At 35.2% G+C, this 144,179-nt stretch overlaps 4 protein-coding genes across 4 annotated transcripts; all 4 read left to right on the forward strand.

Moving 5' to 3' along the window:
* The first annotated feature begins 44,940 nt into the window (after positions 1-44,940).
* Positions 44,941-47,109, forward strand: LOC138352929 (putative uncharacterized protein DDB_G0271982). Its single transcript, XM_069305582.1, has 2 exons — positions 44,941-46,282; positions 46,921-47,109. The coding sequence occupies exons 1-2, from the start codon at positions 45,148-45,150 to the stop codon at positions 46,923-46,925; spliced, it is 1,140 nt and encodes a 379-aa protein (XP_069161683.1). The 5' UTR covers positions 44,941-45,147; the 3' UTR covers positions 46,926-47,109.
* A 21,789-nt stretch (positions 47,110-68,898) lies between these two features.
* LOC138352986 (NK-tumor recognition protein-like) lies at positions 68,899-72,766 on the forward strand. Its single transcript, XM_069305650.1, has 2 exons — positions 68,899-69,049; positions 71,244-72,766. Exons 1-2 carry the CDS (start codon positions 68,899-68,901, stop codon positions 72,764-72,766), a joined length of 1,674 nt encoding a protein of 557 aa, XP_069161751.1.
* Positions 72,767-73,984: 1,218 nt separating this feature from the next.
* LOC138352987 (NK-tumor recognition protein-like) lies at positions 73,985-77,848 on the forward strand. Its single transcript, XM_069305651.1, has 2 exons — positions 73,985-74,135; positions 76,326-77,848. Exons 1-2 carry the CDS (start codon positions 73,985-73,987, stop codon positions 77,846-77,848), a joined length of 1,674 nt encoding a protein of 557 aa, XP_069161752.1.
* A 1,216-nt stretch (positions 77,849-79,064) lies between these two features.
* LOC138352988 (piggyBac transposable element-derived protein 4-like) lies at positions 79,065-104,854 on the forward strand. Its single transcript, XM_069305652.1, has 3 exons — positions 79,065-79,215; positions 103,087-104,220; positions 104,799-104,854. Exons 1-3 carry the CDS (start codon positions 79,065-79,067, stop codon positions 104,852-104,854), a joined length of 1,341 nt encoding a protein of 446 aa, XP_069161753.1.
* Positions 104,855-144,179: the final 39,325 nt, after the last annotated feature.

The following is a 144,179-nucleotide window of genomic DNA, read 5'->3' on the forward strand; positions in this document are numbered from 1 at the left end:
TGTGCGCCTCGTCAATAGTGCCAGATATGGCGTCTGATCATCTGGCCATATTAGCCACTGTAAGCATTGGAAGCTCTATCCTCCCTGGTGGAATGTTCAAGCGGAAGAGGCTGACTGTACCCATCGATCAACGAGACAATCTTGTTGCTCATGTGTCAGATTGGTGCAGTTCATCTGAGCCTTCATCAGTTGAAGATTTTAACAATGAGCTCGCAGGTACTATCGAGCAGTTTATAGAATCACTTGATCCATCGTCCAGGCCACGTAACCCAAATTACACTGGTCATAGCACTTATGTTTATTATAATGATTCTAAATTGCATGCACTAAAACGCACTGCCAGAATAATTGGACTAGCTTGTAGAAGGACCCGCACTGCTGAAATGCTTAAGCTCTTTCAAGCGGCTCTGGCAGAGGCCAGGGAACGTATGGTGGAGCTGAGGCAGACAGACTGGGAAACTTTTGTCCATGGTCTCAATTCTCACACGCCACTTAAGTCGGGTATGGAAGGATATCAACAATGCCAATGGGAAAAATGCTGCAGAGATCTCGTACCCTAATCCTCTGCACAGAGCAAATGAGCTTGTTGGTGCTTGGGCCACGACTTCCAGCTTTGACAGTCTTCCTCTACCCACACAGAATGAACTAAATAATAGTATACTGATAGGGCAAGGCTCCTTGACTTCATGCGTCATCAAGAGGATGACTATGACATGCTTTTTACTGAATACGAACTAGATTCTGCTCTACATAAAGGTAAAGCTACATCACCCGGGGAGGATGGAGTTACTTACGGCATACTGCATATGCTTCTGCTAGTTCCAGGGAATCCCTTGTTTCAATTGTATAATATGAGCTATGTAACTGGGGAGCTTCCTAAGTCATGGACCAACAGTGTTATTATTCCCATTCCTAAGCCTCACCAGCCGAGTACTTTTCGCCCAATCTCCCTCACTAGTTGTCTCTATAAGTGTCTTGAGAGGATGGTTCTCAACCGTCTCCTTTACAAAATTAATAATATGTTGTCTCCCCAGATATATTGCTTTACGCATGGAAAGAGTGTACATCACTGTATTACCACATTCCTCACCCTGCATACTGATAGGTCATATACCACTTTTCTAGATCTTAAGTCAGCCATTGACATTGCTAGCCCACACGTCATTCTGAGAGAACTTGCTAAAATGAATATTGGAGGATGGCTTCTACGGTGGATAAGAGGCTATCTATCCAACAGGAAGTCTTCTGTACTGTTCCAAGGGCATAGGCGTGTAACGAGAGATTTTGAACTTGGCACTCCACAGGGAGGTGTCCTCAGTCGTACTCTGTTCAATGTGTTAATCAATGCACTTTTAAACTTAGTAACTAGAAGGTCCAGCGAACACATTATTAGCTATGTGGATGATATACTGATCCGCACCAATGGGTATACCAACATCCAAAATGTTCTGAACTCTGTATTGTACACATGTCAGGAACTATGCTTAGTCATCTCAGTAGAGAAAACAAAGATCCTGAACCGACACCCACCCAGACGGGGTGGGGCCCTTCGCAAAATGCAGTTGGATGATGGCTCTCTGCTCGACTATGTTACCAGATACAAATACCTTGGTCTTGAGGTTCTACTGTATCGCAATGTTTTAGCCAGACTGGGTCGCCAATGTAGAGAGAGGCACCGTGCTCTCAAGGTTGTGGCAGGCTGTGGCAGGCAAACACAACTGTACCGTACAGTGTTATATATTTATTTCAGTTTGAACAATTTTTAACATTAAAGGATAAATTCTTTAATTGGTTGAAATTGGTTTTAACATTCGAAATCTAATTTGTTGATGTTAAATAATATAAGGTTCAAATTTATCAAGATACATACTTTAAAACTATTTCTATTTGATACCAACAGTATCACGTTAAGAGAAGCGTCTCGCCTTGCTAACCCAAGTATAAAATATATAAAGAAACAGTGCAACTGTACTGGTATCTGGAGTACAAATATATGTCCCCTATTTAAAGAAAAATAAACTGCACCAATCACTGCCACTCCTCACTCCAATGCAACAATAAGGAGAGTGATAACAGTGCTTCACATTCGACAATGTTAAATTATTTAACAGATGACGAGATAATGAACATTGGAACAAATGTACAGCTCTCTGACCTTCACATAAAATCTGCATGTGACCTCATCAAACTGTGCCAAGCGTAGAAGGCCTTCATGACCCAGCGTTGTAGCGGGACCTCTCCTGGCCAGTTGCAATTGGTGAATTTATTCAAATTATCCAAGTTGATGGATGTCACTGGGGTCACCAACCATCAACGTTTCCAACATTGGAGTAACTGGACAAATTAACATATACGACACCAGGCATAAATTACCATCCAAATCTACTGCAGTTATCTTGTGTGCTCTTGCTAATTGCCAGGATGATAAGCTGATATGCAATATAATGAATGTCAGCAGACACAGGGACTCAAGTATGAGTGGGGTATATGCTGTTGCGTTTGCTGCATCACTTGCAAGTGGTGTAGATCCGGTGAACCTCGTATGATGTGCAGAATGAGACAACATCTTCAAGAGAACTTTAATGGAAAGTGTCTCATCTCATTCCCTGCAGCTTAGACACTGAGAAGAAAACGAATCATCCGGTCATGCTCGATGAAAGTGTACTGCATTTGCAGAAAGCCAAATGATTTGAAGCTGATGGTATGCTGTGACCGTTGCAATATTTGGCACCATGGATCATGTGTAGGTGTTACAGAATGTAATGATGATTCGTGGATTTGTTTCTTGTGCGCTAGCAACTTGTGAATTATAATTTAAAATAATTAATTAATACATTATTATTATTATTATTATTATTATTATTATTATTATTATTATTATTATTATAACCTTACCAAATGCTTTGCTGAATCAAATAATGTTATTACTTTCAATGTGTTACAATAGCATAATTAAGTGCTGCAAGTGTCAGGTCTTTTATATAGTCGGTATTTGTTATATTCTGTACTCTTTTTATGTTATTTAAATTTCAAATAGAAATAGTTTTAAAAGTATGTATCTTAATAAATTTGAACCTTATATTATTTAACATCAACAAATTAGATTTCGAATGTTAAAACCAATTTCAACCAGTTAAAGGATTTATCCTTTAATGTTAAAAATTGTTCAAACTGAAATAAATATATAACACTGTACGGTACAGTTGTGTTTAATTATGTTTTGCGATTCCTTTGGGAAAAGTATTTGTGCACCAAGTACTACTAGGTCATTATGAGATATTCTGAATGTTGTCAATATACCATCTGAATACGCTTCACTTTGCGTTAATCATTGAACGTCCTAATGATTAAGGTCCCCAAAAGGACTTAATCAGACATCAGTGGATATTTTTACTCTCCCTCTCTCTCTCAGAGCATCCCCTTATGTGTTGTATGTGGGTGCTGAAGTTCAGTCTCTTGTCTATGTATAGGTGAAGGAACTTTCCATAATTGTTATTGCTAATGTTTACTTGTAATACTGGGTATATACATCCAGTCCAGTGTTCTTACCCTCGACCGCGGCGAGGGTAAGCCGCGGCCGTATGGTCTGAAACCCACAAATATTTACATTGGGGGGGGGGGGGGGTGGATAGCATTTCCTCTTCAAGCACGCGCACACAAATGAACTATGTTACTTAACTGGAAGCACTCGTACAACATAATTTACACGATTTCTCAGGATTATTATACTTCTTACCAGTATATATATATACAGTATAGTACCAAGGAGGTTCTATGAATTTTGTGGCTAGCTCCTCAAGATTGTAACTTGCTTAGATAAATAAATTGTGTTCAGTCCCTGAACCCATTATGTGGTAAATTAACTAAACTAAAAACTATAGTATGGCGACGAAACCTAAACTGCATAATGTAAATAGGGATTAACCAGAAAAAGATATAGGTGAAGAATAACACCAGGTAACTGTAAAGCTGCTGCCCAGTTGGGTGGGTGTGGAGCACATGACTGTAAAGCTGCCTCCCAGTTGGGTGGGTGTGGAGCACATGACTGTAAAGCTGCCGCCCAGTTGGGTGGGTGTGGAGCACATGACTGTAAAGCTGCCGCCCAGTTGGGTGGGTGTGGAGCACATGACTGTAAAGCTGCCGCCCAGTTGGGTGGGTGTGCAGCAAGACTAGTAACTGTGTGACTCACCATAAATGTAAAGTGCCTTGTATAGTGACTGTTGTGTGTGTGTTGTGTTGTGTTGAGAATAATGTAATTTCATTATTAAATAAGTAGCATCAAAGGAAGTCGACGGTCCAAGCGTCAATGTTGTGGAGCGACTTATCCAAGATATATCGTTGTTTGGAAAGTGTTTGTTGGCATATTCAGGGGTCGCACTTCTCTGCTCAAATTATCACAAATTTAAATTATAATGTTAACAAGTAGAATACGTATTTTTAATAAAATCTAACATAACTAGCCAGAAAACATTTAACATTTATTAAAAAATATATGTTTGGAAGTTAAATCGACTTCATATTCAATTTCTTTCTTTATTATGCACCCCATACCCATCCCGTGGGCGGTGGTGTACAGGATTACAGAGGCACATAATCGGTTCAGGAACTGAACCCTCTAGTTCGTTTAGCTAAGCAAATAACAATATATGACGCTAGTTAAAAAATTATCAATGTTGTATACACATGTACACACGTACACACCCTCATACATACATGTATATATATATATATATATATATATATATATATATATATATATATATATATATATATATATATATATATATATATATATATATATATATATATACATATATATATATATATATATATATATATATATATATATATATATATATATATATATATATACGTATACACATATACATACATATCTAATCAGCCACACAATTACACACATCAATAATCTTTGTGTCACAAGTGACATTACAAGAGGCTCACAACAGTCACTATACGAGGCACTTTACATCTATAGTGAGTCACACAGTTACTAGTCTTGCTGCACACCCACCCAACTGGGCGGCAGCTTTACAGTCATGTGCATGCATTACCTACAGTAAGCAAATTTTGGATACTTCGCTAAAATTTCGGGCAGCACATCATTATGAATGAAGTACTTACACATTTCTTGGACACTATTGATGGTGTTATTTCTAAATTCCGCAATTTTTTCACATTCCATTATATAATGACGCAAAGTATGCGAATAGTTCTGCTGACAGAGTTTACATTTAGTCAAATGTAAATCAGCAGATGTTACAAACTCCCAGAGGTACTTGTAGCCGAGCCTAAGCCTAGCAGTGGTAACATCTAGAAGTCTGAGTATCTAGTGGGCCATTTTTGGTAAGCAGAACTGGCGCTGTGGGATGAACCAAACGTCGAGTTAAGGGGCCTAAATGAATGCTCATTCATATATGGCCCACTAGATGCATTCGGAGATCAATATGGGAAGGAATCCACAGGAGACAAACTCTGACTCCATCATTGATTATTTCACTATATCTGTGTCTAGCTTCAGAGATAAGCACGTCACAGTTATGCCTTGGGAAGCTGAGGGCAGTCAAGGATGACAAGGAGTCACTTACAATTAGCGTGTCAACTTTGGATTCATATACGCGCTCTAGTGCAAGCATTATGGCAACCGATTCTGTTTGAAGAGTGGAGACCCAGTTACTTAGACGCGCTCCACACTCATGGGAGATGGAACCATCTCTCCCTGTCACAACAACTGCACTTCCAGCTGCACCATAGGACTGATGCAAGGATCCATCAGTGTAAATAATCTGGGAAAGGGAGCGCTCTCTGACTAAAGCATCAATTTGGCTTAAGGCATTGTACTTTGTTTCTTGTCGAAGCAAGGACTGTTCTTTAATCAGCTTCTTGGGTGGGAAAGGGGGACAGTAATTTGGAAAGGAGTGATCTCCCATGGGGCAGGAAAGTGTTGTTGTTGTCTCTCTTGGTAAGGGTGATGAAAGTTATACATTCTCAGCACATTGGCAGTTACCGTAACCCATTTGGAGGGATGCTGATCTTCAAAGAAGAAGGCTTGGAGGGCTTCAGTGCAGGGGTTAGGGTGGGTTAGCCTAAGCATCTTGATACCAATTAAAGCATTAATTTCAGTGATACGATCACTTACACATGAAATATTCAGTTCCTTCCTCATGTTTAGTAATTTAGTTGTACGGGGGCATCCGAGGATAATCCTCATGGCTTCGTTTTGCATCTTTTCCAGCCCTCCAAGCATTCTCTCAGGCTCTAGAGCAAGCATGGGTGCAGCATAATCAATCAGCGACCTAATATATGAGAGATACATCATTTTGACAATTCTCACATTTGCACCATAGCTTGGATGGTAGCCTGCCACAGCCTTGAGAGCACGGAGCCTCTCTCTACATTAGCGACCCAGTCTGGCTACAACATTGCGGTACAGTAAGGAACTTCAAGACCAAGGAATTTGTATCTGGTTACATAGTCGAGCAGAGAGCCATCATGCAACTGCATTTTGCGAACGGCCCCACCCCGTCTGGGTGGGCGTCGGTTCAGGATCTTTGTTTTCTCTACTGAGGTGACCAAGCCTAGTTCATAGGACAATAGTTTTGCTATATATACTCGTTATTCGTTGACATGCGTTCGCTACTTAAACTACCATGTACTGTACTTATGTAAAATCTCCCATGTCTCTTCACTCATCTCACCGAACCCTACAGGCTCTGTGATATATTGTTTAATTAATTGAGATTCACAAATAAAGCTTATAATTGTATATGTTATCAAAAAGGCAGAGCTTAGTTTAGTTCATTTATTATGCACCCCATACCCATCCTATGGGCGATAGTGGAGTGTTACAGAGGCACATAATTGGCTCAGGGACTGAGCCCCACAATTCATATAGCCAAGCAAGTTATAATCTTGATAAGCTAGTTACAAAAGTCAATACACATTGTCACATCAACAATGGGCTCGAGACCGACCACAAGTACAGTTTATAATTTAAGCAACTGATTTATATGGAGGGCTAGTGTCAATTGAAATGTTTATCCTACACATAACCCCCTCTCCCCCATCCAATAGGCAGCGGTGGATAGGTTACAATCAAGTCGTTTTTTGCGTTTTATTCAGAGATTAGATCTTATTGGGTGAGGAAAGATATTCATATTTTAAAGAAGGCTTCTTGGCTGATGCTCTCCATTGATGGAAAATATACAACCTTTTGAAAATCAATGTTAGTTTGATCTAGATATTGTAATTAACGAAAGTATTTATGTCATCTGAAAGGTAGAAATATAGGCTACATTTAAAATCCTTTGTCATAAATATAACTGAAGTGAAAACGAAGATATATGCGTTTTGATAGTTACTTGATGGCTAGCTCTGAGAGTGTGAAGCCCTGCACACCAGCCAATAAATTGTATAATTAGTTTCCATATATTTTAATTAATCTTAAAAATCTATATGTCAGAAGAAAGGAAGATGTAGCCGTTAATGTGACAACATTTAAAAATATATATATCTTAAGTTAAATAAATAATACCACCTTATTGCCGGTGTCCGGACACATGAAAATTACCTAGGTATCAGTATCCAGCCAGGCGGGGATCACAGGCTGCACAATACTGATAAATTATGTAATGCACTACTTGTGGTCCATCTCGAACCCATTTATGATGTGACGACTTATAGCGAATTTTGTAACTAGCTCATCAAGATTGTAACTTGCTTAGCTAAATGAATTGTGGGGTTCGGTCCATTCATTTTCTTTTTTTATTATGCACCCCATAATACACATCCCGTGGGCGGTGGTGTAAAGGATTACACAGGCACATAATCGGTTCAGGAACTGAACCCTCTAGTTCGTTTAGCTAAGCAAATAACAATCTTTTGACGCTAGTTACAAAATTATTAATGTACACATACTTATGCATACATGTACATATTCATACGTATACATATATACATACACATACATATTTAATCACCACCACAAATACACACATCAGTAATCTTTTGTGTCACAAGTGATTCAACAAGAGGCTCACAACAGTCACTATACAAGGCACTTTACATTTATGGTGAGTCACACAGTTACTAGTCTTGCTGCACACCCACCCAACTGGGCGGCAGCTTTACAGTCATGTGCTCCACACCCACCCAACTGGGCGGCAGCTTTACAGTCATGTGCTCCACACCCACCCAACTGGGCGGCAGCTTTACAGTCATGTGCTCCACACCCACCCAACTGGGCGGCAGCTTTACAGTCATGTGCTCCACACCCACCCAACTGGGCAGCAGCTTTACAGTTACCTGGTGTTATTCTTCACCTATATCTTTTTCTGGTTAATCCCTATTTACATTATGCAGTTTAGGTTTCGTCGCCATACTATAGCTTTTAGTTTAGTTAATTTACCACATAATGGGTTCAGGGACTGAACACAATTTATTTATCTAAGCAAGTTACAATCTTGAGGAGCTAGCCACAAAATTCATAGAACCTCCTTGGTACTATACTGTATATATATATACTGGTAAGAAGTATAATAATCCTGAGAAATCGTGTAAATTATGTTGTACGAGTGCTTCCAGTTAAGTAACATAGTTCATTTGTGTGCGCGTGCTTGAAGAGGAAATGCTATCCACCCCCCCCCCCAATGTAAATATTTGTGGGTTTCAGACCATACGGCCGCGGCTTACCCTCGCCGCGGTCGAGGGTAAGAACACTGGACTGGATGTATATACCCAGTATTACAAGTAAACATTAGCAATAACAATTATGGAAAGTTCCTTCACCTATACATAGACAAGAGACTGAACTTCAGCACCCACATACAACACATAAGGGGATGCTCTGAGAGAGAGAGGGAGAGTAAAAATATCCACTGATGTCTGATTAAGTCCTTTTGGGGACCTTAATCATTAGGACGTTCAATGATTAACGCAAAGTGAAGCGTATTCAGATGGTATATTGACAACATTCAGAATATCTCATAATGACCTAGTAGTACTTGGTGCACAAATACTTTTCCCAAAGGAATCGCAAAACATAATTAAACACAACTGTACCGTACAGTGTTATATATTTATTTCAGTTTGAACAATTTTTAACATTAAAGGATAAATCCTTTAACTGGTTGAAATTGGTTTTAACATTCGAAATCTAATTTGTTGATGTTAAATAATATAAGGTTCAAATTTATTAAGATACATACTTTTAAAACTATTTCTATTTGAAATTTAAATAACATAAAAAGAGTACAGAATATAACAAATACCGACTATATAAAAGACCTGACACTTGCAGCACTTAATTATGCTATTGTAACACATTGAAAGAAATAACATTATTTGATTCAGCAAAGCATTTGGTAAGGTTATAATAATAATAATAATAATAATAATAATAATAATAATAATAATAATAATAATAATAATAATAATAATAATAATGTATTAATTAATTATTTTAAATTATAATTCACAAGTTGCTAGCGCACAAGAAACAAATCCACGAATCATCATTACATTCTGTAACACCTACACATGATCCATGGTGCCAAATATTGCAACGGTCACAGCATACCATCAGCTTCAAATCATTTGGCTTTCTGCAAATGCAGTACACTTTCATCGAGCATGACCGGATGATTCGTTTTCTTCTCAGTGTCTGAGCTGCAGGGAATGAGATGAGACACTTTCCATTAAAGTTCTCTTGAAGATGTTGTCTCATTCTGCACATCATACGAGGTTCACCGGATCTACACCACTTGCAAGTGATGCAGCAAACGCAACAGCATATACCCCACTCATACTTGAGTCCCTGTGTCTGCTGACATTCATTATATTGCATATCAGCTTATCATCCTGGCAATTAGCAAGAGCACACAAGATAACTGCAGTAGATTTGGATGGTAATTTATGCCTGGTGTCGTATATGTTAATTTGTCCAGTTACTCCAATGTTGGAAACGTTGATGGTTGGTGACCCCAGTGACATCCATCAACTTGGATAATTTGAATAAATTCACCAATTGCAACTGGCCAGGAGAGGTCCCGCTACAACGCTGGGTCATGAAGGCCTTCTACGCTTGGCACAGTTTGATGAGGTCACATGCAGATTTTATGTGAAGGTCAGAGAGCTGTACATTTGTTCCAATGTTCATTATCTCGTCATCTGTTAAATAATTTAACATTGTCGAATGTGAAGCACTGTTATCACTCTCCTTATTGTTGCATTGGAGTGAGGAGTGGCAGTGATTGGTGCAGTTTATTTTTCTTTAAATAGGGGACATATATTTGTACTCCAGATACCAGTACAGTTGCACTGTTTCTTTATATATTTTATACTTGGGTTAGCAAGGCGAGACGCTTCTCTTAACGTGATACTGTTGGTATCAAATAGAAATAGTTTTAAAGTATGTATCTTGATAAATTTGAACCTTATATTATTTAACATCAACAAATTAGATTTCGAATGTTAAAACCAATTTCAACCAATTAAAGAATTTATCCTTTAATGTTAAAAATTGTTCAAACTGAAATAAATATATAACACTGTACGGTACAGTTGTGTTTGCCTGCCACAGCCTGCCACAACCTTGAGAGCACGGTGCCTCTCTCTACATTGGCGACCCAGTCTGGCTAAAACATTGCGATACAGTAGAACCTCAAGACCAAGGTATTTGTATCTGGTAACATAGTCGAGCAGAGAGCCATCATCCAACTGCATTTTGCGAAGGGCCCCACCCCGTCTGGGTGGGTGTCGGTTCAGGATCTTTGTTTTCTCTACTGAGATGACTAAGCATAGTTCCTGACATGTGTACAATACAGAGTTCAGAACATTTTGGGTGTTGGTATACCCATTGGTGCGGATCAGTATATCATCCACATAGCTAATAATGTGTTCGCTGGACCTTCTAGTTACTAAGTTTAAAAGTGCATTGATTAACACATTGAACAGAGTACGACTGAGGACACCTCCCTGTGGAGTGCCAAGTTCAAAATCTCTCGTTACACGCCTATGCCCTTGGAACAGTACAGAAGACTTCCTGTTGGATAGATAGCCTCTTATCCACCGTAGAAGCCATCCTCCAATATTCATTTTAGCAAGTTCTCTCAGAATGACGTGTGGGCTAGCAATGTCAAAGGCTGACTTAAGATCTAGAAAAGTGGTATATGACCTATCAGTATGCAGGGTGAGGAATGTGGTAATACAGTGATGTACACTCTTTCCATGCGTAAAGCAATATATCTGGGGAGACAACATATTATTAATTTTGTAAAGGAGACGGTTGAGAACCATCCTCTCAAGACACTTATAGAGACAACTAGTGAGGGAGATTGGGCGAAAAGTACTCGGCTGGTGAGGCTTAGGAATGGGAATAATAACACTGTTGGTCCATGACTTAGGAAGCTCCCCAGTTACATAGCTCATATTATACAATTGAAACAAGGGATTCCCTGGAACTAGCAGAAGCATATGCAGTATGCCGTAAGTAACTCCATCCTCCCCGGGTGATGTAGCTTTACCTTTATGTAGAGCAGAATCTAGTTCGTATTCAGTAAAAAGCATGTCATAGTCATCCTCTTGATGACGCATGAAGTCAAGGAGCCTTGCCCTATCAGTATACTATTATTTAGTTCATTCTGTGTGGGTAGAGGAAGACTGTCAAAGCTGGAAGTCGTGGCCCAAGCACCAACAAGCTCATTTGCTCTGTGCAGAGGATTAGGGTACGAGATCTCTGCAGCATTTTTCCCATTGGCATTGTTGATATCCTTCCATGCCCGACTTAAGTGGCGTGTGAGAATTGAGACCATGGACAAAAGTTTCCCAGTCTGTCTGCCTCAGCTCCACCATACGTTCCCTGGCCTCTGCCAGAGCCGCTTGAAAGAGCTTAAGCATTTCAGCAGTGCGGGTCCTTCTACAAGCTAGTCCAATTATTCTGGCAGTACGTTTTAGTGCATGCAATTTAGAATCATTATAATAAACATAAGTGCTATGACCAGTGTAATTTGGGTTACGTGGCCTGGACGATGGATCAAGTGATTCTATAAACTGCTCGATAGTACCTGCGAGCTCATTGTTAAAATCTTCAACTGATGAAGGCTCAGATGAACTGCACCAATCTGACACATGAGCAACAAGATTGTCTCGTTGATCGATGGGTACAGTCAGCCTCTTCCGCTTGAACATTCCACCAGGGAGGATAGAGCTTCCAATGCTTACAGTGGCTAATATGGCCAGATGATCAGACGCCATATTTGGCACTATTGACGAGGCGCACACGGTGTGGGAGACGTTGACACCCAGACATAGATCAAGAATACCTCCGTAGATATTCGTCGGTTCAAGGTCACCCACAATCTGTGCATCATCGTGACTACCTAATAGTGACAACAGTTGGTTGCCGTTACGATTACTGAACTGCGAATTACCAATATTCCTGTCTAGTGTTATAATCACCTATAATGATGGTAGGCTCAGTCTGCATACAGATAGGAAGGTCAGCATAATTAAAGTTACAAGGAGTTGATTATTTAGTACATAGTTGTTATACTCTTTAATTGGATGATAGATGGGGAGTCTTTAACGTGATTGGGAATACATACATACATACATACACATACATACATACATGAGTACATACATACATACATACATACATACATACATACATACATACATACATACATACATACATACATACATACATACATACATACATACATACATACATGCGTACATGCGTACATACATACATACATACATACATACATACATACATACATACATACATACATACATACATACATACATACATACATACATACATACATACATGCATGCGTACATACATACATGCATGCGTACATACATACATGCATACATGCATACATGCATGCATACATACATACATACATACATACATACATACATACATACATACATACATACATACATACATACATACATACATACATACATACATACATGCGTACATGCGTACATACATACATACATACATACATACATACATACATACATACATACATACATACATACATACATACATACATACATACATACATACATACATGCATGCGTACATACATACATACATACATCCATACATCCATACATACATGCATACATGCATACATACATGCATACATGCATACATGCATACATGCATACATACATGCATACATGCATACATGCATGCATACATACATACATACATACATACGTACATACATACATACATACATACATACATACATACATACATACATACATACATACATACATACATACATGCATACATACATACATACATACATACATACATACATACATACATATATACATACATACATACATACATACATACATACATACATACATACATACATACATACATACATACATACATATACGTCCAGTCATTTCATCATTTCGTGACAAAATCCAATACAGCTTATATTGGTGAGACGCCACTGTGATATGAAGTTTATATATCACAGGAACTGTAGGTTAATGTGTGACATAAGTAAGGTTAGATGAGGCATCTACAAGCACCAGCTGGAGGCTGATGGAGTGTTGTGGAGGCTGATGGAGTGTTGTGGAGGCTGCTGGTACTATGCCCAGATGTTGGAGGGTGGATTTGACCCCCCCTTCCCCACGTTGACCACAGAACTTCTAAGGTTACCTGCCACTCTCCCTTACCAAGGGTATAACCCCCCCCCCCCCAACACACACATGCATCAGATTCTTAACTTACAATATTTATGATTTACCAATTTATGTTACTACACTGACTCTCAATTTCACAATATTGTATAAACTTTGATGAATCGCTCGTCTATGGGTCATTCAATAATGTTAGCAGACTTCTAGATGTTACCACTGCTAGGCTTAGGCTCGGCTACAAGTACCTCTGGGAGTTTGTAACATCTGCTGATTTACATTTGACTAAATGTAAACTCTGTCAGCAGAACTATTCGCATACTTTGCGTCATTATATAATGGAATGTGAAAAAATTGCGGAATTTAGAAATAACACCATCAATAGTGTCCAAGAAATGTGTAAGTACTTCATTCATAATGATGTGCTGCCCGAAATTTTAGCGAAGTATCCAAAATTTGCTTACTGTAGGTAATGCATGCACATGACTGTAAAGCTGCCGCCCAGTTGGGTTGGTGCCCAGCAAACATTTTCATGTTTTTAAAACATCCTAAAAACGACATTTCATTGTTTTCAGCACGTTTATAATTACGTTTAGAAAAGGTTTTTTGAGAACTTTTATATACAACCTTAGAACGTAAATAATTAACATTTCTAAAAACTTTTTTATAATCTTTTAATTACCTACATTAAAACGTTTAGGGTAAATTAGGGTATAATAATTTTTTAATTCATATCTGAAATAGAAAGGGAGAGAAAGAAAGAAGACATATCCTGAGAAAGAAATGGACATCCTATATATGTATGTGCAAATTACAAATAAATAGGGTACAAAAAGAGAATTAAAATATTATATTTATTTAATTAAGAATGAGTAATACAACAAAATATATGTAATAGCTCGAAATATATAGACTATATCTATAACAGAATATAAAAGTAAAAATTTAAAAATCTATAAAAATCTATATATGCAATATGTGAACACAATAGATTTTGTGATCAAGCAGCCTGTGATTCATGTCATGCTGAGATCAGTCTGACGTTACAAGCAGTTATTGTTACTTAAAACTAAAACAAGTAAAATTTTCCGGGTATACATATAACACTATAGTTTTTCTATGACTAATAATAAAAATCTATTAATCAAAAGTTTAGGACTAATTAACTAAAAATAAAAATCTACAAGTGAATGTAAACAGTCAAGTATAATATTCATGTAGAAAGAGAAAGAAAAAGAGAGAGAGAAGGAAAGAAAGAGAAAGAAAGAAAGGGAGAAAGAGAGAGAGAAAGAAAAGAAAAAAGTCATGTATAATATTCATATTAGCACCATGCAATATAACTTAGATTAAGTAAAAATCTCAGACATTTTTAAATCAAATGAAATATGAGAGCCAGAGAGAGAGAGCGAGAGCCAGAGAGAGAGCGTGAGCCAGAGCCAGAGAGAGAGAGAGTCAGAGCCAGAGAGAGAGAGAGAGAGAGAGAGCCAGAGCCAGAGAGAGAGCCAGAGAGAGAGAGAGAGAGCCAGAGCCAGAGAGAGAGAGAGCCAGAGCCAGAGAGAGCCAGAGCCAGAGAGAGAGAGAGCGTGAGCCAGAGCTAGAGAGAGAGTCAGAGCCAGAGAGAGAGAGCCAGAGCCAGAGAGAGCCAGAGAGAGAGAGAGAGCCAGAGAGAGAGAGAGAGCCAGAGAGAGAGAGAGACAGAGAGAGAGAGAGAGCCAGAGAGAGAGAGAGCCAGAGAGAGAGAGAGCCAGAGAGCGAGAGCCAGAGAGAGCGAGAGCCAGAGAGAGCGAGAGAGCCAGAGAAAGAGAGAAAGAGAGGGGGAGAGAGAGGGCCAGAGCCAGAGAGAGAGAGAGAGCCAGAGAGAAAGAGAGAGCCAGAGAGAGAGAGAGAGCCAGAGAGAGAGAGAGCCAGAGAGAGAGCCAGAGCCAGAGAGAGAGCCAGAGCCAGAGAGAGAGAGAGAGCCAGAGCCAGAGAGAGAGAGAGAGAGCCAGAGAGAGAGAGCGTGAGCCAGAGAGAGAGTGAGTCAGAGCTAGAGAGAGAGTCAGAGCCAGAGAGAGAGAGCCAGAGAGAGCGAGAGCGAGAGCCAGAGAGAGCGAGAGAGCCAGAGAAAGAGAGAAAGAGAGGGGGAGAGAGAGAGAGAGAGAGAGAGAGAGAGAGAGAGAGAGAGAGAGAGAGAGAGAGAGGGCCAGAGCCAGAGAGCCAGAGCCAGAGAGAGAGAGAGCCAGAGAGAAAGAGAGAGCCAGAGAGAGAGAGAGCCAGAGCCAGGGAGAGAGCCAGAGAGAGAGAGAGAGAGAGAGAGCCAGAGAGAGAGAGCAAGAGAGCAAGAGAGCCAGAGAGCCAGAGAGAGAGCAAGAGAGCCAGAGAGAGAGCAAGAGAGCCAGAGAGAGAGCAAGAGAGAGAGAGAGAGCCAGAGAGAGAGAGAGCAAGAGAGCCAGAGAGAGAGAGCGAGAGAGAGAGCGAGAGCCAGAGAGAGAGAGCAAGAGAGCCAGAGAGAGAGCAAGAAAGAGAAAGAAAGAGAAAGAAAGAGAGAGAGAGAGAGAGAGAGAGAGAGAGAGAGAGAGAGAGAGAGAGAGAGAGAGAGAGAGAGAGAGAGAGAGAGAGAGAGAGAGAGAGAGAGAAAGAGAAAAAGAGAGAGAGAGAGAGAGACAGACAGACAGAGACAGAAAGACACACACACAACAAAAGAGGAGACAGAACAAAATTAAGGCAAGGAGAGAGAAGACAGAACAGAAACAACAGAGAGAGGAGAGAAATGAGAAATCATTGAAGAGAAGGGGAAGAGAAACACAAGATAAGAAAAAGATACAAGAAAAATATACAAGATAAAAATGACATAAATGAATACCACAAATATAAAAAGTAAAGGAAGAGAGAAGCTAGAAGAGACAGGAAACGAGAGGTGTTAGAAGAGAGGAAGAAAGGAGAGATTAAAAGTTAAGAAAAACAGGAGAGAAACGTAAAAGAAATAAAAAAAAGGGACATTTGTGAGGAGAGAAAATAGAGAGACCAGAGAAGACCATATATCAAGAGTGTGAGGATAAAGACTTATATATTTTCTTAGTAGACATCCTCTGGCTCTTGTTGCCCCTCTTGTATACGAATTGTACTTGCAAGCTTTCCCTGAAAAGATATTAACAAAATTAATATTTAATTATTTATTTATATAAATTACACACACACAAACTTTATATATTATATATATATATATATATATATATAATTTCGTAAACCTCACCCTGTAAACATTCATGTTTCTACATGTTAAACAAGCTACGAGGATGAGGGAAGGGGATGTTCCCTCCATGCTGGATATTATATTTACCAGGAAAGAGAAAGATATATTTATCATTCAGTACCTCCCTCCTTTGGTACCTCCCTTTTCCTCCTTTCAGTACCTCCCTCCTTTTACCCAAGTGACATTGTCACTTGGGTAAAAGTGACCATGTCTTTTTGGGAATAAAGTATGCAATGCATTATAATCTGGAAGAAAATGAGCTTGAAGCAGTTGAAAAACCTGACTTGTGGAGAGGTCATTATGGGAAACTCAGATATTTCCTTAAGGAATTTGACAAACACTTGCTGTTAGGACATGAAGTAAATGAGATGTATGTCAAGTTTTGTGAAATATATGATAATGGCACAACAAAATTTATACTAAAGCAGAGATGCAGAACTAGGAAAAAGGGAAAAATTGCCCAAACATACAAGCAATACAAAGATGCGAGAAAAAACAATAGCAGTAAGGAGAGGGGCAGAAAGACTATGACTTTCGGTCATATTCAACAACACAAATATACATACACACACACACATTATTGGAAAAAATTGGAATTGGAATATTGGAAAAAATAATTAAAACTAAATGGGTAGAACACCTGGAGAGAAATGATATAATTTCAGACAGACAGTATGGTTTTCGATTTGGAAGATCCTGTGTATCGAATTTACTCAGTTTCTATGATCGAGCAACAGATATATTACAGGAAAGAGATGGTTGGGTTGACTGCATCTATCTGGACCTAAAAAAGGCATTCGACAGAGTTCCACATAGAGAGGTTGTTCTGGAAACTGGAAAATATTGGAGGGGTGACAGGTAAGCTTCTAACATGGATGAAAAATTTTCTGACTGATAGAAAAATGAGGGCAGTAATCAGAGGCAATGTATCGGACTGGAGAAATGTCACAAGTGGAGTACCACAGGGTTCAGTTCTTGCACCAGTGATGTTTATTGTCTACATAAATGATCTACCAGTTGGTATACAGAATTACATGAACATGTTTGCTGATGATGCTAAGATAATAGGAAGGATAAGAAATTTAGATGATTGTCATGCCCTTCAAGAAAACCTGGATAAAATAAGTATATGGAGCACCACTTGGCAAATGGAATTTAATGTTAATAAATGCCATGTTATGGAATGTGGAACAGGAGAACATAGACCCCACACAACCTATACATTATGTGAGAAATCTTTAAAGAATTCTGATAAAGAAAGAGATCTAGGGGTGGTTCTAGATAGAAAACTATCACCTGAGAACCACATAAAGAATATTGTGCGAGGAGCCTATGCTACGCTTTCTAACTTTAGAATTGCGTTTAAATACATGGATGGTGATATACTAAAGAAATTGTTCATGACTTTTGTTACGCCAAAGCTAGAATATGCAGCTGTTGTGTGGTGCCCAACAACAGAAGTTGGCCCATATCTTAAGAAGCACATCAACAAACTGGAAAAGGTGCAAAGACATGCTACTAAGTGGCTCCCAGAACTGAAGGGCAAGAGCTACGAGGAGAGGTTAGAGGCATTAAATATGCCAAAACTAAAAGACAGAAGAAAGAGGTGATATGATCACTACATACAAAATAGTATCAGGAATTGATAAAATCGACAGCGAAGATTTCCTGAGACCTGGAACTTCAAGAACAGGAGGTCATAGATTGAAACTAGCTTAACACAGATGCTAAAGAAATATAAGAAAATTCACTTTCGCAAATAGCGTGGTAGACGGTTGGAACAAGTTAGGTGAGAAGGTGGTGGAGGCCAAGACTGTCAGTAGTTTCAAAGCGTTATATGACAAAGAGTGCTGGGAAGACGGTCTCATCCTGTAACTACACTTAGGTATTTACACACTCACTATATATATATATATATATATATATATATATATATATATATATATATATATATATATATATATATATATATATATATATATATATATATATATATATATATATATTATATATATGTATTATATATATATATAATATATATATATGTATTATATATATATATATATATAAATATATATATATATATATATTATATATATATATATATATATATAAATATATATATATATATATATATATATATATATATATATATATATATGTCGTACCTAGTAGCCAGAATGCACTTTTCAGCCTACTATGCAAGGCCCGATTTGCCTAATAAGCCAAGTTTTCATTAATTAATATATTTTCTCTATTTTTTTTCTTATGAAATGATAAAGCTATCCATTTCATTATGTATGAGGTCAATTCTTTTTTTATTGGAGTTAAAATTAATATAGATATATGACCGAACCTAACCAACCCTACCTAAACTATCTTTATAGGTTAGGTTAGGTAGCTGAAAATGTTAGGTTAGGTAGCTGAAAATGTTAGGTTAGGTAGTCGAAAAAACATTAATTCATGAAAACTTGGCTTATTAGGCAAATCGGGCCTTGTATAGTAGGCTGAGATGTGCGTTCTGGCTACTAGGTACGACACACACACACACATATTATATATATATATATATATGTATATATATATATATATATATATATATATATATATATATATATATATATATATATATATATATATATATATATATGTCGTACCTAGTAGCCAGAACTCACTTCTCAGCCTACTATGCAAGGCCCAATTTGCCTAATAAGCCAAGTTTTCATGAATTAATTGTTTTTCGACTACCTAACCTAACTTTCTCTACTACCTAACCTAACCTAACCTATAAAGATAGGTTAGGTTAGGTTAGGTAGGGTTGGTTAGGTTCGGTCATATATCTACGTTAATTTTAACTCCAATAAAAAAACATTGACCTCATACATAATGAAATGGGTAGCTTTATCATTTCATAAGAAAAAAATTATAGAAAATATATTAATTCAGAAAAACTTGGCTTATTAGGCAAATTTGGCCTTGCATAGTAAGCTGAGAAGTGCGTTCTGGCTACTAGGTACGACATATATATATACATATATATATATATATATATATATATATATATATATATATATATATATATATATATATATATATATATATATATATATATCGGACAATTAGGAAAAAAAAAAAAAAAAAAATTTAAATTATTTTACCTTGTACCTAGATCCACCAGGCCTGTTTGGTCTATGTTTCAGTACTTGAGAAATCTGGAAGGTCACATCCTCCTCCTCAACTTGTGGATGTGCGTTGATAGATGATTCTGTAAAATTAAGTTATTTATATAATAATAAATTCAGTATAACAATAATATTCTGTAAAACTAAAAGTAATTTATACATCAATCAGATAAAACTCTCCAGAGATGGTGATACACAACATATAAAGGACAAGTTTCAGAACAAAATATGCATTTAGGAATAAGGTTTTGTACATGTAGGTAGCACATGAGAAAATAAGTGGAAGGTGATCAAGTTTATATTAACATGTTAATGGCTTTGTTAAGGCTTTGCAAGAATGAAAAAATATTAATAATATAATATCACCTACCAATTAATTGTACATCATTTATAAGTCAATTATTTGCATTATTATTATTCAATACTAATGATATAAAAATGCATTTTGTAATCTACTATTTATGCAAGTATTAAGCACAGGATCATGAAATAAACTGCACAATACTGTAATGGATAAACCAATTAAGTTTACATTTTCCTATAGCTAAGTCAGTCAGTTCTATTAGCAGCAGAGAACAATTATGCCCAACCTCTATTAAATGAAACAATCTTAAGAGCAAGTGATAGAAATATAATCATTTATGCTTGGGAAAATATTATGGAATGGTTCCAAATATGAAAAATATTAAGTTTTTTGGTTAAAATTTTTTAATTTAAAATTTAAATTTTTAAGTGAATTTTAAACTTTAAAAAAATTATTTAATTTTTTGGTTACTTACTTAAAATAACATTATATAGTTCTTGTTTTTGTAGAAATGCCAATTTCTTCTTTTGCCCTTCCAGACTACATAGTGACCACAGGCCGTTTGTTCATATCTTCATTATTCTTCGAACCATGGTTGCACAATCAGACCCACGTACACTGGTTAAAAGCATCACCTAAAAGCAACAACAAAAATGTAGTACACTGACGAATTTTGAATATATATATATATATATATATATATATATATATATATATATATATATATATATATATATATATATATATATATATATATATTATATATATATATATATATATATATATATGTATGCCATATACATATATATGCTATGTTGTATGCTACAACTTGGCTGATAATAAAGCCATTCACAACTGCAGGCCTAATAAAAAAAGGAGGTGGCATAGCAATATCTTACAAAGATACCTTCATCTGCAATAGTGTCATTAGTAATAGAGACGACTATTGTGAATATACCTTTGCCAAGTTCTCCAGTAAATCCCTTAAATCCTCCTTGAACAAGAGGGTTTTTACTTGATCGAACCATATTCTTAACCTGCTGCAGGTAATTTTCAAATGGAAATGCTGAACATCTGTCCAAACTACCAAACTCTTTGGCATCAGAGGATATGTGTGTTAGGCAGTGTACATTGTACACTAAAAAATCCTTACCATACAGCTCACGAGCCTTTAACACAAAGTACAGCAAAAGATCATGTGCATATTGGCTGTAATTTAACTGAATCAATTTAGGTGATACAAGAATAGAAATGGCTACACTCAGAGTCAGGAAATGGTCATACAATTCTTTGGGTAAGATTCCCTTCAGTACAATCTTACCGGTGTAGAGAAGGAGTTGCCTGTATTCAGTCGCTTTCCATCTATCAACCTCTGAAAGACTTCGAGGTTTACCTGTTCTTTTAGGCGTCGCTTTTTGGCCCGTGACATACGCTGCCATCTTGTGTGGTATTCTCTTCTTCTTTCTATAATGTGTGCATACATTCTGAAGGAGAAAGGCCAAGTGCTACATTACCAATTACTATTACAAGATTATTAGTAAAGTATTGTACTGCAAAAAGCAAATAAAATGGGGTAAACTAAACTTTGAAAACAAATAATAATTAAAACAGGTAAATTAGTAAAATAACAAAGGCTTAAGCAGACATGACTCTGCTTAAGCCATGTAAAGCAGACAGATAAGATGGCAATATATAAGGGGAAAAAATTAAAAAAGCTAGGATATAAAACTAATTGAGATCAAAAGCATAAATTACTAAAGTAGGGGGAAAAATAACAAATGACTTCATAAAAAAATTATCCAATTGCCAACAGCAACTTGGTAGTACGAGTCTAAGTCTAAGAAACAAAAAAAATTTAAATGCTGTTATCTGCAATGAAACAATACATACTATTGCACGTACCGAAACATTGATGAATGTAAAAAATAGAGAACTATTTGCTGAATGTCCCATAAATGGATTTAAACTAGTTTACACAAAGAGGGGGGAGAAGCCATGTATGTTAGGGAATATTTGAAATGTAGTCTCGAAAAGTACACAACTGTGATAGGAAAATTAGGTCACATGGAGGAGTGGGTCTGTATACTATGGAAGACCTTGTATGCTCGGAGCTCCTTAACATTACAAATGAGGTGGTAGAGGTATTGGGATTAAAAATAGAGAAAATAAATTTAGTGATTATTCTAATATACAAACCGCCAGATGCAACGGCCGAGGAATTCACAGAACAGATAAACAAAATGGAGAACTCGATACCTCATATTATCTTCCTAGGTGACTTCAACTTGCCTAGTCTAAGATGGAGAATAGCAAACAATAATATTATACCAGGAAATTTATCGAGACCTACCCACTCAGCTTCCTGGCAATACGTTAGTAATGAATAAATATGATATATTTACTCATTATAATGTTGGTGCTGAATGTACAACACGAAAAAACATAATTTTAATCTGAAAAAGGATCTTTTTATAAAGAAATTAGACGAAAATAAAGAGCTGGTGATGCCAAATCAAGTCGACGATCCAAGCGTCGGTTAGGTTAAGTTAGGTCAACCTAACCTATTATATTTATTCATTACTAACGTATTGCCAGGAAGCTTTGTGAAGCTTGTGTAGCTTGTGGTAGCTTGTGGTAATTAGACGGACCCTCATTTTAACAGAAACTTGGCTAAGTAAAGACTATACCCAACTCTACAACTTAGCTGGTTATAAAGGCATTCATAATTGCAGGCCTAGTAAAAAAGGAGGTGTTATACCAAAACAGATGCAGAACTAGGAAACAGGATTTCTTCAACAGAAATTTTGAAATTGTTCACAATTTTTGTTACACCAAAGTTGGAGTATGCAGCAGTTGTATGGTGTGCCCATATCTTAGAAAGCATATCAACAAACTGGAAACGGTGCAGAGACATGCCACTAAGTGGCATTAACTAAATGCCATTAAATATGCCAAATATACTACATAAATATACATACTACACATGCACAATAATTGTCCTGGGACCTCTGATATTCATAATATAATATATATATATATATATATATATATATATATATATATATATATATATATATATATATATAATCTTTGGACAACACCCACCAGTGGGACTCGAACCCAGAAAGCACAACTACCTTCCAGTAGCTGGTATAACTAGTATGCTTTAACCCACTACGCCATCAGACCTTACAAAAGAAGTAGATAGTTCGAGATATATATATCTCAAACATCTCTACCTCCCGAAGGCACCAGATGAGTGAGGGGTCAGTCTGCAATTTTCGTCAAGCCACTGTCAATGTGAGAGAACTCGTGTCCAGCTTATAAGCCTATACTTGCATAAACCACAAGTGAAGATAAACAATCTTTGGACAACACCCACCAGTGGGACTCGAACCCAGAAAGCACAACTACCTTCCAGTAGCTGGCATAACTAGTATGCTTTAACCCACTACGCCATCAGACCTTACAAAAGAAGTAGATAGTTCGAGATATATATATCTCAAACATCTCTACCTCCCGAAGGCACCAGATGAGTGAGGGGTCAGTCTGCAATTTTCGTCAAGCCACTGTCAATGTGAGAGAACTCGTGTCCAGCTTATAAGCCTATACTTGCATAAACCACAAGTGAAGATAAACAATCTTTGGACAACACCCACCAGTGGGACTCGAACCCAGAAAGCACAACTACCTTCCAGTAGCTGGCATAACTAGTATGCTTTAACCCACTACGCCATCAGACCTTACAAAAGAAGTAGATAGTTCGAGATATATATATCTCAAACATCTCTACCTCCCGAAGGCACCAGATGAGTGAGGGGTCAGTCTGCAATTTTCGTCAAGCCACTGTCAATGTGAGAGAACTCGTGTCCAGCTTATAAGCCTATACTTGCATAAACCACAAGTGAAGATAAACAATCTTTGGACAACACCCACCAGTGGGACTCGAACCCAGAAAGCACAACTACCTTCCAGTAGCTGGCATAACTAGTATGCTTTAACCCACTACGCCATCAGACCTTACAAAAGAAGTAGATAGTTCGAGATATATATATCTCAAACATCTCTACCTCCCGAAGGCACCAGATGAGTGAGGGGTCAGTCTGCAATTTTCGTCAAGCCACTGTCAATGTGAGAGAACTCGTGTCCAGCTTATAAGCCTATACTTGCATAAACCACAAGTGAAGATAAACAATCTTTGGACAACACCCACCAGTGGGACTCGAACCCAGAAAGCACAACTACCTTCCAGTAGCTGGCATAACTAGTATGCTTTAACCCACTACGCCATCAGACCTTACAAAAGAAGTAGATAGTTCGAGATATATATATCTCAAACATCTCTACCTCCCGAAGGCACCAGATGAGTGAGGGGTCAGTCTGCAATTTTCGTCAAGCCACTGTCAATGTGAGAGAACTCGTGTCCAGCTTATAAGCCTATACTTGCATAAACCACAAGTGAAGATAAACAATCTTTGGACAACACCCACCAGTGGGACTCGAACCCAGAAAGCACAACTACCTTCCAGTAGCGGGCATAACTAGTATGCTTTAACCCACTACGCCATCAGACCTTACAAAAGAAGTAGATAGTTCGAGATATATATATCTCAAACATCTCTACCTCCCGAAGGCACCAGATGAGTGAGGGGTCAGTCTGCAATTTTCGTCAAGCCACTGTCAATGTGAGAGAACTCGTGTCCAGCTTATAAGCCTATACTTGCATAAACCACAAGTGAAGATAAACAATCTTTGGACAACACCCACCAGTGGGACTCGAACCCAGAAAGCACAACTACCTTCCAGTAGCTGGCATAACTAGTATGCTTTAACCCACTACGCCATCAGACCTTACAAAAGAAGTAGATAGTTCGAGATATATATATCTCACCCTCACTCATCTGGTGCCTTCGGGAGGTAGAGATGTTTGAGATATATATATCTCGAACTATCTACTTCTTTTGTAAGGTCTGATGGCGTAGTGGGTTAAAGCATGCTAGTTATGCCAGCTACTGGAAGGTAGTTGTGCTTTCTGGGTTCGAGTCCCACTGGTGGGTGTTGTCCAAAGATTGTTTATCTTCACTTGTGGTTTATGCAAGTATAGGCTTATAAGCTGGACACGAGTTCTCTCACATTGACAGTGGCTTGACGAAAATTGCAGACTGACCCCTCACTCATCTGGTGCCTTCGGGAGGTAGAGATGTTTGAGATATATATATCTCGAACTATCTACTTCTTTTGTAAGGTCTGATGGCGTAGTGGGTTAAAGCATACTAGTTATGCCAGCTACTGGAAGGTAGTTGTGCTTTCTGGGTTCGAGTCCCACTGGTGGGTGTTGTCCAAAGATTGTTTATCTTCACTTGTGGTTTATGCAAGTATAGGCTTATAAGCTGGACACGAGTTCTCTCACATTGACAGTGGCTTGACGAAAATTGCAGACTGACCCCTCACTCATCTGGTGCCCTTCGGGAGGTAGAGATGTTTGAGATATATATATCTCGAACTATCTACTTCTTTTGTAAGGTCTGATGGCGTAGTGGGTTAAAGCATACTAGTTATGCCAGCTACTGGAAGGTAGTTGTGCTTTCTGGGTTCGAGTCCCACTGGTGGGTGTTGTCCAAAGATTGTTTATCTTCACTTGTGGTTTATGCAAGTATAGGCTTATAAGCTGGACACGAGTTCTCTCACATTGACAGTGGCTTGACGAAAATTGCAGACTGACCCCTCACTCATCTGGTGCCTTCGGGAGGTAGAGATGTTTGAGATATATATATCTCGAACTATCTACTTCTTTTGTAAGGTCTGATGGCGTAGTGGGTTAAAGCATACTAGTTATGCCAGCTACTGGAAGGTAGTTGTGCTTTCTGGGTTCGAGTCCCACTGGTGGGTGTTGTCCAAAGATTGTTTATCTTCACTTGTGGTTTATGCAAGTATAGGCTTATAAGCTGGACACGAGTTCTCTCACATTGACAGTGGCTTGACGAAAATTGCAGACTGACCCCTCACTCATCTGGTGCCTTCGGGAGGTAGAGATGTTTGAGATATATATATCTCGAACTATCTACTTCTTTTGTAAGGTCTGATGGCGTAGTGGGTTAAAGCATACTAGTTATGCCAGCTACTGGAAGGTAGTTGTGCTTTCTGGGTTCGAGTCCCACTGGTGGGTGTTGTCCAAAGATTGTTTATCTTCACTTGTGGTTTATGCAAGTATAGGCTTATAAGCTGGACACGAGTTCTCTCACATTGACAGTGGCTTGACGAAAATTGCAGACTGACCCCTCACTCATCTGGTGCCTTCGGGAGGTAGAGATGTTTGAGATATATATATCTCGAACTATCTACTTCTTTTGTAAGGTCTGATGGCGTAGTGGGTTTAAAGCATACTAGTTATGCCAGCTACTGGAAGGTAGTTGTGCTTTCTGGGTTCGAGTCCCACTGGTGGGTGTTGTCCAAAGATTGTTTATCTTCACTTGTGGTTTATGCAAGTATAGGCTTATATATATATATATATATATATATATATATATATATATATATATATATATATATATATATATAGGGCCATCAACCACACCTCCAGCTAGGGCCACCAACACACCTCTAGGGCCATCAACACGCCTCCAGGGCCATCAACACAACACCACCATCAACACACCTCCAGCCAGGGCCACCAACACAACACCACCACCAACACACCTCCAGCCAGGGCCATCAACACACCTCCAGCCAGGGCCATCAACACACCTCCAGCCAGGGCCACCAACACACCTCCAGCCAGGGCCACCAACACACCTCCAGCCAGGGCCACCAACACACCTCCAGCCAGGGCCATCAACACGCCTCCAGGGCCATCAACACAACACCACCACCAACACACCTCCAGCCAGAGCCACCAACACACCTCCAGCCAGGGCCATCAACACACCTCCAGCCAGGGCCACCAACACAACACCACCACCAACACACCTCCAGCCAGGGCCACCAACACACCTCCAGCCAGGGCCATCAACACGCCTCCAGCCAGGGCCACCAACACACCTCCAGCCAGGGCCACCAACACACCTCCAGCCAGGGCCATCAACACGCCTCCAGCCAGGGCCACCAACACACCTCCAGCCAGGGCCACCAACACACCTCCAGCCAGGGCCACCAACACACCTCCAGCCAGGGCCATCAACACGCCTCCAGCCAGGGCCACCAACACACCTCCAGCCAGGGCCACCAACACACCTCCAGCCAGGGCCACCAACACACCTCCAGCCAGGGCCACCAACACACCTCCAGCCAGGGCCATCAACACGCCTCCAGGGCCATCAACACAACACCACCACCAACACACCTCCAGCCAGGGCCACCAACACACCTCCAGCCAGGGCCACCAACACACCTCCAGCCAGGGCCACCAACACACCTCCAGCCAGGGCCACCAACACACCTCCAGGGCCATCAACACAACACCACCACCAACACACCTCCAGCCAGGGCCACCAACACACCTCCAGCCAGGGCCACCAACACACCTCCAGCCAGGGCCACCAACACACCTCCAGCCAGGGCCACCAACACACCTCCAGCCAGGGCCACCAACACACCTCCAGCCAGGGCCACCAACACACCTCCAGCCAGGGCCACCAACACACCTCCAGCCAGGGCCACCAACACACCTCCAGCCAGGGCCACCAACACACCTCCAGCCAGGGCCACCAACACACCTCCAGCCAGGGCCACCAACACACCTCCAGCCAGGGCCACCAACACACCTCCAGCCAGGGCCACCAACACACCTCCAGCCAGGGCCACCAACACACCTCCAGCCAGGGCCACCAACACACCTCCAGCCAGGGCCACCAACACACCTCCAGCCAGGGCCCACCAACACACCTTCAGGGCCATCAACACAACACCACCATCAACACACCATCCAGCCTACCACCACAAGCTTATAAATATACTACACATGTCTAAGAGCAAATAAAAGAAAACAGTTACCTTAACTATTGAAGATGCAGCAGGATTTTGTGGATAAGCCAGCAGCAGTCCCTCTCGACACGGTTTTAAAATGGCGGCGACTACCACAACATGCAACGAGCCTAAAGAATGTCCAGCGCTAGCATTATCTAAACGCTATTATATATTATCAAGCAATACGGAAATCTAAAATAAAAAAAATGATACAAATAATTGTATTAAATATTTATTTGCAATTACAATACCTCGGGAATATATTTTGCGTTAGCAAAACATATTAAGTTCGTATTTAGTTTAACTCATTTAAATTCTTTACAAATAATAAATTGATTTTACCTGATGGCCATTAACATTAATGTTTTATGTTGATACATTTCATACCCTTATTATTTCAATTTCTTTCTTTATTATGCACCCCATACCCATCCCGTGGGCGGTGGTGTAAAGGATTACAGAGGCACATAATGGGTTCAGGAACTGAACTCTCTAGTTTGTTTAGCTAAGCAAATAACAATTTTTGACGCTAGTTACAAAATTATTAATGTTATATATACATGTACACACTCTCATACATACATGTACATATATATATATATATATATATATATATATATATACGTATACATATATACATACACATGCATATTTATAATCACCCACACAAATACAACACATCAATAATCTCTGTGTCACTTATTTTTATACATGTTCTTGTAGAACATTCTATTGCGAACCACATTGGGCGCTGCCCAATAAACTCGCCCCTCGGGGCAAAATTATTTTTTTTTTTTAATCTTGGTGGAACATAAAATGGCCGCCTGTGTTTATGCTGTCGTCAGATGGCGCTGTGACGTCACAGATGAGGGAAGCACGTACTGCGCATTAATGCCTCGATCCCTCGTTATTTATTTATTTTATTTATTTATATATATATATACAAGAACGTACATTGGGGGGTTAAGAGACAACATAGAGCTTAAGTTAGAATTATAATCTTGTAAAACCACTAGCTTGCATATATAGCGTTCGGGCAAGTCCTTAAACTAATCTTTGAGCAAATTCTTTAAACAGAGTTTTAGAGAAATAATTAAATGTAAAATTGATAAAAAGTGTTTAACAGGTACATTACAGCTTTTACTTTACAAGTACAGATGATTTTAAGTAGGAATAATTACAGTAAAATTGTCAAAAATTGTTTACAGGTACGATGCAAGAATTTTCGACACAAAAGCAGATCAGAAACAATACACAATAATGAACAAGGAATCCTAAGTACAATTAGGAAAACATCTCAGGGTTATACATTGGATTACTGAAGCACAATATGAGGATCATTACAAATAGTAATGCAGTAGAATATGCACTCATATTCTATTATTAAGTTAATATTAAGTTCCTTCCTCATGTTAAGTATCTTTGTGGTACTAGGGACATCCAAGGATTATCTTCAAGGCTTCGTTCTGCAAGTTTTCAAGCCCTTTAAGCTTTCTTTCAGTCATCAAGGCAAGCAGGAGATGCAACATAATCCACTACCTCCTTTATGAACTGGCGTTACTCTTGCGTTTTTAAGGATATCAGGGAAGGTATGACACTCAAGGGATTTGTTGAACAGCAGAGCTATAGGTGGCGCAAGGGCATTGGAGGCGCTCTTGTATACAATGGATGGGATTTCACTGATGTTCCCAGCTTTGGTTTTTAGTGAATGTATGATGGACACAACATCTGACGGGCTGACTGGTGAGAGGAGAAGAGAGTTTGGATAGCTGCCTGAGAGATATGTGTTGATATGTGTCTGACTCTGTGGGATTTTACTTGCAAGGTTAGCACCAATCGATGAAAAGAAGCTATTAAATTCATTCGCCATTTCTAAGTCAGATGACAGTGTAAGGCCATCCTTAGAGAGTGTTATCTGGTTGTGGGAGTGTTGTTTAGTTCCCAGGATGTTAGAGATGGTATTCCATGTGCTTTTCATGTTGCCTTTTGCTTCTTTGAATCTAGTCTCATAGTATGAAAGTTTTGCTTTTCTTATGATACTGGTAAGCACTGACGAGTACCTTTTAACTACTTCCATTGGAATTAGGCCACTCCTAAATTTCTTTTCGTATTCATGTTTTTTGTTGATTGATTTAATTATGCCACTTGTGAGCCACGGGTTATTTTTTCTTTTATCAGTTACTTGTTTGGTAAGGAGGGGACAGTGAGTGTTGTAGAGGCTTAGAGTTTTGTAGAGAAAGAGGTTAGTTGATGAGTTTATATCCTGTGAATTATTAAATTCAGATTCCCAGTTAATATTGTGAAGTGCATTAGAGAGATTGCCTAAAGCTGATTCACTATGTAGCCTGAATGAAAGTTTTTTGGTTTCTGGTGGTGATGTGTCAATGTTTGCTATGAGGAAAGTAGGATAGTGGTCAGTTGTTCTGTCATAAATTACCCCAGATGTAAGGGGAGCTGTTATATTAGTCCAAAGGTGATCCAGGGTAGTGGCAGATGTTTGAGTGACTCGGGTGGGCTTGGTGATTGTGGGGATTAGCATACAGGAGTGCATGCTGTTACGGAAATAGTCAACTTGAGGGTTGTTTTCAACATTCAATAAAGAAATTCTGGAGGGCTTCTGTGCAAGGGTTAGGATGAGCTAGCCTAAGCATTTTTATACCAATTTGACAGTTATTTTCAGTAACACGATAAACAACGCTCGGAATATTAAGTTCCTTTCTCATATTAAGTATCTTTGTGGTACGAGGGCACCAAGGATTATCCTCACGGCTTCGTTCTGCAATTTTTCAAGCCCTCCAAGCTTTCTTTCAGGATGCCTTAAAGTTAGTTTAGTTCATTTATTATGCACCCCATACCCATCTTGTGGGCGTAGTGGAAAGGGTTAGAGGCACATAATGGGCTCAGGGACTGAACCCCACAATTCATTTAGCTAAGCAAGTTACAATCTTGATGAGCTAGTTACAAAATTCAGTATAAGTCGTCACATCAACAATGGGTTCGAGATCGATCACAAGTACAGTTTCTAAATTAAGCAACTGACATATGTGGAGAGCTAGTGTCACAATTGATATGTTTGTCCTGCACACCGCCCCTCATCCAGTGGGCAGCGGTGGATAGGTTACAATCACTTTGTTACTACTTACAGTTAGCAAACTGGGGATATTTGGCTAAAATTTCTGGTACCAGATAATTTTGAATGAAATATTGACACATCGTTGGTACATTGGTTATAAAATTGTCTCTGAATTCACTATCACATAGTGACGGAGGGTGTGCGAATAATTTTGTTGACAGTTAACATTTGGTCAGGTCTACATCGGCAGATAATGAGAATTCCCAGAAATACTTGTAACCGAGTCTAAGCCGAGCAGTAGTAACATCTAGAAGTCTGCTGATTTTATTGGATGAACCATAGATGTGTCGCTCCTCTTGCATAATAGTATTGAACGAAAGTTAATCTCCCCAAACAATTTCGCGTTTTGGGCAAGTTACCCCTCCACTCTCTCCATTTTTTTTTGGACATTCCCTGGTAGTGTGCGGAAATACTGAAAAGTGTATACTCTTTTCAACTTTGTCACCTTAATTCTCGTCCTATGTCTTTCATTTTGGTATCAATGCGTTCGCAATAGAATTCCCAACAGAACTATGTGAATATAATGTCAAAGACAGCAGCGCGCTCCACCCGCCGACAAGATGAATGTAGGCCAAGGGTACCAGAAAAAGAAAGCTGAGCGTGATAATACTGAAAAGTGTATACCCTTTTCAACTTTGTTACCTCAATTCTCATCCTAGGTTTTTCAATTTAGCATCAATGTGTTCGCAATAGAATTCTCTACAGGACTAAAGGCATATAAACTCCAAAAGCCCGGCTTACCATCCGCAACAAACAGAGAAAGCGAGAGCGTGTTACCAGGGAGCGCACAAGAGCGATAAAATGTATACACTCTTTTCATTCTGGTCACCTCAATTGTCATCCTAGGTCTTTCATTTTGGTATCAATGTGTTCGCAATAGAATTTCCAACCGGAATTTATGCATGAAATGTCAAAAACAGCAGCGTGCTCCACCCGCTGACGTGATGAAAGCACGGCGGACCATCCACACAAAACAGAGAAAGTGAGAGAAAGTAACCTGGGAGCACTCTAGTGCAATGTAATGTGAACACACTTTTCACTTTGGTTACCTCAATTCTCGTCATATGTCTTTCATTTTGGTATCAATGTGTTCGCAATTGTATCTGCTGGCATTTTACCCTTTGCTTGGATCTGAAGGGTTTTAGGCTCACCACGATGCAATCTGATAGTACCACACGTGTATATACCTATCTTCAAGCAGCAATTCACTCATTCAAACCGACTTATAATAGTTATCCATATATAAATGGTAATCTTTGTTCTACCTGTTAACCTGTCATATGAAGAAAGATTGTCAAAGCTTATATTACATTCTCTAGAAAAGCAAAGAATTAGGAGTGACATATGGTAGAGGTGCACAATGGGATGAATGGACATAACAAAGGGGACATTAATGGGGTATTAAAAGTAGCAACACAAGACAGAACTCGAAACAAAGTGTAAAAATTGGAAAAATTTAGATTTAGGAAAGAACTGCATGAGTAAATACACTGGGTTTGTACCTTAAGGTTCATGTATGCAATATTACAGAGTTCCAGTTAACTCCCATGCATGCAATTAATTTGTTATGTTTATGTTTTATGTTAAAATGTTTTTGTTGATTTGTTTGTATATTTTCATAAGTAAAGCATGCTTACCGTCTTATTCCAAGTTTTATGATAACTTTACAATGTTTAAAACATAAAGTTCAATATATATTCTGGTTTTCATACAGGAATTATACGTTAATATAACATCATAATAACGTAATGATGTCGTGTAAATAACGTTATACTGACGTCATATAAATGTTATATTTATGTTATAAGAACGTAAATTGGATAGCTTTACAGAAAGTAAACAAAAAAAACTAAATGTTGACTGAAAATTATTTATTCTTAAATATAAAGCATGAAAACATTATAATACCATAGCATTTACTATTATTTTTAAATTTTTACATAAATCTTAAAAAACTGTGTCATAAGAATATATGTTTTTAGTTATATCCTTTGGTTTTAAGAATGTCAGATATACGTATTTATGTCAAAAGTTACAGTATTACCTTTGTGGAACCATTTAAAAACGTCCACAAACGTTCTGTGTTTGCTGGGTGTGCAGCAAGACTAGTAACTGTGTGACTCACTATAGATGTAAAGTGCCTCGTATAGTGACTGTTGTGAGCCTCTTGTAATGTCACTTGTGACACAAAGATTATTGATGTGTGTAATTGTGTGGGTGATTAGATATGTATGTATATGTGTATACGTATATATATATATATATATATATATATATATATATATATATATATATATATATATATATATATATATATATATATATATATATATACATATATGTATGAGGGTGTGTACATGTGTATACAACATTGATAATTTTTTAACTAGCGTCATATATTGTTATTTGCTTAGCTAAACGAACTAGAGGGTTCAGTTCCTGAACCGATTATGTGCCTCTGTAATCCTGTACACCACCGCCCACGGGATGGGTATGGGGTGCATAATAAAGAAAGAAATTGAATATGAAGTCGATTTAACTTCCAAACATATATTTTTTAATAAATGTTAAATGTTTTCTGGCTAGTTATGTTAGATTTTATTAAAAATACGTATTCTACTTGTTAACATTATAATTTAAATTTGTGATAATTTGAGCAGAAGTGCGACCCCTGGATATGCCAACAAACACTTTCCAAACAACGATATATCTTGGATAAGTCGCTCCACAACATTGACGCTTGGACCGTCGACTTCCTTTGATGCTACTTATTTAATAATGAAATTACATTAGTTTGGAGTAAATATATGTTTTCTCATGTTCTGCATTCAGCACCCACATAATAGTGAGTAAATATACCATATTACTTCATTACTTAAATAATGCTATGAGGGTTTGAGTAGCTTTGGGTATTTAGTGCACAGAATCTCCAATAGATGGGGCGAGAGTCGCCCTATCTCTCTCACCCAAGAGAGAGTCGAAACTTAATTTAAAATTGATATATCTTTGTCCTCGAACATGATATATTTCATTTGGTGCAATCATAATAATGTTCATATCTCGGTCTTTCTGGAGGCATATAAGATTTTAGGCTTTATTAGCGAATCTTTGTTAATTATACAATATATCGGCAAGTGCGTAGGCGTCTGCACTCCATGCCCGACAAGCTACTGAGTGCTACTATAAAAACATATGTATCTTCACTTGAGCTATAAATATGTCTATTGTAATGTATTTAAAATGAAGCTCTTATTTCTATCTTGCTTAAGACTTATAAAACATTTGTGTTTATTACCGAATTTACGTGAAATAAACATTGATCTGAGAGAGAGTTTCTCTGTCGTTCAGTCTGTACGGGGTGGGAGCTCCGTAATTTTTAAAATACATGTATCTTCATTAGAACTTTAAGTATGTCTATGGTAAAGTGTTTAAAGTGAAGCTTATATGTCTGTCTTTCTTGAGACATATAAAACATATATGTTTATTAACGAATTCACGTGAAATAAACATTGTTCTAAGAGAGAGTTGCTCGGTCGATCGATCTGTCTGGGGTCGGAGCTCGGCTATTATAAAAGTACACGTATCTTCGCTTTAAATTTAAATATGCCCATGGTAAGGTATTTAGAATAAAGCTTATATTTCTATCTTTCTTGTGACATATAAAACTCTTACGTTTATTAAGGAATCTGCGTGAAATAGGCATGGTTCTGAGATGAATGCTGCGGTTTGCGAGCTCGACAATGGACGCCATACATATCCAGTGGGTGTTATTGGACCCCATACCCATTTTATGGGTGGTTGGAGCCCCATACCTATTCTATGGGTGGTTGGAGCCCCATACCCATCCTGTGGGCTGTAGTGGATGCCATACTCATCCTGTGGGTGGTATTGGACCCCATACCCTTCCTGCGGGTGGATGTGATCCCCATACTCATCCTCTGGGTGGATGTGACCCTCATACCCATCCTGTGGGTGGTATTGCACCCCTTACTCACCTAACAGGTGGTAGTGGACAATATACCGATCCTGCAGTTGATATAGTAGACACAATACCATCCTGTTTACAGTAGTTTACCCCATAGACATTCCAATGAACCATCGTTTTCTGTTAGCGTTCCTACAAAACATCCTTTAAAGATTTGTAAAGCACAAACTATGGTATATAATATTGATTGGTGAAGGACTGTTATTCTATGTAATCATTTTTAGTGCTTATTATAATTTACTAAGAACAACTAATATTTCTCAAAACAAAACTACGAGCCTTCAATAGGAAGTAGCTGATCTATAATATTCTAAGAGCATGGACAATAGTAGGTAAATTTCACAACCCATGTGGGACCTGAAAAGTACAATTTTCCTTATAATTGAACCAATCACGACTATTCTGCTATCTAGGTTGACGGACGGGTACTGTGAGACGTAAATTGGTACGTGAGGAAGAGTTTGGGCTTTGGAAAAAAAGTAACTGGGAATATATCACATATTTACTAATTCATATTCAACATATTGACTTTAAGCATTAAGTCATATATGTGCTGTCTTGTGTGAGAACGGGTTGTATTTTTGGTGCCTCCCTCTGTGCTCTCAAAAAGAAGGACGAAGGAATCAGGCCAATCGCTGTTGACAACAATCTCCGACGCCTGATTGCCAAGGCTGCTGCGAGGGTTGTCAGCCAGCAAGCGGCTGAATTGCTGAAACCAATCCAGCTAGGATTTGGAATCCCCCAAGGCTGTGAAGCGGCTGCCCATGCAGCACGAGCATACATCACCAACATTTCTGATGAAAAGGCCCTGCTCAAACTGGACTTTAAGAATGCCTTCAACATGGTCAGAAGAGATGCAGTACTTTGTGCCGTACATCGCCATTTCCGGCCCTCTACCCGTTCATACTATCGTGCTACAGTGGTGAGTCAAAACTGCTCTTTGGTGAACATGAAATCAGATCATGTGAAGGTGTTCAGCAAGGTGATCCTCTTGCTCCCCTTCTTTTCTGCTTAGTCTTAAAAGAAATCACCGAAAACTTGTCCAGCGAGTTCAACATCTGGTTTTTGGATGATGGCACTATAGCTGGCACTGTAGACCATCTCTTGGCAGATATCAGGAAAATAAGGGAGCAAGAAGTAAGCCTGGGTCTTGTCCTGAACCCTTCCAAGTGTGAAGTAGTCTCTTCCAACCCAGACATCGTAGCTAGAATAAGGTCTGCCTTGCCTGGAGCCCATGTCATTAGGGCCGAGAACAGCACCCTCCTTGGAGCCCCCCTCGGGTCTAACGCCATTGAGGAGATCCTTGACAAGAAAATCGCAGACCTTAGGGGGATGGAAGACAGAATAGGTGACATCGATGCCCACGATGCTTTTTATCTCCTCACCAAATGCCTATCCCTTCCGAGGCTAACCTACTTTCTGAGGTGCCCCATCTTACGACAGCCGAAAGCTTTAAGAGCTTTAACCTCTTACTGAAGACCATGCTGGAAAAAGTTGTTAACCTCTCCCTCAACGAATACCAGTGGAAACAAGCCACTCTTCCTGTTAGGCTTGGTGGCTTGGGTGTCCGCACTGCTACCCAAATTGCTGTCCCAGCCTTCCTGTCTTCCTCCTCAGCATCAGATGACCTGGTTAAGGAAATTCTACCTGACACCCTGAGTGATGTAGCAGGGATACAGGACCCCCACTACACGGAATGCGACACGAAATGGATTGCCATGGCAGAACCAGCACTCAGACCAGCCATGCCGAAAGCCAAGAAACAATCCAGTTGGGACAGCCCCATTGTAGACAAAGAAGCCACAGCTTTGCTGGAGGCAGCAACAACCCCAGTGATCGTGCACGCCTCACAGCTGTGCAGGCTCCCCATGCAGGGGACTTCCTTTTGGTAGTCCCTATGTCTGCGACTGGCACACATCTTGATCCACAGGAGCTCCGTATTGCAGTCGCTCTCCGTCTTGCTGCCCCTATCCACACTGTTCATAGGTGTATTTGCGGCGAGGCAGATGCTGACGAATATGGACTGCATGGCCTGCACTGTGGAAAATCTGGTGGTTGGCACACTAGACACGACGAAGTCAATGACATCATTAAAAGAAGCCTTGCCTCTGCTCAGTGTCCAGCAGAGAGAGAGCCCCGCAACCTACTGAACCGTGACTCTGTTAGCTTTGCCGGCCGACCAGACGGAATCACACTGCGACCGTGGAAGGGTGGCAGACAGTTGGCATGGGACTATACTTGTGTATCCACCCTGGCAACCACATACATCAACCTCTCTGCCGGCACAGCAGGAGCCGCGGCGACACGGAGAGAAAGAGACAAGTACAGGCAATTAGATCATCGGTACAACTTCGTTCCAATAGGGTCTGAGACCCTAGGCCCATGGCGAGAGAGTGCAAGAAAGGTTTCTTAAGGATCTTGGTTCCAAGCTCATTGACACCACAAGAGACCCTAGAGCAGCAAGTTTTCTCTTTCAGCGCCTCAGTGTCGCGATCCAGACAATGGGAAACATTGATGAATGTCACAGACGGGTTCGATCATTGTTGCAAGTCAAACACTTCTTCGAATTCCTCTGAAGTTGGACTAGTGCCCGAGACGCAACAGGCATTTCCCCTCTGAATCGCAACACTGAGGCGCTGGAACAAGAAACTTTTTGCTCTCTGGTCTTTTGTAGCGCTGATCAATTTGACCCCCAATTCCTTCAGGAACTTCAATGCACATTTTCCCCACGAACCGAGGGTCACCGAGCCGATCGGAACAAAGCTGTAGCAGTAACCCAACCCTACCCAACCTAAAGATAGGTTAGGTAGGGTTGGTTAGGTTCGATCATATATCTACGTTAATTTTAACTCCAATAAAAAAAATTGACCTCATACATAATGAAATGGGTAGCTTTATCATTTCATAAGAAAAAAATTAGAGAAAATATATTAATTCAGGAAAATTTGGCTTATTAGGCAAATCGGGCCTTGCATATTAGGCTGAGAAGTGCGTTCTGGCTACTAGGTACGACATATATATATATATATATATATATATATATATATATATATATATATATATATATATATATATATATATATATATATATATATATATATATATTTCTTGGCGTTCACAGTTTCGATCAGTTTGTTGACCTTTGCTTTTAATTCGGCTGTAGTGTCCTTCGTTACCCTTTGGAACTTAGTTTGGTCAGAGAGTATGATGTTCATTTTCGCCAGATATTCGTCTTTTTTAAGAATGACATATATTGGCGACTTGTCATCTCTCCTGACAACTATCTCCTTGTTCTCACGAAGGCTTTTAGCTGCCGCTTTAAGCTCGGGGGACAGTATGGTGCTTCTGTAGTTGCCTCGATTCTTTCCTCCTTCTGCAATAAGTTCTGCTTGTAAGGTATCTTTGGTAGTGACCTTCTTTTGTGTCTCGAGGTCGAATATGTCGTCCAACAGAATTTCCAACTCTACTTTCCGGGCCATCTCACTCGGTCTGGACATAACATGACAGTTTATGCCCAGATTTAGGAGAGTTACTTGGTCCTCAGTGAGGTTAATTCCTGCAAGGTTCAGGAAGCCATCTCTTGGTCGTGGAATTGCCATAGGTCCTCCATATAATGTTGTTAGTTTCTTGATAATCCTTGTTTCAGTGCTGAGGTGATGTTGGTCTGTGAGGATGTCGAGGTGTTGTTCAATGCGGGTACGGATACTATGGTCGATGTTGCGACCAAACGAGTGGAGAATTAATTCAATTAGTTCATCTGAGTCTTTTACTATTACGAATATGTCATCTACATAACGGCAGTATACAGTTGGTTTTTGTCTGCTACTGAAGACCCTATCTTCGATGGTTAGCCATCGAAGATAACCTAACCATCGAAGATAGGGTCTTCAGTAGCAGACAAAAACCAACTGTATACTGCCGTTATGTAGATGACATATTCGTAATAGTAAAAGACTCAGATGAACTAATTGACCTAAAAAGACACCTAGAGAGAGAGTCAGTACTCCGATTTACACATGAAAATAGTGAAAATAACAGTCTGCCATTCTTGGATGTACTAGTAACAAAAACAGGAACCTCTTTAAGCACCAACGTATATACCAAGCCCACCAACATAGGATTATGCCTGAACGGTAGAAGTGAGTGCCCCCAAAGATACAAAGCCAGTGTTCTCAATGCTTGTATTCGTCGAGCGCTTACCCACTGCTCTGAATGGAGCAACGTAAGTAGAGAGTTTGAAAGAGTAACTCAGGTATTGGTGAACAACGGATATAGCAACGCGGAAATAAACGCTGCTATAAGAAGACACTTGGACCGTTGGTATAATTCAGAACCTAGGACAGAAACCACAACACCCCCAATAAAATTATATTACAAATCAACCATGCACAGTGAACATATAAAAGAGGAAAGAATAATGAAAGAAATAATCCGTAAAGGAGTAAAAAGCACTACTCCTAACCAAAACATAAACCTGATAATATTCTACAAAACCAAGAAGACTTCCGAACTCCTTATCAAAAACAGCCCGAAGCCGACGGAGAACCCTCTACAGCAGTCAAGCGTTGTATACATGTACACTTGCCCCCACGAAGGATGTAACCTTCAATGTAAGTACATAGGTATGACGTCGACCAAGCTGACGAGGCGTTTGACATGCCATCTTCAATCTGGTGCCCCTAGGAATCACATGAGACAAGCCCATGACATTACTCTAACAAGAGAAATGTTGAACAAGAATACTTGCATAATAGACAAAACCCAAGATTCAAGAAGATTACAAATTCTTGAGGCAATTCACATAAGAATAGAGCGACCTACCATGAACACCCAAATCACGGAACTTTTTACTCTACCCACCATGAGAGTAAGGACAAGACAAGAACATATCGATGCCAACACAGAAGACAATGTCCAACATAACAGGCCAATTACACTGGATTAATCTTTGTGTTTAGATAGGAGATGCCTCGTATGGGCCAATAAGCCTTCTGCAGCCCCTATGTTTATCCCTTATGTATCCCCCCATGTTTTCACCTTCATTGTATTATCAAATGACCTAATACGGGTATAAATTCAACTAGTAAGATCTGTTCACTTGAGAATGAACCATGGAGGTTCGAAACGTCGTGCAAATTATACAAATAAGTGTAATACACTCTATAGTAAATCACTTCTTTTCTTCACCTTAAAAGTACGAAAATGAGTTTTGGAGAACTCCTATTTCAATTAAGCCCTGATGCTAAGAAAATAGTTAGAGGGATAGAAGCCCTAAACCAGAAAATAATAAATACAGAATATGCGGTCATATATATATATATATATATATATATATATATATATTATATATATATATATATATATATATATATATATGTCGTACCTAGTAGCCAGAACACACTTCTCAGCCTACTATGCAAGGCCCGATTTGCCTAATAAGCCAAGTTTTCATGAATTGTTTTTCGACTACCTAACCTACCTAACCTAACTTTTTCGGCTACCTAACCTAACCTAACCTACAAAGATAGGTTAGGTTAGGTATGGTTGGTTAGGTTTGGTCATATATCTACGTTAATTTTCACTCCAATAAAAAAAAATTGACCTCATACATAATAAAATTGGTAGCTTTATCATTTCATAGGAAAAAAATTAGAGAAAATATATTAATTCAGGAAAACTTGGCTTATTAGGCCAATCGAGCCTTGCATAGTAGGCCAAAAAGTGCGTTCTGGTTACAAGGTATGACATATATATATATATATATATATATATATATATATATATATATATATATATATATATATATATATATATATATATATATATATATAACTGAAAACTCACACCCCAGAAGTGACTCGAACCCATACTCCCAGAAGCAACGCAACTGGTATGTACAAGACGCCTTAATCCACTTGACCATCACGACCGGACAAAATGAGGTGATAGCCGAGGCTATATGAACCACCCCACCGCCGGCACTCGGATAGTTATCCGAGTGCCGGCGGTGGGGTGGTTCATATAGCCTCGGCTATCACCTCATTTTGTCCGGTCGTTATGGTCAAGTGGATTAAGGCGTCTTGTACATACCAGTTGCGTTGCTTCTGGGAGTATGGGTTCGAGTCACTTCTGGGGTGTGAGTTTTCAGTTGCATATGTCCTGGGGACCATTCAGGCTTGTTCGCATTTGTGTTCCTCACGTGTGCCCCAAAGAATGAGGTGATTTGGTAAAATGCTATGCCCAAGATAACTATCCGAGTGCCGGCGGTGGGGTGGTTCATATAGCCTCGGCTATCACCTCATTTTGTCCGGTCGTGATGGTCAAGTGGATTAAGGCGTCTTGTACATACCAGTTGCGTTGCTTCTGGAGAATGGGTTCGAGTCACTTCTGGGGTGTGAGTTTTCAGTTGCATATGTCCTGGGGACCATTCAGGCTTGTTCGCATATATATATATATATATATATATATATATATATATATATATATATATATATATATATATATATAAATATATATATATATATGTCGTACCTAGTAGCCAGAACTCACTTCTCAGCCTACTATGCAAGGCCCGATTTGCCTAATAAGCCAAGTTTTCATGAATTAATTGTTTTTCGGCTACCGAACCTACCTAACCTAACTTTTTCGGCTACATAACCCAACCTAACTTATAGAGATAGGTTAGGTTAGGTTAGGTAGGGTTGGTTAGGTTCGGTCATATATCTACGTTAATTTTAACTCCAATGAAAAAAAATTGAACTCATACATAATGAAATGGGTAGCTTTATCATTTCATAAGAAAAAATTTAGAGAAAATATATTAATTCAGGAAAACTTGGCTTATTAGGCAAATCGGGCCATGCATAGTAGGCTGAGAAGTGAGTTCTGGCTACTAGGTACGACATATATATATATATATATATGTCGTACCTAGTAGCCAGAACGTACTTCTCAGCCTATAATGCAACGCCCGATTTGCCTAATAAGCCAAGTTTTCATGAATTAATTGTTTTTCGACTACCTAACCTAACCTAACCTAACTTTTTCGGCTATCTAACCCAACCTAACCTATAAAGATAGGTTAGGTAGGGTTGGTTAGGTTCGATCATATATCTACGTTAATTTTAACTCAAATAAAAAAATATTGACCTCATACATAATGAAATGGGTAGCTTTATAATTTCATAAGAAAAAAATTAGAAAAAATATATTAATTCAGGAAAATTTGGCTTATTAGGCAAATCGGGCCTTGCATATTAGGCTGAGAAGTGCGTTCTGGCTACTAGGTACGACATATATATATATATATATATATATATATATATATATATATATATATATATATATATATATATATATATATATATATATATATATGTCGTACCTAATAGCCAGAACGCACTTCTCAGCCTACTATGCAAGGCCCGATTTGCCTAATAAGCCAAGTTTTCATGAATTAATGTTTTTTCGTCTACCTAACCTACCTAACCTAACCTAACCTAGCTTTTTTTGGCTACCTAACCTAACCTTACCTATAAATATAGGTTAGGTTAGGTTAGGTAGGGTTGGTTAGGTTCGGTCATATATCTACGTTAATTTTAACTACAATAAAAAAAAATTGACCTCATACATAATGAAATGGGTAGCTTTATCATTTCGTAAGAAAAAAATTAGAAAAAATATATTAATTCAGGAAAACTTGGCTTATTAGGCAAATCGGGCCTTGAATAGTAGGCCAAAAAGTGAGTTCTGGCTACTAGGTACGACATATATATATATATATATATATATATATATATATATATATTATATATATATAATATATATATATTGTGACGATAATCTCCTTCAAGAGATTGAGCCTGCTCTTCCCTCCAAAATTACGTCTTCACAATTATATAAAAAGACTATGGAAGAAATGTCCAACAACAACGACAACAACACCAGCACCAGCAAGGCTTGCCAGGGTGAGCAGAAACGTATGCATCCAGCCACCTGTTCGAACTCCAACCACCAAACTACCCGTTGATCGCTACGGCTCCGCTGATTGGTCGCCGGTCTGGCTGCACCTGCACTCGCCCCCAATACTACCTGATGTCTGGGGTCGCCCCAACATCAGTCCTCAGAATGTTCCGTGCTTTCGTAGCCAGCACTCCTCCCAGCTAGACTCTAGAGTGTACTGAGAGAGGTGGTGGCTTTAAGCCAATATTCCAGCACCTCCCACTTAACTTTTGTGTTGCACTTCTTATTATTTTGCCTTAACGTAACTTTCATTGTGTCATTTAAGTATTCTTATTATTTTGATTCATTGATTTTATTATACATATTTGTTTGTGCATTATTTTCATGTTTTGATTTATTTAACGTAATTAAAATTTCATTGTTAAAGTTTTACTTGTGTTTTGTGTGTCTTCTCCTTACCTTACCACAGACGAAGTTCCAGTTTTTCTATTTTTTTTTATAACTATGTGACGAGGCCATACCCCTAGCCTTAAACAGCCGAACACCAACGCGTTACCGTCACAAGTTATATGGGGGCCTGTCCGGGAGCCTCACTCAGGTACTGGTGCCAAGTGGTAATTTATGGTAAGCGTATTTAACTTTGTTAACGTAGCTTTACTATTTTTCATTCAATTTCATTTTTTATAAGGTGCGGTGTATTGTGCATTACGAGAGTAACATATAGTGAAGGTGAGACAACTTTGGATTACGTGGTGACTGTAGGCCGCAGTCATACTCTTAATTGGTCATCTCTCCCTCCTTGTTATTACTCGTATTTACCATCTATGTCCCTTGAATATTTCTCATTCTGACAGATCATCATATTGGTACCCTGGTACTGTGGTCTGCCCCGGGTCAAGAGTACCCAATCTTCTGCAATCTGACTGTAGGAGGACAAAGAGGGCCATAGTTCCTCTAGCTCGAACTTTAGTTGCTGAATTGGGACCTCAGCAGCAGTTCTCGTCACCAGTTGACACCTCGCACCCCTACACGTCAGTCAGAGATGATGATACATACAACGGTAGGGAATTAGCTTATTTTTTCAGAGCACAAAAGTTCGCTAATTCTGTAAGTATCATATTAAATTCAGTGGGAAAAACTTGCTTTATGTCCTATAGAGACTTGGCAAGGTATGCCTACATCCTTGGACTACCAATTTTACTTTTGAAGCATTTAACTGTTTCATTTGTTTTCGAAACTTTGTTTCATTTGTTAGTAGGATTTTCTTGCCCTTATTCTCTTACATGAGTACCGGGTACAAGATTTCCTGCGCCCTTGATTTCATTTAATCATTTAATATCTTTCACTTAACGTTAATTGTTAAAGATCACACAGGATAGGTACCAGTTGCCACGTTGTCCTGTTTCTGACATTTCATTATTGAACATTCGTGTACCTTTATTTGCTAATTTCACCATGTTTCTTCTCCAAACTTTCCGTGCAAATCCAGCAGGTGAAATAGGAACTTTAAGTCGTGCCAAGAGGACTGAACTACAAACTCTTGCACATGAGTATCAACTAGAAGTTCCCTACCAAGCCAACAAAAATGACCTACACAACCTGTTGCTGGATTACTATTTAGAGCAAGGTAAGATAGACTCTGAAACTCATGAAACTTACTATATTGCAGATAAAACTGACTTGGCAACGATGAAACTTAAACTAGAGCTGGCTAAGATTGAACGTGAGCAGCAAAGGGAAGCCCTCGAACAACAAGAACGAGCAGCTGCCATACGAAGAGAAGAACAAGAACGCGAAGCTGCTTTGAGGAGAGACGAACAAGAACGCGAAGCTGCTTTGAGGAGAGACGAACAAGAACGCGAAGCTGCTTTGAGGAGGGAAGAACAAGAACGAGAAATCACCCTCAGAGAACGTGAAGCTGCTTTGAGGAGAGAAGAACACGAACGCGAGGTCGCATTACTCCGTGAACGTGAACGAGTACAGCTTGAAACCAAACAACGCGAGTTGGAAATACAACGCGAACATGACAAGCAGCAAGCGACTCTGGTTCTTGAGTGTCGTCAACGGGAATACACGTTGGAAACTTCACACCTCGCTCAACGCCAGCAAGCTACTGCCAATCTTCCCATCAGTTTTAATATATCACATGCAAGTAAGTTAATGCCATCCTTTGTAGAAGCAGAAGTTGATGTGTTCTTTACCACCTTTGAAACCCTTGCTAATCAACTCAGTTGGCCTGTCGACCAATGGGCCACACTTCTCAGAGTCCATCTTACAGGTAGAGCTGCAGTCACACTCAGTACTTTGGCGTCTGAGAATGACTACTACACTCTGAAACAAGCAGTGTTGGACGCCTACCTCCTCTCTACTGAAAGTTATAGAAGGAAATTCCGTGACCACCTGAAGGCAAGTACCACTACCTTCCTCGAGTTTGCTAACACGAAACGGAGGTATTTCATGAAATGGCTGGAAGCAGCACATGTCTCTACTTTTACAGAACTCGTCAACCTGATGCTTGTTGAAGAATTCTTGAGACGTGTGCCGCCTCCTGTCCGCCTCTACTTAGCAGATAAAGAAGAAACCGACTACCTGAAGTGTGCTAAGTCGGCTGACACTTACAGCCTCATCCACCGGCTGACACCTGAACCATCCTCCAGTAAGAAGTCGTGGTACAGTTACGAGAAGGTGAGCCCCGATCAAGCTGGTTCACAACTGTACTGCAAGTATTGTAGACTCTATGGACATACCATAGACAAGTGTGGTAAGTCTCAATACAAGGGAACCACTGACCAACAACGACCCAAACCAACTCCTCCTAAGTCCGGTAAGCCTGTGATGAATGTTGGTGTTGATGTTAATGATCTTTCTCTTTTCAGTAACCACCTGTATACTGGAACTGTCTCTGCCAACGGTTCAAATCCGGAGGGACGTTTCAAATTGAAGATCTTGAGGGACACAGCGGCTCTACAATCGATCATCTTGAAGTCGGCTGTGCCCAACATAGTCTACACCGGGGAAACGGTCTTCATCACTGACCTCACTGCTACTACTCCATACCCTCTCGCCAGAGTCCACCTGGATTGTCCCTACGTGAACGGGGAAGTCCAAGTCGCCGTCAGGGAAAAGCCTTTTCCCATGCCTGGAGTGCAACTTCTCCTAGGCAACGACTTGGCAGAAGACCTGCAACCAACCAACCTGATCGTCATGGACAAACCCCAGGTGTGTAACTCTGTGCCAAGTAACCCTATTCTTGAGTATGTTCCAGCAGAGGTTCAAGAGAGTGATGATGTTTCTCCTCCGGTTCTCGTGACCACCCGTGCACAAGCCGCACGTCCACAGCCAGCTGACTCTACTGCTACCGCTGTCCCTCAAGACCCTCAGAAACTACCCCCGCATCTGACCAAGTTGGAGTTCCGTAAGTTGCAGAGGGAAGATCTTACTTTAACACCATTGTTTTTCCAGGCTGAGACTCAACCCGACAGTATTCCTGGGTTCTTCCTAGAGAACGACTTGCTCTACCGCAGATATAGACCCAGTAAACTGAAGGAGGAGGACGATTGGGCCAACACCGAACAACTTGTGATTCCCACCAGCCTGCGGCCCACTATTCTACACCTGGCCCATGGAGCATTCTCCCACTACGGCTTCAACAAGACTTACCATGGGATTCGCCAAGACTACTACTGGCCAGGTATGGTAAATAACGTCAAACAGTACGTAAAACAGTGTCATACATGTCAGATGGCAGGCAAACCGAACGTCTCCATTCCCAGAGCACCACTGATTCCCATACAGGTGCCTGTGGAACCTTTCCACAGACTCATAATAGACTGTGTTGGTCCTTTACCTCGGACCAGTTCAGGTAACGCCTACATCCTAACCATCCTGTGTCCTACCACCAGATTTCCCATAGCAGTTCCAGTGAAGAACATCACGGCTGCTACGGTTATCAAACATCTACTGAAGATCTTCACTCAATACGGATTTCCCAGGGAGATTCAAAGTGACTGTGGCACCAACTTCACCAGTGATCTCTTCAAAAGGACACTGGAGGAGTTCAACATCAAACAGGTATTGTCCAGCCCCTATCATCCTGCTTCACAGGGTTCTCTTGAACGTAGTCATCAGACCATCAAAGCACTCTTGAAAAAGTTTTGTAGTGAAACCTCGAAGGATTGGGATAAGCAGATTGACCTAATAATGTGTATTTTCAGAAGTCTCCCCAATGAGTCCCTAGGAGTATCTCCTTATGAGATGCTCTACGGCCGTAAGTGCCGTACTCCCCTTAAGGCTTTCAAAGACTCTCTCAGAGATGCCACCTTCAGTGAGCATCAGAATGTGCCCCAGTTTCTTCAAAACCTTCAACACATTCTAGAGAGAGTCCACCGCTTTGCTCATGATAATCTATTGAAAGCCCAGTGAGAATGAAGACTCATTACGACCAGACCAGCAAAGTAAGAAAATTAAAGCCGGGAGACTTCGTCCTTGCTTATTTCCCTATCCCAGGTTCACCTTTACAAAACAGATTTTCAGGACCCTACTGCGTCAAAGAGTGCAGAAGCAACAACACATACGTCATAGAGACTCCAGATAGGCGGCGGAAGACCCAGCTGTGCCACGTCAACCTCCTGAAGCAATATAATGGTACTCCTCCCACTGTCTTGATTAATTGTTCTACCTTCACAGAACCCTACATCCACAGTGAGACCATCCCGGCTTCTTCTCCCGAAAGCACTGACAAGGAGTCGGCGCTTTCTAATTCCAAAATCCTTAATGATCTTCCCAAATGCTTTCAGGATAATACTCGTGCTCCTATGCCCTCTTCTAATTCCACTCTCACCTCGTCAGATAAGCCCTACATCCTCCATGTCGACGCCAATGGTACCGACGATGGTGGTGTCGTGATGCAGCAACAAGGCGAGAAGAATACACCTGTCAGCGACTACTGCTACAAGGAACGACGGAACAATTGGCAAGGAGCTACTCTTCCTCATCCTGAAGCTTCAGCACTTCACTCCACACCTGAAAAGTGCTCGGTCCACCATCAATACGGACCACACCACCCTACACCTCCTGCAGCACGCCCACTTCTCATCTCAACGTCTTCTACTATGGGCTTGCTACCTGCAGAAATTCAACCTGGAGACACGCTATACCAAGAGTCTGACAACATCTTAGCCCATGATCTCTCCAGAGTTTATGAAGTAGAAGCAACTCCATCCATTACTCCACCACATAACGACGTACTTCTTCCAGAACCGCAGGCTTCGGGGGAGAGTTGTGACGATAATCTCCTTCAAGAGATTGAGCCTGCTCTTCCCTCCAAAATTACGTCTTCACAATTATATAAAAAGACTATGGAAGAAATGTCCAACAACAACGACAACAACACCAGCACCAGCAAGGCTTGCCAGGGTGAGCAGAAACGTATGCATCCAGCCACCTGTTCGAACTCCAACCACCAAACTACCCGTTGATCGCTACGGCTCCGCTGATTGGTCGCCGGTCTGGCTGCACCTGCACTCGCCCCCAATACTACCTGATGTCTGGGGTCGCCCCAACATCAGTCCTCAGAATGTTCCGTGCTTTCGTAGCCAGCACTCCTCCCAGCTAGACTCTAGAGTGTACTGAGAGAGGTGGTGGCTTTAAGCCAATATTCCAGCACCTCCCACTTAACTTTTGTGTTGCACTTCTTATTATTTTGCCTTAACGTAACTTTCATTGTGTCATTTAAGTATTCTTATTATTTTGATTCATTGATTTTATTATACATATTTGTTTGTGCATTATTTTCATGTTTTGATTTATTTAACGTAATTAAAATTTCATTGTTAAAGTTTTACTTGTGTTTTGTGTGTCTTCTCCTTACCTTACCACAGACGAAGTTCCAGTTTTTCTATTTTTTTTTATAACTATGTGACGAGGCCATACCCCTAGCCTTAAACAGCCGAACACCAACGCGTTACCGTCACAATATATATATATATATATATATATATGTCGTACCTAGTAGCCAGAACTCACTTTTTGGCCTACTATGCAAGGCCCGATTTGCCTAATAAGCCAAGTTTTCCTGAATTAATATATTTTTTCTAATTTTTTTCTTACGAAATGATAAAGCTACCCATTTCATTATGTATGAGGTCAATTTTTTTTTATTGGAGTTAAACTTAACGTAGATATATGACCGAACCTAACCAACCCTACCTAACCTAACCTAACCTATCTTTATAGGTTAGGTTTGGTTAGGTAGCCGAAAAACTTAGGTTAGGTTAGGTAGGTTAGGTAGTCGAAAAACAATTAATTCATGAAAACTTGGCTTATTAGGCAAATCGGCCTATATATATATATATATATATATATATATATATATATATATATATAATATATATATATATATATATATATATATATATATATATATATATATGTCAATGTCAGACCACGGAGGAAAAATGAAACAGGAATTTCCTTAAGTACTTTCGTATATTAATACATCTTCAGAAGGAGAAGGTGACTCCTTCTGAAGATGTATTAATATACGAAAGTACTTAAGGAAATTCCTGTTTCATTTTTCCTCCGTGGTCTGACATTGTCACATTTTTAATCACGTGTTTATTTTCGTGATATACACACACACACACATATATATATATATATATATATATATATATATATATATATATATATATATATATATATATATATATATATATATATATATATATATATATGTCGTACCTAGTAGCCAGAACGCACTTCTCATCCTACTATCCAAGGCCTGATTTGCCTAATAAGCCAAGTTTTCATGAATTAATTGTTTTTCGACTACCTAACCTACCTAACCTAACCTAACCTAACCTAACTTTTTCGGCTACCTAACCCAACCTAACCTATAGAGATAGGAGAGGTTAGGTTAGGTAGGGTTGGTTAGGTTCGGTCATATATCTACGTTAATTTTAACTCCAATAAAAAAAAGTGACCTAATACATAATGAAATGAGTAGCTTTATCATTTCAAAAGAAAAAAAATTGAGAAAATATATTAATTTAGGAAAACTTGGTTTATTAGGCAAATCGGGCCTTGCATAGTTGGATGAGAAGTGCGTTCTGGCTACTAGGTACGACATATATATATATATATATATATATGAATGAAAACTCACACCCCAGAAGTGACTCGAACCCATACTCCCAGAAGCAACGCAACTGGTAACTAGTTTTCATTCGCATATAGTCCTGGGGACCATTCAGGCTTGTTCGCATATATATATATATTATATATATATATATATATATATATATATATATATATATATATATATATATATATATATATATATATAAATATATATATATATGTCGTACCTAGTAGCCAGAACTCACTTCTCAGCCTACTCAGCCACAACTTGCCAAGACCTCGTCTTGGCAAGTTGTGAAAGACAGGGGTCTTATGAAGACCTTGGCAAAACCGACAACTAATAGCCTACACCTAAGGACTTTTAACGCATTTGACGTATTAGAGGACGAGTGCTGTGGTGAACCTGTTGTTCAAAGAGGAGGCAAAGCAACGAGGAGCATTGAAGCGCAGGTCCCTCAAACTGCTCGAAAGGAAAAGGGAGAATCGAAGCGAATTTTGGTTGTGGGAGATTCCCAGGTGAGGTATTTAGACAGAACGTTTTGTGCCAGAGATAGGGGAAACAGATTAAGGGTTTGCTATCCGGGAGCTGGAATTGGTGATATTGTTGGAAACATGAATGATATTATGACGGGAAATGGAAACAAACCCATTATTTGTATTAGTGCAGGGGGTAATGATGTTGGGCGAGTTAGGAGTGAGGAACTAATACAGAGATTCAGGACAGTCATTGAATTAGTTAGGAGCAAGGGAGGAATCCCGATCATATGTGGCATTCTTCCAAGAAAAGGAGTGTGAAATGAATGGATGTCGAGGGCACTTGGTGTCATTTGCCGGCTGGAAAGATATTGCAAATCAAATGCAATATCTTTCATAGACAACTGGGAACACTTCTATGGAAGAAATGAAATGTATGCTCGTGATGGGGTGCATCTATCGAGGGCTGGGATTGTTGCTGTTGCGAACTCGTTGGAAGAAGTGGTTAGAGGTGTTTGTTTGGGTTTAAACTGTTAGTAGATAGAGGTATGGAAATTGATTTGGAGGAAGGAGGTAATAAAAGTATGTGTTTGTGGGAGAAAGGAATTGGCAAAATGATCAGGGAAAGAAAAGGGCCTCAAAATAACAATTCACTTAGGGTATATTACACTAACAGTAGAAGTCTAAGAAATAAAATTAACGAATTAAATGCTCTTGTCTGCACAGAAAAAATAGATATTATTGCACTTACCGAAACGTGGATGAATGTAGAAAATAGAGAACTATTAGCTGAATATCAAATAAATGGATTTAAACTATTTCACACAGATAGATATATTAGACGAGGAGGTGGAGTAGCCATATATGTTAGGGACAATTTGAAATGTAGTCTCAAAGAGAGAATCAAAACTGAGCCACACACAGAAACTATTTGGATAGAATTAAACGAAAAAGCTAATAATATTATAATAGGAGTTATATATAGGCCACCAAATTTAGACAGAATGGAAGCAAAGCATCTATGGGATGAAATATCTAGAGCATCTACATCTAACAGTATTTATGTCATGGGTGACTTTAATTTTAGTGGAATAAACTGGTTGAACAAAACAGGGAATAGTGAAGCAGAAGATTTTCTAGAATTAATTGACGATTGCTTTCTTACGCAACACATTAAGGAACCAACACGGGAAAATAATATTTTAGATTTAGTGTTAACTAACAGGGAAACACAAATTAATGACATCGAAATAGGGAGTGAGCTAGGGAACAGTGATCACAAAGAAATCAGATTTAGCATAGAATGGAATAGACCTGTAGGAGAAAATTCTGTTAAAGTGCCAGATTTTCGAAAAGCTGATTTTAATAGCCTTAGAATTTTTTTGGGTCAAATTGATTGGAAAGTCTTGGGTATGGGGTGGGGGCCGGTCTTGGAGCGAGACATGAACCCAGCGACAGGTGGCGTAAATGGGGATTTCGATGTGGATTCAATATATAACTTATTTAAGAATATTCTAAACAAAGCACAGGAACGTAGTATACCATACAAATTGAATAGATCGAATACTAATGACCCAAAGTGGATAACAAAGAATTTGAAGAACCTTATAGGTAAAAAGAGAGCTTGGTACAAAAGGATTAAAAATGGGGAGGTGACTTTAGAACAGGAATTCGTACAACTGGTTAGAAATGTTAAAAAAGAGATAAGGAAAGCAAAAAGAAACTATGAAGTTCGCATAGCAGGGCAAGCAAAGACAAATCCTAAAGGGTTTTTTCAGTTATATCGTACTAAGACTAGGGAAAGGATAGGTCCATTAAAAACTGAGACAGGTCAAATAACAGATAGTGATGAAGAGATGAGTAGTATTTTTAATAAATATTTTGTATCTGTATTTACTAAAGAGGAACTTAACAATATGCCTTCAGCCGAACAAGTCTATGTGGGTGGGGACGAGGACAGGTTGACGAGTTTAACAGTTACCAGGGAGGATGTTCTTAAACAAATAGTAAAACTCAAACCAAACAAATCCCCAGGGCCGGATGAAGTGTTTGCCAGGGTGCTTAAAGAATGCAAAGAGGAGCTTTGTGACCCACTGTCAACCAAAATTAATAAATCAATAGAGTCAGGCAGAGTGCCAGAGTTTTGGAAAGTTGCTAATGTGATGCCAATTTTTAAGAAAGGAGATAGATCACTTGCATCTAACTATCGACCAATTAGCCTAACGTCTATTGTGGGAAAGTTACTCGAATCTATAATAGGAAATAAAATTCGTCTTCATCTTGAAAAACATAAATTAATAATTGAGTCGCGACATGGTTTTATAAATGGCCATTCATGTTTAACAAATTTGTTGTCTTTTTATTCTAGCATAGTTGAGGCAGTTGATAGTGGTAAGGATTGTGATGTTGTGTACCTTGACTTTAGCAAAGCTTTTGATACAGTGCCACATGAAAGACTAATTAAAAAAATAGAAGCTCATGGTATTGGGGGTGCTATATTAACTTGGATTAGGGCATGGCTATTCCAAAGGAAACAGAGAGTTAGTATAAATGGGGTTAAGTCAGAGTGGGATAATGTTGTTAGTGGAGTACCTCAGGGCTCTGTCCTGGGACCTCTGTTGTTTATAATATATATAAATGATTTAGATTCAGGTTTGAGTAGCAACATTTGCAAATTTGCCGATGATACGAAAATCGGTAGGGAAATTAATTCGGAGGAGGACTTACTATCATTTCAAGTTGATCTAGATAGGGTTTTGAAATGGTCAAATGATTGGCAAATGCAGTTTAATGCTGATAAATGTAAAGTTCTGAGGCTAGGTAATGATGATAGAGTTACAAGATACGAGCTAGATGGTGTTGAGATTGCGAAGTCGGATTGCGAAAGGGATCTGGGAGTTATGATTAGTAAGAATTTAAAACAAAAGGATCAATGCATAAATGTTCGTAATAAAGCAAATCGGACACTTGGATTTATTAATTGCAGCGTTAGTAACAAGACACCTGGTGTGATTCTCAAGCTATATCTTGCTCTAGTTAGGCCCCATTTAGATTATGCAGTTCAGTTTTGGTCGCCATATTATAGAATGGATATAAATTCACTTGAACGTGTCCAGCGTAGGATGACTAAGTTAATTCCCCAAATTAGAAATCTTTCATATGAAGAAAGATTAACAAAGCTTAAGTTGCATTCACTGGAAAGGTGAAGAGTTAGGGGTGACATGATAGAGGTTTACAAGTGGGTGAATGGACATAACAAAGAGGATATTAATAGGGTATTAAAAGTATCAACACAAGACAGAACACGAAACAATGGGTATAAATTGGATAAGTTTAGATTTAGGAAAGACTTGGGTAAATACTGGTTCAGTAAAAGGGTTGTTGATTTGTGGAACCAATTACCGCGTAACTTGCTGGAGGTGGGGTCCCTCGATTGTTTCAAGCGCGGGTTGGACAAGTATATGAGTGGGATTGGGTGGTTATAAATAGGAGCTGCCTCGTATGGGCCAATAGGCCATCTGCAGTTGCCTTTGTTCTTATGTTCGTATGTTCTCTCTCACGAGCCCTGTTATGTGGGAGATCTCATGCCAAGTGTTAATGCACAGACTTGCCTAATAACCACAAGCTGAAGTTTTATATCTTTTTAGACACACAACCTATCAGGGGACTCGAACACTGGCCAAAAAGTTGACAGTTGCTTGCTGTATCCACTACACAATACTTTAAAGCTTTAATAGAAGTAGGAATTCTGGGGTATTTACCCCACCAGAACTCCATACCTCTCCAGGCAATGAGGCAGTGTGGGACCTCTGGTGCTCTCTCGCGAGCTCTGCTATGTGGGGAGAACTCGTGCCAAATGTTTAATGCACAGACTTGCCTAATAACCACAAGCTGAAGTTTATTCATTTTTACCAATATTTCGATACTACTTCATGTTTTCTCACGGTATGTGATTTGGCCGTCATATCTCAAAATTTCGCAAATTTTTCATTTTTAAGCAAGATTCTTGCATTTTGATTTGTACTAAAAATCATCGAATTTAGCAATATTTTGACGTTGATCATCCCCTTTTCCTTTATGTGATTTAAACAAAATATCATCGAATTAGGCAATATTTTGCCGTTTTTCCACGTTTTTATGAATTTTCAGTATATTGGTATTAATTCATTAAATATACGATAAAAATGATGCAAACACATAATTGATTAGATAATAACCTTAAATACTTCTTTTTCAATCATCAATTTGTTTCTCGTTAAAATACTGAGTAAGATATTGAAAAGGGGAGAAGTTCTGTTTTTATTGCATGTATCGACGTTTCAGCCGGATTAGAGCGGTTTTACGTGTACATCTTCCATCGGTAATATAAACAGAAAATCAGGAACATTTTCGTTAATTCTAATGAAAACCGCATTGATTTTTATCATTTGTATTAGAAACAACATTGTCATATGTCTTTTGTTGGATCTAAATAATACGAAACCTCGCTCTATGATTCAAAGTTAAAATCCTCAAATTTGGTATAATAGTGACTTTTTTCACGTTTTTCATGTAGTTTGATATTACGTATATACATTCATTTTTACCAATATTTCGATATTATTTCATGTAGTATCACGATATGTGATTTGGCCTTCAAATCTCAGAATTTCGCATAATATTGCATTTTAAGCAAGTTTTCTTGCATTTTGTTTCGTACTAAAAATCATCGAATTTAGCAGTATTTTGACGTTTATCATCCCCTTTTCCTTTATGTGATTTAAACAAAATATCATCGAATAGGCCATATTTTGCCGTTTTTCCACGTTTTTGTGAATTTTCAGTTTATTGTTATTAATTCATTAAATATACGATAAAAATTATGCAAACACATAATTGATTAGAAATTAACTTTAAATACTTCGTTTTTAATCAACTGTTTGTTTCTCGTTAAATTACAGAGTAAGATATTGAAAAGGGGAGAAGTTCTGTTTTTATTGCATATATCGACGTTTCAGCCGGATTAGAGCGGTTTTACGTGTAAATCTTCCATCGGTATTATACACGGCAAATCAGGAACATTTTAGTTAATTCTAATGAAAAAGCACTGATTTTTATCATTTGTATTGGAAACAACATTGTCATATGTCTTTTCTTGGATCTTCTTAATACGAAACATCGCTTTATGATTTGAAGTTAAAATCCTCAAATATGGTAAAATATTGACTTTTTTCACGTTTTTCATGTAGTGTGATTTTACGTAAATATATTCGTTTATACCAATATTTCGATACTACTTCATGTTTTCTCACGATATGTGATTTGGCCGTCATATCTCAGAATTTCGCAAATTTTGCATTTTAAGCAAGTTTCTTGCATTTTGTTTTGTACTAAAAATCATCGAATTTAGCAATATTTTGACGTTTATCATCCCCTTTTCCTTTATGTGATTTAAACAAAATATCATCGAATTAGGCAATATTTTGCCGTTTTTCCAAGTTTTGTGAATATTCAGTTTATTGGTATTAATTCATTAAATATACGATAAAAATGATGCAAACACATAATTGATTAGATAATAACCTTAAATACTTCATTTTTAATCATCTATTTGTTTCTCGTTATAATACTGAGTAAGATATTGAAAGTGGAGAAGGTCTGTTTTTATTGCATATATCGACGTTTCAGCCGGATTAGAGTGGTTTTACGTGTACATCTTCCATCGGTAATATAAACGGAAAATCAGGAACATTTTAGTTAATTCTAATGAAAACACATTGGTTTTATCATTTGTATTGGAAACAACATTGTCATATGTCTTTTCTTGGATCTAAATAATACGAAACCTCGCTTTATGATTCGAAGTTAAAATCCTCAAATTTGGTATAATCGTGACTTTTTTCACGTTTTTCATGTTTCGTACTAAAAATCATCGAATTTAGCAATATTTTGACGTTTATCATCCCCATTTTCCTTTATGTGATTTAAACAAAATATCATCGAATTAGGCAATATTTTGCCGTTTTTCCACGTTTTTGTTAATTTTCAGTTTATTGTTATTAATTCATTAAATATACGATAAAAATGATGCAAACACATAATTGATTAGAAATTAACCTTAAATACTTCATTTTCAATCAACTATTTGTTTCTCGTTAATATACAGAGTAAGATATTGAAAAGGGGAGAAGTTCTGTTTTTATTGCATATATCGACGTTTCAGCCGGATTAGAGCGGTTTTACGTGTACATCTTCCATCGGTAATATAAACAGAAAATCAGGAACATTTTAGTTAATTCTAATGAAAACTCATTGATTTTAATCATTTGTATCGGAAACAACATTGTCATATGTCTTTTCTTGGATCTTCTTAATACGAAACCTCGCTCTATGATTTGAAGTTAAAATCCTCAAATATGGTAAAATAGTGACTTTCTTCACATACAGAGTATGCGAATACGTACAGAGAGCCAGAATTTGGCTTCAAAATATGGCTCAAGGGTCGAATTTGAGATGTTTGGAATATTTTGAAAACTGCAGGTGGGTTTGGGCAAAATGTGACCCATCGCAGCACTCAGTAATTGGCATAAGTTCGGTATAAAAAGTATTAATTTCACCTAGCTCAGTCGATCCCCCGATGATTGCACAAACGGAAATCAGCAGAATTTCTATCATTCTGATGCCCTCTGTTACCTTGCAGTAAATATGTACCTGTGCTTTAGACAGCTGTTACGTTCTGCTTCCTGTGTGTGTGTGTGTGGATTTTTTTTATTAGTTATTAATAATTGATTGACTGACAGTTGAGAGGCGGGACGAAAGAGCAAAGCTCAACCCTCGCAAGCACGACTAGGTGAACACAACTAGATAAATACTAACCAGCCACGATCTCGTATAATCCACTACACATGCAACCCGCCCCCCCCCCTTAACTCCCTAAATCACTCTACCTAAGTCATTAAAAAATTAAAACAAATCAATTAATACACCAAAAAATACTAACTATAAATAAAGGAACCAAATTTGAGACATACAGAGACTCCAGCGTGGTCTAGTCGGAAGAAAACGTGTTCTCATCTGGATAGATTGCGATCGAGTCTGTCGGAACGGGTGTGTAACTGCAGGGCACAAATATTTGTGTGTCCCCTCCTGTAGCTGCTCTGTTTCGACAGGTTCCCTGGATAGCTGGAATTGACCTGGCCCTTGGAAAGTGGGGAAGGGGTGAAATCCGTTGGGCCCACGGATGGATACCTTGGATCCATGGACCTAGGGCAGGTCTAATCACCTGGGATTCGAAACCCACGGTGGGAATAAGGGAGGAGATATGGAGAGGGGGAGGGGACGATGTTTCCTGGAACCATACCTCACATAAACCCAGGCACTCACACTCACACTCTCACCCGAACACTCACAGGGGCACTCACACTCACACACACCCATAGACTGTGATAAGGGAGACCATCTGAGGGACACAGATGGCCTCTTGGACCCACAGGTATATCTCAATATTTAAATATACATATATAATTATAAATATAACATTTTTAAAAAATAAAAAAATAAATAAATATATATATATATATATATATATATATATATATATATATATATATATATATATATATATATATATATATATGCGAACAAGCCGAATGGTCCCCAGGACATATGCAACTGAAAACTCACACCCCAGAAGTGACTCGAACCCATACTCCCAGAAGCAAACGCATCTGGTATGTACAAGACGCCTTAATCCACTTGACCATCACGACCGGACAAAATGAGGTGATAGCCGAGGCTATTTGAACCACCCCACCGCCGGCACTCGGATAGTTATCTTGGGCATAGCATTTTACCAAATCACCTCATTCTTTGGGGCAACACGTGAGGAACACAAATGCGAACAAGCCTGAATGGTCAACATATATATATATATATATATATATATATAATATATATATATATATATATATATATATATATATATATATATATATATATATATATATATATATATATATATATAATATATATATAATATATATGTACCTGTGCATATATCCTGTGGGCGCCACAGGGAACGGACGCTGGGAGGAGGCTCTGCCGGCCATGTGCCATTATCTTGTGACATCCTGACCCCACCGGACCCAGACTCACAGTGTGCAGTGTGAACATCCGGGAAGGAGTGAGAGTGGCGGGAAGTGTCCAGGGTGAACTATCGCAACCAAAAACAATCAAACAAGTGGATTGGCAGTGTGGAATCGTTTGAGCTGCAGTGAGGGCCAACAAGGGCGCCCTGAGGGGTGGGATGTTGGGGGATGGGGTGTTGTTGTGTGGTCAGTCGAGGGGGGTGACCAGTGTGTAAGTGTTTATGAAAATATCCAGAAAAATAGATACCTCGCTCCCGGGAAACAGGTATCGTGTTTTAAGTGCATCGAGTCCACAGTGAACCAGATTATATTGTGCAGTGATATATCACGAAATTATACAAACGTGTTAGTGTCACCCCTCTGACCCCCCCCCCCTCCCCATACCCGCTAGTGTGTACCGTCACTCAACCCAAGAGTCACCTTCCCACCCTGCCCCACCCCCAACCGCGACCGCTACCTCCCTGTGTCCACCCCCTCACGCTACGTCCGCCCAGCGCCCAGCCCACCCAGCGCCCACCCAGCGCCCACCCAGCGCCCCCAGCGCCCACCCAGCGTTCGCCCAGCGCCCGCCCAGCGCCCGCCCAGCGCCCGCCCAGCGCCAACCCAGCCTTCGCCCAGCGCCCACCCAGCGCTCGACCAGCGCCCGCCCAGCGCCCACCCAGCGCCCGCCCAGCGCCCACCCAGCGCCCGCCCAGCGCCCGCCGATGTCGCAGGTCACGACTGACAGCCAGGCTTCTCTCAGCCAAGAGGAACCATCAATCGACGACAGGTATGGCACATGCCAAGTGTGTGACAAGGTGTGGAGACTCAAGCGTAACGGAGATGTGCGCAAGCATGCTCACAACGGAACCGATTGTCCGGGTATGTGGCGCCCTCCCAAAGAGGGTACCAATCAAGGCCCCACTCCAGCAGTCAGGGAAAACACCTCCAACAGCTTCATTTCGACTGAGAAACTACTAGAAGCCATCAAAGCAACATCGGTTGGAACCTTGCAGCACATCCCCAAAGCTGCCCGGCCCCAGGCAGCAGCCAAACTATCCAGCCTCTTGAAAAAGGTCAATGACTCCCCCGGAACCATCCAAGCATGGCACAACCTTCTCCTGTTTGGTAACATATGCCTAGCTGTCCCTGCAAGGAGAGACAAATCACTAGCTTCGTCGGTCATTATGGCTATAAATAGTTTTCCTAGAGAGGACAACCAGGCACCCCTCCCCACCCGTGCCAAAAACACCCACGGCAGGAAAGGTATCAACAGCAGAACCGAGGCATCCAAAATCAGAGCAAGAAAATAGAAGAAGGCAACACAATAGGGGCGATCAGAGTCATCACCAGTGAAGACACAGTTGCCACCAGGGATGCCTATACAGCACAAGCCCTGAGGGAAAAACACCCACCCAGAGCTCCTCGTGACGACAGTGTTCCCCTAGTCGGTGTCACCAGAGCAGAACCCCTGTGTGTGCTCGAGTCCATGGTGCATAAAGCAGCTTTATCCTTCCCACCAGGATCAGCAGGTGGGTTCACAGGACTACGACCCAACCACATCAAACAAATGCTCAACCCTGCACTGGGAGACATTGCACAGGGCCTCCTGGTGGAACTAACTAGATTCGCCAACACATGTCTAGCTGGCAACATACCAGAAACCATACGGCCTCTCTTTCTTGGCGCTACCCTCTGTGCCCTGAGGAAAAAAGATGGAGGAATCAGACCGATAGCTGTGGGCAATTCACTCCGGCGTCTCGTCGCTAAGGCTGCTGCTAGAGCAGTTAGTCAGGAAGCACCCGACATGCTGAAGCCAAAACAGCTTGGGTTTGGCATTCCCCAAGAGTATAAGCCAAAATATTGTTCAAGCGTCTAATTTGGGATGTTTGGGATATTTTGAAAACTGCAGCAAGGGTTTAAGCAAAATGCGATCCATCGATGCTCTTAGTAATTGGTATATTTTTGGTATAAAAAGTAGGATATTCAATCTGCGAATACGTGAAGAGAGCCCGAATTTGGCTCCAAAATATGGCTCAAGGGTCGAATTTATTATGTTTCAGATATTTTGAAAACTGCTGGGGGGTTTGGGCAAATGTGACCCATCGCCGCTCTCAGTAATTGGCATATTTTTGGTATAAAAGGTCGTAATTTCAAACTGCGAATACATGCAGAGAGTCAGAATTTGGCTGCAAAATACGGCTCAAGAATCGAATTTGGGATGTTTGGGATATATTGAAAACTGCAGGGAGGTTTTGGGTAAAATGTGATCCATCGTTGCTCTCAGTAATTGGCATATTTTCGGTATAAAAAGTCGTAATTTCAAACTGCGAATACGTGCAGAGAGCCAGAATTTGGCTCTAAATATGGCTCAAGCGTCGAATTTTAGATGTTTAGGATATTTTGAAAACTACGATGGGGGGTTTGTGCAAAATGTTACCTATCGCCGCTCGGAGAAATTGGCATATTTTCGGTATAAAAATTCGTAATTTAATACTGCGAATACGTGCCGAGAGTGAGAATTTGGCCCCAAAATATGGCTCAAGCTTCGAATTTGGGATGTTTGGGATATTTTGAAAACTGCAGGGAGGGTTTGGCCAAAATGCGATCCATCGCTGCTTTCAGTAATTGGCATATTCTTGGTATAAAAAGTCGTAATTTCAAACTGCGAATACGTGCAGAGAGCCAGAATTTGGCTCCAAAATATGGCTCAAGGGTCGATTTTGGGATCTTTCTGATATTTTGAAAACTGCAGAGGGATTAGGGCAAAAGTGACCCATCGCTGCTGTCAGTAATTGGCATATTTTCGGTATAAAATGTCGTAATTTCAAACTGTGAATAAGTGCAGAGAGACAGAATTTGGCTCCAAAATATGGCTCAATCGTCGAATTTGGGATCTTTCTGATATTTTGAAAACTCCAGGGGGGGGTTTGGGGAAATGTAACCCATCGCTGCTCTCAGTAATATGCATATTTTCGGTATAAAAAGTCGTAATTTCAAACTGCGAATACGTGCAGAGAGCCAGATATTGGCTCCAAAATATGGCTCAAGCGTCGAGTTTGGGATGTTTGGGATATTTTGAAAACTGCAGGGAGGGTTTGGGCAAAATGCGATCCATCGCAGCTTTCAGTAATTGGCATATTTTCGGTATAAAAAGTCAAAATTTCAAACTGCGAATACGTGAAGAGAGCCAGAGATTGGCTCCAAAATATGGCTCAACGGTCGAATTTTGGATGTTTGGGATATTTCGAAAACTGCAGGGGGGTTTGGGCAAAATGTGACCCATCGCCGCTCTCAGTATTTGGTATATTTGTGGTATAAAAAGTCGTAATTTCAAACTGCGAATACGTGCAGAGAACCAGAATTTGGCTCCAAAATATAGTTTAAGGGTCGAATTTGGGATGTTTGGGATATTTTGAAAACTGCAGGGGGATTTTTGGCAAAATGTGGCCCGTCGCTGCTCTCAGTAATTGGCATATTTTCGGTATAAAAAGTCGTAATTTCAAACTGCGAATATGAGCAAAGAGAAAGAATTTGGCTCCAAAATATGGCTCAAGGTTTGAATTTGGGATGTTTCGGATATTTAGGAAACTGCAGGGTGGGTTTGGTCAAAATGTGACCCATCGCTGCTCTCAGTAATTGGCATATTTTCGGTATAAAAAGTCGTAATTTAAAACTGCGAATACGTGCAGAGAGCGAAAATTTGGCTCTAAAATATGGATCAAGGGTCGAATTTGAGATGTTTCGGATATTTTGAAAACTGCAGGGAGGGTTATGGCAAATTGCAATCCATCGCTGCTTTCAGTAATTGGCATATTTTCGGTATAAAAAGTCGTATTTTCAAACTGCGCATACGTGCAGAGAGCCGGAATTTGGCTCCAAAATACAGCTCAAGGGTCGAGTTTGGGATGTTTCTGATATATTTTAAAACAGCAGAGGGGGTTTGGGCAAAATGTAACCCATCGCTGCTCTCAGTAATATGCATATTTTCGGTATAAAAAGCCGTAATTTCAAACTGCGAATACGAGCAAAGAGCCAGAATTTGGCTAGAAAATATGGTTCAAGGGTCGAATTTGGGATGTTTGGGATATTTTAAAAACTGCAGGGAGGGTTTGGTCATAATGTGATCCATCGCTGTTTTCAATAATTGGCATATTTTCAGTATAAACATCGTAATATCAAACTGTGAATACGTGCGGAGAGCCAGAATTTGGCTCCAAAATATGGCTCAAGGGTCGAATTTGGGATGTTTGGGATATTTTGAAAACTGCAGGGGGGGGGGGGGGGTTTGGGCAAAATGTGACCTATCGCCGCTTTCAGTAATTGGCATATTTTCGGTATAAAAAGTCGTTATTTCAAACTGCGAATACGTGAAGAAAGCTAGAACTTGACTCCAAAATAAGGCTCCAGGGTCGAATTTGGGATGTTTGGGATATTTTTAAAACTGCACGGAGGGTTCGGGCAAAATGTGATCCATCGCCTCTCAAAGTAATTGGCATATTTACGGTATAAAAATACCTAATTTAAAACTGCGAATACGTGCAGAGAGCCAGAATTTGGCTCCAAAATATGGTGCAAGGGTGGAATTTGGGAAGTGTTGCGATATTTTGAAAACTGCAGAGGAGGGTTTGGGCAAAATGTGACCCATCGCCGTTTTCAGTCATTGGTATATTTTCGGTATAAAAAGACGTAATTTCAAACTGCGATTACGTGCAGAGAGGCCGAATTTGGCTCCAAAATATGGCTCAAGTTTCGAATTTGGGATGTTTGGGATATTTTGAAAACTGCAGGGTGGAGTTTGGGCAAAATGTGACCTATCTCCGCTCTCAGTAATTAACATATTTTCGGTAAAAAAAATCGTAATTTCAAACTGCAAATATATGCAGAGAACCAGAATTTGGCTCCAAATCATGGCTCAAGGGTCGAATTTGGGATGTTTGGGATATTTTGAAAACTGCAGGGATGGTTCTAAGCAAAATGTGATCCATCGTTGCTTTCAGTAATTGGCATATTTTCGGTATAAAAAGTCGTAATTTCAACCTGCGAGTACGTGAAGAAAGCCAAAACTTAGCTCCAAAATAAAGCACCAGGTTCGATTTTGGGATGTTTGTGATATTTTGAAAACTGGAGGGAGGGTTTGGGCAAAATGTAATCCATCGTAGCTCTCCGTAATTGGCATATTTTCGGTATAAAAATTCGTAATTTCAAGATGCGAATATGTGCAGAGAGCCACAATTTGGCTCCAAAATTTGGCTCAAGTGTCGAATTTGGGATGTTTGGGATATTTTGAAAACTGCAGGGGGGTTTGGACAAAATGTGACCCATCGCCGCTCTAAGTAATTGGCATATTTTCGGTACAAAATGACGTAATTTCAAAATGCAAATACGTACAGAGAGCCTGAATTTGGCTCCAAAATATAGTTCAAGCGTCGAATTTGGGATGTTTGGGATATTTTGAAAAGTGCAAGGGGGGGGGGGGGTTTGGGCAAAATGTGACCTATCGCTGCTCTCAGTAATTGACATATTTTCGGTATAAAATGTCGTAATTTCAACCTGCGAATATGTGCAGAGAGCCAGAATTTGGCTCCAAAATATGGCTCAAGAGTCGAATTTGGGATGTTTGGGATATTTTGAAAAGTGCAGGGGGGGTTTGGGCAAAATGTGACCTATCGCTGCTCTCAGTAATCAACATATTTTCGGTATAAAATGTCGTAATTTCAAACTGCGAACACGTGCAGAGAGTCAGAATTTGGCTCCAAAATAAGGCTCAAGGGTCGAATTTGGGATGTTTGGGATATATTGAAAACTGCAGGTAGGGTTTGGGCAAAATGTGATCCATTGCCGCTCTCCGTAATTGGCATATTTTCGGTATAAAATGTTGTAATTTCAACCTGCGAATACGTGCAGAGAGCCAGAATTTGGCTCCAAAATATGGCTCAAGGGTCGAATTTGGGATCCTTGGAATATTTTGAAAACTGAATGGTGGATTTGGGGAAAATGTGATCCATTGCCGCTTTCAGTAATTGGCATATTTTCGGTATAAAAAGTCGTTATTTCAAACTGCGAATACGTGCAGAAGCCAGAATTTGGCTAGAAAATATAGTTCAAGGGTCGAATTTCGGATATTTGGGATATTTTAAAAACTGCAGGGAGGGTTTGGTCATAATGTGATCCATCGCCGCTTTCAGTAATTAGAATATTTTCGGTATAAAATATCGTAATTTCAAACTGCGAATACGTGTAGAGAGCCAGAATTTGGCTCAAAAATATAGCTCATGCGGTCGAATTTGGGATATTTGGGATATTTTGAAAACTGCAGGGGGGTTTGGGCAAAATGTGACCCATCGTAATTTCTGCGCAATAAGACGCTGAGCGTCGCATCTCAGATGCTATTTGCGCAGAAATATATGCGCAGAACCCACCAAGGCTACAGGATGTGGGGGGGGGGGGGGTGTCGGAGGTGTATATAAGGATGTCGGATGGGAGACACCGCTCAGTCTCGCCACAGAGGCGGCACACTCAGGATGTCCCTCTGTAATTCGGACACACCAGACATAGAAGAAATTAATTCAAACTCAGAAGCATCAAATGAAGACAGTTTTATTGAACACCTGAAATCTCAATTATACCAAGAAATAGAAAAACCAAACACAGACTTTAGAATCATTGACAACTACTGTGATACCTTGTACAACGTTCATCCAGATTTCGAACCAAAACTTCACACACCACGGCCAAACTACTGGGACGAGTGCGTACAATTACAATTAGGTGACCAGATCCCATGCCATGTCGACCCAAGAATCTATCCCTATTACTACTGGCAACATAGAAAATGGGAGGTAAGTAATTGGTTTCGGTTACCTCACACTTTTGAATTTGGAGTATCGGATGATAAACAATACATCACCCGACATCTGAAATCCTTCATTACCTAGAAACCGACACCAACATTAACATATATATGTATATATCCTTTCAGGAAACGAAAAAGGGAAACCCCAATTCAGAGGGAAACCCATCAACATCACTACACAGCATTACAACAATAAGACACCAAGAAGAATATTTAATGAGACTGAGATGAGAGAACAAGAGCAAACATTGTGAGAGACATGGATCGAAAGAGAGGACGAATAGCAACGAGTTTAGACACAAATCCAAAGACATACGAACAACTGAATCAGGAAAGAAGAAACTTGAACTCACACATAGCCGAGGTAAGCGAACACATAATGATACTAAAAGCAGCAACAAGAAATCACGAAGCGGAATACGGGGAGACACCAGTGGCAGGAAGAACAAGACAAAAAACAACAGAAAAGACAGCCCCAACTCAATTAAAAGTAACGGTGCCCCAACCGACAGAAGTAGTTCGGAAAACGGCTCCACTGATGAGTTCACAGATTGGTTTATGGAACAAACCACCTCATCTAACGTCTGCAATAGAAATGGCGAAAAAAAGACAAAACTGGAAAATGGGCGAGAGACCAAAGGAAGATTATACCAAATAAGACTATGGAGCAAGGAGACAAATTTAAATCAACTCCTTATGAAACTGAAAGATATATCCCTGAAAAACACACCAGAGCCCCTCAGAAACCTATATCCAACAATAAGAGTTCACAAATTGTACAGAGAACACAAGATAGTTCTTTGGACAATAGAACTCATAAATATAGCAAGCAGAATAATACGCCAACAGGTAGTAGACATAATATTAGAAATATGTCAAATACAGGACGTATTTCCCATGCAGATGAACAAATTCATGCCGGACCTTCTGGAATTCACAACATACATGAGCAAAGAGAGAACAGACTCGAAAGAATTTTGACTATTGTCCTGACTATTGCAGGACTCGAATACATGGAAGACACCATTCATCGACATGGAACCGCTAGGTCAGACTGTTCTCCTACATACTCTGAAGGGAGACATAAGCAAGGAGTTAAAAGAAAACTTTGCTTCGAAAGTAGTGAAAAGCAGAGGAACACAATAATAAAGGCAAAAGACAAATTATGATTCACAACCAGAAAATACAGAAACGAAGTTAGAAGAAAAGAGATACAGGAAATACAGAGGATAGCTCAGACGATGAACGAGAATATGGATTCAGACGAAGCCCCAGAAGACATCCAGGATCACCAAAACCTACCTTCTGGACAGGCAAGCTCAGAACATTCATTATACACACAAAAAGACCATGGGGCACAAGAGCAAAGCGAGGACAAAAGATAGGATTCGTCTATGCAATCCACGGACTTAGAACTGACAGAGAACACAAACACGTCATATACACAGCAGACCCAAAAGGAAAAAATAGAAAACTCAACAGAATCTTGGAATATGTTGAAGCAACACCTACTGAACGTGCAGAAGCTTTTGCCACAGACGACGAAATTTACGATGAACGGAGATTCTTTTCATATATCTGGCCGTTGTGGTATCAGACAAACCAACTAAAGTTGCAACTGGAGTTCCAGGGTGGGATAGCTTTTTAGCTACTCATAAAAAATATATAGAAGCTGCACTACCAGTAGAAGAAGGATTAGACTATTGTAACCAACGTATAAAAGGGAGAAGAGAACAGAAGAGAAAAGAACGAGAAGCACAAGAAGACAGCAAACCAAGACATACTCAAACCAATACCAAGCGGTAGAAGATGTATTGAATACTTACAACCTTACAAAGAAAGTAATCTGGTAAAAATCCCACCAGAAATAAATGAAACACTATACAAATTATATGGGACCCAATATAAAGGTATATTATCTTCAGTCTATGATATATGGATAAGAAAACAACTATTGAGACTCAGAAAAATGACCTACATAGAAAGGTTAAAAGAACACCTTGGAGAATTGGCAACTAGCCCACTGACAGAGCAAGAACAAACTGATATAAGATATATATTGAAAATTTTATACAACAACAAAATTAATTGGACCTGCTTCTTTGCTTCCTTCATGTATATCTACAATAAATTAGACCACAAAAAAAATGTACTATGCATTGAAGGCCCAACAAATACAGGGAAAACAATGATCATAACTCTACTACTGGACTAATTAGTAGAGTTATGATCATTGTTTTCCCTGTATTTGTTGGGCCTTCAATGCATAGTACATTTTTTTTGTGGTCTAATTTATTGTAGATATACATGAAGGAAGCAAAGATGCAGGTCCAATTAATTTTGTTGTTATATAAAATTTTCAATATATAACTTATATCAGTTTGTTCTTGTTCTGTCAGTGAGCTAGTTGCCAATTCTCCTAGGTGTTCTCCAAGCAATAACCATACCAAAAAATTCGGATAGTGATAGATTTCAGTTTTCAAATTGTACATCTGCTACATCTGTATTATTTGAAGAACCAAACATTAATATGATGAATGTAAATACCTATAAAAACTTATGGGGAGGACAAGAAACAGAAACAGATGAAAAAAAACAGTTCTCATGAATTGGTAGAAAGACTCCCATGGTTTATTACGTGCAATGAAGACATAGGCCTAAATATAGAAGGTCACGAACGTCACGCTATAGAAATGAGAATGATAAAATTTAAATTCTTATATCCCATTGCCGATGGAATAATTAATACATCTGGCATCTCCCGTTCAGAGACAACTATAAAAGGAACGACGATCCAACGCTGGCTACTCAGTCAAGAACTGCGACTGCAGGAAGCACTAGCTGCTATACCTCACGCACTACAACATGGCCAGTATAACACCGCCTGCGACCCCTGCCGATGGTGGAGAGACTACCAGAGTGCTGAAACGAAGCCTGGAGACGGATGAGGAAGAATATGGAGAAGGAAGAGATCACCGAGTGATACGAAGTGCAGGAGATGGAGTTGATGTAATTCGTAAGTATTTAAGTTTTCGGCGGTCGGTAACATACAACTTAACTAATAGGACGGATCATGAAACCGACCGCCGAAGCCGAATTCAGATTTTACATATATTTTTAATCTTTTTTATTGCAGAACAAGGCTGCAATATGTTTGGCAATATGCAATGTTTGGGATATTTTGAAAACTGCAGGGAGGGATTCGGCAAAATGTGATCCATCGCCGCTTACATTAATTGGAATATTTTCGGTATAAAATGTCGTAATTTCAAACTGCGAATACGTGTAGAGAGCCAGAATTTGGCTCCAAAATGTAGCTCATGCGGTCGAATTTGGGATATTTTGAAAACTGCAGGGGGGTTTGGGCAAAATGTGATCCATCGTAGCTCTCCGTAATTGGCATATTTTCGGTATAAAAATTCGTAATTTCAAGATGCGAATATGTGCAGAGAGCCACAATTTGGCTCCAAAATTTGGCTCAAGTGTCGAATTTGGGATGTTTGGGATATTTTGAAAACTGCAGGGGGGTTTGGACAAAATGTGACCCATCGCCGCTCTAAGTAATTGGCATATTTTCGGTACAAAATGACGTAATTTCAAAATGCAAATACGTACAGAGAGCCTGAATTTGGCTCCAAAATATAGTTCAAGCGTCGAATTTGGGATGTTTGGGATATTTTGAAAAGTGCAGGGGGGGGGGGGTTTGGGCAAAATGTGACCTATCGCTGCTCTCAGTAATTGACATATTTTCGGTATAAAATGTCGTAATTTCAACCTGCGAATATGTGCAGAGAGCCAGAATTTGGCTCCAAAATATGGCTCAAGAGTCGAATTTGGGATGTTTGGGATATTTTGAAAAGTGCTGGGGGGGTTTGGCCAAAATGTGACCTATCGCTGCTCTCAGTAATCAACATATTTTCGGTATAAAATGTCGTAATTTCAAACTGCGAACACGTGCAGAGAGTCAGAATTTGGCTCCAGAATAAGGCTCAAGGGTCGAATTTGGGATGTTTGGGATATATTGAAAACTGCAGGTAGGGTTTGGGCAAATGTGATCCATTGCCGCTCTCCGTAATTGGCATATTTTCGGTATAAAATGTTGTAATTTCAACCTGCGAATACGTGCAGAGAGCCAGAATTTGGCTCCAAAATATGGCTCAAGGGTCGAATTTGGGATCCTTGGAATATTTTGAAAACTGAATGGTGGATTTGGGGAAAATGTGATCCATTGCCGCTTTCAGTAATTGGCATATTTTCGGTATAAAAAGTCGTTATTTCAAACTGCGAATACGTGCATAAGCCAGAATTTGGCTAGAAAATATGGTTCAAGGGTCGAATTTCGGATATTTGGGATATTTTAAAAACTGCAGGGAGGGTTTGGTCATAATGTGATCCATCGCCGCTTTCAGTAATTAGCATATTTTCGGTATAAAATATCGTAATTTCAAACTGCGAATACGTGTAGAGAGCCAGAATTTGGCTCAAAAATATAGCTCATGCGGTCGAATTTGGGATATTTGGGATATTTTGAAAACTGCAGGGGGGTTTGGGCAAAATGTGACCCATCGTAATTTCTGCGCAATAAGACGCTGAGCGTCGCATCTCAGATGCTATTTGCGCAGAAATATATGCGCAGAACCCACCAAGGCTACAGGATGTGGGGGGGGGGGGGTGTGTGTGTCGGAGGTGTATATAAGGATGTCGGATGGGAGACACCGCTCAGTCTCGCCACAGAGGCGGCACACTCAGGATGTCCCTCTGTAATTCGGGACACACCAGACATAGAAGAAATTAATTCAAACTCAGAAGCATCAAATGAAGACAGTTTTATAGAACACCTGAAATCTCAATTATACCAAGAAATAGAAAAAACCAAACACAGACTTTAGAATCATTGACAACTACTGTGATACCTTGTTCAACGTTCATCCAGATTTCGAACCAAAACTTCACACACCACGGCCAAACTACTGGGACGAGTGCGTACAATTACAATTAGGTGACCAGATCCCAGGCCATGTCGACCCAAGAATCTATCCCTATTACTACTGGCAACATAGAAAATGGGAGGTAAGTAATTGGTTTCGGTTACCTCACACTTTTGAATTTGGAGTATCGGATGATAAACAATACATCACCCGACATCTGAAATCCTTCATTACCTAGAAACCGACACCAACATTAACATATATATGTATATATCCTTTCAGGAAACGAAAAGGTAAACCCCAATTCAGAGGGAAACCCATCCACATCACTACACAGCATTACAAGCAATAAGACACCAAGAAGAATATTTAATGAGACTGAGAGAACAGAGAGCAAACATTGTGAGAGACATGGATCGAAAGAGAGGACGAATAGCAACGAGTTTAGACACAAATCCAAAGACATACGAACAACTGAATCAGGAAAGAAGAAACTTGAACTCACACATAGCCGAGGTAAGCGAACACATAATGATACTAAAAGCAGCAACAAGAAATCACGAAGCGGAATACGGGGAGACACCAGTGGCAGGAAGAACAAGACAAAAAACAACAGAAAAGACAGCCCCAACTCAATTAAAAGTAACGGTGCCCCAACCGACAGAAGTAGTTCGGAAAACGGCTCCTCTGATGAGTTCACAGATTGGTTTATGGAACAAACCACCTCATCTAACGTCTGCAATAGAAATGACGAAAAAAAAGACAAAACTGGAAAATGGCCGAGAGACCAAAGGAAGATTATACCAAATAAGACTATGGAGCAAGGAGACAAATTTAAATCAACTCCTTATGAAACTGAAAGATATATCCCTGAAAAACACACCAGAGCCCCTCAGAAACCTATATCCAACAATAAGAGTTCACAAATTGTACAGAGAACACAAGATAGTTCTTTGGACAATAGAACTCATAAATATAGCAAGCAGAATAATACGCCAACAGGTAGTAGACATAATATTAGAAATATGTCACATACAGGACGTATTTCCCATGCAGATGAACAAATTCATGCCGGACCTTCTGGAATTCACAACATACATGAGCAAAGAGAGAACAGACTCGAAAGAATTTTTAACAGCAATGATGATGAAATATTTGCAGGACTCGAATACATGGAAGACACCATTCATCGACATGGAACCGCTAGGTCAGACTGTTCTCCTACATACTCTGAAGGGAGACATAAGCAAGGAGTTAAAAGAAAACTTTGCTTCGAAAGTAGTGAAAAGCAGAGAGGAACAATTAAAGGCAAAAAGACAAATTATGATTCACAACCAGAAAATACAGAAACGAAGTTAGAAGAAAAAGAGATACAGGAAATACAGAGGATAGCTCAGACGATGAACGAGAATATGGATTCAGACGAAGCCCCAGAAGACATCCAGGATCACCAAAACCTACCTTCTGGACAGGCAAGCTCAGAACATTCATTATACACACAAAAAGACCATGGGGCACAAGAGCAAAGCGAGGACAAAAGCCAGGATTCGTCTATGCAATCCACGGACTTAGAACTGACAGAGAACACAAACACGTCATCTACACAGCAGACCCAAAAGGAAAAAATAGAAAACTCAACAGAATCTTGGAATATGTTGAAGCAACACCTACTGAACGTGCAGAAGCTTTTGCCACAGACGACGAAATTTACGATGAACGGAGATTCTTTTCATATATCTGCCGTTGTGGTATCAGACAAACAACTAAAGTTGCAACTGGAGTTCCAGGGTGGGATAGCTTTTTAGCTACTCATAAAAAATATATAGAAGCTGCACTACCAGTAGAAGAAGGATTAGACTATTGTAACCAACGTATAAAAGGGAGAAGAGAACAATAGAGACAAGAACGAGAAGCACAAGAAGACAGCAAAACCAAGACATACTCAAACCAATACCAAGCGGTAGAAGATGTATTGAATACTTACAAACCTTACAAAGAAAGTAATCTGGTAAAAATCCCACCAGAAATAAATGAAACACTATACAAATTATATGGGACCCAATATAAAGGTATATTATCTTCAGTCTATGATATATGGATAAGAAAACAACTATTGAGACTCAGAAAAATGACCTACATAGAAAGGTTAAAAGAACACCTTGGAGAATTGGCAACTAGCCCACTGACAGAGCAAGAACAAACTGATATAAGATATATATTGAAAATTTTATACAACAACAAAATTAATTGGACCTGCTTCTTTGCTTCCTTCATGTATATCTACAATAAATTAGACCACAAAAAAAATGTACTATGCATTGAAGGCCCAACAAATACAGGGAAAACAATGATCATAACTCTACTACTGGACTAATTAGTAGAGTTATGATCATTGTTTTCCCTGTATTTGTTGGGCCTTCAATGCATAGTACATTTTTTTTGTGGTCTAATTTATTGTAGATATACATGAAGGAAGCAAAGATGCAGGTCCAATTAATTTTGTTGTTATATAAAATTTTCAATATATAACTTATATCAGTTTGTTCTTGTTCTGTCAGTGAGCTAGTTGCCAATTCTCCTAGGTGTTCTCCAAGCAATAACCATACCAAAAAATTCGGATAGTGATAGATTTCAGTTTTCAAATTGTACATCTGCTACATCTGTATTATTTGAAGAACCAAACATTAATATGATGAATGTAAATACCTATAAAAACTTATGGGGAGGACAAGAAACAGAAACAGATGAAAAAAACAGTTCTCATGAATTGGTAGAAAGACTCCCATGGTTTATTACGTGCAATGAAGACATAGGCCTAAATATAGAAGGTCACGAACGTCACGCTATAGAAATGAGAATGATAAAATTTAAATTCTTATATCCCATTGCCGATGGAATAATTAATACATCTGGCATCTCCCGTTCAGAGACAACTATAAAAGGAACGACGATCCAACGCTGGCTACTCAGTCAAGAACTGCGACTGCAGGAAGCACTAGCTGCTATACCTCACGCACTACAACATGGCCAGTATAACACCGCCTGCGACCCCTGCCGATGGTGGAGAGACTACCAGAGTGCTGAAACGAAGCCTGGAGACGGATGAGGAAGAATATGGAGAAGGAAGAGATCACCGAGTGATACGAAGTGCAGGAGATGGAGTTGATGTAATTCGTAAGTATTTAAGGTTTCGGCGGTCGGTAACATACAACTTAACTAATAGGACGGATCATGAAACCGACCGCCGAAGCCGAATTCAGATTTTACATATATTTTTAATCTTTTTTATTGCAGAACAAGGCTGCAATATGTTTGGCAATATGCAATGTTTGGGATATTTTGAAAACTGCAGGGAGGGATTCGGCAAAATGTGATCCATCGCCGCTTACATTAATTGGAATATTTTCGGTATAAAATGTCGTAATTTCAAACTGCGAATACGTGTAGAGAGCCAGAATTTGGCTCCAAAATGTAGCTCATGCGGTCGAATTTGGGATATTTTGAAAACTGCAGGGGGGTTTGGGCAAAATGTGATCCATCGTAGCTCTCCGTAATTGGCATATTTTCGGTATAAAAATTCGTAATTTCAAGATGCGAATATGTGCAGAGAGCCACAATTTGGCTCCAAAATTTGGCTCAAGTGTCGAATTTGGGATGTTTGGGATATTTTGAAAACTGCAGGGGGGTTTGGACAAAATGTGACCCATCGCCGTTCTAAGTAATTGGCATATTTTCGGTACAAAATGACGTAATTTCAAAATGCAAATACGTACAGAGAGCCTGAATTTGGCTCCAAAATATAGTTCAAGCGTCGAATTTGGGATGTTTGGGATATTTTGAAAAGTGCAGGGGGGGGGGGGGTTTGGGCAAAATGTGACCTATCGCTGCTCTCAGTAATTGACATATTTTCGGTATAAAATGTCGTAATTTCAACCTGCGAATATGTGCAGAGAGCCAGAATTTGGCTCCAAAATATGGCTCAAGAGTCGAATTTGGGATGTTTGGGATATTTTGAAAAGTGCTGGGGGGGTTTGGCCAAAATGTGACCTATCGCTGCTCTCAGTAATCAACATATTTTCGGTATAAAATGTCGTAATTTCAAACTGCGAACACGTGCAGAGAGTCAGAATTTGGCTCCAGAATAAGGCTCAAGGGTCGAATTTGGGATGTTTGGGATATATTGAAAACTGCAGGTAGGGTTTGGGCAAAATGTGATCCATTGCCGCTCTCCGTAATTGGCATATTTTCGGTTTAAAATGTTGTAATTTCAACCTGCGAATACGTGCAGAGAGCCAGAATTTGGCTCCAAAATATGGCTCAAGGGTCGAATTTGGGATCCTTGGAATATTTTGAAAACTGAATGGTGGATTTGGGGAAAATGTGATCCATTGCCGCTTTCAGTAATTGGCATATTTTCGGTATAAAAAGTCGTTATTTCAAACTGCGAATACGTGCAGAAGCCAGAATTTGGCTAGAAAATATGGTTCAAGGGTCGAATTTCGGATATTTGGGATATTTTAAAAACTGCAGGGAGGGTTTGGTCATAATGTGATCCATCGCCGCTTTCAGTAATTAGCATATTTTCGGTATAAAATATCGTAATTTCAAACTGCGAATACGTGTAGAGAGCCAGAATTTGGCTCAAAAATATAGCTCATGCGGTCGAATTTGGGATATTTGGGATATTTTGAAAACTGCAGGGGGGTTTGGGCAAAATGTGACCCATCGTAATTTCTGCGCAATAAGACGCTGAGCGTCGCATCTCAGATGCTATTTGCGCAGAAATATATGCGCAGAACCCACCAAGGCTACAGGATGTGGGGGGGGGGGTGTGTGTCGGAGGTGTATATAAGGATGTCGGATGGGAGACACCGCTCAGTCTCGCCACAGAGGCGGCACACTCAGGATGTCCCTCTGTAATTCGGACACACCAGACATAGAAGAAATTAATTCAAACTCAGAAGCATCAAATGAAGACAGTTTTATAGAACACCTGAAATCTCAATTATACCAAGAAATAGAAAAACCAAACACAGACTTTAGAATCATTGACAACTACTGTGATACCTTGTACAACGTTCATCCAGATTTCGAACCAAAACTTCACACACCACGGCCAAACTACTGGGACGAGTGCGTACAATTACAATTAGGTGACCAGATCCCAGGCCATGTCGACCCAAGAATCTATCCCTATTACTACTGGCAACATAGAAAATGGGAGGTAAGTAATTGGTTTCGGTTACCTCACACTTTTGAATTTGGAGTATCGGATGATAAACAATACATCACCCGACATCTGAAATCCTTCATTACCTAGAAACCGACACCAACATTAACATATATATGTATATATCCTTTCAGGAAACGAAAAGGGAAACCCCAATTCAGAGGGAAACCCATCCACATCACTACACAGCATTACAAGCAATAAGACACCAAGAAGAATATTTAATGAGACTGAGAGAACAGAGAGCAAACATTGTGAGAGACATGGATCGAAAGAGAGGACGAATAGCAACGAGTTTAGACACAAATCCAAAGACATACGAACAACTGAATCAGGAAAGAAGAAACTTGAACTCACACATAGCCGAAGTAAGCGAACACATAATGATACTAAAAGCAGCAACAAGAAATCACGAAGCGGAATACGGGGAGACACCAGTGGCAGGAAAAACAAGACAAAAAACAACAGAAAAGACAGCCCCAACTCAATTAAAAGTAACGGTGCCCCAACCGACAGAAGTAGTTCGGAAAACGGCTCCTCTGATGAGTTCACAGATTGGTTTATGGAACAAACCACCTCATCTAACGTCTGCAATAGAAATGACGAAAAAAAAGACAAAACTGGAAAATGGCCGAGAGACCAAAGGAAGATTATACCAAATAAGACTATGGAGCAAGGAGACAAATTTAAATCAACTCCTTATGAAACTGAAAGATATATCCCTGAAAAACACACCAGAGCCCCTCAGAAACCTATATCCAACAATAAGAGTTCACAAATTGTACAGAGAACACAAGATAGTTCTTTGGACAATAGAACTCATAAATATAGCAAGCAGAATAATACGCCAACAGGTAGTAGACATAATATTAGAAATATGTCACATACAGGACGTATTTCCCATGCAGATGAACAAATTCATGCCGGACCTTCTGGAATTCACAACATACATGAGCAAAGAGAGAACAGACTCGAAAGAATTTTTAACAGCAATGATGATGAAATATTTGCAGGACTCGAATACATGGAAGACACCATTCATCGACATGGAACCGCTAGGTCAGACTGTTCTCCTACATACTCTGAAGGGAGACATAAGCAAGGAGTTAAAAGAAAACTTTGCTTCGAAAGTAGTGAAAAGCAGAGAGGAACAATTAAAGGCAAAAAGACAAATTATGATTCACAACCAGAAAATACAGAAACGAAGTTAGAAGAAAAAGAGATACAGGAAATACAGAGGATAGCTCAGACGATGAACGAGAATATGGATTCAGACGAAGCCCCAGAAGACATCCAGGATCACCAAAACCTACCTTCTGGACAGGCAAGCTCAGAACATTCATTATACACACAAAAAGACCATGGGGCACAAGAGCAAAGCGAGGACAAAAGCCAGGATTCGTCTATGCAATCCACGGACTTAGAACTGACAGAGAACACAAACACGTCATCTACACAGCAGACCCAAAAGGAAAAAATAGAAAACTCAACAGAATCTTGGAATATGTTGAAGCAACACCTACTGAACGTGCAGAAGCTTTTGCCACAGACGACGAAATTTACGATGAACGGAGATTCTTTTCATATATCTGCCGTTGTGGTATCAGACAAACAACTAAAGTTGCAACTGGAGTTCCAGGGTGGGATAGCTTTTTAGCTACTCATAAAAAATATATAGAAGCTGCACTACCAGTAGAAGAAGGATTAGACTATTGTAACCAACGTATAAAAGGGAGAAGAGAACAATAGAGACAAGAACGAGAAGCACAAGAAGACAGCAAAACCAAGACATACTCAAACCAATACCAAGCGGTAGAAGATGTATTGAATTCTTACAAACCTTACAAAGAAAGTAATCTGGTAAAAATCCCACCAGAAATAAATGAAACACTATACAAATTATATGGGACCCAATATAAAGGTATATTATCTTCAGTCTATGATATATGGATAAGAAAACAACTATTGAGACTCAGAAAAATGACCTACATAGAAAGGTTAAAAGAACACCTAGGAGAATTGGCTACTAGCCCACTGACAGAGCAAGAACAAACTGATATAAGATATATATTGAAAATTTTATACAACAACAAAATTAATTGGACCTGCTTCTTTGCTTCCTTCATGTATATCTACAATAAATTAGACCACAAAAAAATGTACTATGCATTGAAGGCCCAACAAATACAGGGAAAACAATGATCATAACTCTACTACTGGACTAATTAGTAGAGTTATGATCATTGTTTTCCCTGTATTTGTTGGGCCTTCAATGCATAGTACATTTTTTTGTGGTCTAATTTATTGTAGATATACATGAAGGAAGCAAAGAAGCAGGTCCAATTAATTTTGTTGTTGTATAAAATTTTCAATATATATCTTATAGCAGTTTGTTCTTGTTCTGTCAGTGGGCTAGTTGCCAATTCTCCTAGGTGTTCTCCAAGCAACAACCATACCAAAAAATTTGGATAGTGATAGATTTCAGTTTTCAAATTGTACATCTGCTACATCACTATTATTTGAAGAACCAAACATCAATATGATGAATGTAAATACCTATAAAAACTTATGGGGAGGACAAGAAACAGAAACAGATGTAAAAAACAGTTCTCATGAATTGGTAGAAAGACTCCCATGGTTTATTACGTGCAATGAAGACATAGGCCTAAATATAGAAGGTCACGAACGTCAAGCTATAGAAATGAGAATGATAAAATTTAAATTCTTATATCCCATTGCCGATGGAATAATTAATACATCTGGCATCTCCCGTTCAGAGACAACTATAAAAGGAACGACGATCCAACGCTGGCTACTCAGTCAAGAACTGCGACTGCAGGAAGCACTAGCTGCTATACCTCACGCACTACAACATGGCCAGTATAACACCGCCTGCGACCCCTGCCGGTGGTGGAGAGACTACCAGAGTGCTGAAACGAAGCCTGGAGACGGATGAGGAAGAATATGGAGAAGGAAGAGATCACCGAGTGATACGAAGTGCAGGAGATGGACTTGATGTAATTGGTAAGTATTTAAGGTTTCGGCGGTCGGTAACATACAACTTAACTAATAGGACGGATCATGAAACCGACCGCCGAAGCCGAATTCAGATTTTACATATATTTTTAATCTTTTTTATTGCAGAACAAGGCTGCAATATGTTTGGCAATATGCAATGTTTGGGATATTTTGAAAACTGCAGGGAGGGTTTCGGCAAAATGTGATCCATCGCCGCTTTCATTAATTGGCACATTTTCGGTATAAAATGTCGTAATTTCAAACTGCGAATACGTGTAGAGAGCCAGAATTTGGCTCCAAAATGTAGCTCATGCGGTCGAATTTGGGATATTTGGGATATTTTGAAAACTGCAGGGGGGTTTGGGCAAAATGTGACCCATCGTCGCTCTCAGTAATTGGCATATTTTCGGTATAAAATTAAATAATTTCAAACTGCGAACACTTGCAGAGAGCCCGAGTTTGGCTCCAAAATATGGCTCAAGCGTCGAATTTGGGATGTTTGGGATATTTTGAAAACTGCAGGGAGGGTTTCGGCAAAATGTTATCCATCGCTGCTTTCAGTAATTGTCATGTTTTCGGTATAAAAAGTCGTAATTTCAAACTGCGAATACGTGCTGGAAGCCAGAATTTAGCTCCAAAATAATTCTCAAGGGTCGAATTTGGGATATTTGGGATATTTCGAAAACTGCAGGGAAGGTTTGGGCAAAATGTGATCCATCGCCGCTCTCAGTAATTGGCATATTTTCGGTGTAAAAAGTCGTAATTTCAAACTGCGAATACCTGCAGAGAGCCAGAATTTGGCTCCAAAATGTAGCTCATGCGGTCGAATTTGAGATGTTTGGGATATTTTGAAAACTGTAGGGAGGGTTTGGGCAAAATGTTATCCCTCGCCGCATTCAGCAATTGTAATGTTTTCGGTATAAAAAGTCGTAACTTCAAACTGCGAATACGCGCAGAAAGCCCGAATTTGGCTCCAAAATATGGCTCAGGGTCGAATTTGGGATGTTTGGGATATTTTGAAAACTGCAGAGGGGGGTTTGGGCAAAATGTGATCCATTGCCGCTCTCCGTAATTGGCATATTTTCGGTATAAAAATTCGTAACATTAAAACTACAAATACGTGCAGAGAGCTAGAATTTAGCTCCAAAATATTGCTCAAGAGTTGAATTTGGGATGTTTGGGATATTTTGAAAACTGAAGGGAGGGTTTGGGCAAAATGTGATCCATCGCCGCTTTCAGTAATTAGCATATTTTCGGTATAAAATGTCGTAATTTCAATCTGCGAATATGTGCAGAAAGCTAGAATTTGGCTCCAAAATATGGCTCAAGGGGTCGAATTTGGGATCCTTGGGATATTATGAAAACTGAATGGTGGGTCTGGGCAAAATGTGATCTATCGCCGCTTTCAGTAATAGGCATATTTTCGGTATAAAAAGTCGTTATTTCAAACTGCGAATACGTGCAGAAAACCAGAATTTGGCTAGAAAATATGGCTCAAGGTTCTAATTTGGGATGTTTTCGATATTTTGAAAACTGCACGGAGGGTTTGCGCAAAATGTGATCCACTGCAGCTCTAAGTAATTGGTATATTTTTGGTATAAAAATTCGTAATTTCAAACTGCGAATACGTGCAGAGAGCCAGAATTTCGCTCCAAAATATGCTGCAAGGGTGGAATTTATGATGTTTGCTATATTTTGAAAACTGCAGAGGTGGGTTTGGGCAAAGGAAAAGGGGATGAGGAACGTCAAAATATTGCTAAATTCGATGATTTTTAGTACAAAAGAAAATACAAGAAACTTGCTTAAAAATGCAATATTATGCGAAATTCTGAGAATTGAAGGCCAAATCACATATCGTGATACTACATGATATAGTATCGAAATATTGGTAAAAATGAATATATATATACGTAATATCAAACTACATGAAAAACGTGAAAAAAGTCACTATTATACCAAATTTGAGGATTTTAACTTCGAATCATAAAGCAAGGTTTCGTATTATTTTGATCCAAGAAAAGACATATGACAATGTTGTTTCCAATACAAATGATAAAAACCAATGTGTTTGCATTAGAATTAACAAAAATGTTCCTGATTTTCCGTTTATATTACCGAGGGAAGATGTACACGTAAAACCGCTCTATTCCGGCTGAAACGTCGATATATGCAATAAAAACCAAACTTCTCCCCTTTTCAATATCTTACTCAGTATTTTAATGAGAAACAAATAGATGATTGAAAATGAAGTATTTAAGGTTATTTTCTAATCAATTATGTGTTTGCATCATTTTTATCGTATATATAATGAAATAATACCAATAAACTGAAAATTCACAAAAACGTGGAAAAACGGCAAAATATTGCATAATTTGATGATATTTTGTTTAAATCACATAAAGGAAAAGGGGATGATAAACGTCAAAATATTGCTAAATTCGATGATTTTTAGTATAAAACAAGATGCAAGAAAACTTGCTTAAAAATGCAATATTATTTGAAATTCTGAGAATTGAAGGCCAAATCTTATATCGTGATACTGCATGAAATAGTATCGAAATATTGGTAAAAATTAATATATATACGAAATATCAAACTACATGAAAAACGTGAAAAAAGTCACTATTATACCAAATTTGAGGATTTTAACTTAGAATCATAAAGCAAGGTTTCGCATTATTTTAATCCAAGAAAAGACATATGACAATGTTGTTTCCAATACAAATGATAAAAACCAATGTGTTTTCATTAGAATTAACTAAAATGTTCCTGATTTTCCGTTTATATTACCGATGGAAGATGTACACGTAAAACCGCTCTATTCCGGCTGAAACGTCGATATATGCAATGAAATCCAAACTTCTCCCCTTTTCAATATCTTACTCAGTACTTTAATGAGAAACAAATAGATGATTGAAAATGAAGTATTTAAGGTTATTTTCTAATCAATTATGTGTTTGCATAATTTTTATCGTATATTTAATGAATTAATACCAATAAACTGAAAATTCACAAAACGTGGAAAAACGGCAAAATATTGCCTAATTCGATGATATTTTGTTTAAATCACCTAAATTAAAAGGGGATGATATACGTTAAAATATTGCTAAATTCGATGATTTTTAGTACGAAACAAAATGCAAGAAAACTTGCTTAAAATGCAATATTATGCGAAATTCTGAGATTTGACGGCCAAATCACATATCGTGATACTACATGAAATAGTATCGAAATATTGGTAAAAATGAATATATATACGTAATATCAAACTACATGAAAAACGTGAAAAAAGTCACTATTATACCAAATTTGAGGATTTTAACTTCGAATCATAAAGCGAGGTTTCGTATTATTTAGATCCAAGAAAAGACATATGACAATGTTGTTTCCAATACAAATGATAAAAACCAATGTGTTTTCATTAGAATTAACTAAAATGTTCCTGATTTTCCGTTTATATTACCGATGGAAGATGAACACGTTAAACCGCTCTAATCCGGCTGAAACGTCGATATATGCAATAAAAACAGAACTTCTCCCCTTTTCAATATCTTAATCTGTATTTTAACGAGAAACAAATAATTGATTGAAAATGAAACATTTAAGGTTAATTTGTAATGAATATCGTGTTTGCATCATTTTTATCGTATATATAATGAATTAATAACAATACACTGAAAATTCACAAAAACGTGGAAAAAAGGCAAAATATTGCCTAATTCGATGATATTTTGTTTAAATCACATGAAGGAAAAGTGGATGATAAACGTCAAAATATTGCTAAATTCGATGATATTTAGTACGAAACAAAATGCAAGAAAACTTGCTTAAAATGCAATATTATGCGAAATTCTGAGATTTGAAGGCCAAATCACATATCGTGATACTGCATGAAATAGTATCGAAGTATTGGTAAAATTGAACATATTTACGTAATATCAAACTACAAGAAAAACGTGAAAAAGTCACTATTATACCAAATTTGAGGATTTTAACTTCGAATCATAAAGCGAGGTTTCGTATTATTTAGATCCAAGAAAAGACATATGACAATGTTGTTTCCAATACAAATGATAAAAACCAATGTGTTTTCATTAGAATTAACTAAAATGTTTCAGATTTCTCGTTTATATTACCGATGGAAGATGTACACGTAAAACCGCTCTATTCCGGCTGAAACGTCGATATTATTTATTTAATAAATATTATTATGATATTATTATTTATTTAACGATCATTTATTTAATGAATTAATACCAATAAACTGAAAATTCACAAAACGTGGAAAACCGCAAAATATTGCCTAATTCGATGATATTTTGTTTAAATCACATAAAGGAAAAGGGGATGATGAACGTCAAAATATTGCTAAATTCGATGATTTTTAGTACAAAACAAAATGCAAGAAAACTTGCTTAAAATGCAATATTATGCAAAATTCTGAGATTTGAAGGCCAAATCACATATCGTGATACTGCATGAAATTGTATCGAAGTATAGTATTGGTAAAAATGAAGATATTAACGTAATATCAAACTACATGAAAAACGTGAAAATTCACTATTATAATATATTTGAGGATTTTAACTTCGAATCATAAAGCAAGGGTTCGTATTGTTTTGATCCAAGAAAAGACATATGACAATGTTGTTTCCAATACAAACGATAAAAATCAATGAGTTTTCATTAGAATTACCTAAAATGTTCCTGATTTTTCGTTTATATTACCGATGGAAGATGTACACGTAAAACCGCTCTATTCTGGCAGAAAAGTCGATATATACAATAAAAACCGAACTTCTCTTCTTTACAATATCTTACTCAGTATTTTAACGAGAAACAAATAGATGATTGAAAATTAAGTATTTAAGGTTATTATCTAATCAGTTATGTGTTTGCATAACTTTTATCGTATATTTATTGAATTAATACCAATAAACTGAAAATTCACAAAAACGTGGAAAAACGGCAAAAAATTGCCTAATTCGAGGATATTTTGTTTAAATCACATAAAGGAAAAGGGGATGATAAACGTCAAAATATTGCTAAATTCAATGATTTTTAGTACAAAACAAAATGCAAGAAACTTGCTTAAAAATAAAGTATTATGCGAAATTCTGAGAATTGAAGGCCAAATCACATATCGTGATACTGCATGAAATAGTATCGAAGTATAGTATTGGTAAAAATGAATATATTAACGTAATATCAAACTACATGAAAAACGTGAAAAAAGTCACTATTATATTATATTTGAGGATTTTAACTTCGAATCATAAAGCGAGGTTTCGTATTGTTTTGATCCAAGAAAAGACATATGACAATGTTGTTTCCAATACAAATGATAAAAACCAATGTGTTTTTATTAGAATTAACCAAAATATTCCTGATTTTCCGTTTATATTACCGATGGAAGATGTACACGTAAAACCGCTCTATTCCGGCTAAAACGTCGATATATGCAATAAAAACCAAACTTCACCCCTTTTCAATATCTTACTCAGTATTTTAACGAGAAACAAATAGATGATTGAAAATGAAGTATTTAAGGTTATTTTCTAATCAATTATGTGTTTGCATCATTTTTATCATATATTTAATGAATTAATACCAATAAACTGAAAATTCACAAAACGTGGAAAAACGGCAAAATATTGCCTAATTCGATGATATTTTGTTTAAATCACATAAAGGAAAAGGGGATGATAAACGTCAAAATAATGCTAAATTCGGTGATTTTTAGTACAAAACAAAATGCAAGAAACTTGCTTAAAAATGCAATATTATGCAAAATTCTGAGAATTGAAGGCCAAATCACATATCGTGATACTACATGAAATAGTATCGAAATATTGGTACAAATGAATATATATATATACGTAATATCAAACTACATGAAAAACGTGAAAAAAGTCACGATTATACCAAATTTAAGGATTTTAACTTCGAATCAAAAAGCGAGGTTTCGTATTGTTGAGATCCAAGAAAAGACATATGACAATGTTGTTTCCGATACAAATGATAAAAACCAATGTGTTTTCATTAGAATTAACTAAAATGTTTCTGATTTTCCGTATATATTTCCGATGGAAGATGTACACGTAAAACCGCTCTATTCCGGCTGAAACGTCGATATATGCAATAAAATCCAAACTTCTCCCCTTTTCAATATCTTGCTCAGTATTTTAATGAGAAACAAATAGATGATTGAAAATGAAGTATTTAACGTTATTTTCTAATCAATTATGTGTTTGCATCATTTTTATCGTATATATATTGAATTAATACCAATAAAGTGAAAATTCACAAAAACGTGGAAAAACGGCAAAATATTGCCTAATTCGATGATATTTTGTTTAAATCACATAAAGGAAAAGGGGATGATAAACGTCAAAATATTGTTAAATTCGATGATTTTTAGTACAAAACAAAATGCAAGAAAACTTGCTTAAAATGCAATATTATGCGAAATTTTGAGATTTGACGGCCAAATCACATATCGTGATACTATATGAAATAGTATCGAAATATTGGTAAAAATGAATATATATACGTAATATCAAACTACATTAAAAACGTGAAAAAAGTCACTATTATACCAAATTTGAGGATTTTTACTTCGAATCATAAAGCGAGGTTTCGTATTATTTAGATCCAAGAAAAGACATATGACAATGTTGTTTCCAATACAAATGATAACAACCAATGTGTTTTCATTAGAATTAACTAAAATGTTTCTGATTTTCCGTATATATTTCCGATGGAAGATGTACACGTAAAACCGCTCTATTCCGGCTGAAACGTCGATATATGCAATAAAATCCAAACTTCTCCCCTTTTCAATATCTTGCTCAGTATTTTAATGAGAAACAAATAGATGATTGAAAATGAAGTATTTAACGTTATTTTCTAATCAATTATGTGTTTGCATCATTTTTATCGTATATATATTGAATTAATACCAATAAAGTGAAAATTCACAAAAACGTGGAAAAACGGCAAAATATTGCCTAATTCGATGATATTTTGTTTAAATCACATAAAGGAAAAGGGGATGATAAACGTCAAAATATTGTTAAATTCGATGATTTTTAGTACAAAACAAAATGCAAGAAAACTTGCTTAAAATGCAATATTATGCGAAATTTTGAGATTTGACGGCCAAATCACATATCGTGATACTATATGAAATAGTATCGAAATATTGGTAAAAATGAATATATATACGTAATATCAAACTACATTAAAAACGTGAAAAAAGTCACTATTATACCAAATTTGAGGATTTTTACTTCGAATCATAAAGCGAGGTTTCGTATTATTTAGATCCAAGAAAAGACATATGACAATGTTGTTTCCAATACAAATGATAACAACCAATGTGTTTTCATTAGAATTAACTAAAATGTTCCTGATTTTTCGTTTATATTACCGATGGAAGATGTACACGTAAAACCGCTCTATTCCAGCTGAAACGTCGATATTATTTATTTAATATATATTATTACGATATTATTATTTATTTAACGATCATTTATTTAATGAATTAATACCAATAAACTGAAAATTCACAAAACGTGGAAAACCGCAAAATATTGCCTAATTCGATGATATTTTTTTAAATCACATAAAGGAAAAGGGGATGATGAACGTCAAAATATTGCTAAATTCGATGATTTTTAGTACAAAACAAAATGCAAGAAAACTTGCTTAAAATGCAAGAAAACTTGCTTAAAATGCAATATTATGCAAAATTCTGAGATTTGAAGGCCAAATCACATATCGTGATACTGCATGAAATAGTATCGAAGTATAGTATTGGTAAAAATGAAGATATTAACGTAATATCAAACTACATGAAAAACGTGAAAAAAGTCACTATTATATTATATTTGAGGATTTTAACTTCGAATCATAAAGCGAGGTTTCTTATTGTTTTGATACAAGAAAAGACATATGACAATGTTGTTTCCGATACAAACGATAAAAATCAATGAGTTTTCATTAGAATTACCTAAAATGTTCCTGATTTTTCGTTTATATTACCGATGGAAGATGTTCACGTAAAACCGCTCTATTCTGGCTGAAAAGTCGACATATACAATAAAAACCGAACTTTTCCCGTTTACAATATCTTACTCAGTATTTTAACGAGAAACAAATAGATGATTGAAAATGAAGTATTTAAGGTTAGTATCTAATCAATTATGTGTTTGCATCATTTTTATCGTATATTTCTTGAATTAATACCAATAAACTGAAAATTCACAAAAACGTGGAAAAACGGCAAAAAATTGACTAATTCGAGGATATTTTGTTTAAATCACATAATGGAAAAGGGGATGATAAACGTCAAAATATTGCTAAATTCAATGATTTTTAGTACAAAACAAAATGCAAGAAACTTGCTAAAAAATAAAATATTATGCAAAATTCTGAGAATTGAAGGCCAAATCACATATCGTGATACTGCATGAAATAGTATCGAAGTATAGTATTGGTAAAAATGAATATATTAACGTCATATCAAACTACATGAAAAACGTGAAAAAAGTCACTATTATATTATATTTGAGGATTTTAACTTCGAATCATAAAGCGAGGTTTCGTATTGTTTTGATCCAAGAAAAGACATATGACAATGTTGTTTCCAATACAAATGATAAAAACCAATGTGTTTTTATAAAAATTAACTAAAATATTCCTGATTTTCCGTTTATATTACCGATGGAAGATGTACACGTAAAACCACTCTAATCCGGCTGAAACGTCGATATATGCAATAAAAACAGAACTTCTCCCCTTTTCAATATCTTACTCTGTATTTTACCGAGAAACAAATAGTTGATTGAAAATGAAGCAATTAAGGTTAATTTCTAATGAATTTCGTGTTTGCATCATTTTTATCGTATATATAATGAATTAATAACAATAAACTGAAAATTCACAAAAACGTGGAAAAACGGCAAAATATTGCCTAATTCGATGATATTTTGTTTAAATCACATAAAGGAAAAGGGGATGATAAACGTCAAAATAATGCTAAATTCGATGATTTTTAGTACAAAACAAAATGCAAGAAACTTGCTTAAAATGCAATATTATGCAAAATTCTGAGAATTGAAGGCCAAATCACATATCGTGATACTACATGAAATTGTATCGAAATATTGGTAAAAATGAATATATATACGTAATATCAAACTACATGAAAAACGTGAAAAAAGTCACGATTATACCAAAAATTTAAGGATTTTAACTTCGAATCATAAAGCGAGGTTTCGTATTGTTTAGATCCAAGAAAAGACATATGACAATGTTGTTTCCGATACAAATGATAAAAACCAATGTGTTTTCATTAGAATTAACTAAAATGTTCCTGATTTTCCGTATATATTTCCGATGGAAGATGTACACGTAAAACCGCTCTATTCCGGCTGAAACGTCGATATATGCAATAAAATCCAAACTTCTCCCCTTTTCAATATCTTGCTCAGTATTTTAATGAGAAACAAATAGATGATTGAAAATGAAGTATTTAAGGTTATTTTCTAATCAATTATGTGTTTGCATCATTTTTATCATATATATATTGAATTAATACCAATAAACTGAAAATTCACAAAAACGTGGAAAAACGGCAAAATATTGCCTAATTCGATGATATTTTGTTTAAATCACATAAAGGAAAAGGGGATGATAAACGTCTAAATATTGTTAAATTCGATGATTTTTAGTACAAAACAAAATGCAAGAAAACTTGCTTAAAATGCAATATTATGCGAAATTCTGAGATTTGAAGGCCAAATCACATCGTGATACGGCATGAAATAGTATCGAAGTATTGGTAAAAATGAATATATTTACGTAATATCAAACTACATGAAAAACGTGAAAAAAGTCACGATTATACCAAATTTGAGGATTTTAACTTCGAATCATAAAGCAAGGTTTTGTATTATTTTGATTCAAGAAAAGACATATGACAATGTTGTTTCCAATACAAATGATAAAAACCAATGTGTTTTCATTAGAATTAACTAAAATGTTCCTGATATCCCGTTTATATTACCGATGGAAGATGTACACGTAAAACCGCTCTATTCCAGCTGAAACGTCGATATATGCAATAAAAACCAAACTTCTCCCCTTTTCAATATCTTACTCAGTATTTTAATGAGAAACAAATAGATGATTGAAAATGAAGCATTTAAGGTTATTTTCTAATGAATTATGTGTTTGCATCATTTTTATCATATATTTAATGAATTAATACTAATAAACTGAAAATTCACAAAACGTGGAAAAACGGCAAAATATTGCCTAATTCGATGATATTTTGTTTAAATCACCTAAAGGAAAAGGGGATGATAAACGTCAAAATATTGCTAAATTCGATGATTTTTAGTACGAAACAAAATGCAAGAAAACTTGCTTAAAATGCAATATTATGCGAAATTTTGAGATTTGACGGCCAAATCACATATCGTGATACTATATGAAATAGTATCGAAATATTGGTAAAAATGAATATATATACGTAATATCAAACTACATGAAAAACGTGAAAAAAGTCACTATTATACCAAATTTGAGGATTTTAACTTCGAATCATAAAGCGAGATTTCGTATTATTTAGATCCAAGAAAAGACATATGACAATGTTGTTTCCAATACAAATGATAAAAACCAATGTGTTTTCATTAGAATTAACTAAAATGTTCCAGATTCTACGTTTATATTACCGATGGAAGATGTACACGTAAAACCGCTCTATTCCAGCTGAAACGTCGATATTATTTATTTAATATATATTATTACGATATTATTATTTATTTAACGATCATTTATTTAATGAATTAATACCAATAAACTGAAAATTCACAAAACGTGGAAAACCGCAAAATATTGCCTAATTCGATGATATTTTTTTAAATCACATAAAGGAAAAGGGGATGATGAACGTCAAAATATTGCTAAATTCGATGATTTTTAGTACAAAACAAAATGCAAGAAAACTTGCTTAAAATGCAATATTATGCAAAATTCTGAGATTTGAAGGCCAAATCACATATCGTGATACTGCATGAAATAGTATCGAAGTATAGTATTGGTAAAAATGAAGATATTAACGTAATATCAAACTACATGAAAAACGTGAAAAAAGTCACTATTATATTATATTTGAGGATTTTAGCTTCGAATCATAAAGCGAGGTTTCGTATTGTTTTGATACAAGAAAAGATATATGACAATGTTGTTTCCGATACAAACGATAAAAATCAATGAGTTTTCATTAGAATTACCTAAAATGTTCCTGATTTTTCGTTTATATTACCGATAGAAGATGAGCACGTAAACCGCTCTATTGTGGCTGAAAAGTCGATATATACAATAAAAACCGAACTTTTCCCGTTTACAATATCTTACTCAGTATTTTAACGAGAAACAAATAGATGATTGAAAATGAAGTATTTAAGGTTAGTATCTAATCAATTATGTGTTTGCATCATTTTTATCGTATATTTATTGAATTAATACCAATAAACTGAAAATTCACATAAACGTGGAAAATCGGCAAAAAATTGCCTAATTCGAGGATATTTTGTTTAAATCACATAAAGGAAAAGGGGATGATAAACATCAAAATATTGCTAAATTCAATGATTTTTAGTACAAAACAAAATGCAAGAAACTTGCTAATAAATAAAATATTATGCGAAATTCTGAGAATTGAAGGCCAAATCACATATCGTGATACTGCATGAAATAGTATCGAAGTATAGTATTGGTAAAAATGAATATATTAACGTCATATCAAACTACATGAAAAACGTGAAAAAAGTCACTATTATATTATATTTGAGGATTTTAACTTCGAATCATAAAGCGAGGTTTCGTATTGTTTTGATCCAAGAAAAGACATATGACAATGTTGTTTCCAATACAAATGATAAAAACCAATTTGTTTTTATTAGAATTAACTAAAATATTCCTGATTTTCCGTTTATATTACCGATGGAAGATGTACACGTAAAACCACTCTAATCCGGCTGAAACGTCGATATATGCAATAAAAACAGAACTTCTCCCCTTTTCAATATCTTACTCTGTATTTTACCGAGAAACAAATAGTTGATTGAAAATGAAGCAATTAAGGTTAATTTCTAATGAATTTCGTGTTTGCATCATTTTTATCGTATATATAATGAATTAATAACAATAAACTGAAAATTCACAAAAACGTGGAAAAACGGCAAAATATTGCCTAATTCGATGATATTTTGTTTAAATCACATAAAGGAAAAGGGGATGATAAACGTCAAAATAATGCTAAATTCGATGATTTTTAGTACAAAACAAAATGCAAGAAACTTGCTTAAAAATGCAATATTATGCAAAATTCTGAGAATTGAAGGCCAAATCACATATCGTGATACTATATGAAATAGTATCGAAATATTGGTAAAAATGAATATATATACGTAATATCAAACTACATGAAAAACGTGAAAAAAGTCACGATTATACCAAATTTAAGGATTTTAACTTCGAATCATAAAGCGAGGTTTCGTATTGTTTAGATCCAAGAAAAGACATATGACAATGTTGTTTCCGATACAAATGATAAAAACCAATGTGTTTTCATTAGAATTAACTAAAATGTTCCTGATTTTCCGTATATATTTCCGATGGAAGATGTACACGTAAAACCGCTCTATTCCGGCTGAAACGTCGATATATGCAATAAAATCCAAACTTCTCCCCTTTTCAATATCTTGCTCAGTATTTTAATGAGAAACAAATAGATGATTGAAAATGAAGTATTTAAGGTTATTTTCTAATCAATTATGTATTTGCATCATTTTTATCGTATATATATTGAATTAATACCAATAAACTGAAAATTCACAAAAACGTGGAAAAACCGCAAAATATTGCCTAATTCGATGATATTTTGTTTAAATCACATAAAGGAAAAGGGGATGATAAACGTCAAAATATTGCTAAATTCGATGATATTTAGTACGAAACAAAATGCAAGAAAACTTGCTTAAAATGCAATATTATGCGAAATTCTGAGATTTGAAGGCCAAATCACATATCGTGATACTGCATGAAATAGTATCGAAGTATTGGTAAAATTGAACATATTTACGTAATATCAAACTACAAGAAAAACGTGAAAAAGTCACTATTATACCAAATTTGAGGATTTTAACTTCGAATCATAAAGCGAGGTTTCGTATTATTTAGATCCAAGAAAAGACATATGACAATGTTGTTTCCAATACAAATGATAAAAACCAATGTGTTTTCATTAGAATTAACTAAAATGTTCCTGATTTTCCGTTTATATTACCGATGGAAGATGTACACGTAAAACCGCTCTATTCCGGCTGAAACGTCGATATATGCAATAAAATCCAAACTTCTCCCCTTTTCAATATCTTACTCAGTACTTTAATGAGAAACAAATAGATGATTGAAAATGAAGTATTTAAGGTTATTTTCTAATCAATTATGTGTTTGCATCATTTTTATCGTATATTTAATGAATTAATACCAATAAACTGAAAATTCACAAAACGTGGAAAAACGGCAAAATATTGCCTAATTCGATGATATTTTGTTTAAATCACCTAAATTAAAAGGGGATGATATACGTTAAAATATTGCTAAATTCGATGATTTTTAGTACGAAACAAAATGCAAGAAAACTTGCTTAAAATGCAATATTATGCGAAATTCTGAGATTTGACGGCCAAATCACATGTCGTGATACTACATGAAATAGTATCGAAATATTGGTAAAAATGAATATATATACGTAATATCAAACTACATGAAAAACGTGAAAAAAGTTACTATTATACCAAATTTGAGGATTTTAACTTCGAATCATAAAGCGAGGTTTCGTATTATTTAGATCCAAGAAAAGACATATGACAATGTTGTTTCCAATACAAATGATAAAAACCAATGTGTTTTCATTAGAATTAACTAAAATGTTCCTGATTTTCCGTTTATATTACCGATGGAAGATGAATACGTTAAACCGCTCTAATCCGGCTGAAACGTCGATATATGCAATAAAAACAGAACTTCTCCCCTTTTCAATATCTTACTCTGTATTTTAACGAGAAACAAATAGTTGATTGAAAATTAAACATTTAAGGGTAATTTCTAATGAATTTCGTGTTTGCATCATTTTTATCGTATATATAATGAATTAATAACAATACACTGAAAATTCACAAAAACGTGGAAAAAAGGCAAAATATTGCCTAATTCCATGATATTTTGTTTAAATCACATAAAGGAAAAGTGGATGATAAACGTCAAAATATTGCTAAATTCGATGATTTTTAGTACGAAACAAAATGCAAGAAAACTTGCTTAAAATGCAATATTATGCGAAATTCTGAGATTTGAAGGCCAAATCACATATCGTGATACTGCATGAAATAGTATCGAAGTATTGGTAAAATTGAACATATTTACGTAATATCAAACTACAAGAAAAACGTGAAAAAGTCACTATTATACCAAATTTGAGGATTTTAACTACAATTCATAAAGCGAGATTTCGTATTGTTTAGATCCAAGAAAAGACATATGACAATGTTGTTTCCAATACAAATGATAAAAACCAATGTGTTTTCATTAGAATTACCTATAATATTCCTGATTTTTCGTTTATATTACCGATGGAAGATGTACACGTAAAACCGCTCTTTTCCGGCTGAAACGTCGATATATGCAATAAAAACCGAACTTCTCCCCTTCACAATATCTTACTCAGTATTTTAACGAGAAACCAATAGATGATAGAAAATGAAGTATTTAAGATTATTATCTATTCAATTATGTGTTTGCATAATTTTTATCGTATATATATTGAATTAATACCAATAAACTGAAAATTCACAAAAACGTGGAAAAACGGCAAAAAATTGCCTAATTCGAGGATATTTTGTTTAAATCACATAAAGGAAAAGGGGATGATAAACGTCAAAATATTGCTAAATTCAATGATTTTTAGTACAAAACAAAATGCAAGAAACTTGCTTAAAAATAAAATATTATGCGAAATTCTGAGAATTGAAGGCCAAATCACATATCGTGATACTGCATGAAATAGTATCGAAGTATAGTATTGGTAAAAATGAATATATTAACGTAATATCAAACTACATGAAAAACGTGAAAAAAGTCACTATTATATTATATTTGAGGATTTTAACTTCGAATCATAAAGCGAGGTTTCGTATTGTTTTGATCCAAGAAAAGACATATGACAATGTTGTTTCCAATACAAATGATAAAAACCAATGTGTTTTTATTAGAATTAACCAAAATATTCCTGATTTTCCGTTTATATTACCGATGGAAGATGTACACGTAAAACCGCTCTATTCCGGCTAAAACGTCGATATATGCAATAAAAACCAAACTTCACCCCTTTTCAATATCTTACTCAGTATTTTAACGAGAAACAAATAGATGATTGAAAATGAAGTATTTAAGGTTATTTTCTAATCAATTATGTGTTTGCATCATTTTTATCATATATTTAATGAATTAATACCAATAAACTGAAAATTCACAAAACGTGGAAAAACGGCAAAATATTGCCTAATTCGATGATATTTTGTTTAAATCACATAAAGGAAAAGGGGATGATAAACGTCAAAATAATGCTAAATTCGGTGATTTTTAGTACAAAACAAAATGCAAGAAACTTGCTTAAAAATGCAATATTATGCAAAATTCTGAGAATTGAAGGCCAAATCACATATCGTGATACTACATGAAATAGTATCGAAATATTGGTACAAATGAATATATATATATACGTAATATCAAACTACATGAAAAACGTGAAAAAAGTCACGATTATACCAACTTTAAGGATTTTAACTTCGAATCAAAAAGCGAGGTTTCGTATTGTTGAGATCCAAGAAAAGACATATGACAATGTTGTTTCCGATACAAATGATAAAAACCAATGTGTTTTCATTAGAATTAACTAAAATGTTTCTGATTTTCCGTATATATTTCCGATGGAAGATGTACACGTAAAACCGCTCTATTCCGGCTGAAACGTCGATATATGCAATAAAATCCAAACTTCTCCCCTTTTCAATATCTTGCTCAGTATTTTAATGAGAAACAAATAGATGATTGAAAATGAAGTATTTAAGGTTATTTTCTAATCAATTATGTGTTTGCATCATTTTTATCGTATATATATTGAATTAATACCAATAAAGTGAAAATTCACAAAAACGTGGAAAAACGGCAAAATATTGCCTAATTCGATGATATTTTGTTTAAATCACATAAAGGAAAAGGGGATGATAAACGTCAAAATATTGTTAAATTCGATGATTTTTAGTACAAAACAAAATGCAAGAAAACTTGCTTAAAATGCAATATTATGCGAAATTTTGAGATTTGACGGCCAAATCACATATCGTGATACTATATGAAATAGTATCGAAATATTGGTAAAAATGAATATATATACGAAATATCAAACTACATTAAAAACGTGAAAAAAGTCACTATTATACCAAATTTGAGGATTTTAACTTCGAATCATAAAGCGAGGTTTCGTATTGTTTAGATCCAAGAAAAGACATATGACAATGTTGTTTCCAATACAAACGATAAAAATCAATGTGTTTTCATTAGAATTAACTAAAATGTTCCTGATTTTTCGTTTATATTACCGATGGAAGATGTACACGTAAAACCGCTCTATTCCAGCTGAAACGTCGATATTATTTATTTAATATATATTATTACGATATTATTATTTATTTAACGATCATTTATTTAATGAATTAATACCAATAAACTGAAAATTCACAAAACGTGGAAAACCGCAAAATATTGCCTAATTCGATGATATTTTTTTAAATCACATAAAGGAAAAGGGGATGATGAACGTCAAAATATTGCTAAATTCGATGATTTTTAGTACAAAACAAAATGCAAGAAAACTTGCTTAAAATGCAAGAAAACTTGCTTAAAATGCAATATTATGCAAAATTCTGAGATTTGAAGGCCAAATCACATATCGTGATACTGCATGAAATAGTATCGAAGTATAGTATTGGTAAAAATGAAGATATTAACGTAATATCAAACTACATGAAAAACGTGAAAAAAGTCACTATTATATTATATATGAGGATTTTAACTTCGAATCATAAAGCGAGGTTTCGTATTGTTTTGATACAAGAAAAGACATATGACAATGTTGTTTCCGATACAAACGATAAAAATCAATGAGTTTTCATTAGAATTACCTAAAATGTTCCTGATTTTTCGTTTATATTACCGATGGAAGATGTTCACGTAAAACCGCTCTATTCTGGCTGAAATCGACATATACAATAAAAACCGAACTTTTCCCGTTTACAATATCTTACTCAGTATTTTAACGAGAAACCAATAGATGATTGAAAATGAAGTATTTAAGGTTAGTATCTAATCAATTATGTGTTTGCATCATTTTTATCGTATATTTCTTGAATTAATACCAATAAACTGAAAATTCACAAAAACGTGGAAAAACGGCAAAAAATTGACTAATTCGAGGATATTTTGTTTAAATCACATAATGGAAAAGGGGATGATAAACGTCAAAATATTGCTAAATTCAATGATTTTTAGTACAAAACAAAATGCAAGAAACTTGCTAAAAAATAAAATATTATGCAAAATTCTGAGAATTGAAGGCCAAATCACATATCGTGATACTACATGAAATAGTATCGAAGTATAGTATTGGTAAAAATGAATATATTAACGTCATATCAAACTACATGAAAAACGTGAAAAAAGTCACTATTATATTATATTTGAGGATTTTAACTTCGAATCATAAAGCGAGGTTTCGTATTGTTTTGATCCAAGAAAAGACATATGACAATGTTGTTTCCAATACAAATGATAAAAACCAATGTGTTTTTATAAAAATTAACTAAAATATTCCTGATTTTCCGTTTATATTACCGATGGAAGATGTACACGTAAAACCACTCTAATCCGGCTGAAACGTCGATATATGCAATAAAAACAGAACTTCTCCCCTTTTCAATATCTTACTCTGTATTTTACCGAGAAACAAATAGTTGATTGAAAATGAAGCAATTAAGGTTAATTTCTAATGAATTTCGTGTTTGCATCATTTTTATCGTATATATAATGAATTAATAACAATAAACTGAAAATTCACAAAAACGTGGAAAAACGGCAAAATATTGCCTAATTCGATGATATTTTGTTTAAATCACATAAAGGAAAAGGGGATGATAAACGTCAAAACAATGCTAAATTCGATGATTTTTAGTACAAAACAAAATGCAAGAAACTTGCTTAAAATGCAATATTATGCAAAATTCTGAGAATTGAAGGCCAAATCACATATCGTGATACTACATGAAATTGTATCGAAATATTGGTAAAAATGAATATATATACGTAATATCAAACTACATGAAAAACGTGAAAAAAGTCACGATTATACCAAAAATTTAAGGATTTTAACTTCGAATCATAAAGCGAGGTTTCGTATTGTTTAGATCCAAGAAAAGACATATGACAATGTTGTTTCCGATACAAATGATAAAAACCAATGTGTTTTCATTAGAATTAACTAAAATGTTCCTGATTTTCCGTATATATTTCCGATGGAAGATGTACACGTAAAACCGCTCTATTCCGGCTGAAACGTCGATATATGCAATAAAATCCAAACTTCTCCCCTTTTCAATATCTTGCTCAGTATTTTAATGAGAAACAAATAGATGATTGAAAATGAAGTATTTAAGGTTATTTTCTAATCAATTATGTGTTTGCATCATTTTTATCGTATATATATTGAATTAATACCAATAAACTGAAAATTCACAAAAACGTGGAAAAACGGCAAAATATTGCCTAATTCGATGATATTTTGTTTAAATCACATAAAGGAAAAGGGGATGATAAACGTCTAAATATTGTTAAATTCGATGATTTTTAGTACAAAACAAAATGCAAGAAAACTTGCTTAAAATGCAATATTATGCGAAATTCTGAGATTTGAAGGCCAAATCACATCGTGATACGGCATGAAATAGTATCGAAGTATTGGTAAAAATGAATATATTTACGTAATATCAAACTACATGAAAAACGTGAAAAAAGTCACGATTATACCAAATTTGAGGATTTTAACTTCGAATCATAAAGCAAGGTTTTGTATTATTTTGATTCAAGAAAAGACATATGACAATGTTGTTTCCAATACAAATGATAAAAACCAATGTGTTTTCATTAGAATTAACTAAAATGTTCCTGATATCCCGTTTATATTACCGATGGAAGATGTACACGTAAAACCGCTCTATTCCAGCTGAAACGTCGATATATGCAATAAAAACCAAACTTCTCCCCTTTTCAATATCTTACTCAGTATTTTAATGAGAAACAAATAGATGATTGAAAATGAAGCATTTAAGGTTATTTTCTAATGAATTATGTGTTTGCATCATTTTTATCATATATTTAATGAATTAATACTAATAAACTGAAAATTCACAAAACGTGGAAAAACGGCAAAATATTGCCTAATTCGAGGATATTTTGTTTAAATCACCTAAAGGAAAAGGGGATGATAAACGTCAAAATATTGCTAAATTCGATGATTTTTAGTACGAAACAAAATGCAAGAAAACTTGCTTAAAATGCAATATTATGCGAAATTTTGAGATTTGACGGCCAAATCACATATCGTGATACTATATGAAATAGTATCGAAATATTGGTAAAAATGAATATATATACGTAATATCAAACTACATGAAAAACGTGAAAAAAGTCACTATTATACCAAATTTGAGGATTTTAACTTCGAATCATAAAGCGAGATTTCGTATTATTTAGATCCAAGAAAAGACATATGACAATGTTGTTTCCAATACAAATGATAAAAACCAATGTGTTTTCATTAGAATTAACTAAAATGTTCCAGATTCTACGTTTATATTACCGATGGAAGATGTACACGTAAAACCGCTCTATTCCAGCTGAAACGTCGATATTATTTATTTAATATATATTATTACGATATTATTATTTATTTAACGATCATTTATTTAATGAATTAATACCAATAAACTGAAAATTCACAAAACGTGGAAAACCGCAAAATATTGCCTAATTCGATGATATTTTTTTAAATCACATAAAGGAAAAGGGGATGATGAACGTCAAAATATTGCTAAATTCGATGATTTTTAGTACAAAACAAAATGCAAGAAAACTTGCTTAAAATGCAATATTATGCAAAATTCTGAGATTTGAAGGCCAAATCACATATCGTGATACTGCATGAAATAGTATCGAAGTATAGTATTGGTAAAAATGAAGATATTAACGTAATATCAAACTACATGAAAAACGTGAAAAAAGTCACTATTATATTATATTTGAGGATTTTAGCTTCGAATCATAAAGCGAGGTTTCGTATTGTTTTGATACAAGAAAAGATATATGACAATGTTGTTTCCGATACAAACGATAAAAATCAATGAGTTTTCATTAGAATTACCTAAAATGTTCATGATTTTTCGTTTATATTACCGATAGAAGATGAGCACGTAAACCGCTCTATTGTGGCTGAAAAGTCGACATATACAATAAAAACCGAACTTTTCCCGTTTACAATATCTTACTCAGTATTTTAACGAGAAACAAATAGATGATTGAAAATGAAGTATTTAAGGTTAGTATCTAATCAATTATGTGTTTGCATCATTTTTATCGTATATTTCTTGAATTAATACCAATAAACTGAAAATTCACAAAAACGTGGAAAATCGGCAAAAAATTGCCTAATTCGAGGATATTTTGTTTAAATCACATAAAGGAAAAGGGGATGATAAACATCAAAATATTGCTAAATTCAATGATTTTTAGTACAAAACAAAATGCAAGAAACTTGCTAAAAAATAAAATATTATGCAAAATTCTGAGAATTGAAGGCCAAATCACATATCGTGATACTGCATGAAATAGTATCGAAGTATAGTATTGGTAAAAATGAATATATTAACGTCATATCAAACTACATGAAAAACGTGAAAAAAGTCACTATTATATTATATTTGAGGATTTTAACTTCGAATCATAAAGCGAGGTTTCGTATTGTTTTGATCCAAGAAAAGACATATGACAATGTTGTTTCCAATACAAATGATAAAAACCAATGTGTTTTTATAAAAATTAACTAAAATATTCCTGATTTTCCGTTTATATTACCGATGGAAGATGTACACGTAAAACCACTCTAATCCGGCTGAAACGTCGATATATGCAATAAAAACAGAACTTCTCCCCTTTTCAATATCTTACTCTGTATTTTACCGAGAAACAAATAGTTGATTGAAAATGAAGCAATTAAGGTTAATTTCTAATGAATTTCGTGTTTGCATCATTTTTATCGTATATATAATGAATTAATAACAATAAACTGAAAATTCACAAAAACGTGGAAAAACGGCAAAATATTGCCTAATTCGATGATATTTTGTTTAAATCACATAAAGGAAAAGGGGATGATAAACGTCAAAATAATGCTAAATTCGATGATTTTTAGTACAAAACAAAATGCAAGAAACTTGCTTAAAATGCAATATTATGCAAAATTCTGAGAATTGAAGGCCAAATCACATATCGTGATACTACATGAAATTGTATCGAAATATTGGTAAAAATGAATATATATACGTAATATCAAACTACATGAAAAACGTGAAAAAAGTCACGATTATACCAAAAATTTAAGGATTTTAACTTCGAATCATAAAGCGAGGTTTCGTATTGTTTAGATCCAAGAAAAGACATATGACAATGTTGTTTCCGATACAAATGATAAAAACCAATGTGTTTTCATTAGAATTAACTAAAATGTTCCTGATTTTCCGTATATTTTTCCGATGGAAGATGTACACGTAAAACCGCTCTATTCCGGCTGAAACGTCGATATATGCAATAAAATCCAAACTTCTCCCCTTTTCAATATCTTGCTCAGTATTTTAATGAGAAACAAATAGATGATTGAAAATGAAGTATTTAAGGTTATTTTCTAATCAATTATGTGTTTGCATCATTTTTATCGTATATATATTGAATTAATACCAATAAACTGAAAATTCACAAAAACGTGGAAAACGGCAAAATATTGCCTAATTCGATGATATTTTGTTTAAATCACATAAAGGAAAAGGGGATGATAAACGTCAAAATATTGTTAAATTCGATGATTTTTAGTACAAAACAAAATGCAAGAAAACTTGCTTAAAATGCAATATTATGCGAAATTCTGAGATTTGAAGGCCAAATCACATATCGTGATACGGCATGAAATAGTATCGAAGTATTGGTAAAAATGAATATATTTACGTAATATCAAACTACATGAAAAACGTGAAAAAAGTCACGATTATACCAAATTTGAGGATTTTAACTTCGAATCATAAAGCAAGGTTTTGTATTATTTTGATCCAAGAAAAGACATATGACAATGTTGTTTCCAATACAAATGATAAAAACCAATGTGTTTTCATTAGAATTAACTAAAATGTTCCTGATATCCCGTTTATATTACCGATGGAAGATGTACACGTAAAACCGCTCTATTCCGGCTGAAACGTCGATATATGCAATAAAAACCAAACTTCTCCCCTTTTCAATATCTTACTCAGTATTTTAATGAGAAACAAATAGATGATTGAAAATGAAGCAGTTAAGGTTATTTTCTAATCAATTATGTGTTTGCATCATTTTTATCATATATTTAATGAATTAATACTAATAAACTGAAAATTCACAAAACGTGGAAAAACGGCAAAATATTGCCTAATTCGATGATATTTTGTTTAAATCACATAAAGGAAAAGGGGATGATAAACGTCAAAATAATGCTAAATTCGATGATTTTAAGTACAAAACAAAATGCAAGAAACCTGCTTAAAAATGCAATATTATGCAAAATTCTGAAAATTGAAGGCAAAATCACATATCGTGATACTACATGAAATACTATCGAAATATTGGTAAAAATGAATATATATACGTAATATCAAACTACATGAAAAACGTGAAAAAAGTCACGATTATACCAAATTTGAGGATTTTAACTTCGAATCATAAAGCAAGGTTTCGTATTGTTTAGATCCAAGAAAAGACATATGACAACGTTGTTTCCGATACAAATGATAAAAACCAATGTGCTTTCATTAGAATTAACTAAAATGTTCGTGATTTTCCATTTATATTACTGATGGAAGATGTTCACGTAAAACCGCTCTATTCCGGCTGAAAAGTCGATATATACTATAAACACCGAACTTCTCCCCTTTACAATATCTTACTCAGTATTTTAACGAGAAACAAATAGATGATTGAAAATGAAGTATTTAAGGTTATTATCTAATCAATTATGTGTTTGCATCATTTTTATCGTATATTTATTGAATTAAATATAATCTGGAATATCTGGACGCGCCGGCGCGTCCTGTTTCGTCTAACGTAAACGCATAGTGGACTCAAAGTTATGTCCTCTTTTAAAATATTTGTATAAAATTCAATTTTAATCCGATTTCATTGGGGGTTTGTTTCAAACGACGCGCCATGAAGTTCTCATTCTCACCACTAGGCCGCCCGGCGCGTCGGCGAACCCGGTCACGTGACGGGCCCATTGTTTTCGTGTCACGTGTCGTGAGTCGATCCCGCTCCCCTCGCGCGCCAAACTCGAGCATTTTTACCCGTTTCCGTGTGGATTATACCCAATTACTTCATCAAAAATGGATTCAGGTCAAGGCCCAAGCACTTCTACGCCCAAGGAAGCCTCCAGGTCATCGAGAGTGGACAAAATAACCCAAATTTTTAAGAAGTGGAGCGGAGTGAAGCTCACACCAACGAAAATTCCAGGCCTTGTGGAGGATTTATCAGAAGCTGAAGGTGATGTAGAGGTATTGGAGGAAGATTTTCGAACCCACAACGATTATAGTGTACCTAGAGCTAGAGGGAATGATACGGCAACGAGTGATGAGGAGACTGAGGCCCTCACCGAGGAAGAGGATGCACCGCGACCCCCTCCTCCTCCTCCATCTCGGCGCACACGTGGTGCATCTAGGCTACCTAGAAAAGTAGCTTCCAGACAGGTTACTCGTCGTAGGAACACACGACAAATTGCGCCAAGTGATTCTGAAAGTATAAGTGATGAGGAAAGTGATGAGGATTCATTCGAGCCTGCTGAAAGGCGTACACGTACAGTACGTACTCGGCAGGCTGGGGCTGGTGAGGGCTGGAGTCGTAGCAATACTTCTCCAGTTGTTGATGATTTTACTGGAAATCCTGGACTGAAAATTCCCAAGCCTACTAGTGCACTGGCTTATATTCAATTGTTCATCACACGTGCCCTCCTTGAGTTCTTTACCGTTGAAACAAATTTGTACGCCTCGCAGTTATTCCGGATGGCCAATGAAAATGTATCAGATATTTGGACCCCAGTGAAGGTGAGTGAAATGGCGCGATTCCTAGGACTGTTCATATTGATGGGCATAATTAGGCTCCCAACTATGAGGATGTATTGGCAAACAGCAAAGCCATGGCATGCTCGTTTCTTCAGCTTGTTCATGCCGTCCAGACGATTCCAGCATATAAACCAGTTTTTCCACACATTCAATACCAATGCAGTGCCCGTGAACAATCGTGATAAGTTGATAAAAGTGAGGCCAGTAATGGATTACTTGAAAGAGAGGTTTGCTCAAGTTTACATCCCCAAGAAAGACTTGTGTTTGGATGAGGGTACAATGGCATGGCGAGGCCGACTATCCTTCAAAGTGTACAATCCAAACAAACCAGACAAGTATGGTGAGAAACTTTATATGCTTGCTGAATCTGTCTCTGGGTACATATATGACTTTGACGTATGCTCAGGTATTGGTAAGACGATAGTGGATACAGTAACGGGGTTGATGCAGCCTTTAGTGAACCAGGGTTACCATTTGTACATGGATAATTACTACAACTCGGTTACCCTGACAGAAACATTGAGAGAACTTGGGGTGTACACATGTGGCACAATTAGAATGCTACGTGGCGCCCCAAAGGTATTGCAAGCTCTAGCCAAGGGTAAACTTCCACTGGATACCACAGTATACCGCCGCAAAGATAACACCTTCATTCTCCTGTGGAAAGACAAGCGAGTGGTTTCAATCATTACCAACATCCACAATGCAGACACTCAGCGAGTTCAGCGAAGGAAGCGAATTCGCAACCGAGACGGAACAAGTGGAATACAACAGGTAACAGTGAACAAACCGACTGCAATTTGCGAGTACAATAAGTTCATGAAAGGTGTGGACCACTTCGATCAAATGGTTAAATATTACCATTTTACCAGGAAAACTCACAAGTGGACCAAAAAGATTACCTTTTATTTCCTGCAAATGGCATTGCATAATGCCTATGTTTTGTACAAATACAACACAACTGATCGAAAAAAGCTAACATTGCTACAGTTCCACGAAGTGGCAATCTGGGCCCTATTGAATTGGAACACAGAGGAGTGGCCTAAAACAACATCATCATCTCAACACTTGCGGCACGCTCCAGACATAAATGATGACACAGCTCCTGCCAATGCTGACGCCATGCCAACTCCCGGACCATCTGGTGTGAGGCGGCCTTTGTTCACTACACCACCTCAAGATGAAGCAGACACCGAATCTGAACCCGACATGTCTGCCACACTGCCATCTGAACCCGACATGTCTGCCACACTGCCAGTTGACGAAACTGTTTTGTCAGATGAATCTGACTCTCCTGCAACTCCTGTTACACCTCCAGCGAGAAGACCTGGCCCTATTGTTGATTCAGAAAATCGCATGAACACAAAACTGAAACATGAAATTTACAGACTGCCCAAACGTCTCAAGTGTTATGCATGCGCACTGTCTGGTAAAAGGAAGGACACGAACTATGGATGCAAGACCTGTGGTGTTGCACTCTGTGTTGTTCCCTGCTACACCAATTACCACCGGAAACAGGTGTATTGGGTGGTGAAGAAGTAACCACCCGCAACAGCTTCACTCCACCTACAAACCATCTGTTGAGCAACTTCAGGAATGAAGAACCTGAAGAAGGTGGAGTGAAGAACAAATGCTCAACTTACTGTTCCACAACCAGCCTTCCCTTGGTAAGTACACCTATTTGGTCCAAGTTTGTGTAGCTCATAGAACATTCTATTGCGAAAACATTGCCACAAAAATAAATGACATACATACAATAATAATATCAGAACAGTGAAATAAGTATAAACTTTCAAAGCAACGTTTCGCGCATGTGTCGTCCGGTCACCGTTACCGGGTAACAGTGCGCCCACTTCCCACACTCTTGCGGGTGGGCCGGGACCATTGTTCTACGATTATATTCATATCACCGTCTTGGGAATTTTATTGGGAGTCCATTGATACCAAAATTAAGGCTGTAGGACAATTGTAGAGGTGATAATAATCCCAAGAGTAAAAACATTTTGTTGCCATTGAGTGCTCTCGGCGACTCATCTTCGTAGTTATTTATTTCATGCTGATATCTCTATAGCATTTGTGACTTTTTTTTACTGATGTTCTTCTAGAGAATTTTATTGCGAACACGTTGGTACCAAAATGAAATGCATAGCATGTAAACTAAGGTCAAAAAAGTAAAAAGAGTATACACATTTTTGTTTTTACGCTTAAGCGATAAAAACGCCGCGAGCACATGCGGTTGTCTGAGTGACCTTCGCCTAGAGCGCGAAAGTGTTAATACCAATAAACTGAAAATTCACAAAAACGTGGAAAAACGGCAAAAAATTGCCTAATTCGAGGATATTTTGTTTAAATCACATAAAGGAAAAGGGGATGATAAACGTCAAAATATTGCTAAATTCAATGATTTTTGGTACAAAACAAAATGCAAGAAACTTGCTTAAAAATAAAATATTATGCGAAATTCTGAGAATTGAAAGAAAAATCACATATCGTGATACTGCATGAAATAGTATCGAAGTATAGTATTGGTAAAAATGAATATATTAACGTAATATCAAACTACATGAAAAACGTGAAAAAAGTCACTATTATATTATATTTGAGGATTTTAACTTCGAATCATAAAGGAGGTTTCGTATTGTTTTGATCCAAGAAAAGACACATGACAATGTTGTTTCCAATACAAATGATAAAAACCAATGTGTTTTTATTAGAATTAACTAAAATGTTCCTGATTTTCCGTTTATATTACCGATGGAAGATGTACACGTAAAACCGCTCTATTCCGGCTAAAACGTCGATATATGCAATAAAAACCAAACTTCTCCCCTTTTCAATATCTTACTCAGTATTTTAACGAGAAACAAATAGATGATTGAAAATGAAGTATTTAAGGTTATTTTCTAATCAATTATGTGTTTGCATCATTTTTATCATTTATTTAATGAATTAATACCAATAAACTTAAAATTCACAAAACGTGGAAAAACGGCAAAATATTGCCTAATTCGATGATATTTTGTTTAAATCACATAAAGGAAAAGGGGATGATAAACGTCAAAATATTGCTAAATTCGATGTTTTTTAGTACGAAACAAAATGCAAGAAAACTTGCTAAACATGCAATATTATGCGAAATTCTGAGATTTGACGGCCAAATCACATATCGTGATACTATATGAAATAGTATCGAAATATTGGTAAAAATGAATATATATACGTAATATCAAACTACATGAAAAACGTGAAAAAAGTCACTATTATACCAAATTTGAGGATTTTAACTTCGAATCATAGAGCAAGGTTTCGTATTATTTTGATCCAAGAAAAGACATATGACAATGTTGTTTCCAATACAAATGATAAAAACCAATGTGTTTTCATTAGAATTAATTAAAATGTTCCTGATTTTCCGTTTATATTACCGATGGAAGATGTACACGTTAAACCGCTCTAATCCGGCTGAAACGTCGATATATGCAATAAAAACAGAACTTCTCCCCGTTTCAATATCTTACTCTGTATTTTAACGAGAAACAAATAGTTGATTGAAAATGAAGCATTTAAGGTTAATTTCTAATGAATTTTGTGTTTGCATCATTTTTATTGTATATATAATGAATTAATAACAATAAACTGAAAATTCACAAAAACGTGGAAAAACGGCAAAATATTGCCTAATTCGATGATATTTTGTTTAAATCACATAAAGGAAAAGGGGATGATAAACGTCAAAATATTGCTAAATTCGATGATTTTTAGTACGAAACAAAATGCAAGAAAACTTGCTTAACCCTTACACTGCTCAGGGGTCCTTGGGACATTTACACCCTGTGCGCAAGAAAAAAAAATTCAAATTTTTTTTTTGTCTTCTAAACATGTTAATTTGTGTCCCCTGAGCATGGAAAAAATAAAAAAAAATCGTAGGTGACATATTTTGGGCGCAATTGACCGAGGAAGTCTAGCAAAAAGTGGGCGTTGACAGAGCGGTCGTTAGACCCGGTCAGCGTCACCCGCGCTGACAGATGGGAGTTGCCACAAAGATATTATTACCTAATTGTTTCAATGTCTCCGATTGATTTTTTCTTAGTTTTTTTGCAGTAATATTATTCAGTAGTGTGTATTGTAATATATTTATATAATAAAAGTGGTTAATAATCGCTATACTCAAAAGTATGATGTGCATATTAGTGATTCAATTATTATGTTTATAAAACAATAAACAAATAGTTTTGCTGCTATTACACTCTATACACAGGTTATATATAAGTATTGGCATGTTTTGGTCATCATAACGAACCACTAAGTTGGTATTGAGAGTCGAAAAGCAACGAGGAGTTACCGCCACACACCAGCCAGCCACTCGCTGCCACTCCCTCAACACACGCACTAAACTTTCTCCCCCAACAATACCAGTTGTGGTGTTATTACACTATATACAGACGTTATATATAAGTATGTGTATATTTTGTTCACCACAACTGTACAGCTAAAAGCTGATATAGTTAGTTCAGGCACTAAGAGTCGTCGCTATACACAGATGGCGGCTGGCGGCTCCCTCACTCATTCAAGGTCACACGCACTAAACTTTCTTCCACAACAATACCATTTGTGGTGTTATTACACTATATACAGACGTTATATATAAGTATGTATATATTTTGTTTACCACAACTGTACAGCTAAGCTGATATAGTTAGTTCAGGCACTAAGAGTCGTCGCTATACACAGATGGCGGCTGGCGGCTCTCTCACTCATTCAAGGTCAAACGCACTAAACTTTCTCCCACAATACCATTTGTGGTGTTATTACACTATATACAGACGTTATATATAAGTATGTATATATTTTGTTCACCACAACTGTACAGCTAAGCTGATATAGTTAGTTCAGGCACTAATAGTCGTCGCTATACACAGATGGCGGCTCCCTCACTCTTTCAAGGTCACACGCACTAAACTTTCTCCCCCAACAATACCTTTTGCAGTGTTATTACCCTATATACACATATTATATATAAATATCTACATGTTTTATGCCCTGTAACTGTACACCTAAGCTTGTAGTGCGCCCAAAGAGCATAGTGGCCACCCTCTAAACAGCTAGACAAATCGTGCAGACGACGTCACCTCCGTCACCCATATGGCTCCTCCCAGCATAATCCTTTTGCTGTTATTACACTAATACACACATTATATATAAGTATCTACATTTGTGTTCACCATAGAGAACCACTGAGCTGGTATGGTGAATGCAAACAATAACAGGTGGCCACACAGTCAGTAAACGATGCTGTCTCCCTCCGTCTCTCAGCATCACTCCTCCCACAGCGCTAATTATTACAACAATCCTGCTATTATCACAACCCTGGTTATTTATATCACAGTCATTGCTCATCTGTAATATTGTCATCGCTAAATAATAACAATTATATATTTATATTGACATTTTTCGGCGATGCTGTGGTCACAAGCTGAACATCAATGCTGTTCGCTCATGCAGCGTGCGCCGGCCTTGGTTGCTCCAACAGTACTGTGCCTCTCACACCTGAGAATATTGCCCACGATTTTTTTTTAAATGGCATCTGTTTACAAGAGCCCTGAGGAAGCTACTGTGAACCCCGTGTAGTCGCGGGCTTTTTGAATCAGGCCTGGCACCCTATGGCGTATATATACGCCATGCGCACAATGGGACATGTTAATCAGGGCATATATATACGCCATGCGCAGTTTAAGGGTTAAAATGCAATATTATGCGAAATTCTGAGATTTGAAGGCCAAATCACATATCGTGATACTGCATGAAATAGTATCGAAGTATTGGTAAAAATGAACATATTTACGTAATATCAAACTACATGAAAAACGTGAAAAGTCACTATTATACCAAATTTGAGGATTTTAACTACAATTCATAAAGCAAGGTTTCGTATTGTTTAGATCCAAGAAAAACATATGACAATGTTGTTTCCAATACAAATGATAAAAACCAATGTGTTTTCATTAGAATTAACTAAACTGTTCTTGATTTTCCGTTTATATTACCGATTTAAGATTTACACGTAAAACCGCTCTATTCCCGCTGAAACGTCGATATATGCAATAAAAACCAAACTTCTCCCCTTTTCAATATCTTACTCAATATTTTAACGAGAAACAAATAGATGATTGAAAATGAAGTATTTAAAGTTATTTTCTAATCAGTTATGTGTTTGCATCATTTTTATCATTTATTTAATGAATTAATACCAATAAAGTGAAAATTCACAAAACGTGGAAAAACGGCAAAATATTGCCTAATTCGAGGATATTTTGTTTAAATCATATAAAGGAAAAGGGGATGATAAACGTCAAAATATTGCTAAATTCGATGATTTTTAGTACAAAACAAAATGCAAGAAAACTTGCTTAAAATGCAATATTATGCGAAATTCTGAGATTTGAAGGCCAAATCACATATCGTGATACTGAATGAAATAGTATCGAAGTATTGGTAAAAATGAATATATTAACGTAATATCAAACTACATGAAAAACGTGAAAAAAGTCACTATTATACCAAATTTGAGGATGTTAACTACAATTCAAAAAGCGAGGTTTCGTATTGTTTAGATCCAAGAAAAAACATATGACAACATTGTTTCAAATACAAACGATAAAAATCAATGTGTTTTCATTAGAATTACCTAAAATGTTCCTGATTTTTCATTTATATTACCGATGGAAGATGTACATGTAAAACCGCTCTATTCCGGCTGAAAAGTCGATATATACAATAAAAACCGAACTTCTCCCCTTTACTATATCTTATTCAGTATTTTAACGAGAAACAAATAGATGATTGAAAATGAAGTATTTGAGGTTATTATCTAATCAATTATGTGTTTGCATCATTTTTATCGTATATATAATGAATTAATATAAATAAATTAAAATTCACAAAAACGTGGAAAAACGGCAAAATATTGCCTAATTCGATGATATTTTGTTTAAATCACATAAAGGAAAAGGGGATGATGAACGTCAAAATATTGCTAAATCCGATGATTTTTAGTACAAAACAAAATGCAAGAAACTTGCTTAAAAATGCAATATTATGCGAAATTTTGAGAATTGAAGGCCAAATCACATATCGTGATACTACATGAAATAGTATCGAAATATTGGTATAAATGAATATATATATACGTAATATCAAACTACATGAAAAAAGTGAAAAAGTCACTATTATACCAAATTTGAGGATTTTAACTTCGAATCATAAAGCAAGGTTTCATATTATTTTGATCCAAGAAAAGACATATGACAATGTTGTTTCCAATACAAATGATAAAAACCAATGTGTTTTCATTAGAATTAACTAAAATGTTCCTGATTTTCCGTTTATATTATCGATGGAAGATGTACACGTAAAACCGCTCTATTCCAGCTGAAACGTCAATATATGCAATAAAAACCAAACTTCTCCCCTTTTCAATATCTTACTCTGTATTTTAACGAGAAACAAATAGTTGATTGAAAATGAAGCATTTAAGTTTAATTTTTAATGAATTTCGTGTTTGCATCATTTTTATCGTATATATAATGAATTAATAACAATAAACTGAAAATTCACAAAAACGTGGAAAAACGGCAAAATATTGCCTAATTCGATGATATTTTGTTTAAATCACATAAAGGAAAAGTGGATGATAAACGTCTAAATATTGTTAAATTCGATGATTTTTAGTACGAAACAAAATGCAAGAAAACTTGCTTAAAATGCAATATTAAGCGAAAGTCTGAGATTTGAAGGCCAAATCACATATCGTGATACTGCATGAAATAGTATCGAAGTATTGGTAAAAATGAACATATTTACGTAATATCAAACTACATGAAAAACGTGAAAAAAGTCACTATTATACCAAATTTGAGGATTTTAACTTCGAATCATAAAGCGAGGTTTCGTATTATTTAGATCCAAGAAAAGACATATGACAATGTTGTTTCCAATACAAATGATAAAAACTAATGTGTTTTCATTAGAATTAACTAAAATGTTCCTGATTTTCCGTTTATATTACCGATGGAAGATTTACACGTAAAACCGATCTATTCCGGCTGAAACGTCGTTATATGCAATAAAACCCCATTACAATATCTTACTCAGTATTTTAACGAGAAACAAATAGGTGATTGAAAATGAAGTATTTGAGGTTATTATCTAATCAATTATGTGTTTGCATCATTTTTATCGTATATTTAATGAATTAATACCAATAAACTAAAAATTCACAAAAACGTGGAAAAACGGCAAAATATTGCCTAATTCGATGATATTTTGTTTAAATCACAAATATGAAAAGGGGATGATTAACGTCAAAATATGGCTAAATTCGGTGATTTTTAGTACAAAACAAAATGTAAGAAACTTGCTTAAAAATGCAATATTATGCAAAATTCGGAGAATTGAAATATAGTATCGAGTATGTATGTATGATACAAGTATGAAATAGTATCGAAATATTGGTAAAAATGAATATATATACGTAATATCAAACTACATGAAAAACGTGAAAAAAGTCACTATTATACCAAATTTGATGATTTTAACTTCGAATCATAAAGCAAGGTTTCGTATTATTTTGATTCAAGAAAAGACATATGACAATGTTGTTTCCAATACAAATGATAAAAACCAATGTGTTTTCATTAGAATTAACTAAAATGTTCCTGATTTTCCGTTTATATTACCGATGGAAGATGTACACGTTAAACCGTGTGGTTTAAAGGTAAATATGTTCATTTTTACCAATACTTCGATACTATTTCATGCAGTATCACGATATGTGATTTGGCCTTCAAATCTCAGAATTTTGCATAATATATCATTTTTAGCAAGTTTTCTTGCATTTTGTTTCGTACTAAAAATTATCGAATTTAGCAATATTTTGACGTTTATCATCCACTTTTCCTTTATGTGTTTTAAACAAAATATCATCGAATTAGGCAATATTTTGCCGTTTTTCCACGTTCTTGTGAATTTTCAGTTTATTGTTATTAATTCATTAAATATACGATAAAAATGATGCAAACACATAATTGATTAGAAATTAATCTTAAATACTTCATTTTCAGTCAAACATTTGTTTCTCGTTAAAATACTGAGTAGGATATTGAAAAGGGGAGAAGTTCGGTTTTTATTGCATATATCGACGTTTCAGCCGGATTAGAGCGGTTTTACGTGCACATCTTCCATCGGTAATATAAACGGAAAATCAGGAACATTTTAGTTAATTCTAATGAAAACACATTAGTTTTTATCATTTGTATTGGAAACAACATTGTCATATGTCTTTTCTTGGAACTAAATAATACGAAACCTCGCTCTATGCTTTGAAGTTAAAATCCTCAAATATGGTAAAATACTGACTTTTTTCACGTTTTTCATGTAGTTTGATATTACGTAAATATATTCATTTTGACCAATATTTCGATACTATTTCATGTAGTATCAAGATATGTGATTTGGCCTTCAAATCTAAGAATTTCGCATAATATGCATTTTAAGCAAGTTTTCTTGCATTTTGTTTCGTACGAAAAATCATCGAATTTATTAATATTTTGACGTTCATCATCTCCTTTTCCTTTATGTGATTTAAACAAAATATCATCGAATTAGGCAATATTTTGCCGTTTTTCCACGTTTTTGTGAATTTTCAGTCTATGGGTATTAATTCATTATATGTACGATAAAAATGATGCAAACACATAATTGATTAGATAATAACCTTAAATACTTCATTTTCAATCATCTATTTGTTTCTCGTTAAAATACTGAGTAAGATATTGAAAAGGGGAGAAGTTCGGTTTTTATTGCATATATCGACGTTTCAGCCGGATTAGAGCGATTTTACGTGTACATCTTCCATCGGTAATATAAACGGAAAATCAAGAACATTTTAGTTAATTCTAATGAAAACACATTGTTTTTTATCATTTGTATTGGAAACAACATTATCATATGTCTTTTCTTGGATCTAAATAATACGAAACCTCGCTCTATGATTTGAAGTTAAAATCCTCAAATATGGTAAAATAGTGACTATTTTACGTTTTTCATGTAGTGTGATTTTAGGTAAATATATTCATTTTTACCAATATTTCGATACTATTTCCTGTAGTATCACGATATGTTATTTGGCCTTCAAATCTCAGAATTTCGCATAATATTGCATTTTAAGCAAGTTTTCTTGCATTTTGTTTCGTACGAAAAATCATCGAATTTAGCAATACTTTCACGTTCATAATCCCCTTTTCCTTAATGTGATTTAAACAAAATATCATCGAATTAGGCAATATTTTGCCGTTTTTTCACGTTTTTGTGAATTTTCAGTTTATTGTTATTAATTCATTAAATATACGATAAAAATGATGCAAACAAATAATTGATTAGAAATTAACCTTAAATACTTCATTTTCAATCAACCATTTGTTTCTCGTTAAAATACTGAGTAGGATATTGAAAAAAGGAGAAGTTCGGTTTTTATTGCATATATCGACGTTTCAGCCGGATTAGATCTGTTTTACGTGTACATCTTCCATCGGTAATATAAACAGAAAATCAGGAACATTTTAGTTAATTCTAATGAAAACACATTGGATTTTATCATTTGTATTGGAAACAACATTGTCATATGTCTTTTCTTGGATCTAAATAATACGAAACCTCGCTCTATGATTTGAAGATAAAATCCTCAAATATGGTAAAATAGTGACTTTTTCACGTTAATCATGTAGTTTGATATTACGTATATATATTCATTTTTACCAATATTTCGATACTATTTCATGTATCACGATATGTGATACTATTTCACGATATGTGATTTGGCCTTCAAATCTCAGAATCTCGCATAATATTGCAGTTTAACCAAGTTTTCTTGCATTTTGTTTGGTACGAAAAATCATCGAATTTAGCAATATTTTCACGTTTATCATCCACTTTTCCTTTATGTGATTGTAACAAAATATCATCGAATTAAGCAATATTTTGCCGTTTTTCCACGTTTTTGTGAATTTTCAGTTTATTGTTATTAATTCATTAAATATACGATAAAAATGATGCAAACACATAATTGATTAGAAATTAACCTTAAATACTTCATTTTCAATCAACCATTTGTTTCTCGTTAAAATACTGAGTAGGATATTGAAAAGGGGAGAAGTTCGGTTTTTATTGCATATATCGACGTATCAGCCGGATTAGAGCGGTTTTACGTGTACATCTTCCATTGGTAATATACACGGAAAATTAAAAACATTTTAGTTAATTCTAATGAAACACATTAGTTTTTATCATTTGTATTGGAAACAACATTGTCATATGTCTTTTCTTGGATCTAAATAATACGAAACCTCGCACTATGATTTGAAATTAAAATCCTCAAATATGGTAAAATAGTGACTTTTTCACCTTTTTCATGTAGTTTGATATTACGTAAATATATTCATTTTACCAATATTTCGATACTATTTCATGTAGTATCACGATATGTGGTTTGGCCTTCAAATCTGAGAATGTCGCAAAATATTGCATTTTAAGCAAGTTTTCTTGCATTTTGTTTCGTACGAAAAATCATCGAATTTAGCAATATTTTGACGTTTATCATCTCCTTTTCCTCCATGTGATTTTAACAAAATATCATCGAATTAGGCAATATTTTGCCGTTTTTCCACGTTTTTTGTGAATTTTCAATTTATTGTTATTAATTCATTAAATATACGATAAAAATGATGCAAACACATAATTGATTAGAAATTAACCTTAAATATTTCATTTTCAATCAACCATTTGTTTTTCGTTAAAATACTGTGTAGGATATTGAAAAGGGGAGAAGTTCAGTTTTTATTACATTATATCGAAGTTTCAGCCGGATTAGAGCGGTTTTACGTGCACATCTTCCATCGGTAATATAAACGGAAAATCAGGAACATTTTAGTTAATTCTAATGAAATACATTGGTTTCAATCATTTGTATTGGAAACAACTTTGTCATATGTCTTTTCTTGGATCTAAATAATGCGAAACCTCCCTCTATGATTTGAAGTTAAAATCCTCGAATATGGTTAAATAGTGACTTTTTTTACGTTTTTCATGTAGTTTGATATTACGTAAATATATTCATTTTTACCAATATTTCGATACTATTTCATGTAGTATCACGATATGTGATTTGGCCTTCAAATTTTAGAATTTCGCATAATATTGCATTTTAAGCAAGTTTTCTTGCATTTTGTTTCGTACGAAAAATCATCGAATTTGGCAATATTTTGACGTTTTTCCTCATTTTTGTGAATTTTCAGTTTATTGTTTATTCATTAAATATACGATAAAAAAGATGCAAACACATAATTGATTAGTAATTAACCTTAAATACTTCATTTTCAATCAACCATTTGTTTCTCGTTAAAATACTGAGTAGGATATTGAAAAGGGGAGAAGTTCGGTTTTTATTGCATATATCGACGTTTCAGCCGGATTAGAGCGGTTTTACGTGCGCATCTTCCATCGGTAATATAAACGGAAAATCAGGAACATTTTAGTTAATTCTAATAAAAACACATAGGTTTTTATCATTTGTATTGGAAACAACATTGTCATATATCTTTTATTGGATCTAAATAATACGAAACCTCGCTCTATGATTTGAAGTTAAAATCCTCATACATGGTAAAATAGTGACTTTTTTCACATTTTTCATGTAGTTTGATATCACGTAAATATATTCGTTTTTACCAATATTTCGATACTATTTCATGTAGTATCACGATATGTTATTTGGCCTTCATATCTCAGATTTTCGCATAAAATTGCATTTTAAGCAAGTTTTCTTGCAAGTTTTCTTTTTTGTACGAAAATCATCGAATTTAGCAATATTTTCACGTTCATCATTCCCTTCTCCTTTTTGTGATTTAAACAAAATATCATCGAATTAGGCAATATTTTGCCGTTTTTCCACGTTTTTGTCAATTTTCAGTTTATTGTTAATAATTTATTAAATATACGATATATATGATGCAAACACATAATTGATTAGATAATGACCTTAAATACTTCATTTTCAATCATCCATTTGTTTCTCGTTAAAATACTAAGTAAGATATTGAAAAGGGGAGAAGTTCGGTTTTTATTGCATATATCGACGTTTCAGCCGGATTAGAGCGATTTTACGTGTACATCTTCCATCGGTAATATAAACGGAAAATCAAGAACATTTTAGTTAATTCTAATGAAAACACATTGTTTTTTATCATTTGTATTGGAAACAACATTGTCATATGTCTTTTCTTGGATCTAAATAATACGAAACCTCGCTCTATGATTTGAAGTTAAAATCCTCAAATATGGTAAAATAGTGACTATTTTACGTTTTTCATGTAGTGTGATTTTAGGTAAATATATTCATTTTTACCAATATTTCGATACTATTTCCTGTAGTATCACGATATGTTATTTGGCCTTCAAATCTCAGAATTTCGCATAATATTGCATTTTAAGCAAGTTTTCTTGCATTTTGTTTCGTACGAAAAATCATCGAATTTAGCAATATTTTCACGTTCATCATCCCCATTTCCTTTATGTGATTTAAACAAAATATTATCGAATTAGGCAATATTTTGCCGTTTTTTCACGTTTTTGTGAATTTTCAGTTTATAGTTATTAATTCATTAAATATACGATAAAAATGATGCAAACACATAATTGATTAGAAATTAACCTTAAATACTTCATTTTCAATCAACCATTTGTTTCTCGTTAAAATACTGAGTAGGATATTGAAAAAGGGAGAAGTTCGGTTTTTATTGCATATATCGACGTTTCAGCCGGATTAGAGCGGTTTTACGTGTACATCTTCCATTGGTAATATAAACAGAAAATCAGGAACATTTTAGTTAATTCTAATGAAAACACATTGGATTTTATCATTTGTATTGGAAACAACATTGTCATATGTCTTTTCTTGGATCTAAATAATACGAAACCTCGCTCTATGATTTGAAGATAAAATCCTCAAATATGGTAAAATAGTGACTTTTTCACGTTAATCATGTAGTTTGATATTACGTATATATATTCATTTTTACCAATATTTCGATACTATTTCATGTATCACGATATGTGATTTGGATTTCAAATCTCAGAATCTCGCATAATATTGCAATTTAACCAAGTTTTCTTGCATTTTGTTTGGTACGAAAAATCATCGAATTTAGCAATATTTTCACGTTTATCATCCACTTTTCCTTTATGTGATTGTAACAAAATATCATCGAATTAAGCAATATTTTGCCGTTTTTCCACGTTTTTGTGAATTTTCAGTTTATTGTTATTAATTCATTAAATATACGATAAAAATGATGCAAACACATAATTGATTAGAAATTAACCTTAAATACTTCATTTTCAATCAACCATTTGTTTCTCGTTAAAATACTCAGTAGGATATTGAAAAGGGGAGATGTTCGGTTTTTATTGCATATATCGACGTATCAGCCGGATTAGAGCGGTTTTACGTGTACATCTTCCATTGGTAATATACACAGAAAATTAAAAACATTTTAGTTAATTCTAATGAAAACACATTAGTTTTTATCATTTGTATTGAAAACAACATTGTCATATGTCTTTTCTTGGATCTAAATAATACGAAACCTCGCTCTATGATTTGAAGTTAAAATCCTCAAATATGGTAAAATAGTGACTTTTTCACCTTTTTCATGTAGTTTGATATTACGTAAATATATTCATTTTACCAATATTTCGATACTATTTCATGTAGTATCACGATATGTGGTTTGGCCTTCAAATCTCAGAATGTCGCAAAATATTGCATTTTAAGCAAGTTTTCTTGCATTTTGTTTCGTACGAAAAATCATCGAATTTAGCAATATTTTGACGTTTATCATCTCCTTTTTCTTCATGTGATTTTAACAAAATATCATCGAATTAGGCAATATTTTGCCGTTTTTCCACGTTTTTTGTGAATTTTCAATTTATTGTTATTAATTCATTAAATATACGATAAAAATGATGCAAACACATAATTGATTAGAAATTAACCTTAAATATTTCATTTTCAATCAACCATTTGTTTTTCGTTAAAATACTGTGTAGGATATTGAAAAGGGGAGAAGTTCAGTTTTTATTGCATATATCGACGTTTCAGCCGGATTAGAGCGGTTTTACGTGCACATCTTCCATCGGTAATATAAACGGAAAATCAGGAACATTTTAGTTAATTCTAATGAAATACATTGGTTTTTATCATTTGTATTGGAAACAACTTTGTCATATGTCTTTTCTTGGATCTAAATAATGCGAAACCTCCCTCTATGATTTGAAGTTAAAATCCTCGAATATGGTTAAATAGTGACTTTTTTTACGTTTTTCATGTAGTTTGATATTACGTAAATATATTCATTTTTACCAATATTTCGATACTATTTCATGTAGTATCACCATATGTGATTTGGCCTTCAAATCTTAGAATTTCGCATAATATTGCATTTTAAGCAAGTTTTCTTGCATTATGTTTCGTACGAAAAATCATCGAATTTGGCAATATTTTGACGTTTTTCCTCATTTTTGTGAATTTTCAGTTTATTGTTTATTCATTAAATATACGATATAAAAGATGCAAACACATAATTGATTAGTAATTAACCTTAAATACTTCATTTTCAATCAACCATTTGTTTCTCGTTAAAATACTGAGTAGGATGGGCCTCGTAGCCTGGTGGATAGCGCGCAGGATTCGTAATTCTGTGGCGCGGGTTCGATTCCCGCACGAGGCAGAAACAAATGGGCAAAGTTTCTTTCACCCTAAATGTCCCTGTTACCTAGCAGTAAATAGGTACCTGGGAGTTAGTCAGCTGTCACGGGCTGCTTCCTGGGGGTGGAGGCCTGGTCGAGGACCGGGCCGCGGGGACACTAAAGCCCCGAAATCATCTCAAGATAACCTCAAGAAGATATTGAAAAGGGGAGAAGTTCGGTTTTATTGCATATATCGACGTTTCAGCCGGATTAGAGCGGTTTTACGATTACATCTTCCATCGGTAATTTACACGGAAAATTAAAAACATTTTAGTTATTTCTAATGAAAACACATTGGTTTTTATCATTTGTATTGGAAACAACATTGTCATATGTCTTTTCGTGGATCTAAATAATACGAAACCTCGCTCTATGATTTGAAGTTAAAATCCTCAAATATGGTAAAATAGTGACTTTTTCACGTTTTTCATGTAGTTTGATATTACGTAAATATGTTCATTTTTACCAATATTTTGATACTATTTCATGTAGTATCACGATATGTGATTTCGCATTCAAATCTCAGAATTTAGCATAATAATGCATTTTAAGCAAGTTTTCTTGCATTTTGTTTCGTACGAAAAATCGTCGAATTTAGCAATATTTTCACGTTCATCATCCGCTTTTCCTTTATGTGATTTAAACAGAATATCATCGAATTAGGCAATATTTTGCCGTTTTTCCACGTTTTTTATGAATTTTCAATTTATTGTTAATAATTTATTAAATATACGATATAAATGATGCAAACACATAATTGATTAGATAATAACCTTAAATACTTCATTTTCAATCATCTATTTGTTTCTCGTTAAAATACTGAGTAAGATATTGAAAAGGGAAGAAGTTCTGTTTTTATTGCATATATCGACGTTTCAGCCGGATTAGAGCGTTTTTCGTGTACATCTTCCATCGGTAATATAAACGGAAAATCAGGAACATTTTAGTTAACTCTAATGAAAACACATTGATTTTTATCATTTGTATTGGAAACAACATTGTCATATGTCTTTTCTTGGATCTAAATAATACGAAACCTCGCTCTATGATTAGAAGTTAAAACCCTCATATATGGTAAAATAGTGACTTTTTTTACGTTTTTCATGTAGTGTGATTTTACGTAATTATATTCGTTTTTACGAATATTTCGATACTATTTAATGTAGTATCACGATATGTTATTTGGCCTTCAAATCTCAGAATTTCGCATGATATTGCATTTTAAGCAAGTTTTCTATCATTTTGTTTCGTACGAAAATCATCGAATTTAGCAATATTTTCACGTTCATCATCCCCTTTTCCTTTATGTGATTTAAACAAAATATCATCGAATTAGGCAATATTTTGCCGTTTTTCTACGTTTTTGTGAATTTTCAGTTTATTGTTATTAATTCATTAAATATACGATAAAAATGATGCAAACACATAATTGATTAGAAATTTACCTTAAATACTTCATTTTCAATCAACCATTTGTTTCTCGTTAAAATACTGAGTAGGATATTGAAAAGGGGAGAAGTTCAGTTTTTATTGCATATATCGACGTTTCAGCCGGATTAGAGCGGTTTTACGTGCACATCTTCCATCGGTAATATAAACGGAAAATCAGGAACATTTTAGTTATTTCTAATGAAATACATTGGATTTTATCATTTGTATTGGAAACAACTTTGTCATATGTCTTTTCTTGGATCTAAATAATGCGAAACCTCGCTCTATGATTTGAAGTTAAAATCCTCAAATATGGTAAAATAGTGACTTTTTTCACGTTTTTCATGTAGTTTGATATTACGTAAATATATTAATTTTTACCAATATTTCGATACTATTTCATGTAGCATCACGATATGTGATTTGGCCTTCAAATCTTAGAATTTCGCATAATATTGCATTTTAAGCAAGTTTTCTTGCATTTTGTTTCGTACGAAAAATCATCGAATATGGCAATATTTTTACGTTTATCATCCCCTTTTCCTTTATGTGATTTAAACAAAATATTATCGAATTAGGCAATATTTTGACGTTTTTACACGTTTTTGTGAATTTTCAGTTTATTGTTTATTCATTAAATATACGATAAAAAAGATGCAAACACATAATTGATTAGTAATTAACCTTAAATACTTCATTTTCAATCAACCATTTGTTTCTCGTTAAAATACTGAGTAGGATATTGAAAAGGGGAGAAGTTCGGTTTTATTGCATATATCGACGTATCAGCCGGATTTGAGAGGTTTTACGTGTACATCTTCCATCGGTAACTTACACGGAAATTTAAAAACATTTTAGTTATTTCTAATGAAATCACATTGGTTTTTATCATTTGTATTTTAAACAACATTGTCATATGTCTTTTCTTGGATCTAAATAATACGAAGCCTCGCTCTATGATTTGTAGTTAAAATCCTCAAATATGGTAAAATAGTGACTTTTTCACGTTTTTCATGTAGTTTGATATTACGTAATTATATTCATTTTACCAATATTTCGATACTATTTCATGTAGTATCACGATATCTGGTTTGGCCTTCAAATCTCAGAATGTCGCAAAATATTGCATTTTAAGCAAGTTTCCTTGCATTTTGTTTCGTACGAAAAATCATCGAATTTAGCAATATTTTGACGTTTATCATCTCCTTTTCCTTTATGTGATTTAAACAAAATATCATCGAATTAGGCAATATTTTGTCGTTTTTCCACGTTTTTGTGAATTTTCAATTTATTGTTAATAATTCATTAAATATACGATATAAATGATGCAAACACATAATTGATTAGAAATTAACCTTAAATACTTCATTTTCAATCATCTATTTGTTTCTCGTTAAAATACTGAGTAAGATATTGAAAAGGGGAGAAGTTCTGTTTTAATTGCATATATTGACGTTTCAGCCGGATTAGAGCGTTTTTCGAGGACAACTTCCATCGGTAATGTAAACGGAAAATCAGGAACATTTTAGTTAATTCTAATGAAAACACATTGATTTTTATCATTTGTATTGGAAACAACATTGTCATATGTCTTTTCTTGGATCTAAATAATACGAAACCTCGCTCTATGATTTGAAGTTAAAATCCTCAAATATGGTAAAATAGTGACTATTTTACGTTTTTCATGTAGTGTGATTTTAGGTAAATATATTCATTTTTACCAATATTTCGATACTATTTCCTGTAGTATCACGATATGTTATTTGGCCTTCAAATCTCAGAATTTCGCATAATATTGCATTTTAAGCAAGTTTTCTTGCATTTTGTTTCGTACGAAAAATCATCGAATTTAGCAATATTTTCACGTTCATCATCCCCTTTTCCTTTATGTGATTTAAACAAAATATCATCGAATTAGGCAATATTTTGCCGTTTTTTCACGTTTTTGTGAATTTTCAGTTTATAGTTATTAATTCATTAAATATACGATAAAAATGATGCAAACACATAATTGATTAGAAATTAACCTTAAATACTTCATTTTCAATCAACCATTTGTTTCTCGTTAAAATACTGAGTAGGATATTGAAAAAGGGAGAAGTTCGGTTTTTATTGCATATATCGACGTTTCAGCCGGATTAGAGCGGTTTTACGTGTACATCTTCCATTGGTAATATAAACAGAAAATCAGGAACATTTTAGTTAATTCTAATGAAAACACATTGGATTTTATCATTTGTATTGGAAACAACATTGTCATATGTCTTTTCTTGGATCTAAATAATACGAAACCTCGCTCTATGATTTGAAGATAAAATCCTCAAATATGGTAAAATAGTGACTTTTTCACGTTAATCATGTAGTTTGATATTACGTATATATATTCATTTTTACCAATATTTCGATACTATTTCATGTATCACGATATGTGATACTATTTCACGATATGTGATTTGGATTTCAAATCTCAGAATCTCGCATAATATTGCAATTTAACCAAGTTTTCTTGCATTTTGTTTGGTACGAAAAATCATCGAATTTAGCAATATTTTCACGTTTATCATCCACTTTTCCTTTATGTGATTGTAACAAAATATCATCGAATTAAGCAATATTTTGCCGTTTTTCCACGTTTTTGTGAATTTTCAGTTTATTGTTATTAATTCATTAAATATACGATAAAAATGATGCAAACACATAATTGATTAGAAATTAACCTTAAATACTTCATTTTCAATCAACCATTTGTTTCTCGTTAAAATACTCAGTAGGATATTGAAAAGGGGAGATGTTCGGTTTTTATTGCATATATCGACGTATCAGCCGGATTAGAGCGGTTTTACGTGTACATCTTCCATTGGTAATATACACAGAAAATTAAAAACATTTTAGTTAATTCTAATGAAAACACATTAGTTTTTATCATTTGTATTGGAAACAACATTGTCATATGTCTTTTCTTGGATCTAAATAATACGAAACCTCGCTCTATGATTTGAAGTTAAAATCCTCAAATATGGTAAAATAGTGACTTTTTCACCTTTTTCATGTAGTTTGATATTACGTAAATATATTCATTTTACCAATATTTCGATACTATTTCATGTAGTATCACGATATGTGGTTTGGCCTTCAAATCTCAGAATGTCGCAAAATATTGCATTTTAAGCAAGTTTTCTTGCATTTTGTTTCGTACGAAAAATTATCGAATTTAGCAATATTTTGACGTTTATCATCTCCTTTTCCTTCATGTGATTTTAACAAAATATCATCGAATTAGGCAATATTTTGCCGTTTTTCCACGTTTTTTGTGAATTTTCAATTTATTGTTATTAATTCATTAAATATACGATAAAAATGATGCAAACACATAATTGATTAGAAATTAACCTTAAATATTTCATTTTCAATCAACCATTTGTTTTTCGTTAAAATACTGTGTAGGATATTGAAAAGGGGAGAAGTTCAGTTTTTATTGCATATATCGACGTTTCAGCCGGATTAGAGCGGTTTTACGTGCACATCTTCCATCGGTAATATAAACGGAAAATCAGGAACATTTTAGTTAATTCTAATGAAATACATTGGTTTTTATCATTTGTATTGGAAACAACTTTGTCATATGTCTTTTCTTGGATCTAAATAATGCGAAACCTCCCTCTATGATTTGAAGTTAAAATCCTCGAATATGGTTAAATAGTGACTTTTTTTACGTTATTCATGTAGTTTGATATTACGTAAATATATTCATTTTTACCAATATTTCGATACTATTTCATGTAGTATCACCATATGTGATTTGGTCTTCAAATCTTAGAATTTCGCATAATATTGCATTTTAAGCAAGTTTTCTTGCATTTTGTTTCGTACGAAAAATCATCGAATTTGGCAATATTTTGACGTTTTTCCTCATTTTTGTGAATTTTCAGTTTATTGTTTATTCATTAAATATACGATAAAAAAGATGCAAACACATAATTGATTAGTAATTAACCTTAAATACTTCATTTTCAATCAACCATTTGTTTCTCGTTAAAATACTGAGTAGGATGGGCCTCGTAGCCTGGTGGATAGCGCGCAGGATTCGTAATTCTGTGGCGCGGGTTCGATTCCCGCACGAGGCAGAAACAAATGGGCAAAGTTTCTTTCACCCTAAATGTCCCTGTTACCTAGCAGTAAATAGGTACCTGGGAGTTAGTCAGCTGTCACGGGCTGCTTCCTGGGGGTGGAGGCCTGGTCGAGGACCGGGCCGCGGGGACACTAAAGCCCCGAAATCATCTCAAGATAACCTCAAGAAGATATTGAAAAGGGGAGAAGTTCGGTTTTATTGCATATATCGACGTTTCAGCCGGATTAGAGCGGTTTTACGATTACATCTTCCATCGGTAATTTACACGGAAAATTAAAAACATTTTAGTTATTTCTAATGAAAACACATTGGTTTTTATCATTTGGTTTGGAAACAACATTGTCATAGGTCTTTTCGTGGATCTAAATAATACGAAACCTCGCTCTATGATTTGAAGTTAAAATCCTCAAATATGGTAAAATAGTGACTTTTTCACGTTTTTCATGTAGTTTGATATTACGTAAATATGTTCATTTTTACCAATATTTTGATACTATTTCATGTAGTATCACGATATGTGATTTCGCATTCAAATCTCAGAATTTAGCATAATAATGCATTTTAAGCAAGTTTTCTTGCATTTTGTTTCGTACGAAAAATCGTCGAATTTAGCAATATTTTCACGTTCATCATCCGCTTTTCCTTTATGTGATTTAAACAGAATATCATCGAATTAGGCAATATTTTGCCGTTTTTCCACGTTTTTTATGAATTTTCAATTTATTGTTAATAATTTATTAAATATACGATATAAATGATGCAAACACATAATTGATTAGATAATAACCTTAAATACTTCATTTTCAATCATCTATTTGTTTCTCGTTAAAATACTGAGTAAGATATTGAAAAGGGAAGAAGTTCTGTTTTTATTGCATATATCGACGTTTCAGCCGGATTAGAGCGTTTTTCGTGTACATCTTCCATCGGTAATATAAACGGAAAATCAGGAACATTTTAGTTAACTCTAATGAAAACACATTGATTTTTATCATTTGAATTGGAAACAACATTGTCATATGTCTTTTCTTGGATCTAAATAATACGAAACCTCGCTCTATGATTTGAAGTTAAAATCCTCATATATGGTAAAATAGTGACTTTTTTTACGTTTTTCATGTAGTGTGATTTTACGTAATTATATTCGTTTTTACGAATATTTCGATACTATTTAATGTAGTATCACGATATGTTATTTGGCCTTCAAATCTCAGAATTTCGCATGATATTGCATTTTAAGCAAGTTTTCTTGCATTTTGTTTCGTACAAAAAATCATCGAATTTATTAATATTTTGACGTTCATCATCTCCTTTTCCTTTATGTGATTTAAACAAAATATCATCGAATTAGGCAATATTTTGCCGTTTTTCCACGTTTTTGTGAATTTTCAGTCTATGGGTATTAATTCATTATATATACGATAAAAATGATGCAAACACATAATTGAATAGATAATAACCTTAAATACTTCATTTTCAATCATCTATTTGTTTCTCGTTAAAATACTGAGTAAGATATTGAAAAGGGGAGAAGTTCGGTTTTTATTGCATATATCGACGTTTCAGCCGGATTAGAGCGGTTTTACGTGTACATCTTCCATCGGTAATATAAACGGAAAATCAAGAACATTTTAGTTAATTCTAATGAAAACACATAGGTTTTTATCATTTGTATTGGAAACAACATTGTCATATATCTTTTATTGGATCTAAATAATACGAAACCTCGCTCTATGATTTGAAGTTAAAATCCTCATACATGGTAAAATAGTGACTTTTTTCACATTTTTCATGTAGTTTGATATCACGTAAATATATTCGTTTTTACCAATATTTCGATACTATTTCATGTAGTATCACGATATGTTATTTGGCCTTCATATCTCAGATTTTCGCATAAAATTGCATTTTAAGCAAGTTTTCTTGCATTTTGTTTCGTACGAAAAATCATCGAATTTAGCAATATTTTCACGTTCATCATTCCCTTCTCCTTTTTGTGATTTAAACCAAATATATTCGAATTAGGCAATATTTTGCCGTTTTTCCACGTTTTTGTCAATTTTCAGTTTATTGTTAATAATTCATTAAATATACGATATATATGATGCAAACACATAATTGATTAGATAATGACCTTAAATACTTCATTTTCAATCATCCATTTGTTTCTCGTTAAAATACTAAGTAAGATATTGAAAAGGGGAGAAGTTCGGTTTTTATTGCATATATCGACGTTTCAGCCGGATTAGAGCGATTTTACGTGTACATCTTCCATCGGTAATATAAACGGAAAATCAAGAACATTTTAGTTAATTCTAATGAAAACACATTGTTTTTTATCATTTGTATTGGAAACAACATTGTCATATGTCTTTTCTTGGATCTAAATAATACGAAACCTCGCTCTATGATTTGAAGTTAAAATCCTCAAATATGGTAAAATAGTGACTATTTTACGTTTTTCATGTAGTGTGATTTTAGGTAAATATATTCATTTTTACCAATATTTCGATACTATTTCCTGTAGTATCACGATATGTTATTTGGCCTTCAAATCTCAGAATTTCGCATAATATTGCATTTTAAACAAGTTTTCTTGCATTTTGTTTTGTACGAAAAATCATCGAATTTAGCAATATTTTCACGTTCATCATCCCCTTTTCCTTTATGTGATTTAAACAAAATATCATCGAAATAGGCAATATTTTGCCGTTTTTTCACGTTTTTGTGAATTTTCAGTTTATAGTTATTAATTCATTAAATATACGGTAAAAATGATGCAAACACATAATTGATTAGAAATTAACCTTAAATACTTCATTTTCAATCAACCATTTGTTTCTCGTTAAAATACTGAGTAGGATATTGAAAAAGGGAGAAGTTCGGTTTTTATTGCATATATCGACGTTTCAGCCGGATTAGAGCGGTTTTACGTGTACATCTTCCATTGGTAATATAAACAGAAAATCAGGAACATTTTAGTTAATTCTAATGAAAACACATTGGATTTTATCATTTGTATTGGAAACAACATTGTCATATGTCTTTTCTTGGATCTAAATAATACGAAACCTCGCTCTATGATTTGAAGATAAAATCCTCAAATATGGTAAAATATTGACTTTTTCACGTTAATCATGTAGTTTGATATTACGTATATATATTCATTTTTACCAATATTTCGATACTATTTCATGTATCACGATATGTGATACTATTTCACGATATGTGATTTGGATTTCAAATCTCAGAATCTCGCATAATATTGCAATTTAACCAAGTTTTCTTGCATTTTGTTTGGTACGAAAAATCATCGAATTTAGCAATATTTTCACGTTTATCATCCACTTTTCCTTTATGTGATTGTAACAAAATATCATCGAATTAAGCAATATTTTGCCGTTTTTCCACGTTTTTGTGAATTTTCAGTTTATTGTTATTAATTCATTAAATATACGATAAAAATGATGCAAACACATAATTGATTAGAAATTAACCTTAAATATTTCATTTTCAATCAACCATTTGTTTTTCGTTAAAATACTGTGTAGGATATTGAAAAGGGGAGAAGTTCAGTTTTTATTGCATATATCGACGTTTCAGCCGGATTAGAGCGGTTTTACGTGCACATCTTCCATCGGTAATATAAACGGAAAATCAGGAACATTTTAGTTAATTCTAATGAAATACATTGGTTTTTATCATTTGTATTGGAAACAACTTTGTCATATGTCTTTTCTTGGATCTAAATAATGCGAAACCTCCCTCTATGATTTGAAGTTAAAATCCTCGAATATGGTTAAATAGTGACTTTTTTTACGTTTTTCATGTAGTTTGATATTACGTAAATATATTCATTTTTACCAATATTTCGATACTATTTCATGTAGTATCACCATATGTGATTTGGCCTTCAAATCTTAGAATTTCGCATAATGTTGCATTTTAAGCAAGTTTTCTTGCATTTTGTTTCGTACGAAAAATCATCGAATTTGGCAATATTTTGACGTTTTTCCTCATTTTTGTGAATTTTCAGTTTATTGTTTATTCATTAAATATACGATAAAAAAGATGCAAACACATAATTGATTAGTAATTAACCTTAAATACTTCATTTTCAATCAACCATTTGTTTCTCGTTAAAATACTGAGTAGGATGGGCCTCGTAGCCTGGTGGATAGCGCGCAGGATTCGTAATTCTGTGGCGCGGGTTCGATTCCCGCACGAGGCAGAAACAAATGGGCAAAGTTTCTTTCACCCTAAATGTCCCTGTTACGTAGCAGTAAATAGGTACCTGGGAGTTAGTCAGCTGTCACGGGCTGCTTCCTGGGGGTGGAGGCCTGGTCGAGGACCGGGCCGCGGGGACACTAAAGCCCCGAAATCATCTCAAGATAACCTCAAGAAGATATTGAAAAGGGGAGAAGTTCGGTTTTATTGCATATATCGACGTTTCAGCCGGATTAGAGCGGTTTTACGATTACATCTTCCATCGGTAATTTACACGGAAAATTAAAAACATTTTAGTTATTTCTAATGAAAACACATTGGTTTTTATCATTTGTATTGGAAACAACATTGTCATAGGTCTTTTCGTGGATCTAAATAATACGAAACCTCGCTCTATGATTTGAAGTTAAAATCCTCAAATATGGTAAAATAGTGACTTTTTCACGTTTTTCATGTAGTTTGATATTACGTAAATATGTTCATTTTTACCAATATTTTGATACTATTTCATGTAGTATCACGATATGTGATTTCGCATTCAAATCTCAGAATTTAGCATAATAATGCATTTTAAGCAAGTTTTCTTGCATTTTGTTTCGTACGAAAAATCGTCGAATTTAGCAATATTTTCACGTTCATCATCCCCTTTTCCTTTATGTGATTTAAACAGAATATCATCGAATTAGGCAATATTTTGCCGTTTTTCCACGTTTTTGTGAACTTTCAGTTTATTGTTATTAATTCATTAAATATACGATAAAAATGATGCAAACACATAATTGATTAGAAATTTACCTTAAATACTTCATTTTCAATCAACCATTTGTTTCTCGTTAAAATACTGAGTAGGATATTGAAAAGGGGAGAAGTTCAGTTTTTATTGCATATATCGACGTTTCAGCCGGATTAGAGCGGTTTTACGTGCACATCTTCCATCGGTAATATAAACGGAAAATCAGGAACATTTTAGTTAATTCTAATGAAATACATTGGATTTTATCATTTGTATTGGAAACAACTTTGTCATATGTCTTTTCTTGGATCTAAATAATGCGAAACCTCGCTCTATGATTTGAAGTTAAAATCCTCAAATATGGTTAAATAGTGACTTTTTTCACGTTTTTCATGTAGTTTGATATTCCGTAAATATATTAATTTTTACCAATATTTCGATACTATTTCATGTAGCATCACGATATGTGATTTGGCCTTCAAATCTTAGAATTTCGCATAATATTGCATTTTAAGCAAGTTTTCTTGCATTTTGTTTCGTACGAAAAATCATCGAATTTGGCAATATTTTGACGTTTATCATCCCCTTTTCCTTTATGTGATTTAAACAAAATATTATCGAATTAGGCAATATTTTGACGTTTTTACACGTTTTTGTGAATTTTCAGTTTATTGTTTATTCATTAAATATACGATAAAAAAGATGCAAACACATAATTGATTAGTAATTAACCTTAAATACTTCATTTTCAATCAACCATTTGTTTCTCGTTAAAATACTGAGTAGGATATTGAAAAGGGGAGAAGTTCGGTTTTATTGCATATATCGACGTATCAGCCGGATTTGAGCGGTTTTACGTGTACATCTTCCATCGGTAATTTACACGGAAATTTAAAAACATTTTAGTTATTTCTAATGAAATCACATTGGTTTTTATCATTTGTATTTTAAACAACATTGTCATATGTCTTTTCTTGGATCTAAATAATACGAAGCCTCGCTCTATGATTTGTAGTTAAAATCCTCAAATATGGTAAAATAGTGACTTTTTCACGTTTTTCATGTAGTTTGATATTACGTAATTATATTCATTTTACCAATATTTCGATACTATTTCATGTAGTATCACGATATCTGGTTTGGCCTTCAAATCTCAGAATGTCGCAAAATATTGCATTTTAAGCAAGTTTCCTTGCATTTTGTTTCGTACGAAAAATCATCGAATTTAGCAATATTTTGACGTTTATCATCTCCTTTTCCTTTATGTGATTTTAACAAAATATCATCGAATTAGGCAGTATTATGCCGTTTTTCCACGTATTTGTGAATTTTCAGTTTATTGTTATTAATTCATTAAATATACGATAAAAATGATGCAAACACATAATTGATTAGAAATTAACCTTAAATACTTCATTTTCAATCAACTATTTGTTTCTCGTTAAAATACTGAGAAGGATATTGAAAAGGGGAGAAGTTCGGTTATTATTGCATATATCGACGTTTCAGCCGGATTAGAGCGGTTTTACGTGTACATCTTCCATCGGTGATATAAACGGAAAATCAGGAACTTTTTAGTTAATTCTAATGAAAACACATAGGTTTTTATCATTTGTATTGTAAACAACATTGTCATATGTCTTTTATTGGATCTAAATAATACGAAACCTCGCTCTATGATTTGAAGTTAAAATCCTCATACATGGTAAAATAGTGACTTTTTTCACGTTTTTCATGTAGTTTGATATTACATAAATATATTCGTTTTTACCAATATTTCGATACTATTTCATGTAGTATCACGTTATGTTTTTTGGCCTTCATATCTCAGAATTTCGCATAAAATTGCATTTTAAGCAAGTTTTCTTGCATTTTGTTTCGTACGAAAAATCATCGAATTTAGCAATATTTTCATGTTCATCATTCCCTTCTCCTTTATGTGATTTAAACAAAATATCATCGAATTATGCAATATTTTGCCGTTTTTCCACGTTTTTGTCAATTTTCAGTTTATTGTTAATAATTCATTAAATATACGATATATATGATGCAAACACATAATTGATTAGATAATAACCTTAAATACTTCATTTTCAATCATCTATTTGTTTCTCATTAAAATACTGAGTAAGATATTGAAAAGGGGAGAAGTTCTGTTTAATTGCATATATTGACGTTTCAGCCGGATTAGAGCGTTTTTCGTGGACAACTTCCATCGGTAATGTAAACGGAAAATCAGGAACATTTTAGTTAATTCTAATGAAAACACATTGATTTTTATCATTTGTATTGGAAACAACATTGTCATATGTCTTTTCTTGGATCTAAATAATATGAAACCTCGCTCTATGATTTGAAGTTAAAATCCTCATATATGGTAAAATAGTGACTTTTTTTACGTTTTTCATGTAGTGTGATTTTACGTAAATATATTCGTTTTCACCAATATTTCGATACTATATTATGTCGTATCACGATATGTTATTTGGCCTTCAAATCTCAGAATTTCGCATAATATTGCATTTTAAGCAAGTTTTCTTGCATTTTGTTTCGTACGAAAAATCATCGAATTTAGCAATATTTTCACGTTCATCATCCCCTTTCCCTTTATGTGATTTTAACAAAATATCATCGAATTAGGCAATATTATGCCGTTTTTCCACGTATTTGTGAATTTTCTGTTTATTGTTATTAATTCATTAAATATACGATAAAAATGATGCAAACACATAATTGATTAGAAATTAACCTTAAATACTTCATTTTCAATCAACTATTTGTTTCTCGTTAAAATACTGAGAAGGATATTGAAAAGGGGAGAAGTTCGGTTATTATTGCATATATCGACGTTTCAGCCGGATTAGAGCGGTTTTACGTGTACATCTTCCATCGGTGATATAAACGGAAAATCAGGAACTTTTTAGTTAATTCTAATGAAAACACATAGGTTTTTATCATTTGTATTGTAAACAACATTGTCATATGTCTTTTATTGGATCTAAATAATACGAAACCTTGCTCTATGAATTGAAGTTAAAATCCTCATACATGGTAAAATAGTGACTTTTTTCACGTTTTTCATGTAGTTTGATATTACATAAATATATTCGTTTTTACCAATATTTCGATACTATTTCATGTAGTATCACGTTATGTTTTTTGGCCTTCATATCTCAGAATTTCGCATAAAATTGCATTTTAAGCAAGTTTTCTTGCATTTTGTTTCGTACGAAAAATCATCGAATTTAGCAATATTTTCACGTTCATCATTCCCTTCTCCTTTATGTGATTTAAACAAAATATCATCGAATTATGCAATATTTTGCCGTTTTTCCACGTTTTTGTCAATTTTCAGTTTATTGTTAATAATTCATTAAATATACGATATATATGATGCAAACACATAATTGATTAGATAATAACCTTAAATACTTCATTTTCAATCATCTATTTGTTTCTCATTAAAATACTGAGTAAGATATTGAAAAGGGGAGAAGTTCGATTTTTATTGCATATATCGACGTTTCAGCCGGATTAGAGCGGTTTTACGTGTACATCTTCCATCGGTAATATAAACGAAAAATCAAGAATATTTTAGTTAATTCTAATGAAAACACATTGTTTTTTATCATTTGTATTGGAAACAACATTGTCATATGTCTTTTCTTGGATCTAAATAATACGAAACCTCGCTCTATGATTTGAAGTTAAAATCCTCAAATATGGTAAAATAGTGACTTTTTCACGTTTTTCATGTAGTTTGATATTACGTAAATATATTCATTTTACCAATATTTCGATACTATTTCATGTAGTATCACGATATGTGGTTTGGCCTTCAAATCTCAGAACGTCGCAAAATATTGCATTTTAAGCAAGTTTCCTTGCATTTTGTTTCGTACGAAAATTCATCGAATTTAGCAATATTTTGACGTTTATCATCTCCTTTTCCTTTATGTGATTTAAACAAAATATCATCGAATTAGGCAATATTTTGCCGTTTTTCCACGTTTTTGTGAATTTTCAATTTATTGTTAATAATTCATTAAATAAACGATATAAATGATGCAAACACATAATTGATTAGATAATAACCTTAAATACTTCATTTTCAATCATCTATTTGTTTCTCGTTAAAATACTGAGTAAGATATTGAAAAGGGGAGAAGTTCTGTTTTAATTGCATTTATCGACGTTTCAGCCGGATTAGAGCGTTTTTCGTGGACATCTTCCATCGGTAATGTAAACGGAAAATCAGGAACATTTTAGTTAATTCTAATGAAAACCTATTGATTTTTATTATTTGTATTGGAAACAACATTGTTATATGTCTTTTCTTGGATCTAAATAATACGAAACCTCGCTCTATGATTTGAAGTTAAAATCCTCATATATGGTAAAATAGTGACTTTTTTTACGTTTTTCATGTAGTGTGATTTTACGTAAATATATTCGTTTTTACCAATATTTCGATACTATATCATGTCGTATCACGATATGTTATTTGGCCTTCAAATCTCAAAATTTCGCATAATATTGCATTTTAAGCAAGTTTTCTTGCATTTTGTTTCGTACGAAAAATCATCGAATTTAGCAATATTTTCACGTTCATCATCCCCTTTCCCTTTATGTGATTTAAACAAAATATCATCGAATTAGGCAATATTATGCCGTTTTTCCACGTTTTTGTGAATTTTCAGTTTATTGTTATTAATTCATTAAATATAAAATAAAAATGATGCAAACACATAATTGATTAGAAATTAACCATAAATACTTCATTTTCAATCAACTATTTGTTTCTCGTTAAAATACTGAGAAGGATATTGAAAAGGGGAGAAGTTCTGTTTTAATTGCATATATCGACGTTTCAGCCGGATTAGAGCGGTTTTACGTGTACATCTTCCATCGGTAATATAAACGGAAAATCAAGAACATTTTAGTTAATTCTAATGAAAACATTGTTTTTTTATCATTTGTATTGGAAACAACATTGTCATATGTCTTTTCTTGGATCTAAATAATACGAAACCTCGCTCTATGATTTGAAGTTAAAATCCTCAAATATGGTAAAATAGGTACTTTTTAACGTTAATCATGTAGTTTGATATTACATAAATATATTCATTTTTACCAATATTTCGATACTACTTCATGTAGTATCACGATATGTGATTTGGCCTTCAAATCTCAGAATTTCGCATAATATTGCATTTTAAGCAAGTTTCCTTGCATTTTGTTTCGTACGAAAATTCATCGAATTTAGCAATATTTTGACGTTTATCATCTCCTTTTCCTTTATGTGATTTAAACAAAATATCATCGAATTAGGCAATATTTTGCCGTTTTTCCACGTTTTTGTGAATTTTCAATTTATTGTTAATAATTCATTAAATAAACGATATAAATGATGCAAACACATAATTGATTAGATAATAACCTTAAATACTTCATTTTCAATCATCTATTTGTTTCTCGTTAAAATACTGAGTAAGATATTGAAAAGGGGAGAAGTTCTGTTTTAATTGCATATATCGACGTTTCAGCCGGATTAGAGCGTTTTTCGTGGACATCTTCCATCGGTAATGTAAACGGAAAATCAGGAACATTTTAGTTAATTCTAATGAAAACCTATTGATTTTTATTATTTGTATTGGAAACAACATTGTTATATGTCTTTTCTTGGATCTAAATAATACGAAACCTCGCTCTATGATTTGAAGTTAAAATCCTCATATATGGTAAAATAGTGACTTTTTTTACGTTTTTCATGTAGTGTGATTTTACGTAAATATATTCGTTTTTACCAATATTTCGATACTATATCATGTCGTATCACGATATGTTATTTGGCCTTCAAATCTCAAAATTTCGCATAATATTGCATTTTAAGCAAGTTTTCTTGCATTTTGTTTCGTACGAAAAATCATCGAATTTAGCAATATTTTCACGTTCATCATCCCCTTTCCCTTTATGTGATTTAAACAAAATATCATCGAATTAGGCAATATTATGCCGTTTTTCCACGTTTTTGTGAATTTTCAGTTTATTGTTATTAATTCATTAAATATAAAATAAAAATGATGCAAACACATAATTGATTAGAAATTAACCATAAATACTTCATTTTCAATCAACTATTTGTTTCTCGTTAAAATACTGAGAAGGATATTGAAAAGGGGAGAAGTTCTGTTTTAATTGCATATATCGACGTTTCAGCCGGATTAGAGCGGTTTTACGTGTACATCTTCCATAGGTAATATAAACGGAAAATCAAGAACATTTTAGTTAATTCTAATGAAAACATTGTTTTTTTATCATTTGTATTGGAAACAACATTGTCATATGTCTTTTCTTGGATCTAAATAATACGAAACCTCGCTCTATGATTTGAAGTTAAAATCCTCAAATATGGTAAAATAGGTACTTTTTAACGTTAATCATGTAGTTTGATATTACATAAATATATTCATTTTTACCAATATTTCGATACTACTTCATGTAGTATCACGATATGTGATTTGGCCTTCAAATCTCAGAATTTCGCATAATATTGCATTTTAAGCAAGTTTTCTTGCATTTTGTTTCGTACGAAAAATCATAGAATTTAGCAATGTTTTGACGTTTATCATCTTCTTTTCCTTTATGTGATTTAAACAAAATATCATCGAATTAAGCAATATTTTGTCGTTTTTCCACGTTTTTGTGAATTTTCAGTTTATTGGTAATAATTCATTAAATATACGATATAAATGATGCAAACACATAATTGATTAGATAATAACCTTAAATACTTCATTTTCAATCATCTATTTGTTTCTCGTTGAAATACTGAGTAAGATATTGAAAAGGGGAGAAGTTCGGTTTTATTGCATATATCGACGTTTCAGCCGGATTAGAGCGGTTTTACGATTACATCTTCCATCGGTAATTTACACGGAAAATTAAAAACATTTTAGTTATTTCGAATGAAAACACATTGGTTTTTATCATTTGTATTGGAAACAACATTGTCATAGGTCTTTTCTTGGATCTAAATAATACGAAACCTCGCTCTATGATTTGAAGTTAAAATCCTCAAATATGGTAAAATAGTGACTTTTTTCACGTTTTTCATGTAGTTTGATATTACGTAAATATGTTCATTTTTACCAATATTTCGATACTATTTCATGTAGTATCACGATATGTGATTTGGCATTCAAATCTCAGAATTTAGCATAATATTGCATTTTAAGCAAGTTTTCTTACATTTTGTTTCGTACGAAAAATCGTCGAATTTAGCAATATTTTCACGTTCATCATCCCCTTTTCCTTTATGTGATTTAAACAGAATATCATCGAATTAGGCAATATTTTGCCGGTTTTCCACGTTTTTGTGAATTTTCAGTTTATTGTTATTAATTCATTAAATATACGATAAAAATAATGGAAACACATAATTGATTAGAAATTAACCTTAATACTTCATTTTCAATCAACCACTTGTTTCTCGTTAAAATACTGAGTAAGATATTGAAAAGGGGAGAAGTTCGGTTTTTATTGCATATATCGACGTTTCAGCCGGATTAGAGCGGTTTTACGTGTACATCTTCCATCGGTAATATAAACGAAAAATCAAGAATATTTTAGTTAATTCTAATGAAAACACATTGTTTTTTATCATTTGTATTGGAAACAACATTGTCATATGTCTTTTCTTGGATCTAAATAATACGAAACCTCGCTCTATGATTTGAAGTTAAAATCCTCAAATATGGTAAAATAGTGACTTTTTCACGTTTTTCATGTAGTTTGATATTACGTAAATATATTCATTTTACCAATATTTCGATACTATTTCATGTAGTATCACGATATGTGGTTTGGCCTTCAAATCTCAGAACGTCGCAAAATATTGCATTTTAAGCAAGTTTCCTTGCATTTTGTTTCGTACGAAAATTCATCGAATTTAGCAATATTTTGACGTTTATCATCTCCTTTTCCTTTATGTGATTTAAACCAAATATCATCGAATTAGGCAATATTTTGCCGTTTTTCCACGTTTTTGTGAATTTTCAATTTATTGTTAATAATTCATTAAATAAACGATATAAATGATGCAAACACATAATTGATTAGATAATAACCTTAAATACTTCATTTTCAATCATCTATTTGTTTCTCGTTAAAATACTGAGTAAGATATTGAAAAGGGGAGAAGTTCTGTTTTAATTGCATATATCGACGTTTCAGCCGGATTAGAGCGTTTTTCGTGGACATCTTCCATCGGTAATGTAAACGGAAAATCAGGAACATTTTAGTTAATTCTAATGAAAACTTATTGATTTTTATTATTTGTATTGGAAACAACATTGTTATATGTCTTTTCTTGGATCTAAATAATACGAAACCTCGCTCTATGATTTGAAGTTAAAATCCTCATATATGGTAAAATAGTGACTTTTTTTACGTTTTTCATGTAGTGTGATTTTACGTAAATATATTCGTTTTTACCAATATTTCGATACTATATCATGTCGTATCACGATATGTTATTTGGCCTTCAAATCTCAAAATTTCGCATAATATTGCATTTTAAGCAAGTTTTCTTGCATTTTGTTTCGTACGAAAAATCATCGAATTTAGCAATATTTTCACGTTCATCATCCCCTTTCCCTTTATGTGATTTAAACAAAATATCATCGAATTAGGCAATATTATGCCGTTTTTCCACGTTTTTGTGAATTTTCAGTTTATTGTTATTAATTCATTAAATATAAAATAAAAATGATGCAAACACATAATTGATTAGAAATTAACCATAAATACTTCATTTTCAATCAACTATTTGTTTCTCGTTAAAATACTGAGAAGGATATTGAAAAGGGGAGAAGTTCTGTTTTAATTGCATATATCGACGTTTCAGCCGGATTAGAGCGGTTTTACGTGTACATCTTCCATCGGTAATATAAACGGAAAATCAAGAACATTTTAGTTAATTCTAATGAAAACATTGTTTTTTTATCATTTGTATTGGAAACAACATTGTCATATGTCTTTTCTTGGATCTAAATAATACGAAACCTCGCTCTATGATTTGAAGTTAAAATCCTCAAATATGGTAAAATAGGTACTTTTTAACGTTAATCATGTAGTTTGATATTACATAAATATATTCATTTTTACCAATATTTCGATACTACTTCATGTAGTATCACGATATGTGATTTGGCCTTCAAATCTCAGAATTTCGCATAATATTGCATTTTAAGCAAGTTTTCTTGCATTTTGTTTCGTACGAAAAATCATAGAATTTAGCAATGTTTTGACGTTTATCATCTTCTTTTCCTTTATGTAATTTAAACAAAATATCATCGAATTAAGCAATATTTTGTCGTTTTTCCACGTTTTTGTGAATTTTCAGTTTATTGTTAATAATTCATTAAATATACGATATAAATGATGCAAACACATAATTGATTAGATAATAACCTTAAATACTTCATTTTCAATCATCTATTTGTTTCTCGTTGAAATACTGAGTAAGATATTGAAAAGGGGAGAAGTTCGGTTTTATTGCATATATCGACGTTTCAGCCGGATTAGAGCGGTTTTACGATTACATCTTCCATCGGTAATTTACACGGAAAATTAAAAACATTTTAGTTATTTCGAATGAAAACACATTGGTTTTTATCATTTGTATTGGAAACAACATTGTCATAGGTCTTTTCTTGGATCTAAATAATACGAAACCTCGCTCTATGATTTGAAGTTAAAATCCTCAAATATGGTAAAATAGTGACTTTTTTCACGTTTTTCATGTAGTTTGATATTACGTAAATATGTTCATTTTTACCAATATTTCGATACTATTTCATGTAGTATCACGATATGTGATTTGGCATTCAAATCTCAGAATTTAGCATAATATTGCATTTTAAGCAAGTTTTCTTACATTTTGTTTCGTACGAAAAATCGTCGAATTTAGCAATATTTTCACGTTCATCATCCCCTTTTCCTTTATGTGATTTAAACAGAATATCATCGAATTAGGCAATATTTTGCCGGTTTTCCACGTTTTTGTGAATTTTCAGTTTATTGTTATTAATTCATTAAATATACGATAAAAATAATGGAAACACATAATTGATTAGAAATTAACCTTAATACTTCATTTTCAATCAACCACTTGTTTCTCGTTAAAATACTGAGTAAGATATTGAAAAGGGGAGAAGTTCGGTTTTTATTGCATATATCGACGTTTCAGCCGGATTAGAGCGGTTTTACGTGTACATCTTCCATCGGTAATATAAACGAAAAATCAAGAATATTTTAGTTAATTCTAATGAAAACACATTGTTTTTTATCATTTGTATTGGAAACAACATTGTCATATGTCTTTTCTTGGATCTAAATAATACGAAACCTCGCTCTATGATTTGAAGTTAAAATCCTCAAATATGGTAAAATAGTGACTTTTTCACGTTTTTCATGTAGTTTGATATTACGTAAATATATTCATTTTACCAATATTTCGATACTATTTCATGTAGTATCACGATATGTGGTTTGGCCTTCAAATCTCAGAACGTCGCAAAATATTGCATTTTAAGCAAGTTTCCTTGCATTTTGTTTCGTACGAAAATTCATCGAATTTAGCAATATTTTGACGTTTATCATCTCCTTTTCCTTTATGTGATTTAAACCAAATATCATCGAATTAGGCAATATTTTGCCGTTTTTCCACGTTTTTGTGAATTTTCAATTTATTGTTAATAATTCATTAAATAAACGATATAAATGATGCAAACACATAATTGATTAGATAATAACCTTAAATACTTCATTTTCAATCATCTATTTGTTTCTCGTTAAAATACTGAGTAAGATATTGAAAAGGGGAGAAGTTCTGTTTTAATTGCATATATCGACGTTTCAGCCGGATTAGAGCGTTTTTCGTGGACATCTTCCATCGGTAATGTAAACGGAAAATCAGGAACATTTTAGTTAATTCTAATGAAAACTTATTGATTTTTATTATTTGTATTGGAAACAACATTGTTATATGTCTTTTCTTGGATCTAAATAATACGAAACCTCGCTCTATGATTTGAAGTTAAAATCCTCATATATGGTAAAATAGTGACTTTTTTTACGTTTTTCATGTAGTGTGATTTTACGTAAATATATTCGTTTTTACCAATATTTCGATACTATATCATGTCGTATCACGATATGTTATTTGGCCTTCAAATCTCAAAATTTCGCATAATATTGCATTTTAAGCAAGTTTTCTTGCATTTTGTTTCGTACGAAAAATCATCGAATTTAGCAATATTTTCACGTTCATCATCCCCTTTCCCTTTATGTGATTTAAACAAAATATCATCGAATTAGGCAATATTATGCCGTTTTTCCACGTTTTTGTGAATTTTCAGTTTATTGTTATTAATTCATTAAATATAAAATAAAAATGATGCAAACACATAATTGATTAGAAATTAACCATAAATACTTCATTTTCAATCAACTATTTGTTTCTCGTTAAAATACTGAGAAGGATATTGAAAAGGGGAGAAGTTCTGTTTTAATTGCATATATCGACGTTTCAGCCGGATTAGAGCGGTTTTACGTGTACATCTTCCATCGGTAATATAAACGGAAAATCAAGAACATTTTAGTTAATTCTAATGAAAACATTGTTTTTTTATCATTTGTATTGGAAACAACATTGTCATATGTCTTTTCTTGGATCTAAATAATACGAAACCTCGCTCTATGATTTGAAGTTAAAATCCTCAAATATGGTAAAATAGGTACTTTTTAACGTTAATCATGTAGTTTGATATTACATAAATATATTCATTTTTACCAATATTTCGATACTACTTCATGTAGTATCACGATATGTGATTTGGCCTTCAAATCTCAGAATTTCGCATAATATTGCATTTTAAGCAAGTTTTCTTGCATTTTGTTTCGTACGAAAAATCATAGAATTTAGCAATGTTTTGACGTTTATCATCTTCTTTTCCTTTATGTGATTTAAACAAAATATCATCGAATTAAGCAATATTTTGTCGTTTTTCCACGTTTTTGTGAATTTTCAGTTTATTGGTAATAATTCATTAAATATACGATATAAATGATGCAAACACATAATTGATTAGATAATAACCTTAAATACTTCATTTTCAATCATCTATTTGTTTCTCGTTGAAATACTGAGTAGGATATTGAAAAGGGGAGAAGTTCGGTTTTATTGCTTATATCGACGTTTCAGCCGGATTAGAGCGGTTTTACGATTACATCTTCCATCGGTAATTTACACGGAAAATTAAAAACATTTTAGTTATTTCGAATGAAAACACATTGGTTTTTATCATTTGTATTGGAAACAACATTGTCATAGGTCTTTTCTTGGATCTAAATAATACGAAACCTCGCTCTATGATTTGAAGTTAAAATCCTCAAATATGGTAAAATAGTGACTTTTTTCACGTTTTTCATGTAGTTTGATATTACGTAAATATGTTCATTTTTACCAATATTTCGATACTATTTCATGTAGTATCACGATATGTGATTTGGCATTCAAATCTCAGAATTTAGCATAATATTGCATTTTAAGCAAGTTTTCTTACATTTTGTTTCGTACGAAAAATCGTCGAATTTAGCAATATTTTCACGTTCATCATCCCCTTTTCCTTTATGTGATTTAAACAGAATATCATCGAATTAGGCAATATTTTGCCGGTTTTCCACGTTTTTGTGAATTTTCAGTTTATTGTTATTAATTCATTAAATATACGATAAAAATAATGGAAACACATAATTGATTAGAAATTAACCTTAATACTTCATTTTCAATCAACCACTTGTTTCTCGTTAAAATACTGAGTAAGATATTGAAAAGGGGAGAAGTTCGGTTTTTATTGCATATATCGACGTTTCAGCCGGATTAGAGCGGTTTTACGTGTACATCTTCCATCGGTAATATAAACGAAAAATCAAGAATATTTTAGTTAATTCTAATGAAAACACATTGTTTTTTATCATTTGTATTGGAAACAACATTGTCATATGTCTTTTCTTGGATCTAAATAATACGAAACCTCGCTCTATGATTTGAAGTTAAAATCCTCAAATATGGTAAAATAGTGACTTTTTCACGTTTTTCATGTAGTTTGATATTACGTAAATATATTCATTTTACCAATATTTCGATACTATTTCATGTAGTATCACGATATGTGGTTTGGCCTTCAAATCTCAGAACGTCGCAAAATATTGCATTTTAAGCAAGTTTCCTTGCATTTTGTTTCGTACGAAAATTCATCGAATTTAGCAATATTTTGACGTTTATCATCTCCTTTTCCTTTATGTGATTTAAACCAAATATCATCGAATTAGGCAATATTTTGCCGTTTTTCCACGTTTTTGTGAATTTTCAATTTATTGTTAATAATTCATTAAATAAACGATATAAATGATGCAAACACATAATTGATTAGATAATAACCTTAAATACTTCATTTTCAATCATCTATTTGTTTCTTGTTAAAATACTGAGTAAGATATTGAAAAGGGGAGAAGTTCTGTTTTAATTGCATATATCGACGTTTCAGCCGGATTAGAGCGTTTTTCGTGGACATCTTCCATCGGTAATGTAAACGGAAAATCAGGAACATTTTAGTTAATTCTAATGAAAACTTATTGATTTTTATTATTTGTATTGGAAACAACATTGTTATATGTCTTTTCTTGGATCTAAATAATACGAAACCTCGCTCTATGATTTGAAGTTAAAATCCTCATATATGGTAAAATAGTGACTTTTTTTACGTTTTTCATGTAGTGTGATTTTACGTAAATATATTCGTTTTTACCAATATTTCGATACTATATCATGTCGTATCACGATATGTTATTTGGCCTTCAAATCTCAAAATTTCGCATAATATTGCATTTTAAGCAAGTTTTCTTGCATTTTGTTTCGTACGAAAAA

Source organism: Procambarus clarkii, chromosome 55 (genome assembly GCF_040958095.1).
Source record: "Procambarus clarkii isolate CNS0578487 chromosome 55, FALCON_Pclarkii_2.0, whole genome shotgun sequence".
Lineage (NCBI taxonomy): Eukaryota > Metazoa > Arthropoda > Malacostraca > Decapoda > Cambaridae > Procambarus > Procambarus clarkii.

Coding starts and splice junctions, on each gene's coding strand:
- LOC138352929 (XM_069305582.1), top strand. CDS start 45,148: ATGAAACTTAAACTAGAGCTGGCTAAGATTGAACGTGAGCAGCAAAGG.
- LOC138352986 (XM_069305650.1), top strand. CDS start 68,899: ATGGCCAGTATAACACCGCCTGCGACCCCTGCCGATGGTGGAGAGACT. Junction 69,050..71,243: donor AGATGGAGTTGATGTAATTC/GTAAGTATTTAA, acceptor ATATCCTTTCAG/GAAACGAAAAGGTAAACCCC.
- LOC138352987 (XM_069305651.1), top strand. CDS start 73,985: ATGGCCAGTATAACACCGCCTGCGACCCCTGCCGATGGTGGAGAGACT. Junction 74,136..76,325: donor AGATGGAGTTGATGTAATTC/GTAAGTATTTAA, acceptor ATATCCTTTCAG/GAAACGAAAAGGGAAACCCC.
- LOC138352988 (XM_069305652.1), top strand. CDS start 79,065: ATGGCCAGTATAACACCGCCTGCGACCCCTGCCGGTGGTGGAGAGACT. Junction 79,216..103,086: donor AGATGGACTTGATGTAATTG/GTAAGTATTTAA, acceptor AAATGGATTCAG/GTCAAGGCCCAAGCACTTCT. Junction 104,221..104,798: donor TGACGTATGCTCAGGTATTG/GTAAGACGATAG, acceptor ACATTGCTACAG/TTCCACGAAGTGGCAATCTG.